At 39.0% G+C, this 125,510-nt stretch overlaps 4 protein-coding genes and 1 non-coding gene across 6 annotated transcripts; 3 read left to right on the plus strand and 2 right to left on the minus strand.

The window, feature by feature from the left end:
- The first annotated feature begins 10,665 nt into the window (after nt 1-10,665).
- Nucleotides 10,666-10,784, plus strand: LOC118814132. Its single transcript, XR_005007694.1, has one exon. It is a non-coding gene; the product is annotated as a 5S ribosomal RNA (ribosomal RNA).
- Nucleotides 10,785-11,135: 351 nt separating this feature from the next.
- ercc6l2 (excision repair cross-complementation group 6-like 2) lies at nt 11,136-31,135 on the plus strand. Its single transcript, XM_036578366.1, is given in 20 exon segments — nt 11,136-11,324; nt 11,716-12,088; nt 12,198-12,314; nt 12,405-12,598; nt 13,749-13,910; nt 13,992-14,199; nt 15,301-15,558; nt 16,532-16,651; nt 18,822-18,893; nt 19,141-19,286; nt 20,079-20,151; nt 20,153-20,175; nt 20,348-20,447; nt 20,729-20,866; nt 20,868-20,882; nt 21,404-21,475; nt 22,834-23,614; nt 25,617-25,771; nt 26,560-26,735; nt 29,198-31,135. Coding segments are annotated over 19 exon segments (4,005 nt in total). The 5' UTR covers nt 11,136-11,324; nt 11,716-11,818; the 3' UTR covers nt 30,123-31,135.
- A 10,114-nt stretch (nt 31,136-41,249) lies between these two features.
- Nucleotides 41,250-56,137, minus strand: hsd17b3 (hydroxysteroid (17-beta) dehydrogenase 3). 2 transcript variants are annotated; one of them, XM_036578368.1, is made up of 11 exons: nt 55,758-56,137; nt 51,129-51,175; nt 49,655-49,730; nt 49,468-49,575; nt 49,113-49,180; nt 47,573-47,617; nt 47,346-47,380; nt 47,172-47,253; nt 44,657-44,722; nt 44,381-44,530; nt 41,250-44,287 (listed from the first exon to the last, which is right to left on the minus strand). In XM_036578368.1, the coding sequence occupies exons 1-11, from the start codon at nt 55,906-55,908 to the stop codon at nt 44,192-44,194; spliced, it is 924 nt and encodes a 307-aa protein (XP_036434261.1). In that variant the 5' UTR covers nt 55,909-56,137; the 3' UTR covers nt 41,250-44,191. The 2 variants fall into 2 exon arrangements, with proteins under 2 accessions (XP_036434261.1, XP_036434260.1); XM_036578367.1 differs by lacking the exon at nt 55,758-56,137 and adding an exon at nt 53,760-54,521.
- An 8,658-nt stretch (nt 56,138-64,795) lies between these two features.
- Nucleotides 64,796-102,775, plus strand: slc20a2 (solute carrier family 20 member 2). The gene is given in 13 exon segments (XM_036578370.1): nt 64,796-65,000; nt 82,003-82,576; nt 83,006-83,146; nt 83,442-83,527; nt 84,096-84,192; nt 85,740-85,859; nt 87,433-87,577; nt 87,579-87,643; nt 87,998-88,607; nt 91,403-91,451; nt 91,453-91,589; nt 94,126-94,210; nt 98,655-102,775. Coding segments are annotated over 12 exon segments (1,989 nt in total). The 5' UTR covers nt 64,796-65,000; nt 82,003-82,287; the 3' UTR covers nt 98,820-102,775.
- A 138-nt stretch (nt 102,776-102,913) lies between these two features.
- mapk4 (mitogen-activated protein kinase 4) lies at nt 102,914-121,663 on the minus strand. The gene is made up of 7 exons (XM_036578369.1): nt 121,267-121,663; nt 119,612-119,688; nt 118,381-118,961; nt 113,609-113,753; nt 110,876-111,037; nt 109,675-109,876; nt 102,914-104,261 (listed from the first exon to the last, which is right to left on the minus strand). The coding sequence occupies exons 3-7, from the start codon at nt 118,921-118,923 to the stop codon at nt 103,310-103,312; spliced, it is 2,004 nt and encodes a 667-aa protein (XP_036434262.1). The 5' UTR covers nt 118,924-118,961; nt 119,612-119,688; nt 121,267-121,663; the 3' UTR covers nt 102,914-103,309.
- Nucleotides 121,664-125,510: the final 3,847 nt, after the last annotated feature.

A 125,510-nucleotide genomic window follows, 5' to 3' on the forward strand; every position in this document is an offset into this window, starting at 1 on the left:
ATCATTAATAAGCTGTTATAACACATACATTAAAAGGGAAAATAATAAGCCCACATTAGTCTATACTGTTAAACCTCAGATCTTGCTGGATCATTTTCCTACTTTGTCTTCTCCATCAGACATCATTATACCTGTCAGCTTCCTCAGATATTCGTATTTAGCAGACATAACAGCTCACTGTCGCCCTTTCTATTAATCATTTATAAGGTTAATAACAATTACTAAACCAGTGTTAAACCATTTGTCAACACTTTATTAGGGTAGCTTTATTGTAAAGTGGTACCAGTCTTTTTTTGCCAGTTTTGGAAACTCCTGTTTTTTTCCTCTTATTTTTCTTTGACATTTCCCTTCGTTACACAAGTGGATTATTTTATATGTAATCTCCTCAGAAATATCTCCTGTAATCATTTTAGACATTTTAGTACATGAGCAGCTGAGGTGTTAATGTCTCTTTGAAGGGGATCATAATGTCAGTGAGAGTTTTGGGAGCAGCATTTGTGCACAAAAGTAACGAGTGAAAAAATAAAATACAGATAGATTTTGATATTATAATTAGGTGTTGAGGCTTTTTCCTGTTTTTTTCTGACACTGAAAAATGTAAAACGACTGTTTTGACTGCACTAAAAAGTAGCACTTTGACTTTACTTGATTGAAGTATATATCTTGGCTCCACTTGAATATAATATGTCACATTAACACAGCTCTTGCCTAAAGTAAGTAAAATGAATTGCTGCAGTTGTGTTGATGTAATATGTTTCATTCACTTGGAACCAATGTACACATCACAATCAAGTAAATAATTTAGAGCAAGCTGGGAATGAAATAGCCAAAAGGGTGGTCTCTGACTTTTGCACAGAACTGTATACTACACAAAAAAATCTCCTTTGCAAAAAAGTGATCTTATAAAAAAGCACAACTGAGCTATAAGCAATACAAAAATAGATAGGACACACCCAGACGCCTAGTTTTGATCACTGTAGTTTCGAAAAAAGACAACAAATGAGAGACCCTCAGAAGAGACCCTTGGGAAATTTCTATGATACAGTTTAATTTTCTATACACTGTTATTAATGTTCATTTTTTTGTTTTTCTGTTATACCAAAATGAAAAAAGTTATTTGACAGAGTAGCATCAACAACAATCTCCACAAAAAGGAAAAGCTGCAAAATGAATGTGATTTCAGAATCAAAAATGAGAACCATCATTCCGAGAGTTTATGATCATGTGGGAAAAGCAACTGCACAGTTTTAGCTGGCTACTCTCTCGGAACGTTGTTTGTTTCTGAGAGAGCAATTGGCCGAGGCTCTTGCGATGGGGTCAGGAACGAGATCATGATTCTGTCAGGACCATCATCTTGCCCGTTGGAAGTGAAACTCTGATTGGTGCTGATGTGTAGCAGACCACACAGTCAGAGGAAATGACTCTGAAAGTAAGGAATCTGTAGAAGAGTACAACTCATGCATGGACGATGGTCATAATTTGAGGGAAATTTTATTACTGAAATATTTTTCGCTGGTGTTTATGATTCCTTGGTTTGATGATACTCATTAGTGAGTCAAATGGTGCCTCGCTCACATTCGCCCACAGATGTTTTCTGTTATGGTGAAGGAGCCTTGGTGTGATGCAATGCGATCTCATGAATGAGGTAATAAAAACTTCATTAAGGGCATTTTTGATTGCCTGTCTTAAATAGCACTAATCAGCTGGTCGTTCAGTTAATCAGCTGGAGACGCAGGCAATGTCCTCACACTGCACTGAGACGGTAGCTTGGCTTAAAGGTCCACCAAGCAGGCACTGTCTCAGGAGATAGAAGGATGAAATGAAAACAAGAAATATCATCCTCATTTTCCATTTCTGCAATCAATGGTTATGAAGCTGAAACTGTCATTTTTGGCATGGTTGTAATTGGTTTTGGCCCTCCGTGCTCGGGTGACTCATGGGAGAAAGTCTGTGGAACACAGATGGAGCGTTTCCTAAGCTCTGGGAGAAGAGGACAAATCTCCCATTCAGTGTCGGCAGTGAGGGGGAACCTCAGCGGTGCATGCCTCAGCCGCTGCTACCCGGGATTGCGCACTGCTCATGAAAAACGCCCTACATATGATCCTGTGCAAAACCCACTATGAGGGCTGCAACTGCACTGCAGCGTATAGCCCAGACCCAGGCCTTGTGTTTAGGATAAAGTTTCAACTGAGAACCAGGTCTCGCTGATACAGCAGGCGGTTGTGTCAATTTGATTTATAAGGTTCTTTATAAACACACAGATTACTACCCATATACACTCAGAAAAAAAGATATGAAACTGTCACTGGGGCAGTACCCCTCTTGTCAATGGGGTGGTACCCTCAAGGGTACATCTCAGTACCTTTAGTCAGGGAACATAATTATACCATAATCCATTAAAATTATATTTTCTAAGTTGTACTGACTCGACACACCCTGTCTCGTCTCCAGGCTTTTTATTTTATTGTTCTGTTTTAAAACATTAGGTTATTAAAAGGTACAAATATGTTCTTTTCCACTAGGAAAAACTTATTTAAGATTCATAATTGGTCCTTAAAACCACTGTTGTACCTTTGAGGATACATTTACATTGTTTCTACCTTGATGAATGAAAATGTACCTTCACAAAACCTTTATTTCTAACAGTGTAATTCTTTCAATAAAATGCTTTTTCTACGTTATTAATTTAGTGCCTTGGCTCTGTGGTATAGATACTGCCCCCCACACGGCAGACCAGGGTTCTATCCTCCACTGAAGAACACCACACTATACCAACAAAAGTCCTTGGACAAGATTCCTAACACTGCATTCACCCACCTCAATAACATGATTCAGCTGTAAATCTCTGTGGATAAGAATGTCTAACAAAATGCAGTGGTGGGCGGTACACTGGTCGTCCTGAGGTATGAGCTTCATCATAACTGTTATACAGATATGCCACAAGTAAGTGCAGATAACGCAACATACACATGCAAACCATGCCAACATTAGCCCCACTAGCTGAGTCATTTTTATGTTGACGCATTTACTACCGGCTGTCTAGTCCGCTGTATCTTTGTTTTCGAAGCAGGCTGAGGAGCCGCCTTACTCGTTCAACTGCATCAGATGGTGTTGCGTTCTCCTGGCCTTGTCCATGCAACAAGATTGATGGTTGGAGGCATAAATCTATTGGAAACGCATCTTATTTGAATTTCCCATTCCACCTTAAATGGTAAAGCATTTACATTCAGTCACCTGTACATGGGATCGGAATGTATTTTCTGTGCCACTCCATTTAAGGTGGAATGAAAAAGTTGAACTAAAAGCTGCCGAATAAGAAACTTCAGCTTTGTGGAAATTTAGACATGAACAACATTCCACACTGTTTCTTCCAGGCCTATGGGGCTAGTGTTAGAAAGCAATATTGATTATAATGTTTGGTTTTGTTTTCACTATTTTGCACAATAAAATATTTCAGGTTTACTTTGATTGCTAAAAATGTTTCTTATTAAAAATGAAGGTCCATTTTCTCAATGTTGCCAAGAGCATCTTCTAATGGATACTGCAAGGAACTTAACTCTGGTGAGCAAATGTATAAGGAATAACAAGAGACCCAGAATTCAGCTCAAAAATATACCATCTATATCTGTATGTGCCATATATATCATCTGGTATTTCAAATTAGACTTCTGAAGATTTGGAACAAAGCAGTTTACCCTGTACAATGGCACAGTCTGTAAGCCAACATCATTCACTCATTAACCTCCAGGACGTGTCCTTTTCAGCAATTCCCAAGAAATCTCTATAAACGTTTGGCTCTACAGTTGCCCACTCTTTCAGAATTTGAAAGGAGGTGGAAGCAATTACCCGAGGCCCTTTTCCTTATACTAGCAGAACGCCTCTCTGGCATAATAGCAACCTCAATACAGGCGACAAGCCATTTTTATATAAAGTTTGGTCTAACCAAGGCATACATACCCTGAATGATATTTTTAATAAGGAGGGTCTAAAATCACTTCAGAATCTCAAAGAAGAACCCTAATGTGAATCCTAATTGGGTCACCATGTGGATCTCATTATATTCCACGAAAGCCATGTTACTGTAATTTATTGTATAATTTAAAGTTGGGCACAACCCTTACTGTCATTTATGTAACTCAACAGTAGCTGGCATGTATATGCATATGTTTTAGGTGTGTCCTATTGTGGATGTATTCTATTCCTATGTTTAAGATACTCTCTAATATTTTAGAAAAAATCAATATACAAACACCTCTGGACTTTACGTTTACTTGATGATTCTGCAGAATAGTTTTCTACTTATTAAAAAGTTTTTTTTTGTCTGGATTTACAGCAGCCAAAAAGAGAATTTTCAAATTATGATTCGCTCCTGCTTCACTCCTGCTCATCTTATTTGCAGTGCTTATTTTCAGGACATTATACTTCTAAGATGTACAATGGCTGGGATAAATGAGCGAAAATAAAAACATCCTGGTCAAATACTGAGAAAAAACTGTCAAAAATAATGACCTCTGTTAACTGATGAGAGTGTGTAAACTTTTTCATAATACAGCCCTTTATTTAATTTCCTTTTTTGTATATGTTTCCTCTTCCTCTGTGAATGTAACACTGACCATCACTACTATCATCATTAATATTACTACTATTGGTTTCCAAATATTAACTATTAACTTTATATTATCAGTATTGTGGATATATATATATATATATATATATGCTTTTTTTGGTTTTGCACTGGAGCTACGAGGCTAATGTAGCTAGCAAGTAACTCAGAAATATCATACCCCACCAGTTAGCATCATGCCGACCTAAATCATCACAAAACCATGATAGCCCCTTTGTAAAGGGCTGGTAGTGGTCATGTCACAAATGTAAATTGACATGGAAATCAACTCTGACATTTTCAATTAAAATAGTCAAATAAAGTGTTTTTCCACAGTAACTCTGTTATCAGATTAACTAGGACTCTGTCGTCTCTGTGTGAGCTGCTAGCGAGCAATGAAGGGTGAAAAGGGGAGGTTGAGACCCCCTGCCTTGAAAACAGTTCGCACCTCTCCACAAAGACGGCCATGCCGAGATTTGTCGGACAGCACAACAGGCAGAAATAACATTTTATAGCTACTGTGTAAAGGGTATAAGTGACTTGCTTACATGATTTCTGACACTATGACTTACTGTCATCAACAAAAATGGGAAAAACAGCTGACACTGCTGTTTCTAGCAATGTCATGCCTTATTTCTGCAGCTGTGAGGTTATTTTTGTTGTGTTTTAAAAGCAGCTTTTTACCTTCTTAGTTGATGCCATTTTGAATGGTACTTTCTCCAACCCTCCCTCCCTCCCTCTCTCTCTCGCTCTTCCTCACAGAGGGATCTGGATGAGGCCTGCGATGGCTGCTCTGCCATGGTACACTGCAATACAAAAATGGAACTTTCTGTTCCTGCTCTCTCAACGCTGGGAATTTATAGGGCAGCTGCTGCAGATGTTCCTATAAAGCAGCCCAAACATTCATGTCAGACGGTTTACACAGTACACTGGGTCGCACACAGCACTTGTTCCTGCACTGAACCACAAGGGTCAGCTCTGGACCCCCCCAAAAAAGAGGTATCAAGATGGGTGGCAATGGTGAGGTCAGTCAGAATGAATGCATACTAAGACTAAAGACCGCTCTGTACGGACCACCCATATGGCTAAAGACAAGTTCCTCTTTCTCTTATTGTGCTATGAGAACATTTCCGTCGGACGGAATCTTACATTTTCAGGAGGAAGTTTCTCAAGAACAGCCTCATAGTCTGTCAATGAAATGTTTTCTGTGGTGAAAAGAAAGAAAAAAGCAAGCAAGAAAGAAAGAAAGATCAAATGTTTGCTATGACTTTTCTCAGTAAAAGTCTCATAACGTGTCAAAGAAATTGTTTCTGCACGTTCTTTGGAATGAAATAACAGAATGAGAGAGGAAAAAAGAAAGAAAGATAGAAAGAACGAAAGAAAGACTAACATTTTTCCTAGGAAGTGTCTTAAAGTTTCTCATTAACTGTCAAAGAAACTGCATCCACACGTCACGTACGCTTTTGAAAAAGATGGTTCTTTAAGTGTTCTTTAGTAAACACAGTGGTTTTATGTAGAATCATGAACACTCAAAGAACCATTTGCCTGCTTAAATGGTTCTTTGCATGGTGAAATGGTTCCGGAACTGATGGAGAATGTGTTGCGTATAGTTCTATACAGAAGCTTTTGAAAAGCGTTCTGTGTAGCATCATACCAATAGCAGAAACCTTATTGGTGCCATATAGATCCATACACAACACGTTCTCCATCAATCTGAAGGAACATTTCACCATGCAAAGAAGTATTTAAAGCAGGCAAATGTTTCTTTGAGTGTTCATGATTCAATATAGAACCACTGTTTTACTAAAGAACCCTTGAAGAACCATCTTTTTCAGAAGCGTAACGTTACTGTCTTACGGTCATCTATAATTGTGTAGCATGTTATTCTACTATAATACTTTTTTATGAGGAATATATAAATGAATGAACTCATTCAAATCGCATTACCTTTCCAAGAACAGTGTGTAGCGCTGATTGGTTAATCTTGATACTCATAGTAGCCAGTATGTGACACAATGATACAGGACACACTGAACACAGGGGCTGCTGGCTAAAATTATTCTTGGCTTCATAGCCTGTGATAGACTTTTTACAGGCATATTTCCATACTAGCAGTCAATTATACAGCCAAACGAGCCCATTACCAACTAAATAGTAAATGATACAACTCACCTTTGAGAAAAGATGTTGTTGATTGTGATGTGTGTTCAGCTGGCTGTGAGTACTACACAGATAAATAACAGCTGACATTTTTTAGATTTTATTTTGAGTTTGGAAATTCAGAACATATTCATGGAAAACACTGCCACGCCGCTAAAGAAATAAAAGCTTGACTGTTGTAACGAGCACAGCAGTGATTGGAGGAAAAATAAGGCTTGAGACTGGAATGTCAAAGGAAGAGATGTTTAGATGATTCTATCTTATCCCAACTTATTCTGTTCTATGTTATCTTATACTAACTTATTCTATCTTATCTTTTACTAACTTATCTTATACTAACATATCTTATCCTATCTTATCTTACACTAACTTATCCTATCTTATACTAACTTATCTTACATTATCTTATATTTATTTATCTAATGTGGAAGAAGGGGTGAAAGGAAAGGAAGGAGAAGCTAATGATAGAGGAGAAGGAAATGAAAGGATGAGGGGATGAAAGGATTTAAATTAGTGCTGGGATGTTAGATGGACTCCAGGATCTCCAGGAGCTGCTGAATGTGATAGTACAGATGCTCCCACACAGTAGCAGCCAGGCTCCAAGAGTCTGCATATACGCACTCCTCCAGAGAAAATATGTCATCGAGGAGGAGAGACATCTCGTTCTGAGAGACAGAGAGAGAGAGAAAAAGTGTTACCAAATGTGGTAAACTATTCTGAAGTGCTAGAAGAGAGTTCTAAAAAAGTTCACTTGTGTATTGTGATGGATACTGATGGTTACCTGAATGTGGGACATGTACTCCTCAGCCCTGGGCATTCTGTGCTCGGTGACTGCAGAGATCGAATACATCATGGCCATCAGATGAGAAAGAAAGCCTCTTGGCCACTGGAATAGAGTGAGAGATGAAAAAGATGTGAGCAATGCCATGTAGTTACTTTATGCTCTTATGGATCAGCACTCTCACAGTACTGATCTACAATCAGTGTTCAATCAGGCTTTTACATCTTATTGAAAATGACATATAAATGCAGATGACTGATCCTACATCAGCACTCTGAGATACTCTATACTGTTCAAACCCTAAGCCTGAGCACATGACATACACTCTACAGCAAAAACAATTTCTTACTGAAAAGATTGGTGGCCTCGCTCCTCTCAGGACTCCAAGCAGCACCAACTCATAGATGATGTCTATAAAGTTGAACTGCTGAATCTGAAAGTAAAAGAAAACATTAGCGTCACAGCACAAATCACTGTGACATCAGCTGTACAAATCACAAAAACTGTTGCTGATCTGACTAAAGCACAGCTAGTCTAACTTACTCCAATCTCAGCCAGCTCAATTTGAATCCACTCAACGTTAGAAGGATTCTGAGCAACAAGCAACAAGTGGTCATACGTGTCCCGGAAGAGAGCTAGATTCTGCAGAAAGAAGATAGATATTCTAAATGTCAGCATTAAACCATTTAAATCATACTGATTTGTTTAGTAAATGTGTGTTCATGATCACTTTGTTACCCTTGAGTTGAACGTGGCCACTCCACCAAGAATCAGTCTGCCAGCACGAGAGATGTAGTGATAATATTGTGAGTTGCTTAGAATGATCTATAGAGTGAAACAGAGAAAGGAGTGTGAGGGAGGTAAGGGCAGGACACACATTACTACTAAAAGACAGCGAGCCTAAAATGTGAGAAATGATGTGGTGCACTTACGCTGAAAGCCTGTCGCAGGGCAGCAAGTCGAAGAGGAAATTTGTGACTCCTCTCATTCATGAAGTAGTTACTGTGGAAATGCAATACATATGACGTCAACATTTACCAAATAACCTTTAGTGAAAATGAATGAAAACACAATGTTACAATACTTACTACAAAGCGGGCACCTGGTGGGCACCACCAGAGATGGACTGGGGCTGGGGGGGTGAGGTGGACTGTCCACGCATAGGAGACCATGCAGAATAAGTGGGTGGATCCCAGGGTGGAGAAGTAGGCTGGGGCTGAGGAGGAGAAGTGGACCCATCCCATGATAGAGAAGTGGGTGGAGTCCAGGGTGATAAAGCTGGCAGTGACTCAGGAGCACAAGTGAACCCATCCCATGATGGAGAAGTGGGAGGAGTCCAGGGTCAAGCCCAGGATGAAGAAGTGGACGAAACCCATTGAGGTGGTGAAGTGGGCGAGCTGGTGGTGAAGCAGTCATGTCTGAGTGAGGAGAACTGGGTGTGGCCTGAGGTGGAGTAATTGATGGGTCCCATAGTGAAGTGATCTCTGCACAGGGTGAAGGGCTGTGTATAACCTCACCATTCTCCTCAATGACTGCCTACAATAGAGAGCACAATATACATTTTAGTGGTCAGTCAGCACATATACAGATATAAATATATTAATAAACAGTTACTTCAAGTAAGTGTGGTTTAATGACTAATTTACCTCAACCTAGGCTCTATTAAGTAGCCTGTATTCAGAGTCAGAGTCAACTACCTACCAACACCTTAGCAACCACCTGTGATACCATAGCAACCACCTAGCAACATTTTAGCAACCACCTGGGATACCATAGCAACCAACTTGAATTCCACAGCAACTACCTATCAACACGCTAGCAACCATGTAAAATATTATAGCAACCACCTGGCAACAACTTAGCAACCTTTCTCAAATAATTTATGCTACAGAATCTCTCTGATTTTCTTCAGGAAATGCACTATTCTAGTTAAATAATATGAAGCCTAAATATTGTTAATTATTATTATCATAAACAGTCAGTTTGGAGGTTTTGTTGATATTCAATAATGTTTAAAAAACCATTCAGTTTCCAATGCCATCCCATAAGACCGAGTCCAAATGATGATGCGTCAGACCAGCCAGTGAGACACGTTCACCAGCTGCTCTGCTGTGCTGAATGTTAGCTGCTCAGTAAACATCTCCAAGAGAAAGTTTAAAGTATTTGTTGATTATGGATGCATTTACTGAGGTAAATTAATGCATTTACTGAGGTAACAGTGGAACGGAAAATTCAAACGAGAAGCTGGCGAATAAGAAGCGAACTTATACATATATGATGTCCCATTCTAAATCGATAGGCTTTAATACTGACTTGCCCCCCACCCCCTTTCTCAGCTATAACAGCTTCTTCTAGAAAGCTTTCTACAATATTTTGGAGTGTGTCTGTGTGAATGTTTGTCCATTCATCCAGAAGAGCATTTGTGAGGTCAGACACTGATGTTGGAAGAGAGGGTCTGGCTCGCAATCTCCGTTCTAGTTTATCCCAAAGGTGTTCAGTGGGGTTAAGGTCAAGGCTCTGTGCAGCCCAGTCAAGTTCTGGTTGGTATAATGGTGGTGGGTATCACCTCTGCCTTTAATGCTGTAGACTGGGGTTCAATCCCCTGCTCAGGCAAGGACCCTAAACTATACCAATAAGAGTCCTTGGGCAAGACTACCTTTGCCTGTGCGAAACTGATCACATTGCAAGCCACTCTGGATAAGAGTGCCTGCCAAATGCAGACCAAACTCACCCAACCTTGTGTTGTGCACCGGGGCTCAGTCATGCTGGAACAGGTTCTTCACCAAACTGTTCCCACAAAGTTGGAAGTGTACAGTTGTCTAATTTAGGGGCATTAAGCTCTTGAAATCGGGTCATGCTTCTTTTTCTATTGCAGGACAACATGAATTCGTCATCATGTCGTCGTATAAACAAGATTTGTGTGTTTGCTAAGAAAACGTACTATACTATACTAGCTTATATAGGCCAAGTGATAAAATAACACGTAGATGAACATGTTTAAATATTTCTGTATGGGCTCTTTCACAGCACACAGTAAATCTCTATATCAGTCTCACCAGATAAGCTGGTCTAATTATCTGGTCTACTATTTTTAAATATGGCTCTTTTAAGCATGTTTCTCGCTTACGGCCACACCACCCTGAGAACGCCCGATCTCGTCTGATCTCGGAAGCTAAGCAGGGTCGGGCCTGGTTAGTACTTGGATGGGAGACCGCCTGGGAATACCAGGTGCTGTAAGCTTTTCACTACTTTTTTATTTTGTAATTTTAACTTACTCATTTATTCATTATCTTCTCTTTAGTGCCAAACTCGTCCAGTATGTGCTTATCATACCGATAAGGGCTTATCGGTAAATTAACATACAGGACATGTGAATACAGCACACAGTTCAAATAATATTGCCATTGAATTTAATATTAAATTATACGTATTATAACATTAAAGTCATCGTAAATCATGTATGATTTCATAATATTGTTAATAAAGTCTTGTGAATTTTTTTATTTCCCGATGAACAAACACCCTTTTTCTAAATGAATCGTGTTGAAACTGCTGAGTGTCGTTGCTCAGATACATAAACAGAAGCTGGTGTTCTCCACACGCAGTGAAAGGAAAGAAAGGAAACTGCTCTGCTGTCTGGCTGCTGTTAAAGCCTGACTAGCTGAACCTAATGGGATTCTGTTTGTGCCTCGGACCAAAGGACTTTCTCTTAAGATTATAAATAATCGGGAACATATAAGTATGAGAAGCTGTGGTTTCTCCATCGATCTGCCGATGCCGGTACGTCCTAGCTAGCTAAAGTTAGCATGCTAACGTTATCTAGCCAGTGAGCGTCCCAAATGCCTTTATCTTGCTAGCAAGCTAAATGTCCACTATAAAATTAAAATAAAGTGTAAATATATCTACGTAGAGTTGCTTGGTTTGTCACTTATTATTTAACGTTAAAGCTGAGATAAAAGCGGCATCATGTTTGAATGCCTAAGTCACATTAAGTTAACTTGAATCGAGTTTATGTCATCGGGCTGACTGGCCGAATTCAGGAATGTGCTAAATGTTCAGAAAGATATAAACTAGCTGGTTTGCCAAGAGCTGACTCTGTAGCCCTGTTTTAACTGTAACAAGCTAACTTTATTAGTCTTCTGGTAAGAGAATTTTTATGTTTTTTTTTAAGTGGTTCATCTGGGATCACCGGAATAGCTTCATGTCGTTTAAGGTTTGCAAAGAAATGTCTACGAGAAGCATTACCTGGCCAATGCTTGTACACTCGTGTGAAAATGGAGGACGATGATACTGGATTAATCCCACCACCCAGAATGATGCATGCCCCATTTGAAGATGAGAAGCCCCTCTTTCATGCTAACCAGAGGCCTCCTGGTCCATCTAAACCATTTGTGTTGTCCGAACATGGTCACCAAGTGCCATACACAATTAACAGATATTTAAGAGATTACCAGCGGGAGGGGATTAAGTTCATTTATGACAGTTATATGAAGTCCAGAGGTTGCATCCTGGGTGATGACATGGGCCTTGGAAAGACCATTCAGGTACACTTATATACTTGCTTATTTATATCTACAGATCTAATCAAGAAGTGAACCAGAGAGCCCTGTTTGATTGCGTGATTTCATCATTTAATCTCCTTGTGTTTGACAGGTAATCAGCTTTCTGGCTGCCGTTCTGCAGAAAACAGGGACTTGGGAGGATGTGGAGAATAACAGGCCAGAGTTTCTGCAGTCACAGAGGTCCTCAAAGCAGTCCAGAATTAAGAAGGTAGCTTAATTTACTGTTACCTTTGTCTATGCCTTTTTTTATGTGAATACATTTGTGACTGGCTTTCATGATGAATGATTTTAAAAATAGGTTTTCCTCATTGTGGCGCCACTGTCAGTGCTGTACAACTGGAAAGATGAGTTGGACACTTGGGGCCATTTCAAAACTGTCATCGTACATGGTGTCAAGAAGGAGGAGGAACTGGCCCGTGTGAACAGAGGAAGATGTGAGATTGCTTTGACCACATATGAGACCCTTAGACTCTGTCTAGACCAATTCAACAGGTACATGGCTAAAGAGTTTTTCCTAGGGCATCTATCTTACCTCGTCATCAGTCACAAAAAATGGTTGATATATCGGCTAATAAATACAACCAAGCTAATTTTTGTCGCCAAGCGTAATAGCAGAAAAAACTGTGATTCTGTCTTTATTCTGCACAATGTGGGTACCAGAGACACTTTTTATCCTTTGAGGTGGAGAAACAAAGCCAAACTGAGGTAAAGCATCTAAAATAGCCAAGTAGCTTTTGGCTTGTTGGTCATTCTCATTGGATGAGGTATAACTGTCATTTGAGTAACCCATTCTTTCCATTATAATGATGATTTGACAGTGGCTGTAATATGATATTTGGCTTCCTAGCAGTCATTTTAGCTCTCCTTCTGCATTCACCAGCTAATGGGAAAAAATCAAACAGTTCACCACCTAAATCCACCCCAAAGCAGTCGTAGTGTTTAAAAAGGTTCTTCTGCTGTCAAGGCACATTATAGCACAGGTACTGCTGTAGGAGGTAAGTAGACATTACAGCAGATATAGTGATGGTTACATTTTTCGTTTGGCTGGAGTGCCCCACCGTAAGGACCCATATATAGGGCTCATACTTATATTCTTCGCCCTCATACCTACATAATCTACGTGTTATTTTTGGGAACTAACATATGATAACTTATTGTAGTTATTGTATTATAGGATTTATGGTTAGTAACTAAATAATAAGACTACAGTATAAGTGATAGTTGACTGTTTGAAATAGTATACTGTGTAGTGTATACTATATACTATACCAGTGCTGTCTACTGTGAACTGCTCTTTGTAGTAGCATGCATTATAGTGTTCAGTATGCGACACTTACTATCATGTATTGTGTATTAAAGGGTCACATGATCACCAGGCAGCTATATCCACCTGAAATGCATTGCATTATAGGATGCAGTACATCACAAAGATACCGCTGGCTGCATGCTGTAATATTTGGCCAAAGTAGTACATTATCTGGGCTTCTTTGACATATTGGAGAAATTAATGTTAACGTATGATTACGTAATGTTAACGTATAATTAATGTCACATACTGCAAACAAACTTTCTGTTCTTCTACACAAGCAGTTTGTAGTAGGCTACTTTGAAGACAGCCATTGATTTACTTTTTTCTCCACAGCATTGACTGGGCCGCCGTCATTGTGGATGAAGCTCACAAGTTGAAGAACTACAAGTCCCAGATCACTCAGGCAATGAAAGAGCTGAAATGTAAAGTACGTGTGGGACTGACGGGAACAATCCTCCAGAACAACCTGGAGGAGCTCTGGTGTGTCATGGACTGGTGAGTCACGGGTAGATCCTGCCATTTCCAGCTTGAATTTTAAAATGCATCATCATACCTCATCTTATTTTGTGGTTTTAGGGCCATCCCTGGATGTCTTGGTTCACTGGGTAGTTTTAAGAACAAGTTCTCTGACCCCATTGAACAGGGCCAGAAACACAGCGTGACGAAGAGGGCCTTAGCAGAGGGCCGCAAGGCTGTTCAGACTCTAGCTAAAAGACTGTCACGCTGGTTCCTCAGGAGAACCAAGGCCCTCATCAGTGATCAGCTGCCTAAGAAAGATGATAGGGTGAGCGATCTGTCAACTAAACTTATTTATGTGCTGTTTGAAGAAAGTAACAAGGCTCACAGCTACAGATTGATCAACTCTAGCATTAGTTTTCTGTTCAGAGTGTCTGTATTTATGTATATATCAGTGAATGCATTTACATGCACTTAATAATCCGATCATAATCAGATTTCTGCAGTTATCTGATTATTCAAAATGTCATATAAACAGCATACTCCAGCTTCTTAAATGTATGTCTAGAATTCCACTGAGGAGAGCTGGATTTTAGCTCTGTAATCACATTTCTCTGCGCATGTGTGCTCTTAATCTGATTTCTTTTGGATTTCTCAGTCTGCACATGTGCAAAAACAGACCACAGTACAGGAAATAAGCAAGCAACGTTTAACACAGCACCCGCGAGATGGCAACAAAACACTTTTCGAGCGACGCTGAAACTACAAGCTTGACGAAATGAAGGATTTTAAATGTCGTTTATCTTTTAGATGATGTGTGTTCATATTTTTTAGGTGCAGTGGCTCGATGTTTTAAAAAAAACGTGATGAAGTTTGAGTTTTACATTACGTTTACATGAAGTCTTATCCTATGAGTTTATTGGCTGGTGCAAAGCAGGAATCCGATTTTTGCCTTACTTATGTAGACACGAAGTTTTCACATTATCTGACTACATTAAGTGCATGTAAATGTGTTGATCTAATTACTGACAAAATCTGATTTTCTGCTGTTACCTGATTATTAAGTGCATGCAAACACAGCCAGTATTTTGTAATTGCTACACTGGTCTCAGAAATCAGCAAATACAGTTTGATACAAAATATAGATGCACTCCTTTGAGTGGTCCTCATGAAAGATCCTAATGGTTGTTTTCATGTGTACGTATTCCGTTGCATTGTGTTGTGCTATGAACACTATTGAGAAGTACTTGCAAAATGCCATATTTGGGATTTAACATTCACTGTAGGGGATGTGACAACTTACTTTCCCTTTGAAAATCAACAAAACATGTAATTTGACTGGTCATATTCAAACTTCTTCATATGACTTTAATATAGTGAATGTCTTAGTATAATGTGCTACTTACTTCTTATCCTTGTCTTTCTTTAGGTTGTATACTGCTCTTTGACAGACTTCCAGCAGACAGTGTATCGTGCTGTGCTGGACACTGATGATGTGACGCTGCTGCTGCGGAGCTCAGAGAAGTGTCACTGTGGCAGTGGACGCTCCAGGAGGAAGTGCTGCCACAAGTACAATTCAGATGGTGTACCAGTCAGACACCTCTACTTCAGCTATCTTGCTATTCTGAGAAAGGTTGCAAATCATGTTGCTCTGCTGCAGACAAAAGAAGGAACCAGCAAAAAACAGGTGGGTAGTTGGAAGCATTAGTATTGCAGGTTTGTAACGTGTTTGTATTTAAGGAAATTAGTGCAGATGCAGAGGCTGTAGATAGTAGGGCTGAGTAATATGGCAAAATAGTGTCATGACACTGCAGCACTTCACAGTACATAATATGCATCATGATATTTAGTTTTTAGGTTTGGTTAGTTGAAACTGATAAAATGTACCAGCAAAACAGTCACTAAAAAAAATGGGTGCAGTCATTTTTATTCAACATTTTACATACAGCACTACACGAAAACTAATTAAACAAGACTAATTATTATTTTAATGAAACGTGCAGTTGGTCAGTGTTCTTAAGGTTCTGACAACATCTACGATATGCTGACTAATGTATCATGATAGTGATAGATATCCTTCTTTTGCCCAGCCGTATGTTTTAGCGTGAATGTGAATGGTTATAGACTAAATTGGAGTCGTCTGACAGCTATGCTTTCAAAATAAACACTTAATCCCCCTTCTGGAACACAACCTGCAGTTAACTTGAGGGTAATAAATGCGATGGACTGGCGACCTGTCCAGGGTGTATCCTGCCTTCCGCCCAATGACAGCTGGGATAGGCTCCAGCACCCCACCGCGACCCAGGAGGACAAGCGATTTAGATGATGTATATATGTATGTATGTGTATGTATGTAATAAATGCCATTAGAACACAGCTGTCAGTCTGTTGAGTCATGGACTAATGTATCAAAGCAGTCAACAGGGTGTTAAACATCAGTCAACATAATGAAATGTGTTGAACCAAAGTAAGGTTTTAACTGAAATCGGATTGGTATTATCATGCACCCCTTGTATTACGAGAGTATCAAACTAAAGTGTTTACTGAAATTGGCCACTTAGAACTTAGAGCCTTTGATGTGCTCATTAGTTTCTGTGGAATAATGACTTTGGGTTTTGTCTATCAGATGATTCATACATGTCATATGCTTTTTATTGTAGGAGAAATATGTGGCTGCTATCTGTGAGCAAGTCTTTAAAAAGTTTCCAGACTTTACAGAAAGATGCAAGCAGGCAGCGTTTGAAGCCATGTCGGACCCTATCTACAGTGGAAAAATGAAGGTAAGATATTTGAAATATGGACTTCAGTGCATGGGTTTTTTTTTTGTTTTACCGTTGTATTTATTTTTTTTCTCTCTATGAAGCATTGTACACGTTTTCTTCCGGTAATTTTAACACAGTTCTTAATACTGAGGCAGATGGGAGAGCACAGTCATAGTGTGCAAGTTAATGCCTAGTCTTTGTTGAATAAAAGAACATATTAATAACATAATGTTAAATTATACAAGAGCTGAGACATCACTATATTTATCCTTAAAGCCTTTTTGTCTAATGTCTGAATCCTGATACTGTGGTCTGATTATTGAAGGATTTCCTAAAATGTGCATCCAAACATAGGCATGATGTCTGTACAGAGGCCTGCCCAAGCACCCCCCCAAGTGCGTTCAACTAGCACAGCTCAACAGCTGGGGTTCTACGAAAGCTCATCTATGTTGTGCAGTAAATGTGCTGGTAATATAGGATATCACATACCCAACATGTTTCAATTATGTTAAAGTGGTAGGAATAAAAGTTGCTGTGGATTGCATGAAATCAGTTAAGGAATGAGATTTTTTTAATGCAGTCCTATTCTTAAAGCCAGTGTAGCACTTTTCAGTTCGCCGGTGTGGAGCCCAATCTGGCACCCCGTATCAGGCAAGCCATTAAAGTTGACTCCAAAACTTCACTGGTTTAATTCAGCTCTGTGCTAGCATTGTTGCATTTGTTTACAGATGTTTTGAAGTTAACAAAAAGTCAAGCATCTTCATATCTAACTATACCTTTTGAGGTTTTGCCCAGTGTTGTTGATTGACAGCTGTGATGTGTAAGATTCATCCAATAACACTGCGAAAACTGCGACTGGAAACCAAGGGAAGTGAAATCAGGTCAGGAATGTGAGATTGGGCACTACACTACTACATCTTTACAGTTGCAGTATGTTTTGCATCTGTCCTTTGTAAAAGGCAATTAAAGTTGAGCCTATGCATATTAACCAGTAACACTCAGTGTAGTATCTAAGACAAACTTCTATCCACAGTCAAAGCGAGACAGGAACAAAAGTGGAAAAAAGGCTTCCAAACCAGTCCTAGCAGTTGACAAAAACTGCATGGTTTTGTGGAGTTCATGGCTTTAATTCTTATATTAAATCATGACAGAGCATCAAAATTGTATCTCTCCTCAATCTACATCTGTTTTTAATGTGGCTGCCTGAGCTACGTTCTGAGTTGTTGTAAAATACTCAATATTGACATTTTGATATTATTGCACTCTGAAATACTTCTGAAGCTCTCTCCATGCACTCCCACAACTGTGCTTCCATTGATACTCAACCAAAATAGATCAACATGTCCCTTTTCAGAATATTGATTGCACAGCTGAATAGTTAGATGTGCTTAATGTGTTGATGACTTGCATGTGTGACCAGACATGTTTGAAAACATCATAGAAAAGACTATTTCATCCACGTTGACTTCTTACCAGGGAAATTTACTGTCAGAGCAGTTCAGGTGGGACGGTGTTCTGTTTTGGATCACTAACAGCACATGGGAAAAGCGTGGTAGTGCCACATCTCACCCAAATCCTAAAAAATGGCAGTAATCCTCATTTCTGAATAAAGAAGTATGATACTGCAATGCTGTTTGCTCCTAAGGTTGTGGTGAATCTGTACATTTATGTGTTACTTAAAACATCCTAACAGAGCTAAAGGGCTTTATCGCACAGTATTGAATACCGCAAAGTTGCACATTTTTACTGCCCTCAGCACTTGGTATGCTAAAACACAGTTCTCATTCTAGATTTTGTCCTGGTGTCAAGGACATGTACAATCCCTCCCTTGGCCAGATCTTGGCCTGGAGTGGTCTTGCCTCACTAGCTGTGGACACACTTCCATGGGAAATAACAAGGGCAGTATTTAGCCGTTCTTAAAGTCCCTCCAAAGACCCTTCTCCCGCCCTTGGTGGAGCATCTTGAGGGTGCTGTTATTGGCAGATGCTCTGTTTCTGGCACACTCAGCAGAGTAAACACTCTGCACATTCTTCTGCATCAGATATGGAAAGAAGGGATACAGTGGGCCAGTGTTAACGTTGAATCCCTCCTTCATTCTTCTTCTTTCAGAAAGGCATTGTTTTGCGATGTAGAAAACTGCCTTTGTTTGACCTCATTTGGTGCAGTGAATCATCTTTTTGTTTTCCAGGTTTTGCAAAGGTTACTGAATCACTTTATCAAGAAGAAAGACAAAATTCTCCTTTTTTCACTTTCCACTAAGGTGAGCTTGTAACCAAGTTATGTGTATAGCCTTAGTATAGTGGGTCTGCCTTAACATTTTTGGATGTTTTGATTTCTTAGGGAGGCTTTACTGAAATCTTTGTTGTAATTGAACCAAAAATGTGAAAGTTACAATGTGAAAGTAATACATATGTAAGTATGTGGTCTTGTATAAATAATTATAAATGCATGTCATATTGTTTCTTGGGTTAATGTGGATCAAACATACCTGAGGTCTCCTCCTACAGCTCCTGGATGTTCTAGAGAGTTACTGCATGGCTGAGGGTCTGGAGTACCGCAGATTGGATGGAACCACCAAGTCTAAAGAGCGCGTCCACATCGTCAAAGAATTCAACAGCTCCAATGATATTAACCTGTGCTTGGTGTCTACTATGTGAGTAAATAATGCATGAGAAGTATTGTAGTCATCTGTATGTTGTAACCCCGCGACCCAGAAGGATAAGCGGGTTAGAAAATGTGTGTGTGTGTGTGTGTGTGTGTGTGTGTGTGTGTGTGTGTGTGTGTGTGTGTGTTGTAATTTATTTTTATACTTTTTATATTTTTACTGAGGCCCAACTGATATATCGGTTTTGCTGGTATTGGTAATAACATTGCAGATCATGTGCAGCTGATAATGTATGCTGAACTGGTAAATCTGCACACAAAAACTGTCATGATTAGAACAGGAAAAAAATATGAAACCCATATCCAAACCTAACAATCAGCAAAAAAAAACACATGACATACTCCCATTTTTATTGAGAGAACTAATGAAAAATAAATATTATAATATTATATATTATAATATAATAATTAACAGAAACCAAATCTGCAAACTATTAATAGCTCTGCTGTGAGTGCTTCAATATTTATATTACTTAAAACTGATTTTCTGCTAATTATTTGAATTTTAGAAGTGTGACAATTGAGAACTGACACTATAGCCACAAAACTTTCACATCACGTGCCCTGTTTTATACATGATATAGCAGTATTTTTTGAAAAAGTGAATAATTACTGTAACTCAGCTGTAACAATTTCACATATTATCTCTTTTGTTTATTTACTTATATTTACTGATATTTTCTTGCTTTTTTATTATTTAATAATTTCATATCATTATTTCTTCTTTACTAAATTATTGAAATACTTTAATTCTGAAACTGCTCTTAATGTTTCCTTCAAGGGCTGGTGGTCTCGGACTCAACTTTGTTGGGGCTAATGTTGTTGTTCTGTTTGATCCCACATGGAATCCAGCGAAATGACCTTCAGGCTATTGACAGGTAAGATGGCACTGCTAGTAGCAGAGTTTACCTGGGAGTCAAAATCAGTTGTGCTATGTGCTGTGGGCACTGTTTATAACAAGTAAATTGAGAAAAATGGATAAAAAAAAATCATAATCACAGTTTCCAGCATCAATGTAAGTGCTTTTCACTGTTTTGTTTTACTATAAAGGGCGTATCGCATTGGGCAGTGTAAGGATGTGACTGTCTTTAGGCTCATCTCTCTGGGCACAGTGGAGGAGATCATTTATCTACGTCAGATTTACAAACAGGTACACATACTAGTCTCAATAGATAACCAGTTCTGTTAACATAATACGTCAAAGATGTGATTAGAAGATAAAAAAGTGACTTGTATATTTTCACTTGTTGTTACATTGTCAAAAGCTTTTAAAGGTTCTGTTTCACAGACAGCAAGAGTTTGATGAGTTTGATAGCTAGATAGATAGATAGATAGATAGATAGATACACACAATCACACCAATGTCTGGTGTGAACAAAAGAAGCTAATGAAGTACACTGAATGAGTTTCTTTATTAATTGGGCGATGTAGCAACTGCAGTCATCTGTGATTGGGAGAGAGAATGCGAGGAGGTACTTTGAGGCAGTGCAGGGTGCAGATGGCCAAGCAGGAGAGCTGTTTGGTATCCGGAACCTCTTCCAACTGCAGACTGACGGAACATGCCTTACGTCACCGTGTTCTGGAGGTTAGAATATTGATCTTATCAGCTTATTGTTATTTTGTGTCCTAACTGAGTTTTATTTTAAAGGTTCTTTTAGTGATGATATAGAAGAACCACTTTTGGCTCCCTAAAGAAACATGTTTGAAAAAGACATTTGATAAAACTATTAAAACCTTACAGAACCTTCATATAATGTAAAGGTTCTATACCAGTTTAACAGTTCTTCATACCTTTACCTTATATGGTAGTTCTTTAAACTTAAAAAAAAAAAGTTTTTCTTCTTTACAAAAATGATTTCTAAACAGATATCCATTGAAAGTTTTTGTATGGAACCAAAAGTGGTTCTATGGCATCATGCAAAGAACCATTTTTGGCACCTTTGTATTTTTAAGAGTGTATGTACAACAGCAATAAAACATTTCAGTTTGAACTTTCAGCTGAAAACTAAAGAAATCAGATGTATGATGCTGTATGATGCTGTTAATGAGCCATTACAAAGAATTCTTTTTCACCGACATAATGGAAAATGCATGTGTGCGTCGCAGAGGGAGGGCCGAGTCGAAGCGGGGATCATGACAGCCAGCACGCAGGCAACGGAGGACGGGATGCGAGAGCCGGTGAGTAGCCGCTCTTTCATAGACCCATGACAGGAACACTCCTCTTTCCCATCCATCTCTCCCTTCCTCATTCCCAGACATCCCACCATCTCTCCATTCCCACGGTAAAGATGGGTACAACAGCCAACACATGGTCGTAATTAACCCCCCTCCCTGGCTTACTGGTGAAGACCACACGGAAGTGTGTGCTATCTTTACTGCGTTTATTTACGCAGCAGAAGAACTTATCTAACTGTCCCTCTTCGAGGAACTTCTCACATGTGGGTCTCCTAGGAGACTGAAAACAGAAAACACTCACAGTTAAAGCCTGGAATATAATTATGACAAACCAAGTGTTGGTGGATAAGTCATATAAACAGCTGTCAAACAGTGTGATACAGTATTGTTTCTTTTTGTAGGAGTGTAAAAATGCGTAGATGCATTGTCACGTATCGCTCTAAAGGTTTATTCGCTTGCATTAATTTTGAACCTTAAAAATTGCTTATAATCTTAGTTATATTCAGTGAAGTATTTGCCTGTTTTTTTTAGCCAAAATACAATTTTATTGCTTTTTCAAATATAAAAATGAGTGTTTTGTTTTTATTGCCCATAGTCCACTGTTGCTCCTCTAGTTAGGTGTTTATTCTAAGTAGTCTGAATAGAATCATACTGGAAATTTGAAAAGCCTGTATAGTTGTTTTTCAGTTTCTGTCAAATAAAGTTTTTGCCAAATTATTATATACATTTCAGTCACCTTCCATTTTAGTTTTGGGTCTCATTATTTGGAATTGAGCTGAGAGAGTGACCATAATTTACTCCCTCTTGCACCCCAGAATTGAGCATTTGCAAATTCTAACATGAACTGTCCAGTAGAGAACTGTGAGAAAGGGAGGTGATTTCACAGTTTATGAATATGCAATATAAGGTTGCCTTTGATTCACTGTAGTTGATTAGTGTTATGTATGATGTCTAAAGTAACACTTTGGAATAAATTCCAAAAAGGGAAAGGGTGGCTAGGGGCCAATAAAGCGATTTTAAAACGTCAGATGTCATTATATTACATTATACATTTCACAGTGCACAACATTTGTAAGTATATGACATGCTACTAGATAGAGATTTTTAAAAGGAGTGAAAATACTGTGCTGACCTCTAAGAGTTCATGCTTTGAAACATTTCTTAAAGATTTGTGATTTGCAAATCGTTGCAAAGTCAGACATTTACATGCATAATAGTTGTGATCATTCATTGATAGTTTAGCAGCTCTGTAGGCAACTTTATGCTCATAGACTGCATAAATTCACACCATAAGTTTTTTTTTTGTCCCCTGGTTTAAAACAATGTAAAAAAAAAAATGTATGTGCTGTGTGTCAATGCAGGTTCCTCTATCAGGAGATGGCACTGCAGAGCAGGTGGATGGACCAGCAGCAACACACAGCACCAGCTCCAAGCTGGCTGATGCTGGAGTCCTGGACTTTAGCAGTGCCAGTGAAGACGAGGATCCTTGCAGCTCCAAATCCAAAGCCACCGACCCGAACGCAGGAGAGGAGTCTGGAACCAACACTGGTTGTGGTAATATAGGCCTTTCTGCTTTGCTGCAGAAACATGCAGTTGACAGGACACAAAGGGACTCAGGCAGCAGTGAGGAGAGCGAGTCTGAGGAGAACGTTGAGGGTTGGGACCCAGAGGAGCCTCAAGCAGCTAAAAGGAATGGTGCTCAGGCAGGCTGGTCCCTGTCCAGTGACTCAGAGGAGGAGAGAGAGAAAGCTCCAGGCAGGAGAGTAAAGAATGCTGAGTCCACTGACCATGCAGACCATTATGTGCATATGGAAGAGTCAGAGGATTTGAACGTTCTCCAGCATCCTTATACTAAGGCCCAACAGAGGGAGAGAGAGGGTGGTGGTGAAGAGCAGAGGCAGAAGAAGGTCAAATTTGCAGCAAGAAGACGTGAGGAGGAGATTAAGAGTTTTACCTCTTCCGAGGATGAAGCTCCAGTGAGAAGAGTGAAGTCTAAGCAAAGTCATGCCTCATCTCCACAGCACAAAAAATCTTTGAGTACACACAGCGCTGCTCAAAAATCCGTCAGGTTTACAGGCGTAAAAAGCGCAACCCCTCAACCACGATCCAGCACCAGCACTGGAACCATAGACACTTTATTAGGTACATTTTAACAAATTATTCAATCTATGTCATTACAGTAAATTGCCCCTTCCTTATTTTCACTGTTGGTGCATAGTTGTCACAGTGAATGCTTTGAGGTCTTTAAACAAGGAGTAACATATAAAGCTGCTCTATGTACATTTTTTTTTGAAGAGTATTCAAAGAGAATTTGTCAAAATTTGGTCAAGAGCGTGTCTTCTGAGGATGTAAGCATATCTACATCAGTGGATTAATTTTGCATTTGAGACCTAAACATTTAAATCCGTCTAAATCCGTCTCTGACTTTTAAATTATTGTTTCAGGCTGTACAGGGTGACTCCCAGCAGCAGCATGTTTTCTCCAAGCTCAGTAAAGTTATATTTTTAACAAAAAAACCTACATAGTTCAACTTTAACAAGAAGAACATCATCAAACACACAGCACATTTACACCAATCAGGCACAACATTAATACCACCTCCTTGTTTCTACGCTCATTGTCCTTTTTATCAGCTCCACTTACTATATAGGTGCACTTTGTAGTTGTACAATTACAGACTGTAGTCAATCTGTTTTTCTGCATACTTTGTTAGCCCCCTTTTACCCTGTTCTTCCGTGGTCAGGACCCCCATGGACCCTCACAGAGCAGGTACTATCTGGGTGGTGGATCATTCTCAGCACTGCAGTAACACTGACGTGGTGGTGGTGTGTTAGTGCATGTTGCGCTGGTCTGAGTGGATCAGACACAGCAGTGCTGCTGGAGTTTTTAAACACCTCAGTGTCACTGCTGGACTGAGAATAGTCCACCAACCAAAAATATCCAGCCAACAGCATCCAGTGGGCAGTGTCCTCTGACCACTGATGAAGGACTAGAGGATGACTAACACAAACTGTGCAGCAGCAGATGAGCTATCATCTCTGGCTTTACATCTTATGTCCATGGGGGTCCTGACCACTGAAGAACAGGGTAAAAGGGGGCTAACAAAGTATGCAGAGAAACAGATGGACTACAGTCTGTAATTGTAGAACTACAAAGAGCACCTATATAGTAAGTGGAGCTGATAAAATGCACAATGAGCGTAGAAACAAGGAGGTGGTCATAATGTTATGCCTGATCGGTGTATAAGTTTTTAAATTTGTTTATTCAAGGATCTAAGTTGTCCAATATGCAGATCACCTGTGTGAAAAAGTAATTGCCCCTTAAAATGAATTAACTGTTCCATGACCTGTAGGAGCTATAACTGCAGCCAGTGTTTCCTATAATTTGGTGTCTGCTTTTCAAATTTTGCTGAAGGAATTTGAACTTGAAATATGAGTGAAGTTTACATTCAATAGGGCTGGCTGCTTTTAAGCCTGGTTGTGTTCAATCAGCTGAATCTCATTATCAGTTCCATTTGAAATGTGCTTTGTGTTTGAAAAGGTTCTCTTTTCTTAATATTACATTTGCTTAAAAATCTAAAAGCCTTCGCTGTGGCAAATATACAATAATAGAGAAAGTCAGGAAGGGGGGCATACTTTTTCCTGCCGCTGTGTGAGAATTTTTCCTAACAGTACGGAACTGCTGCATGATACAGTTGTATACAAAAGTTGGAATAGCAAATTACATGTTTTGTTTGTTGCTTTGTTGACATTCAATAGTGAACACATTTATGTATGACATCCATATATTTCTCCGAATTGTAGAATACAATTTCTAATTTTATGCTAATTTTTAACATATTGGAAACAGTACAACACAAATATTAAATGTGCCATAACTTTTGTGCATGCCACATTTTATGTTTTTTTTTTTTCGAATATTTGGCAAATAAACAGTAATTGTGCATTAAAATGTGCAGAAGTGTGTTCTCTGTAGAGGATATGCTAACTTACTTTTGTTGACAAAATCAATAAAACAAAATCATTTGACCAGGGCGTCCACACTTGTGCATATGACTGTTGGTAATGTTGCGTATTGTGTAGGAATCTGTCAGATTTTATTATGTCTTACTAGACCTTTTTGCATTTTTTCTTTTCACTCCTAGGTAATCTTCAGGAAGTGAGCTACACCCACTCCAATCAAAAAGTAGTGGGTTCAAGCAGGGCAGAGAACCGCCTCAGCCGCGCTGCCTTACGAGATGTGTTTGAACTCAACAAGCACTCACAGCTTCCAGCAAACCGTCTGCATGACATAGCTGAGGTATCTACAATGATAAAAATGAACTGTTGTATAGTGGGTTATTAAGTTAGAGTAGTAAATTTATTCATATTATGTTATGTTCAGAATATGAAATGGGAGGAAATTCATGATGCAGAGGCTATGTTATGGTGCAATGTCCTATGAGAAAATAGTGTTTCTCATCGCAAAGAATTTAGTCCATCCAGTTGCCAGCATCACTTACAAATGCAAATGCATTTACCTGAAAATACTAATGTTAGTCTGTGTTGGGGGGGGTCAATATGGTGATATTGTGTTATTGTAATCAGTTATGTTACAGTATGCTTTTCTAAGCATGTCGTGGATATCGTTAATACTTAAAGTGCTACTGACGCACAACTGTTTTTTTTTTTTTTTTTACAAAGTGAGCAGGATTAGGCCTGTTCAATTGGATTTAGGGCAGTGCAGTTCAATGCTGTAAAGCATTGAATAAAAATAATTTTAGTTGTAGTTACTGTATTTTTATATGTAACACTACAGGTTCTATTTTGTCTATTTCTAACTAATTACATCTCAGAAAATATAAATATCATGATGAGTATATGTATCATGAAAATGTCTTCAAATATTATGATATCATGTTTTTGCTATATCGCCCACCTTTAGTCTGTGCCTATATACTAAGGAATTTTATATCATTCATTATTACATTTTTGCATTAATATTTTGAGCACAGAACAAATTCAGGGGTGTCTGTATTGTCCTCAGATTAATACCCAGCAATGTATAGTTGTGTGATGGGAATTTGTATTTGTATTTCTCTGTGGTAGACCCAGTCTGGAATTACCCCGTCATCTGAGTCCATGCACACACGTGGTGGAGAGAAAGACCAGACACAAGCAGACCACAATCAACTGCAGCATCAGGTCACCCACTCCATCAGAACGTCCCACCATACCCACAGTGCAACCATTAGTGTTGGGGAGACACCTGCTACTGTCCGCAAGTAAGTCTGAAAATTCCTTTTTTTCCTCCCAGTGTTCTTCTGCCTCCTGCTGTCACAGCATGCTGTGGAATATCACCTTATATTTCGTGATTGAATGATTGTACAGTACTGTGCAAACGTCAGAGACCACCCTTCATTTATTTGATTTCCAGTCAAAACAGCCATTAAGTACAATGCTATGCTTTTTTTTTCTTTCTTTCTTTTTTTGTGTGTTTAGTGTGTCCAACGTTTCCCTTTATTACAGCTTCCATTTTTTGGGAGATGGCTTTCAGTTTTTCAAAGAAATCTGCAGGGATATTTTTCCATATTTACAGAGTTCAGTCTTAGAAGTTGGTTGCATTTTCCACTTCCGTTGATCAAGGCATTCTCAAACACATTCAGTGATGTTAGGATCTGGGCTCTAGGATAGTCAGTGCATTGTTCTGAGAACACCAGCAGCAACTTTTTTTCAGCTTCTTGCACACCTGTGGATTTTTTTCAGATCTGAAGCAAGAGTGTAGCTTGATTTTTCTCCTGTCTCTTAAAGCCTAAGCACTGTTTATCTGATGGTGACAGTTTTGGTGATCAACCAGATTTTGCATGGTTGTTAGGAGTCTTAGGAGGACTTTATCTTTGAGTGATTTTTGAAACTCTTGTTTTGCCCTTGACTTACTTCTTACTATTGCAAGTGGATTATCCTATATCTAATCTCCTCAGAAATATTTCCTGACAAATGAATAATTTCCAGGCAAAATGGCCATGAAGTTAAACAACTGAAGGATAGTCTCTGATTTTTGCACATTACGGTATGTTTTACATAAAAGTGATCAGTGCAGTCCTATTGTAATGTAATCTGCTCTTCAAAACATGTATTGTGGTTGTTTCTTACACAAAATCGAAAAAATTGTACATAATTATATTATCAGTGAAGCAGATTAAGCTTCTCCACCAATATGTCTAACATCCCATTTTGCCAATTAAATGGGTTTTAAAGCAGGCGTCTCTGCAGTGCTGTACTTAATCGTATCAATTAAGCTGAAAACACACTCACAGGCATGCACACACACAGAGCAAGAGGAAATTCCTGGTAGCGTGAGGCCATGTGCCAGTTCTCTCCACAGCTATGGTGTGCTGCGCCCCCGCCTGGCCCCTGGGGGAGGGGAGAGACCACCCCGGAGCCCTCTCACCCACCCTTTTCCCAAGCCTGGCCAAAACACATCAAGTCATGAGCAAAAACCCTGCTCTGTGAAAGCCTTTTACCTCACCACTAGCCCAAGGACAGAGCCTTCTATCTCCCAAATCATACAGTGTTAGGCTCTGTAATGAGGGGAAAAAAACTTGTTTATTTATACAAGTTTTCCCCTCGATTAAGTCTGCTGTTAAATGATTTGAATCCACACAGGCACGTTTTACAGCTGTTGCTTTGTACATTGTTTTTCCTTCAAATGACAGCCGCTTCTTATAAGAAATCACGTAGCTTTTGAAGTATTTCAGTCTCAGGGTACATCTTTTTTAAATGTTTGAAAACTAGGAGTGGGGTGATCATTTGCTTGGTAATATTGCATCAAGTCCGTTAAAACACAATGTATACATGCATGCACATACACAGTGCTGGGGAAAAGTCAGCGACCGCCCTTCATTTATTTGTTGTTACATTTTCTTTATTTTCCAGTCAAAGCAGCCATTTAATACAACTCATTCATGTATCAGGAAATATTTCTAAGGAGATTAGATAAGATAATCCACTTGGAAGAAAGGAGAAAGCCAAGGGAAAATAAATGAAAATAAATGAAAAACAGTTTCTAAAACGAGTTTTAAAAAAAATGGTAAGAAATAGAGAAATTGGGACTATAATCATGCTAATCACAGTGCTAATAATTAACTAGTAACCATGTAAGACCTAGTAGACCACCGAAACTGTAATCAACAGATAAACAGTACAGCGTTCATTTTTGAAGAAAGAAATAATACAAATTTCATTCTTGCTTCAGATCTGAAAAAATCCACAGGTGTTTCTGTCCATCCTACTATGAGAAGGCAACTCAATGCTACGAGTCTGAAAGGATGTGTAGTTGTCAAGAAGCTGTTACTGAGAAAGAAAATAGACACAAAAGAAGAGCATGTTGAGTAGAACACCAGAGCTGGACATCTGAGATAACCTGATGATTCACATTTTGTAGTTGGGTTGCATGAATCATGAGAAGCAGAAAATGTAACTTCTAAGAATGAACTTTGGAGATTTGAAAAAATATCCCTGATTTCTTTGAAAAAAATGAAAATTATTAAATTGTTACCTTTTTTCCAGAAAAATTAACTTGTACTTGATAGCCGTTTTTGAATGAAAATTAAATGAAAAGTATGGTATTCTAAAAGTAATAATTTTACCCACAAATGTAAATCTAAAAGTGTATTTTTTTATTTCACCTACTATCACTGTATACTGTTTGGTGGAAAGCTTCAGCAGATGTTTTTTGTACCTGCAGACAGCAACTGGAGGAAATGGCGCAGTTCTTCGGAGCAAAGTCTGTTCAAGAGTTTGCAGAAGAACTTGTAAGAAGCAGCTCAGCTCAGCGACTTACCAAACTACGCAGGTTCTACAGCCACATGAGCCCTGAACTCACTGACCTCATCAAACAAACCTTTCCTAAACCTGAGCCGAAACCACCCGTTTCACCGCTCCCTCCTACATCCAATGTGAACAGGCAAAGAACTACCTCAAAAAGGACCCTCTTACACTCAGCTCGGAGACCTCTAGAAGAGAGACAAGAAGCAGATGATGAAAGAGAAACAGTAAAAAAGAAGAAAACGTCTAAGGCACAAAGTGCTGTAGAACCTCAGTATCATCTTAATGGTTGGACTCAGCTTAACACTAAGAATTTGTTCCCTTCACCTGAGTCAGGTCGAAACCCAAGTGAACTACCTCTTAGATCTTCTACAGATGTTCAGCCTAACCTTTCAGCTCGGGCAGTGTGTAACCCCAGTGTAGTCAGTTCATCACTAGTCAGACAGACTTCTAAGGACCAACCGTCATCCTCTGCAGAATCGTCCTCTTTCCCCAGAGCTGACCATGCAGAACCAGGCTGTGCTCAGCCGAACAAAACTCTCATCACTGACCTGATAGGCGACACCTCCATTCTTGATGACCTCTTCAAACCAAAGAGAGGTGTAGATCGACCCAAGCCAGCATCAGCACCCCTGCCCTCACCCACAGAGAGGACAAAGAACAGAGGAAAAGACTTCTGGGACATTTTGAACGAGGGGAATGAGGAGAGCCTTAATAAACTAACAGACCTGTCACAGGTGGAGAAGCTCTGCAGGAGCGTTAGTGTCTCTGGAAGGTCCAAAAGTGAAAATAAACTTGAAAGCTCTCAGCTTTGGAAAAAGAATGAGAAATTCCTTTGGAAATGATAGACATTGGCTGTTGCTGCCTGTTGCTTTTTATGCTTTTTATTTTTTAGTGTAAAATTATGAATGTGAATCAAATGTGAAACTTGCTTACAAGGTAGGACTACTTTTATAAAATATTGTTATTTAAGTGCATTTTATTTTCTTATTTGATGTTGTAAAGCTCTTAACTGCACTCTTCTCACCTGTTTAGTTTTTTTAGATGGTGTTCAGTTCAGCCTGTTTAAATTACCTGAAAAATCCATTGTCTCTGACATTATTATCCAGTTTGGGGAGCCTGTGAAATGAATACACTGACTTTTACCAACATTTTAATATTATTGTGATTTAACAAAACTGTACATACAATACTGTACATATTCAAATCAAATTAGGGCTGCCAAAAGATTAAAGTAATTAATCATGATTGATCGCATTTGTCATATTTGCTCACATGTGGCACTAAAGAAAGATTCTTTTCATTTGAAAGCATTGCACTTAACTAGAGCTATATTAGTGGACAAAACAAGCAGTATGAATGTATTTATTACTGTCAATAACCTAAAAACATTAATGAGTAACAATAATTTGCATCATATGAATGTAGGTCCATAGAGTGAATATAGTTTCCAATTTTTTATCACTGACGTCTAGTGAGAGCAACAGTGGCTGCATGTTCCAACTCCTCTGAGATTGTAGCCCCTCACTGTCAAACTGCTGCATTACATCTTGTTTTGAGGGGAACTATAGTTTTCCAAATTGGTGTTGCTTTTATTAGTTTGCTCTTTGTTGGCTTAGTGATAGTCCTCCTGTGAGCACTGTCCAGCGTATTCTGCCGAATGCATTCTCAAGTGCTAACGTTACTAATGTTACTGATACAGTGTTTTGCTTGTAAATGATGCTTCAGGATCGTTTACAAGCAAAACAAAGTGAAGAAATTCAACATGGCAGTAACTTTTATCAAGAGAGCCATCAATAAAACTTTCCATTTTAAAGCTGGATTTGAACGAGAGGACCACAATGGCAGTCTTTTGGGTGGGCTTTAGGGTGGGCCTACAGACTGTAATGGTCAAACTATGAGAATTCATCTTTAATTGTGTTCATGCATTATTAACGTGTTAACTTTGACTCCACTAATTAACATTAATCATGATTTATTCCCCACAGTGGGCTTTACTTGATAGGGCAAGGCCAGACATCAGTATAGTTGGTGGTCTACAGGGTTCTGAGAAAAACCTTTTCTTTGGTGTAATAAGTTTGAGGGAGAGGCTCAAATCTCTTGGCGCTCTCATTTTTCTCACTTTTTTGTCAGAAGTGAAGCGCTGCTTAGCTCGTTGGCAGCTCCTGCTCTTCTCGTCAGAGGATCTGCTGTAGGGTTTTAGTGCTCAGCGCTTGTAATCCGAGAGGTTGCGGTTTTGGGCAGCTCGTTTTCTGCCTTTACAACCGAAACCATGGCGCTATTAGAGACATAACAATAATCAATGTAAGCCAAGAGCAACCTGAAAGCCTCCCCTCCGTCACGCACCCTCACACATAAACCACAACTGAGCTGAATGAGTCTCTTAAAAAAGAGTTTTGGCAGCCACTGTACTCTTGTAGCATGGACAATTTGCATCCCTTACATTAGGACAACAGTGTCACAGTTTGACAGCAACATAAATATTTTTAACAAATGTGTTTACAGATCATTTACATTGATGGTCATTGATTTCCCTGATCATTGCTTTGTCACCCAGGCCTTCTTCTGCAATAATTTTCAGCCTAACTAAAACCTGCTACTGCTTTTGAATGCAGTAAATAGTCCTCATATAAGTACGTAACTACGCTCAACATTTTATAATATCCACACAGACTCCATGAAGGAGCTGTATGTCATTGTACATTGTCATTTGTCCATTTTTCATTGCTTTCCAACATAATGAAGATGTTGGAAAGTAAAATAAGCTATCTGTCGTAATTTTGTCCATTTTTCATTGTTTTCCACCATTATGATGATGGTGGAATGTCAAATAAGCTGTCATTTTTCTCTATGCTTGATTAGTTCCCATCATGAAGAAGATGGTAGAAAGTAAAATAAGCCATCTGTCATATTTTTTGTCTATTTGTCATTGTTTCTCTGGTTATGGTGTAGCGTTGTCAAGCGAAACGTGACAACAATAATACTTTCATTTAAAATGAATGAAGTAATGTTTTATTCAGGTTCCACGCATAATAATGAAATGTATTATGTTCATGGTCATATGGGCACCATATGGTCTTTCAACACAAGTAGAATGATGGAGGACCGGTTGCAAGTGTAAATCTTGTTACTGTCAGCCCTCTTACTTGCCTATATGTAACAGGCCTAATGATTTGAACACCTAAAGTTACAATATATGAGTTTTAAATAATTTATAACACAAAAGTGAATCTGTATTGAATAAAAAATGGTTAGTGATTTTATATGTTTCTGCTGTGCCTAAGAAGAATAAAAAGAAAATTCTTGAAAGCGGTTTGGGACGAAACCCTCCACTGCGCTGCTGTCAGAACAAAACCTTGTATCTCCTTTTCTGCCGTTTTTCAGTGTTTGACTTAATTTGAAAATGCCTGTTGCCCTTTACGTCTTGTGTAGTTTTCATGATGAATGGACCAAAATTACTTGGAAAAAAGTCTGGTTCCATTGACTGACATTAAAAGTAAAGTATGTTTTTTCCTTCTCCTGTAAAGTTACCGTTTTGGAGATATGAGGTTTTGTTCCAACAACAGCGATTTATTTATTTTAGCTAACAGCTGACTGCACAGTCTGAACATTTCAGACAAGTAAGCTATGTTAGCACAGGTATGTTCAGTAGCTGAAGTCAAGTTTCCTGTCTCAACATTGTAATCTTCTCCTCAACAAATTTAAGTATATAAGCTAAGTTGCTATGTGGCGCCATATGAATTGTTTTTCCAGTAGTACTGAGAAAGCCTGTGCTTTGAGTGGGAAAATGTGAACTCTGCACTATGTGACATATTTGACACAAATATCAAAATAAGCCATTCAAGAGCAGTTACCATTTTAAAAACACACTTTTGAGTGCAGGGGGTCTTTAAAAATGATGTCCACTTTTTTTCGCAGAATGACCCTGTGATGGCCTTTGTGGGATACAGGCTTACTAAGAGTGTAGATCATCCCACAAAGAGTAACTTGACTGACAAAGTGAGATAAAGAACCCTTTTTGCATTGTACCACTTGTATATTTGCCTGTGCCGTGTAAGGAGAAGTGTGTGTATGTGTGTGTGAGTGACACACAGCTGTGTTTGACGTGGTTCAGCTGTTTCACTGAGGCAAGCAAAGAGTTTGAAGAGCAGAAGGAGGAGGAGAAGAGAACGAGTTCTACTTTTATCCTCCTCCCAAGGCGAAATGAGAAAGTGCTGATAGGTATCGGTAAACAGGGAGAAGGGTGCAAGCTACGACAGGAGAGTTCACCGCAACGTGTGGGTTCTCGCTGGAGCCTGAGGGAGACACTGCGGGGGTCTTTTCTTCAGCACCTGTGCAGCTGGATGGCAAATACTGAATGAAAAGGCCTTTTGCTCTGTCTGTGTTCAGGCTATGTTCAGGCTATCGCTATCTTCTCAGAGACACAATCTCACAAATGTCAGGGTCTGCTCACTGTTCAAAAAGTTAAAAAAAGGAATAAAAAATCAAGTTGACAGTTTTCTGCCAAGATGTATTTGGTGTCGAAAGTTTGAATCTTTAGTTTTGCATTGGGCCTACAAGGATGTTCCATTACGTTTTATTAAGGCTGGGATCACTCATTACTTTGTCAGTAACAGCCATGAAATTGATAAATAGATTTTTTGGTTTTTGGTGTCTTTTGTGTACATAGTACCGGGTGATTGAAAAAGATTCATCCGATTTCAAAGCGCCATATTTTTACAACCGTGAGTCTAGGAACCAATCACATACCAGTTGAAAGAGGGGGTCATAGAGTTTCTGACTGTCACCGGAAGATGGCTTCCTTCAGTCTGTGAGGAGATGGACCCCTGAGTGGAAAGCGGTTTGCGTTCTCCGCTTCAATAAGAGTGAATCCGTCATAGCTGTGCAACCTGATTTTCGTCAACAGTGAACCTCCAACAGCTCAGAGCACTCGTTGTTGGTTCCATAACACTGGATGATCTCCAAAATCGCACTGAAAGAGCCGTGAGTAGTGACTCCCGACATGCTCAATCAAGTATGGGATGAATTTGACTATGGCGTTGGTGTCCGTACAGCTGGAGGAGGTTCATATTGAGCACTTCTAAAATTACAACTTTACGCTCACTTAAACCATTTACAATTTACTGCATTGTTCTGTAATGATTTACAAGTGAAATAAATCATTTTAAATCAGATGAATCTTTTTGCATCACCCTGTATAATGTTTGGTCGTTGTGAGGTCTTTTCCTGCCGCATTGATTTTACAGATGAAAAAATGCCCTGAATCCAGTGTGACTCAAAGCAGACACTGGGTAACAGCCTATTCTGCTAAATAGGTCGTTGCTGGTTTACAGAGAAACTCAGCTTTGCTTGGAGCTTCAAACATTAAACAAATCACAGGAGCAGCCATAACTTCTGACATAAGAGATGCCATTAGTATTAATATTTATGTTTTCAAAACTGGTATTAATAATCTTTTCTAGGTCAGTAAAACGCCAAAACTCAGACTTGGTGTGAAAAGGCCTTGTAGGAAATTGAAACTATCCTCGAGATAATGATTGCTATTGTGAATACCCATTGTTTTATACAACGAAAAGATTAATGTTTATTGGTAATTTGTCCTGATCTATTGATTTTCAAAATCTTCCCAGCCTTATTTTTTGCTAAGCTTTGTAGATCCAGCATAAAACTACAGAAGCAACCTTCAGTTTTAGTGGGACAGCTAAGTTTATCCTTAGGCTTAAGCAGAATTCCTCTTTATGAGTTGATCATGGGAAAGGGCTGGTGATGATGGGCTCTATTTAGAACTGTTTCTGAAGACAGAAGCCTTGAAAATCTCAACATGCTCAGAAGATGCTTGTCCTTGTCAGCTCTCCGTTTGGCAGCGTCTGCCACATTATGCAGAAATGCGCTCAGCCATGAGATTTGCTTTCGTAACTCTCCCAATAGTAGATTTGTTCTGTTTGTCTGGAGAAGGTAAAACAGATCTGTTTGGATTGTCTTGATTCACAACAGCCATGCCAGTTACACCCAAAGAGAGGCCTGCTGACTCTCTGTTTATTTACAGATTTCACCGGTGTCATGGATTGTTAAGCAGACCCGGAGGACTGGACCAGCCTTCATTTAACTCATTTACAATCGAAATGCATATTCATCCTTGAGAGAATTATTCTGGGGTTCTGAAAAGTTCAGTATGCTGGGTTTACAGTATGCTGGGACTGCTAGTAAATCTCTTGAGTCATCCTCTCCAAGCCTGAAAATTGTGAGCTCGTTATGCAAATGCAGACCCACTGTTCGGAAAAAAAAACGGAAAAATGCCGTTTAAAGGAAGCGAAGATGACTCATCTGGTTGGTGTGTCCAATGTGTGTGTGAGGTGGGAAAGGGGATTGCTGATTGCAGGTTCCAATATAACACTTTTGGATGGGCTGGAAAAATCCCCCCTTTATTTTGCTGGGAAATTACAGCCGTGGTTCTTGACTAAACTGGTCCACCATCATTAAGAAGGGCCCCCAGGCCCCAGACATGGTGATTTTGCTCCCTAGTGCTGCGTGCGTAACTTCCCCATTTAGCATCGCACCTCACAAAACCATTAGAAACAGGGCATCGCGATTACTTCTCCCTTCGCCTGCCAATGAAAGCGGCCTCCAGGCTGAGATCGTTGGTGCAACTGCTCATTTTAGTCTTAAATGATTACCATGAGCCCAATAACAAACCCTTCTCCCCCTCGGCAGATGCTCAATTTTTAACTGGAAGGTTACAATTACTAAACGAAGGCAAGTCCCAGGTTTGGGATAAATTCGGGGTTTATTTTTGTAGACTCTCGGACTGTGGCAGCTTGTTTACTCTCCGCTGGGTCCGAGCTCTATTTATACTTCTCCCTTTTAGCAGTGGTCGGTGCGATGGTGGGCCCGCAAGCATTTTCAAAAGCCAAACAAGCAAAATGAAAACAAAAACAAATTGATAGCAAAGGACACCCCTTTGATTGTGCGTACGACATCTTTGGCCAGTAAAAAAAATGGATTTTTTTATTAGGGTAAATATTTACCAACGAGAGATCAGTACAGTCTCTCTGTTAGGCTGCCAGAGTTCAGTGTCATTTGAGCCATTGTTTAGGGAATCGGATGCTCGGTAAACAATCATTCCCTCTACATCTGCCTGCTGTTTATGTGTGTAAGGACTTGAACTCCTTGAAGTTGGGCCACACAAGCAAAGCTTATTGAGATTGTAAGCAGTCTGTAGCAAGATGATGACAAGGCACTTCTTACCACCTTCATCGTTTTCCTGTCATAAATATGGGCTTATGTGCTTATATGTTTAGAAATTAGTGAAAGCAAATTAGGAACAGTGCTTTTGTGGCCGATTCCGAAACCCACAGTACACACACTTGGCTAAATGGGTTCTATATAGTACTGAAAAAGGTTCTTTGGTTTCTTTTTTGGCAGTATTGGAACCTTTTTTGGTGCTATCGACAGCCATTTCAAAATGGTTTTGTAAAGAAAAATATATAGCTGGTTTTCTATCACAGAGAAGAGCCATTAATGCATTCCAATGGTTTTTGGTTTTACATAGAACCGTTGGAAAAACAGTTAAGACTTGAAAGTGAACAACAGGCAAAAGTAAAGTTTGGAAGCAACATTCATTCTGTTAAAAAAAGCTTCAACATTTTATTAATTGTTTCTTAACAAGTCTATTAACCCAGAGCAAAAGGATTTGAACATCTAAACATCTGCAGCAATCATGTATATCTAACAGATTCTTCATTAGTTCAGCTCCTGGAGATTCTTCTGCAAAGTTTTATTGTAGCTCTAATCATATCCACCTGATTCTTACATCAGATGCTCCTGAAGGCCTGATGAAACGGATCAGACTTTAAAAGACGAGTACAGAAATAATAAAAATGTAAAAATGGCCATTGTTATGAACTGCTATCAGCATAGAACATGAAGCATTTTACAATGTAAAAGTAGGCCTACATCAGTGCAAACTAATGGAACGTTTGGGAAAAAAAACTTTGGTTAAATCAGGAGTCACAACCCAAATGTTAAGATAAGCCATTTTGTCCTTTAACAAAAATCAAACCACTTTGGGAGCCACAACATTTATGTCCAGTTTACCACCTTGGCTTGACCTGCTATGGATTATAAAATATAATATACATGAAACGCTGACTTACTTTGCTCTGCTTTAAGCTTTAGCGCAGTTATAGTTGCTTATCTCACATCTCTGGCAGGAAACTTTTGCTTAACAGTAGAATAATTTCTTGTATGTCTCTGTCGAATGTCTCGCAACATTTGACTTTTTATGAGGCTGAAGTCAGCTTTTCATTCACCAGCTTCTTGTTCGAACTTTCCTGTTCCACCTTAAATGGTGCAGCAGTTACATTTTGGCGCCTCAGGCACCATTTAAGGTGGAACGGGAGGATTCGAACAAGAAGTTGGTGAACGAGAAACTCATTTAAGCTCATTTAAGTGTCTTTTTTGTGTTTGACAGATTCTCGCTGCAGATTGAACATATCAGGAAACCAGCTGGAGTGCTTAAAAAAGCAAATAAGTCAGTTTGTCTCCAAATTATCGATGTTCAAAAAAAACTTTCTCTTTGCCTTTTTGTTAGCTACTATCTAGGTGAGATTGCTGTGTGTTGCTGTGTGACCAGCAGTCTACGCGCCATCCTTCAGGGTTAAAGGTCGGTGAATTAGCATGTTATACATTAATTTCAACATTTAAGACCATTTATTGTTAAAACTGTGTTAGAACGATCAAGCAAAGTTTTATTTTACTGCAAAAAAAGTATAATTTTATTTTTACCTAAAAATCGAATTCAACTGCAAAAGGGCAGTAAAATAATCTTGTATTGATAAAAGAGCCAGGCTGACCTCTGGGTTAAATAGATGGCAGTAAATATATTAAGTACTATTTAAAAACATTTTGCTTCAGACCCTTGACTGTAACGCAAGTACATTTGATTAATGTCCTCAAAGCTCAGTAATCCGAAACACTACCTACAGTTCAAGCTCTTGACCCCTGAGAAGAATAGTTTTCAGACCCAAGACTACAGCAGGTTACATCCTTATTAGAGCTAAGAATGACTCTTTACTTGGTAGTGAGCATATAATATGAAAATTCTTTCACTGTAGAAAAGTAGGAATTTTCACAGTCGGAGCTCAGCACCTGAATGAGGCTGCATTTTGTCTACTAGACAGACTCATAACAACGTGTCCCGACATTCATTAATTCACTCGAAGATATGTTTAACAGCTTGTAGTTAAAAATAATCTGGTATTGATAAAGGAGCCAGGCACAGGCTGATACAGACGCTCAAACACCAACACAGTATCGAGTTACATCTATGTTGCTGCAACAGGTGGCGTATTTCTTAAACATGTTTCGTGTACAGATACTTAGAGATGGCTCTGGTGCTTTAGATTAACATTGGAAATTCCCTGTAGTAAAACCAAAACAACATATCAGCTGAAAGTAATAGTCATCCTGTCAAATAAATTTACTGTCTGACTTGGACCACTGGAGGATAAACAGCTTTATTAGGTGAAGTGTCTGCTTTGGAAATCCCCCCTATTCGACTATCATTTGTTTATGCCCTGCATCTTTCCTCTGATTGTTTGAAGTGTGTGTTCTATACTTCAGAGAGATTCAGGCCAGCTGTCGTCTTCAGCAGAACCGCTCATCTATAGAACCTGGCAAACGGCGCCCTCTATTGGTCAGATGATGACAAGTAAAGTGAAAATGTGCAGTAGATCAGGTTAAGCTTCCTCGCTGTAAATCAGTAGTAATACAGTAATTCTGTAAGGATGGACGATATCCCTGATTTTTCGTTCGATCCAATACCAAAGCTAATATCCCAGTCCCAATACTGATACTTCTTGTGCTCATAAAAAGGGGGTGTAGGGCTGGGCAATTGATCAAATTTTATTTTAATTATGATTTTGGCTTTCAACAGTTATAAAAAAAGATAAATGACATAAAACGATTATTGTGCCACATTCCATTTTGTAGTGACACTTGCGTTATAAATCCAGGCACCCCTTTCCCTTGACCTGTACACTGAATATTATTTATTTTTACATTTTTTACATTTATTTTTACAAAAAAAATTTTTTTAAATTGAATCATATCTAAAGTTTAAGGAAATCCACTGTTAGCAAAACCAATTTTTATTTATGAGTAATCATCAGTAATCAGTAAAAGTCAATGAGTAATCATGTTAAATAATCTCAATATTGACCAAAATAATCATGATTATGATAGTTGCCATAATCGAGCAACCATACTATCCACTAAATGTGGACATTTGAAAAGTCTTTGCATTAGTATTAAATAAACGGATAAAAAGATTAATTATGCTAATAATATGCCAGTCCTGTGCGACTCGTGTTTGAAAAGTGGTGATCAAATCTCAAGGCAGAAAACAAAAAGAAAAATGATTGAAAATAGATAATTACAGTATCGTTTAGTAACTTCTCATTGATCCTCAAATTAAAGTACCTTTTGGAGACTAGTTTATAATGTTTGAATGTATTATGTAACAAATCCACTCTCTGGTCACTTTATTAGGTACACTGACCTTGTATCTACATTCATTGTCCATTTTATCAGCTCCACTTACTGTATAGGTGCACTTTGTAGTTCTACAATTACAGACTGTAGTCCATCTGTTTCTCTGCAGAATTTATTAGCCCTCCTTTTTCCTCATTCAGGACCACTGAGGACCAGGTGATGGATTAGGAGTATCTAATACAGTGAGTGGGCGCTGCTTAAAGAAAACACTTGCTATCAATATACTTATGTAAAGATCAATGTTTAAAGGAAACAACAGGATCTGAAGATTCTTTCTTCAGTATAGATCCGCCATCCCTGCTAATCTGATGAATGGCATTTTCGCCTGAAATGTCACATAATGTTAATCAATTATTTTGATACTGGGAGCAACAGGAGGCCAATTTTTTGGTCTTTGCTTTTGCTGATCGAGGACCTGTAGGCTACTGTATATATTTTTGAGGATGTGCACACTTTGCTTTCTTGTTTCAGTTTTTCATCTGTGTGATATTGCTTTAAAAGTAATTAGGCTGTCATTTTATGATTATCACTTTTTAAAAATAACAATAGGGCAAGGTTTTAGAATAAGACATCAGGTTAGAATGATAAGGTTCCATCTGTGTTCTTAGCAGTTTTGAGATATTGAGCTTCAGATATTTTGCATTCCAAATAGCATAACTGACATATGGAACACGTCTCTTTCATACATGAAAATGACAGACACCCTAAATTTCTTCTAAATGTACAACATCAAAATCCTGTCAAATTTGTAAATGAGTTTTTTTGGAACAGGTCAAATGCAGACAGAACCTTCTAATCCTAAGAACTCACTTTCTGCTTGGAGTTCTAAGGTTGTATCTGACAAAACATGCGAACAATTCATTTTATTTGTAAATTGTTTTAAAACAAAATTGGTGTTCTATCAAAGCGTCAACATTATCAATAATGTACATTTAATACTTTCTATGACATTTTATGACATTTACTTGCTTTTTGTTTTTGACATTTATGTCTTGTTTTAGGACAAATCATCTTTGTCTTATTCAACAGATCATTTCAGATTAATTATATAGGTCATTGCTAAATGTTTTGTCCAGTGCAGAGGTCAGTTTTAGGTAGAAACCATTAGTTTAAGTTTCCTTTAGATTAGACAGAAACCAGCTACTGTAATGAACTGTCCCAGCAAGTAAGTGTAGCAGGTCAGTCTACAGGCAGTGTGAGGTTTTGTTTTAGATCAGAAATGTGACTCTAAAGAGCTAAAATGTCTTATTTTGGGAGAAAGAAGAAAACGAAAATATGGATGAACGAATGAAATTAATGTTTATGTTGTAATTAAGACCCCATCAATTCAAATGTAGACTCTTTAATAACTTTTAAGAGATAATGTTTATAAAATTTAAGATAATAAGACTTTTCAAAAAACTGCAAGTAGACAGGCAGAGTTTCAGCAACATGTTTTTATGTTTCATAAAGTTTTATACATTTTTCCCGTAGTCACTGAGCAGAGCGGCGACATGATAAAGAAGCAGAACCTGATTGGTCTTCTTGTGTGTATTGAAAGTGCTGATTGAACCTTATAGAACTATATTAGAGTTTGACTATGGAAATAGAACCTTTTTGTTTTCCTAGATAAAGAGTCCAAAAATGCCCACACCTTAAAAAAAACATCTCACATAATGTTTAGAAGTTGGCAGAAACTATGTGAATAACTCAGTTTTGACAAAAATGTCAGGTAGAACCTTATAATTCCAAGAGGACGAAGACAGCATGTTGTCTCTGCTGGATAATGAATCTAAGGTGGGTGTCAAGGTCAGAGTCACATTTGGTCTGATGCTGATGACAGTGAGCTTCTCAATGTCAGACAGAGGCTTTGAGCTGAGAGCAGATGTGTCCACTAGGTGGAGCCATGTATCTTTATAATTCTGTCCCACTGTAATTTCATCTCATAGACTATCATTCAAGAGTTTGGAATCAGCATTTTCAATAATATAAAGCCACATTAAGTTGTAGACGCAGTTGTATGCAAAACTTTTGACACCCCTGGTCAAATGACATGTGTTGTTGATGTTAACACATCCTCTATGGTGAACACACTGCTGCACATTTTAATGCACAATTACTGTTTATTTGCTGAATTTGACATATTGGGGAAACTTATTAAAACATGAAATGTAGCCTATGCAAAAGTTACGGCACCTTTTCTATTTTATGTTTCATTTTTTTCCCACTGTGTTAAACTCAGCCAATAACTACAAATTGTGTTCTAACTTGTATCCGACTGTAAATATATAAAATGATGTTCATAATCTAATGTAGTGAGAAGACCGGAAACTGTAACTAAAGATATTTTTGATGTGTCCAAATGATGAAGAGCTGAAGAAAAGTCTAATAACTGAGAAAGCTGTACAACATTGAGAATAAAGAGAACATTAACATCCAGAATGCCTCGAATTTGAAAAGTGGTGATGAAATATTGAGACAGAAAAATGATTATAAATAGATTACACAATTAGTTTATTACTATAATTTCTTGTTGTTCTTAAAATTCCTGAAAGACTGAATAAAGCTTCTAAAATACCAGCTAATATCTAGTTTAGAATATTTAAACCTACACTGTATAACAAATACACTCACTGACCCCCTTTCCTTGAATCTACACTCTTTTATCTGCTCCACTTACCACATAAGTGCACTTTGTAGTTCTACAATTACAAACTGTAGTTTATCTGTTTCTCTGTATTATTTATTAGCTGTTCATCAGTGGTCAGGACCCCCACAGGACCACCACAGAGCACGTATTATTTGGGTGGTGGATCATTCTCAGCACTGCGGTGACACTGACGTGGTGGTGGTGTGTTAGTGTGTGTTGTGCTGGTATGACTGGACACAGCAGTCCTGCTGGAATTTTTAAACACTCACTGTCCACTCACTGTCCACTCTATTAGACACATCTATTTTGTGGTTCACCTCATGGATGTAAATTTAGAGATGATAGCTCATCTGTTGCTATACAGTTGACATTGTTAGTCATCCTTTAGTCCTTCATCAGCAGTCAGTTTCTGACCACAGGACACTGTTGGCTTGATATTTTTGACTGGTGGACTATTCTCAGCCCAGCAGTGACACTGAGGTGATTAAAGGAAAGATTTGGTGAAAAATCAGATTTTGACACTTTTCCGTTACCCTAGATGTTGCTGATCAGTGAAGACGTTTTTGCTTCTTTAGTTTAGCGCTCTTGCTATGAGGCTGATGTTGCTAACCGACACTAGAAGTCAATAATCACCTAAATCCTTCCTGTAAATGCATCGGCAAAACTTCTCTCAACCTACTTAAAGCACATCCAGCTCTTCATTAAGGTCAAGCAGACTTTCTGATGTGGGACTTACTGTAAATTGTATGAAAGAACAGCAGGCAGCAGTTTTATATGCACACATCACGCAGACATATGGAAGCCATGGCTTATGTTTGTTATTTCTGCTAAAAACAACAGATATCGCAAACACAATCTAGAGTCCGTGTGTGTGTACGCAACGGGGAGCTGGATTCTGCAGGGGAGTTGAAATTCAGCACAACACTGTAGTATAAAATGTCATTTTTTACAATTTATGTTATATTAAAATATATATTTTTTAAATTCACAGTGTGTCGTACTTGCTCTAAACCAAGCCTGGACAACCTTAATGAAGAGCTAAATGTGCTTTGAGCAGGTTGAGAAATGTTATGGGGATGTATTTACCGTAAAGATTTGGGTGACTATTGACTTCTAGTGGTTGTTGCCTCTAAGCTCCAATAATAAACTGAAGAAGCAAAGTATGCAGAGAAACAGATGGACTACCGTCTGTAATTGTAGAACTACAAAGTGCACCTATGTGAGTAGAGCTGATAAAACGGACAATGAGTGTAGATACAAGGTAAGTGTACTTAATAAAGTGACCGGTGAGTGTGCATATATATATATATTTAACCTTTGAAATGTAGTGTCAAGCTTGAAGTGTGCATTACAGATTTTCATGATAGCTTGGTTAATTGCTATTTTTCTTGAAACAAATATGAAAGGACTGTTTCTCTGTCTTTCTTTGTTTCTCTCAGTGCACTCTGTCTCTTTCATCTTGGGAGCAATTAAGAAGCAGGGTCACCCAGCCCTGCTCCACTGATCATCCTCATGGGAAGTGCAAAGATTCTGAGATAATTCTATGGGTGAAAAGTATCCATTCTAGCATCTTAAGTGGCTGCTAAGGTGAACGAATGCTATGTCAGTCTGACCTTTGGCTTCCCCAGTGGAGCATCTCGGACAGCAATGCCATCATCTAGTGCAAACTAAAGTTACTAGTGCAAAAGAAAAAATAAACTGCTGTATTGAAAGGCTGCAGTACAGAAAAAGCGCTCAGCTGTCCATTTTCTTCTTCACAAACTCCTGAAAGTTGTGGTGAAACGCTTCACTTCTCAGAACCCAGGTGGGGATGGCCTGAATGACCCAACCCTGCAGGATAAAATAACCAACTCAGGACAGGCATGTCTCCACTTGTACATGTGAGATGAGGATATTTAACAATGTTATGTCTTATCACATTACCAGAACTGCATGGACGATGCTGCCATATGTTTGTTCTCCTGCTTTCAGATACATCAGTGAGTTCCTCACAAACTCCTCCGCTGTGAATGTAAAGAAGTCTGTTTTCTGATAGCCCGTCATTGCTGTGGAGACTCCAAAAGGAGACACTGTCTATGGGAAAGATCATTTCTTGATAAGAATTTCTGCATTATACACTTAATAATAGCTTAACAATTAACAACATGGACTTCTTTGTTGGTAAAATGCGCAATAGTGTTCAGAAATGTCTAAATCTACCTGAAAAAGAATTCCATCGGATCTGTATTCAGCTTGGAGACCCTGTGAGAACCTCTCAAGAAAAACCTGAGGGAGATTAAATCAGATGTCAGGTACAGGTTATCCAGGAGATGGCAAATGGACACACTGTAAAAAGTAAGACAATCAACTTCACAGCTATTTATAGTTGATTCTGAAGGGAGATTCCACCAAATCATTTTTTTTAATTTCTGCATAAGTTAATAGTTAAGGTGTAAAAAAAAAGGCATTCAGAGTGCTCCATTCTAGAGAAGCTCACAGAGTTAGAATTGTTAATAGGAACCAGACCTCTAAAGTGTTTAATGTCTCCAATAGCTTCTTCACAGAAAGACGAATATGCTGCCTAATGCCTGAGACATTGTTTTAGGATAGTTTTGATATGAGGCTTTGGCCTAAAAAATCCATTCATGTTAGAGAGGTAGATGCAGGCCAAATACGACACATGTAGATTCACTGGTCATCTGTAGACACTGTGATAGGAACCAGATGTCTGAAGTGTGTAAAGTCTCTAGAAGCTTCCTTACATAATGTTTTTACATGAGAATATGCTGTCTGATTGTTTTATGGTTTTAATGGTTTTAATGGTTTAAATTCTGTGTTGGAGATTATGAGGCAAAATAGTCCAGAGAAAAAACAAAACATTTTTTCCAGATTTATCACTATTTTACCACTGTCAATAAAAACTCAGAAGACATGTGCAGGTGCACAGTCATTTTTCATAGTAAATAAAATGGCTAGATTTGCTTTGTAGACATTGTGATGTCTGGTTCCTGTCATCACCACTGTAAAGTCATCTGAGTTGGCAAGTTTCTCTACAAATGGTAACAAATGGATTGCACTTTGGTTGACATTGATTATAGCTATTGGATTTTTCAGAAATGTTCTGAAAAACAAAGGAAAAGCTCCTGTAACAACTGTGTTATGACTTTATTTAAGCACTGAATGTTCTTTACAGTTAAACTGATAACAGTGACATCTAAACATTACTGAACTAAAATGCTGAGGGCCGGGAAGTCTGGATAGAACATCAAGAAACTCAGATTCAATATTCTAATATAATATCATTATTGACTAATTATTGTTATCAATCATGGTCCTCTGAACAATAAGTGAGATCCCTAATTATAGTGAGAGATTACATGGGTTTAACCAACTCCACTCAGAGCAGGGTTGACTGATTGCAAATATTAGGAGAGATAACTTCTGGTTAAAACAAATCAGATCACATAAATCCCATAAAAGAATCACTTTTGGTTCCCTAAAGAACCTTATAATGGATTGTTCTTCAAAGAACCATTTTCACAAATAAGATGTATGAGTATGAAGAACCTTTTTAAAGTTTAGCCCCTTAAGATCTCAGGTTTACTACATACTAAGGCTTATTATTCAGTAACTACACGGACTTCAGGGCAAACTGCTTGAGCTATTCTTAGGTTATTGAAGTGTGTCATAAAAGAGGGTCCCGGCCTGTTAAGGGGTTAAAGATCCTCCACATGATGTAAAGGTTCTATACCAATGAAAGATTCTTCCTTGGACTGTCTATCAAAAGCAAGAACTATTTAGGAACCTTTATTTTTAAGAGTGTGCAGTGAATAAAGAAGTAAATGTGTTTTTTCTTCATTTCTTTGCAGTGAACTAATTGTATTTACTTTCTAATTCCTAATTCAAGTAGCACTGCTGAGCTCATTCATGAAGGCCATACGAACACATGAAGAAATGAAACCTTACTTTAAAGGAACTTTTCCAAAAAATAAGAATAAAGCTTCAAGCTTGAATTTTGTCTGTACTTTGGTCCAGTGTAATAGATAACCATATATCATGCAGTGTCAGAATTGTTCACAGTGGTGGTGATCGGAACCAGACGTCTGAAGAGTTTAATTCCTTTAAAATGGTTATGAATACACTGCCTGATGTCTGAGACATTATTTTATGATAGTTCTGTGAAGGATTTGGCCTATAAGGTTTTAAATTTATTCATGATGGAGGGGTACATGCAGGGTGCTGTAAGGCAAAATAGTCCCTAAAGAAAAAATATTTTTCACTACTTTTTATTTTATTTTTATTTATTTTTATTTTACCATTATCAACAAAAAATCAGAGGAGGTGTGTAAGTTTACTGGTGGGTTTGGATAGTAAATAAAATGGTTATATTTGCATTGCAGACATTGTGACCCCCTGGTTCCCATCACCACCACTGTCAGTAAGTTTAACCACAATGAATTATTTCACATCTCAACCACTGAATTATGCAGAAATTTTGAAAATCTGGTGGAATTTTAACATCTCAACATGGTTTAAAGCAAATGTATAACGCAGTTGGCACAATGCTAATTAGTTTTCATGAACTTTCATGACTTGTTAGCTACATTAGCCTTATAGTTCCAGTGCCAAACTAAACAAGCAAACATCAGACACCAAACCTGTCTAGACTGACCAACTATATTTTGAAGTAAGGAGGAAAATATGTACATGATTTGAAACTCTTTTGAAACGATACCTTCGTAGCTGCGTATAGAGTGTAAATAGGACAAGGAATTTTTGCTATGCCGGAGGACACGGTCAGAATGATGCCCCGTCCCCTGGGGAAACACAGACATAATGGAGCTGTCACTGCTGGAGTGCAAGCAGAAATCAAGAAATGGAAAACCTGTTACTGCTTGGAGTTTCTAACCTTTCCACCATTCCAGGCAGGATGATGCGACACATCTGCATTAAAAGAATCATGCAAGTGCGTCATGCATACAAAAACTGGCAATGCAAGCTTTCTGAACATGTACTGAAGGTGTAGCACAAATAAAAGTAGCGTGCCTGTCTGAGCTCTGTTTACATACAAGAGACTTTGTTTGCAAAACTTCAAATTCATTGGGAACTTCTGAGTGCAAACGTGTGTGTACTCACCTTGACCGTTGTTTTGACGTTGCAGTTGATTACTTGATACATTTTCTATTAGAGAATAACACTATTCAGAAATATTAAAGCAATTATTTAAATTTTATGTCAACATCATTTTAATTTTATGCTGCTGCTGGGCTAAAGCATTCGGTCCATAAGAAAAATAGCATCTTTATAAGTTAAATTTAAAATACAACATAGTGTAGCAGGTACGGTACTGTGTATCTGTATACATAATTACTAATGTTTCAGCCTCATGAAAAAAAGCAGATATTTAACAGAAAATGCCCCAACAACTATCATTTTTCTCAGTGTTTACTGAGAACCTTTATTACAGCTTCTATTTTTCGATGTCTGCAGGGATATTTTGCCATGCTTCTTGGAATCACCTCCAAAGTTCAGTCTTAGAAGTTGGTTGAATTTTCTGCCCAATTACAAATTTATACTCATCAGTCATTTTTTTTTTAATCTTTTTCTTTTTCACAGTAAGGGCTTCTTGAAAGCTACACATCCTTTCAGACTCATAGTGTTGAGTTGTCTTCTCACAGAAAATGTTCAGATCTGAAGCAAGAATGGAGCTTGATTTTCTCCTCTTTGTTAAAGATGAATGCTTTAAGTACTGTTTATCTTATGGGGACAGTTTTGCTGGTCAATCAGGTCTTTATCTTTTAATATATTTTTGTGCTGCAGTTTTGTTTTTTCATTTATTTTCCTTCAACTTTCCTTTTTCTTATGCAAGTGGATTCTCTCATGTCTAATCTCATCACAAATATCTGCTTTAGTCATTTCAGATGTACAGCTAATGTATGTTTGGGTAGCTGATTATGTGAACATTCATGTCTTTGAAGGGGTTCATAATGTCAGTGAGAGTTTTGGGAACAGCTTTTGTTGGGAGGAGCTGTAACTGGTTGATGTTAAGATAAGCTTTTGATGATATTATGCACCATAGAGGGTGAAATACATAAAATCCTTGCAGTTGCTTGTTGAGAACCATTGTTCTTAATCTGTTGGATTATTTGCTGACACATTTTTGGCAAAGTAGTGAGCCTCGACCCATCCCTGCTCAAAGGACTAGGCCTTTTACTAGATGCTCCCATAATATCTAAGCATGATTGCATCACCTGTTTATTTCACTATGTTCCTAGTCTTAATCTGTCCCTGTCCCAACTTTTTTGAAATCTGTTGCAGGCATCAATTTCAGAATCAGTGTAAAGGTGAAACATCTTGTCTTTGTACTGTTTTTGTTTAAATCCAGGTCAAAGTGGATTTACAAATTACTGCTTTCTGTGCTCATTTGCATTTCGCATACCACCCCAACTTTTTTGGAATTGAAGTTTGAAGAAAAAAAAAAGCAATAAACATCTAATGGACCATAAATGGGTTCTCTTCTCTCACAACATACATATCAGTTCTGTAGTAATTACTGAATAATACATAAAACTTAGTGAATAATAAGTCTTACCAATACGACTACAGATTTTAAGGAATTAACATGTCAGTGTATAGATAGTAAAAGTAATTTCTATAATTCATAAAAACCTCTCACCTCTTCCAGGTGATCTATTTCAAGTAGTCTGCAGGGTATAAAGGTTGGCAGCTTGCCCACGTTGTTAACTGCAAGGTGTAAAATCGATTATTAGATTGACTGAGATAGACAAGAGATCACTGAATTCCCTATATAGTCCCTGAAGACCCCCTTGGTCCTGGTGTGCTGGGAGCTGGCACAGAACAAAAATGTGGATTGCCTGGATGTTCCAAAGGACTGGCCTAAGAAACACTGGATTGGATCATATAAGATCAATTATGAAACCTTTGCTTGGTCTACTTTTTAATTCTTTGTATGATCTGGTAGATGATAAGTGCATACATGCCCAACTGCGTGAGATTTTGAGCCAACCAACCTAAAATAGCCACATCCAAACCCTGAATGTTCTCTTTGATGACTCCATAAATATCCTCTTTGGTGAAGTCGGTGACAATAGTTATGACTTTTACCCCCGTTTTAACCTCTGTTGGGAAAAAGAAGAGAAGTGTGAGCCTAAAGATCACAGGAGTAGAGATATTGATGTAGAGGATGAAGCACTGCACCTATGTCCCTCGCCAGTCTGTCCAACTTCTCTTTGGTCCTGCTGATGATCACCACGTTCAGCCCATGCCTCGCCAACTGTAAAGACCAGTCAAGACATTTACAACTGACCTCAAAAGGAAACGTATAAGTAAAATGAATTGTAAAGCATTTAACCCTTTAAACTGCAGACTCATTATTCAGTTATTTAATGAACATGAGTGCTTGCCTTTAATCCCATGCTTATCAGTGAGATCTACCACACTGCAGAGTTTAGCTCCACCCCTAATCAACACCTGATCCAGGTAATAAAGGCTTTCAGAGATATCTGAACTCTAAAACCTGATGAGTTAAGTAAGCTCAAATGGGTTGAATGAACAAAGCACATTTTTACTGTTGTATACACTTAAAGAGGATCTTCTTCTTTAAAAACTCTGCATAATTAAATGGTTGAGTTGTAAACAAAGTCATTTAGAGTGGTTTGATTTACTCCATTCTAGAGAAACTTACCGAGTCAGAATTGTTCACAGTGGTGGTGATAGGAACCAGATGTCTAAAATGTTTAATGCCTTTAAAAACTACCTCACAGAAAGTTACTACATTACATAGCTGCTGCCTGATGTCTGAGACATGTTTTACAAAAGTTTTGAGGTAAGTATTTGGCCTAAAATATATGTTTTTAAAAGCCATTCGTAGTGGAGGGGAATAGGTCTTTAAAGAAAACTTATTTTTCCATATTTACTATCTATGTTACCATTATCAACAACACATATAAAACTAACTGTAGAGATATGAAGATTACAAGTTGGCAACTTTATCTACAATGAATCATTTCACATCAAACTACTCTGAATGACTTTGTTTAGATCTCAGTGACTGAATTACACAGAAATTTTGATTCCCCTTTAGGTAAATTAAGTTGATCCTAAGTTGATCGTAAAATGAGTGAGTATTTTGGACATATATGTAATAGTCATACTAACTTTGATTTAGTCTTACATGCACATTAATAATCATTTCTGTAAATATGCCAGTTCAGCCTATTTAGCTCATTTAGCCATAGTCCCTGTTATTTTAGTCAACACCCATAATTTCTTGAAACACCTGTGATTTGGTGAGGAGCAAAATTTTTACAGTAATGGGGTTGAGGAATAGACACAAGTTTAGACTGAACTTGTTAGATTCATGCAGTCTGCATTCACCAATTTATACAGTAGAAATCAAACAGATTCCCCAGTGTTATGTGCACAGAATGACTTTCAAATGTCTCAGTACTGGTATTGAGATATTAGCCTTAGTATCACTTCGTATGATGCTAAAAAAGAAAATCAATGGTATCGGCCAGTATCTACTGTGAATTATTTAGGAACACCTGTGAAGCTAACATGTAGCTGATGTAGACGTGAGATTGAGAAATTGAAGTGTGGGCCTACAGGTCTTTGCAGTTTAAAGGCTTTAAACTTACTGAATGACAGAATTCTCAGCATGTCACGTTACCTCTTGTGCATAAGCCTTTCCTATTCCATCTGATGCACCAGTGATCACTGCAAAGGAGAAAATATGCAAAATTATCTACTACACCAAATCTATCAGTAGATAAATCTCTTATTCATGAAAGACTGTGTTGTGCTGTGATGACATCAGTCATGTTAACAGTAACACTGCACAAAAATGCCTTTGTGCCAAATCAGAGAATTTGCTCTGACAGTGCTTGTTTATGGATGCGTGATGGTTTAAGAACTTGTGACGACCGTATCAAACCAAAGCTGCTTCAAGTTGAGTGTTTCAATAGATAAGCAGGTTTCCCACCATTCTTGCTGACTCTCTTACACACACACACACACACACACACACACGTACACACAAACAGAGCAGAGGATGGGCGCTCGTGTGTGTGTGTGCATTTGTTTTAACAGTGTGTACTTGAAGAGACAGCTTGTGCCCAGATTTGATAAAGGATCAGGGAGCACTAGTGTACACAGCGCTGCATTCCTTCGAAATATCTCCCATCTTGTCCTACCGGAAATTCTCTGAGCCACCAAGAACATCAGAAAGATACACTTAGTCGGGTATGTTGGTGATTTGGCACTGAACTGCTACTAGACATGCAAATGTAAATGTCAGCAAGGTGTATTTGCAAGGATGCAACTCTGCTCAATACATACATGTAAATGTAAAAAGACATCTGAAAATGTAAAATATGACTCTAATCCAAAAAAAATAAAAAATGTCTGCAATGCATCTGAAAATGTAAACAAAATGACTGTAATGCATCTGAAAATGTAAACAAAATGACTGTAATACATCGTGAAGAAGTAAAAAATGACTCTGATGCATCTGAAAATGTAAAAAAATGGCTTCAATGCATCTGAAAGTGTAAAAAAAATAAATTAACATGTCAGACATCTTTACAGTAAATGCACAGTTTTTTTTTATAGTTTTAGCACTCTATTTGACAGTAAATATTAGAACACTGGGCCACACTGCAATGTGAAATCAGTATGTACTTTCATTTGTTTTTGCCTGAGACTGGTCACTGTGGCCTGTTTTTTTGATCCTCATCTTCAAGTGTAATGCCTCAGAGAGAGGCGAAGGAGATAAAAACAGGTGTGTGGCATCTAAACAGGCAGGCAAAAGAAAACAACACAAGATGACAGGGCATCCAGACTGGTGCATGAATAGCCATTCACACATGCCAAATAGGGCTTTTCACAGTGAAAGAACAAGCTGCTTGCAGAATGAGAGACAAGGTTATGTTAATTTCACGTTATATGAGCTTAAGAAAAAAAAAACAAACCTTTTCAAACTGAAGGAGAAGGAAATCAGTAATAATACACCCTGGAACACCGCGTTCTAATTGCCTCTCGCATTTCTGGAATGGAGTGGACTCAAAGCTTGGGAACGAGGAGACCAATTGAAAGTAGCCTCCAATACTGAAACCCAACTTCCCAATTTAAACGTGGAATGCCACATCAGAGGAGGGTCTTTGCCTTTGGAAATAGTGCAAAGTGCAATTCAGGAATGAGATCATATCCTCTCTGTGAATGACAGCTCAACAATATACTATATTATTATATATTGTCAGTGGTGGACAGTAACTAACTAAATGTAATTCGTTACTGTACTTAAGTAGTTTTTTCGTGTATCTGTACTTTACTTTTTGGGTGACTTTTTACTTTTACTCCATTACATTTCAAAGTCAAATGTCTTAATTTTTACTCCACTACATTATGCGAAATCTGTCGTTCCTTTTGGCTTATGTGTGAATAAAACGTAACGTCAAAACAAAAGCAGCGTGAAGCAAAAACACCATTGAGGGCACAGCGCGCACTTTGTTTTGAGCTTGACCTGTTGGACATACCGACACACTGCAAGCATACGGTTTAACATCAGTGCAGCAGTGTAAAATTTTGGAAGTGTCTATTCAACATAAATGATGGAACTAAGCTAACTTTGCATAAATGGACCACAATATAGAAATATGTACACATATGCAGTTGTGACTGCATATGTTTCTTTTTTCTGAATTTATACAAACACTATTTCATTTTGTAGTAAATTTGTTTTTGCTAGTTTATGAACAGAGACTAAAATGAGTTAATGAAGCAAGAGTCTTGTTACAAAAATGGTAATAGGACATCAGAGCCATAATTAATCTTTTAGTATTTTTACTTTCGATACTTAAGTACATTTGAAGGCAAATACCTTTGTACTTTTACTCAAGTGGAGGTCTCCACCGCTGATAATGTTATCATATATTGAGTAATTTAGTTGAATTTCTTCTATCTGTATAGTTTATAGTTGCTATCAATGTAAAGATGCCAAAGCCAAAGTCTTTAAGTGTCTCTGCTGGTGATACATTCATGTTTATTCTTTGCCACCTTCTTTCAACCCATGCTGGACTTTTCCCTGTGATGTCTTCATTGGATTCACTGTCAAAAACAATCAAGTTTCTTCAGCATACTCAACTGAAAGAGACCCATACATGTAGAACAGACTCCTACTTGAGAAAACATGGCACCAGAATGCCAAAAAAAACAAAAAAACATTAAAAACACCACAGAGCCCCAAATGTTTAGTCTTGTCTGTTGATTTTTAATGAGGAAACAAAATGCATCCTTGTCTCACCTGCCCATTTTCCCATTGAGGTAAAAAAGTTCTCAGGCAGGGGGTACCAGACCCTCGGATAAAGCTTCATCAGCACATGTGCCAGCCTTGCACAGCAGAACAGGACAACGCAGGCCCCTACCAGGGTGAAGATGAGCTCTATCAGAGCCATGCCAGAGCCAAGAGCCTCGTTCAGGACAGGAGTAGAGTGTGTCCTCCTGACAGCTAGCCTGGTTCCTCTCTCACTGTTCCCGCTGCCTCCTTAGGCTCTGGCCACAAAGCCTCCACCACACACACTCTTCCTGACTGACAGCAGCCTCACCCAATCAGGTCGCACACCAGCCGGTCTGAAGCTGGCAAGTTTCATGTTACTAATCGTTTCGAATTATGCTGTTAAGACAGTTTTCTTCCTGACATTCAGAGTCTGGTCTGAACATGACCAAAGCGACAAAGTTTGTGGCTATGTGTTTGTTCACATATGAAATCAAATATTCAAATTCACTGGTGTGTGGTTTGTCCTCTACACGACAACAATATAACAAGGGTAGAGGCTAATGTAAAAATGTGTCTCATTCTTTGCATGTGATACTCAAAATCAAGGTACATTCTGTGCGCTGACTACTGCAAGCAGTGTGTCAAAACTGTTATTCTTCATTTTATTTGTGTATGCGTCCTTGCTTTTCTGTCCTTGCAAGGATGCAATGTCCCCACATAACATGCGGATAGGCATCTCAAAACACTGATCCTTTGGCCTCGTGGGGACGGTTTGCAGGTCACCACAAAGTAATAGCTTTCTTTACAACTAAACAATTCACTTTTATTTCGAAAGGCAAAGCAGCCAAAATCTCATCTTTAGGTTACTGAGGTTAGGCTGGGGGACAGGCTTATAGTTCAGGCCTAACATGTTAAACTCTAACAGCCAGACTAATATTCCCCACTCTCACATTTACAAAGCAGTAACAAAATAACTAACAGGAGAAACTATTTATAGCTCACCTGAAAAACAAGCCTAGGGGAAGGGCTAGTCTTAGGATTAATGATCAAACATGTGTGTGTGTTTGGAGAGATTTTGGTGCTCATAAACGGAAATGGAAATGTTTTCCTCGGTTGCTCACAGATATCTCACAGTGAAGGTCTGTCACTCATTTGATTACTTTATTATCATCATTCATATTTTATCGTGGACTTCTTCCTGATGGTAGGTCACTACCGCCTGTTTGTTTTCTTTCTCTTTCCACTGGGCGGAGTACATATCTGGGACAAAAACAATCGGACAAGCACAATCATTTATGGTTCAAGGGCCTTTTTTTTTGAGAAGAGACAGAACAAGTGAAAATAAAAATGGCCAGTTTAAAGTCGTAAATCATCTTGGTTTTCTTGTGTTGTGTGAATATAAAGGCTTTCACAGTGTTCATAAGAAATAACTTTCTGAATTTATACAAACACTATTTCATTTTGTAGTAAATTTGTTTTTGCTAGTTTATGAACAGAGACTAAAATGAGTTAATGAAGCAAGAGTCTTGTTACAAAAATGGTAATAGGACATCAGAGCCATAATTAATCTTTTAGTATTTTTACTTTCGATACTTAAGTACATTTGAAGGCAAATACCTTTGTACTTTTACTCAAGTGGAGGTCTCTACCGCTGATAATGTTATCATATATTGAGTAATTTAGTTGAATTTCTTCTATCTGTATAGTTTATAGTTGCTATCAATGTAAAGATGCCAAAGCCAAAGTCTTTAAGTGTCTCTGCTGGTGATACATTCATGTTTATTCTTTGCCACCTTCTTTCAACCCATGCTGGACTTTTCCCTGTGATGTCTTCATTGGATTCACTGTCAAAAACAATCAAGTTTCTTCAGCATACTCAACTGAAAGAGACCCATACATGTAGAACAGACTCCTACTTGAGAAAACATGGCACCAGAATGCCACATTAAAAACACCACAGAGCCCCAAATGTTTAGTCTTGTCTGTTGATTTTTAATGAGGAAACAAAATGCATCCTTGTCTCACCTGCCCATTTTCCCATTGAGGTAAAAAAGTTCTCAGGAAGGGGGTACCAGACCCTCGGATAAAGCTTCATCAGCACATGTGCCAGCCTTGCGCAGCAGAACAGGACAACGCAGGCCCCTACCAGGGTGAAGATGAGCTCTATCAGAGCCATGCCAGAGCCAAGAGCCTCGTTCAGGACAGGAGTAGAGTGTGTCCTCCTGACAGCTAGCCTGGTTCCTCTCTCACTGTTCCCGCTGCCTCCTTAGGCTCTGGCCACAAAGCCTCCACCACACACACTCTTCCTGACTGACAGCAGCCTCACCCAATCAGGTCGCACACCAGCCGGTCTGAAGCTGGCAAGTTTCATGTTACTAATCGTTTCGAATTATGCTGTTAAGACAGTTTTCTTCCTGACATTCAGAGTCTGGTCTGAACATGACCAAAGCGACAAAGTTTGTGGCTATGTGTTTGTTCACATATGAAATCAAATATACACACTTACTGGTGTGTGGTTTGTCCTCTACACGACAACAATATAACAAGGGTAGAGGCTAATGTGAAAATGTGTCTCATTCTTTGCATGTGATACTCAAAATCAAGGTACATTCTGTGCGCTGACTACTGCAAGCAGTGTGTCAAAACTGTTATTCTTCATTTTATTTGTGTATGCGTCCTTGCTTTTCTGTCCTTGCAAGGATGCAATGTCCCCACATAACATGCGGATAGGCATCTCAAAACACTGATCCTTTGGCCTCGTGGGGACGGTTTGCAGGTCACCACAAAGTAATAGCTTTCTTTACAACTAAACAATTCACTTTTATTTCGAAAGGCAAAGCAGCCAAAATCTCATCTTTAGGTTACTGAGGTTAGGCTGGGGGACAGGCTTATAGTTCAGGCCTAACATGTTAAACTCTAACAGCCAGACTAATATTCCCCACTCTCACATTTACAAAGCAGTAATAAATAACTAACAGGAGAAACTATTTATAGCTCACCTGAAAAACAAGCCTAGGGGAAGGGCTAGTCTTAGGATTAATGATCAAACGTGAATTTCTACAGTGACAGAAAAACAAGCAATGTGTGTGTGTGTTTGGAGAGATTTTGGTGCTCATGAACGGAAATGGAAATGTTTTCCTCGGTTGCTCACAGATATCTCACAGTGAAGGTCTGTCACTCATTTGTTTACTTTGTTATCATCATTCATATTTTATCGTGGACTTCTTCCTGATGGTAGGTCACTACCGCCTGTTTGTTTTCTTTCTCTTTCCACTGGGCGGAGTACATATCTGGGACAAAAACAATCGGACAAGCACAATCATTTATGGTTCAAGGGCCTTTTTTTTTTAGAAGAGACAGAACAAGTGAAAATAAAAATGGCGAGTTTAAAGTCGTAAATCATCTTGGTTTTCTTGTGTTGTGTGAATATAAAGGCTTTCACAGTGTTCATAAGAAATAACTTAAAGCTGTTAAAGATTATTAAAATGTCTGAAGCTGCACTCTTCTGCAGATCCAATCTTCGAGGACTGTAAGGCAACCTGAAGGGTGTTATAGTCAGGGCTTGATTTGAGGACAGATGCAACATTTCCAATCAATAAATCAGAGTCAGCAAACAGCACTATGCAAAAGTCAGAGACCCCCTTTTGTTTAATTCCAGCCAAAAGTGCCATGTACAGGTACATGCTATTCGTTGTTCAGTGCCAGAAACAAAGCAGGAAACATATTTAACAAATTTGTCCATTCTTTACTTTTTTGCATCCTACTGCCACTTTAACTCTTCTATTCTTCCAATCTTAACACCAAAAGCTATTCCGAAAGGTGTCACTGACCCTTCAAAGAAACACAATGGCTTCATTTACACTGCAGGGCAAATCAGATTTGATTCTTAAATTTAATTTTTAGACTCACATGAATATGCTAGCTAGGGAGGAGCAGGCAAAACTTAGCTAATCAGTTGCTTAGATGTTAATGGATTCTGTTATTTAACATATAACTAACAAACGATCAAGCTATATAGATTCGGATTTAAAATCACATACAAATGTAGCTTGAATTTGATTCAAAAAGGTCATACTTACTGTGGCTTTTTGCTGGTCAGACTGCAGAAAATCTGTCCTGCTCAAACTGCATATGACAAAAAAAATGGGTTTGAGCGGCCTGTCAACCACCTCAATTCAAACACCTTAGCCTTGCTAATTTCTTTCTCATGTCCATCTAAAATGGCCAAAGGACAAATTTCTGAGGAGATTAGTTATAAAATAATCCACTTGCATAAGGGAAAGTTAGTAAAAAATGAAAAAATAGGAGTTTCCAAAATTGGAATTCAAAAAATTATGAACAAATACAGAGAAAATGGTACGTTTAACAAACATGCAAAACCTGGTAGACGACCAAAACTGTCACCATCTGATAACCAGTACTTAAAGCTTTCATCTTTGTGAGAGAGGAGAAAATCAAGCTCCACTTCAGATCTGAAAAAATCCAAAGGCGTTTCTATCTATCCTTCCACTGTGAGAAGACAACTGCTATCAAGAAGCTAATACTAATAGCTGCTTTTACTATTATTACAATCAAGTAGCTGTCAAGAAGCTGTTAATAAGAAAAGAAAACAGACAAAAAAGCAGATGATTTGCAGTAGAACACCAAATCAAATAAAATCAAGTAATCAAGTAAAATTCTATGGACAGAGTTTAAATCTGTAATTGGAATGATTTGGATCATGAGAAGCATAAAATGCAACTAATTTTTAAGACATGTGTTTACAAGAATCATGAATTATTGCAATTTTCTTTGAGAATTTGAAAGCATGTCTCTTGAAGAGAAAGCAAAAGAGTGAACACATCAAATACTGGAAAATCTGGTATCATATCTATTTTTTTTTAGAATTTTTTACTAAAACTGAAAAATGAATTGGGTTGTTCTGAAGTGCTTGCGAAATTTGTGCCCTGCTAGATATGCCCCGGTCAACTGTAAGTGCTATTATTGTTACTCCAGTGGCCTGCACAGCCCTGACCTCAATCTCACTGAATACCTTTGGGATGAGTTGGAACGTCAATTGCGAGCCAGGCCTTCTCCAACGTCAGTGCCTGACCTCACAAATGCTCTTTTGACTCAATGGACAAAAAATCCACACACTCCAAAATCTTGTGGAAAGCCTTCCCAGAAAAGCGGAGCCACAAAGAGTGAGAAAAATAAGAAAAGTTATTGTTTTTTGAAAAATATATACCCACTTTGAATTTGATGCCAATAACACCTTCCAAAAAAGTTGACGGGGGCATGTTTACAACTGTCTTTCATCACCTCTGCAACGCTGTAAGCATTTAGGAACTGAGGAGACCAACTGATGTAGTTTTGAAAGTGAAACAGTTCGGGGTCTCATTTGACGTATTTTTCATTTCATAATGCGCCAAATGTTATCAGTGGGTGACAGGTCTTGACGGCAGTACATGCAGAATGTGGTTCGCACATTGTCTTGCTGAAATAAGCAAGGCCTTCTCTGACATCATCTGGATGGCAGCATATGTTGCCAAAACCTGTATATATCATTCAGCATTAATGGTGCCTTCACAGATGTGCACATTACCCATGCCATGTGCACTAATGCACCTCTATACCATCATGAATACTGGATTTTGAACTGTGCACTGATAACAATCTGAGTGGTCTGTAGCCTGGAGGACACTGTGTCCATGATTTCCATTTTCAAATGTTGATTTGTCAGACAACAGGACACTTTTCCACTTCACCTCAGTGCATTTTAAATGAGCTCATGCCCAGAGAAGGTGGCAGCATTTCTGGTTCCTCTTTATACATGGTTTCTTTTATGCATTTTAGAGTTTTAACTTGCATTTGTGGATGCACAATGAACTGTTTTCACGACAGTGGTTTTCAGAAGTGTTTCTGAGCCCATGCGGTGATTTCCACTACAGAATCATGTCTGTTTTTAATGCAGTGCCGTCTGAGGGCCCAAGATCATGGCCAGCAAATACTGGTTTTATACCTTGTCCCTTGCATACAGAGATTTCTCCAGAATCTCTGAATCTTTTAATGTTATTATGTTCCGTAGATGATGAAAAGCAAATGTTCTTTGCTATTTTATGTTGAGAAAAGTTATTCTTGAATTGTTGCACTATTTGCTCGTGCAGTCTTTCAAAGAGTAGTGAACCCCTCCTGATCTTTACTTCTGAAAGACTCTCTGAGTTGCCTTTTTATACCCAATCATGTTACTGACCTGTTGGCAATCAACCACCAGGTGTTTTTTTTAGCATTACACAACTTTACCAGTCCTTTGTTGCCCCCTGTCCCAACTTTTTTGGAACGTGTTGTTGGTGACAAACTCAAAATGGGCATGTATTTTTCAAACAATAATAAAATTTCTCAGTTTCAACATTTGATATGTTGTCTTTGAACTATTTTAATGAAATATAGGGTTTAAATGATTTGCATATCATTGCATTTTGTTTTTATGTACATTTTGCACAGCTTCCCAACTTTTTTGGAAATGGGGTTGTAATTTTGACTTCAGGATGACTTCAGGTACTTAAGAGCCTGAGAGACAATAATTTCCCCACTATCATTTGAATTTAGTTTTTTTAAATTGGACCACTGGATATAGTCCAGTCTGGGGTGAATTACATACCTAATAAAGGTACAGTTTTAAAAAGTGATTAACTGGGCAAACTCCCCATTGCCCATGAACTGGCACTTTCCTCAAACTCTTGCTTTGAATGCCACTGCTCCAACAAATCTTGGTGTGTATCCCAGCCAACACTCCCTCATGGATGCCATTTACAAACAATGCTAAGTTACCCATTCGCCTGGCCTTTTGCAGTGGGACCACAGCAGTAGGTCACCCCTGGGTCACTAACCCATCTACTTTCCTGCAGAATTTAGTTCCAACCCACATCTAACATGACCCGCCTTCACCTAACACTAGCGCACCTGATCCAGCCAATCAATGACTTCTGAAGATGGTAATAATGGTGTGGCAGAATATGGTCAGAAGTTCGCAGGAAGTTAGATCTCCAGGACCAGGGTTGGTGACCACTGCTGTAGGATGTGCTGGTGGGAGGCATTCGGATAGACAAAGAAGGTAAAGATTATCTATTATTTAGAAGGCTACTAGGCTGATCAAAAAATATTGAGCCCTAAGCTTTGTTTTCAGTTTCACCGCATGCAATAATACATGACTTCTACATTTCTCTATGATGATGTAGGTCTTTCTAATACAGTGGTTCTCAATCCTGGTCCTGAAGTGGCATATTTGGGTGTTTTTTCCTGCTCTAGCACAAAAAGGATCAAACTAATCAGCTCATTAACAAGCCCTTCCTACGGTGGGTGTGTTGGAGCAGGAAAGGCAGGGCAGGGCTGCTTTGAGGCCAAAGTTGGGAATCAATGTTCTAAGATGATAGAAGTGTAGTATCCTATTATGTACACCAGGGGTCCCAAAGCCTGCTCCTGGAACTCCACTGTCCAACAATGTATAATCCCAACCCTATCTAACATATCTGGTTCAAATACTTAGATCACAAACATATTTGGATAAATCAGTTGTGTTATCCCATAATCTTCAATGTATACACCTCTAAGAGCATGTATGGGTAGCCCTGACATCCACAACCCACAAGCCACCTTTATTGCATTTTGTCGCCCTCTTGTGAGGACAATGCGTCATTGTTCAACTACAAAGTGATTCCCGAAGAACAGTGCTCAGAGGCACAAACTTTAATGTGCAACAATCATAAAAAGCATTCTTAGCACTTACGGCATGTGCTCGTCCCTGAAGCTCTTATTCCCTTTACAAGAAAACAGAGACAAGAAGTAATACAAATAAATCCACACTGATTTATTGTTAAATAAGCTATTTGGTGTCTTTCCCTAGAGGTTAGCCGGAGGGGAAAAGGCCATTTTATTTTCATCTTACGGATTTAGCCTAGACAGGCCACAATACAAGCAGAGTTTGAGACATTTCATATATTTTTGTACTGAGATCTGGATGGTAAATCAAAAAACATATTACTGTTGCATAAAACATTTTCAAAATAACAAAATCTGTTTTGTTCTTTTCTGTTGTGTAAGTATTGAAAAAAATATTTACAGTGTTTATGCTTCTAAATGGGTTCATTTCAGGTCAAAAAGACAGCATAATTTTCAGACATCTATATTTTTTATCCCTGAAGAATGTAATGGTATACAGTACAAGGTGCAAACATGAGTGTTACTAAATTTGCCACCATGCTTTGGCTTTAGACCAAATGTCAGGTATGTTGCAGCATGCAGTGCCTTGCACAGTGTTAATCCCCTGTTTTAAAGGGACGATAAATTTATTTTGGGAAAAACATACATAAAAGCTTAGTAGGTCTTTACAAGGATTTGTAAGCGGCTACTTCACACAGATGATATCTAATCGCTTTGTAAGGTCTAGAGACAATGCAACATCAGACGAACAGCCTTTAGGAAGAAAGGGTAATGCCTACATGTCAACAGTGTCTGGCAGATCTTAAATAAATGTGTTTATCACACATTTACCTAAATCAGGAGTTTTTCAATATTAATGGCAGTGTCAAGGTTATGACACATATATGTATTATTTGATCATTCGATATGTGGCTGTAAAACAGTGCCCTCAATCCTTATGATGCCTCTTATACCTCCACGGTAAAATCACCATTAAATCATATGAATGTATTGCTTTTTCTAAAAAACAGGAGTAAAACTGATCAACAGTATAATGACAATGATAAAAGAACTGTACAATAATTTCTTTTGCTCTCTAAAACTAGCAGACACTAAGAAGGAGTCATCTTCAAGTGACAGGTCAGGACTTGCACTTGGATTAAAAAGGGCTGTTCAGAAACATGAAGAGGGACATGCTGACCGGTGAAGAACAGATCAGGCTGAATGGTGTTTAAAGTGCAGGTGAGGATCAGCCTATTTGAATTAGGGGTGGGCGATACAGCAAAAAATATCACATTCACTTTTTCAAAACAATATGTATCACGATATTTAGGTTTTCTCGAGGTTTGATAACACAATGTGCCAGAAGTGCCATATTTCAAAAAATCTTTTAAATAAAATCTGAGTAAAAGTACTTTTATTCAACATTTCAATTACTACACTGCACTATATCCAAGTAAACAGGACTATGCTCTTTGAAATCTTCAAACAGCCAAACATGCCTACAAACTGTCTGTCAAAGAGATTTATTTATTGTTATCCCTTGTGTTTCCATACAACACTGTACACAGAATACAACTGCTTACTCTAACAGTATGTAACATACCGTATATATTGTGTATGTAACAAACCGTATATATATTATGTATATATCATATTCATATATATTTGTAATTGTGTATATATCGTTCATATAGTTATATATTTCAGAGATGTTATATTTATGCCTGTTATTAAACATTTGCACTGTCTGTTTTGCACTATTGCTACTATTTGCACTTCTGGTTGATGCTAATGGCATTTCGTTGCCTTGTACATGTACTGAACAATGACGATAAAGTTGAATCTATCTATCTATCTATCTATCTAGCTATCTATCTATGACATGTTATTGTTCTTCAAGTACAGATAACCATGATATGTTCTAGGACATAACACGGGATACATTTCTATCCAAGTCATTATTGTATTTCAAATACTTATACACTGTAAAACTAAAATAGTTGACTTTACTTAAAAAAATGCAAACTTACTACTTCGAAAAAATTTTACTTAACAGATTCAAGCTTGAATAACTTTATATATAAGTTATAGTTACTTTCCACTGTTCAGTGATCCACACTTCTGCAGCAAGTAAGCTTATCTCAGATAGCCCAGTAATTATATAGATGGTTTCCACTGAGCTGGCAGTACTCCACTTATTAAAGTTCTGCTTGTTCTTGAATTAGCTAGGATAAGGTGAATCAAATATTTGTGTGATGTATTGCCATTAATTAAAAAAAAACTTCCATTAAATGGACTGTTCTGTACAGTAACGAATTGGAGGCTTAGATAAGACTAGAATCACCCATTTCTGAGAACTCCAATAGCTTGCGGCATAGCTGCCCTTCAGTCAGCCCTCACGGCTCCAGGCTGAAATGCTAAACCTGAACACAAAACACCATCATGGTGAGAATAACGAAAACATGTCAAATGCAAAGTCCACATTTAACATGAGAGTATACTGTGACACAAAACTAACATTTAGGAAACAGAATTATTTTTATTATACAATAAGGCTTAATTATGAGAAACCAACAAAACCGCCAAAAATGCTGGGAAGCTTTGTGGGACTTGTCTAAATTAACCTCAGTAACTATAAGTTACTCCAACAAGTTATTGCAGATATTATGTTTTACAGTGTATAGCGCCTTCAATTTCTGCGACACGGTCAAAGCCATTATTTTCCTCGGCCTGTGTAGTCCAAGTGTGGTTTATTGCGATCTCGCAGCTGGTACCTTCGCCCCAGTGTCCTTGCCTGATATTTCTTCCTGAACGTGCTCCACGCTGCGTGCATGTGGCCACTCTGCCTGCATATCATCTCTTATGTAACAGTGGGCTCTAGGCTTATAATGTAATAGCACACGTGTAGGCCCAGTACATATAACCACAATTATGAACGCACCAACGCCGCGGTGATTTCCACGATTCCTTAGCGGGAAATGAATGGCGACAAACAGTCACGGAAAGGGAAAAAACACAGTTCTACAGTCTTCGATTCACCCACCACGACACACGCAGTAGTCTGTATGTTTCCCCATAACAACACGAAGTGCGGGCGTTTTGAGAGGCTGTGCTAGCGGAAGCCTATAGTCAGTGCTAGCTAACCACAAATAATCCATGAGCGTTAACTAAGTTATAAAGCTCCGCGCGAGACAGACCTACACGTCCACGAGAGCTCGCGGTTTCATAGAGTTTCGCGGTTCATGTTTGATAATAAAATGGAGTGAGTCGTTCATTCCGCACCGAGTTCCCACCATGTCTTTTCTCTCTGTGGAGGGGGGTAGTCGCCCCCCCTCCTCCTCCTCTCCTCCCCCCTCCTCCTCCTCTTCTCCCCCCTCCTCCACCAGGAAAGCGCCCGGATGCGGAGAGCAGCAGCAGTCAGGACAACATGGTCGCCTGACTGAAGGCAGCGTTTACAGGCGCGTGCTGGAATCTCGGCGCTCTCTCCAACGGCTCCAACGCTACCTGAGCGCACGAGCGGCTCCGTTTTCTGTTCAAGTTTCCGGGCCGGACAGCCTCGCTCTTTTCGGACTAGTTTCTCTCACGCTGGTGAGTAAGACGTTGCTTTCTTTCTAGACGCTCATCAGTATTTTAACAGCCTGTAGGCAGATTTTCAGTTTTCGTAGACGACTCGACTCGTTTGAGGGACTCACTGCGCTTCTGTAAGGAGTCTCCACTGTGTCCACTGTTTTCACTGCGTTCTGGCGGGCAGATGTCTTGGTGTCGTTCTGCTCGAGCAGGCTGTAGTTTCTGAGGGTAAACGGGATTATATTAGACAGTCTGTGACTTGGCTGTGACTAAGACTTTCCGCAGTCGAAATAAACTGGGTTATACGGGCCAGGCGACATATTTCAGACTAACCGCTTCATTTCATCAACGTTAGCTTACATGTAAAACTGTGCGTTTGGTCCACGCTGTGCCTCAGTGGGCACACTGAGGGGGGCGAGCCGAGCGCGCTCACTGTCCGTCGATGCATTTCTATAGAGAAATGGCTCTCGGGACCGGACTAGTTCGTCACAAATTATCATTAGTCCATCTCTTTTTGGTCAAAACGGGTTTAACTGACCTAGACGCCTCACATTCCTGCTCAGTTTCCAGTCTGTGGTGGTGAACGCGTGCGTGAAATTAGCGTGCCGTGTCACGCGACTCCCGATCTAGTGGCTCGCATCTCTCCAGCCCTCAGAGAGCCGTGCGCTCCAACCGACACGAAGAGAGCGAGTTTTTTGGCTTCAGGTTGGTTCAATAGAGGTTAAGGGAAAGCCAGCGGCTGTTGCTGAGGTAAAACAGAGGGGCAGCTTTCGTGACAAGTGGGTTTCATTTGTGTTTAAGCACCATAGCTACGTGGCTTCCGTTGTTGTGAACCTGTAGACGTCTTTCCCTGTTGACTCCCGCACTGTCTGTCACGCAGGATAGACTCGGCATACAAGACAATGAACATAAACACCTACGACAACACGAGGGACCCCAGTGACTCAGACAGCGCTGCTCATAAGAGTCTTCTCCTTCATGCTGGACACACAGACTGTCATGGAAACGTGTACTAGCATGTGCTGGACTACCCTTTTCCTGCTGGTGCGCATATCTAAATGAGAAGTGGACCAGGGTAGTCGGCTATTGTTTATATAGCAGGGCTTAGATAACAACTCGGGTAGGTCTTGGCACCTACATAAAGAAATGGCCAACAGGCAGGTCAAATGAAAACGCCCTTATTGAGACCCAGTCTGTCTGAAGAGCAGGGCTTCAGTTGAGCAGAATTTATGTGAGCCCCCCACAAGCTGGTAATGTTAATTAAAGGCTTTGCTCTGTTGCTGCTTTTCTTATGTGCGGGGGCTGCAAAGTCAACCAAAGCTTCAGACAGTGCAGTCCAGGGGTGAGTTATACATCTAATAAAGGATGAGACAGAGTTTTCCACAATGTGAAATGTGATTCATCGGCCACGCTCCCTGTTGCTCCTGCCCCAGCACTTTCCATAGATTCCCTCTGTGATTTGAATGCCACTGCTCCCACCAAAGCTTTGTGTGTATCCCGGACAACGCTCATCTCCCAGGCTGGCTTTTCAAAGAGGGCACGCTGCCCATTTTTCTGGTCTCACGACAAGAACATTAAGTCTTTGATATGTCTGAGGCGTTCTGGTAAATACAGTTAGTTTAACTATGTCAAGGAGTATCATGTTGTAAAAAATGTAATGAAAAATGTTTCTCAGAGTTTGTGTTTAATTATAGCAACCAAATTCCCTTTTTTTCAGATGGCCACAATAACTTATTTACTTAACTAACCACATGTTCTGGATAATGACTCATAGAAATAACCCTACAAAAGGAAAATAACTATGAAAGGAAGAGAGGATGTGACTTCAGTACATTCCAGTGAAGGACCAGCAAACTTCTTGAGGTACAAAAACATCCAAAAAGAATAGTGGTTTATGACATATTTTCATTTTTCTAAGTCTGTCCATTACAGTAATCCATTATAGGCAGGGTTTTTAGATGATGTGTTTGAGTAAGTTATGAGAAGGTAAAAGGCCCTGAGTAATTATACTGTTCTTACAGCCTCATCTGTCAGACATTCATTATTTATACTCTGCAGCTAATTATAACGTTTGACATGCTATTGTTCTCACAATAGACAGAAAATTGTTTCTCACAGAAACAGTGTGGCTGAGCGATGATCCTGTGCAATACTGCTATAAGGGTGTTACTGAAAGGGTAAAACAGATGTTTGTATAGCAACGTATTTCTCTTAACTTCACTTTATAACAACAGGGAGGGGAAAGAGACTAGCCTCAGCTTGTTAGATGTCAGACTTTTTCAGTCAACTTGCTAACTTAATTGTTCTGCTCGTACAAGCTTGTTTTGTTCAAGAGTGAGACGACGAGGCACGTGTTCGAGTGGCATGGGAAATTTTGCAATTCTGTTCTCTTTTGAGTGACAGGGCGTGGTGGATGTCTCCAGTTTGTGTGTAGGCTAAAAGAATCAGTGTGCGTATGCTTGTACTCCCTAGTGGTTGGGTTGAATAGGCCACTTTATGTTAGAGAAAACTGTTCTCGGACAGTCTGCAGGCCAACAACTGCTTTATTTCATTGTATAGCTCTGGTTATACCATTATCAGGAGTAGACAGATACAAAAATATGCCCTGGCCAGTGGCCACTCAGGCCACCAGGCAAATGAATTTTGTGGCCAAAATTAAGAATTTGTGGTCAGAATGATAGAAATATGTTCATAGGGTTTGTGTTTGATTATAGTAACCACATTCCCTTTTTTCAGATGGCCACAATAATTTATTTACTTAACTAACCACATGTTCTGGATAATGACTCATAAAAATAACCCTACAAAAGGAAAATAACTTTGAAAAAAAGAGAGACGAATTGTCTATACAATTAAAAAGCATGCTTCAATATGAAGCACCAGTCAGGTGTTGCTTTTTGCTATTAGTCCAGCCTTGTCTACTCAATTTTTTTCATTATACTAGTCAAACCAGAGAGTAACGTAAATGGATTATAGATGCACAGTAATATCGGAATCATCAGTGGTTCCCAACCAGTCCTCAGGGCCCCTCAGATGGTCCACGTTTTTACTCTTACCTAAATCACAAATTATAGGGGTAAAAGAAAAATGTGGACTGTCTTGGGTGGCCCTGAGGACTGGGCTGGGAACCACTGAATTAGATATATGTTTATGTATGTATGTTTATGTATTGGCATCGGCAGATTTGTACATGAAAAAATGTCAGACCTGGGCACCAGCTCACAATTCCTATATTGAAGTATCCATAGAAGCGATCTTCATTTTTTGTGATATAATCAGCCAGACTGAAGATTTTTATCATTTGCTCTTGCTGACTCACCCCATCTTCAGTAGATTTTCATCAGTCAGGATCTCTGAAGATCATTTTACTATGGGTTAAAAGCTTCAACCATGCTTTTGAATATTGTGTTTTCTGAACAAGTTACTCCCAGTGAAGAGTGAATTTGTGGCATCTATATGTCGTGGAACCAGGTGACATGCTTGACCGAACGCCCCATCTTTCTTCTTCTCTTCCATCCTTCACTTTCTAATTTATTTCATCATTGTTGCCATATTCTTTTTTTTATTGTCTGCACTGCCACTGGCCATGTTTAAGTAACCCAGCCATCACTACAGGCTGTGAAGAAACGCGTTATTATTAGCGTTATTGTTGGCAAATTAGACAAAATCTGATTTGGTGCAGTTCTGTTTTTGAGCAGGTAAGCCCTGGATGTGGCGCTGGATGGTGAAAAGTAGTTATTTGTTATTAATGGTGGATGTTTGTGTTATGTGAAAATTTAGTTGATCTTGTGGCTTGTCAAAAGGCCATTGGACACTACATTGGACAAAATATAAAATGTTAAATGAATAGGCAATGTCGACCCGTACACTGTGGCAGTTTTCTGTATGAAGATGGCCTTAGCCTAATACAGAATAAAACAAGCTGTTGCTGAGTTTGGGAAACTTCATCTTGGTGAGGGTAGAACGTTACTGGAGTAGCAAGCAAAGAAGACTGCTGGCAGATGCCTGCAGAGAAAAGATTTTCGCGGCAGACGTTCTGTATATAATAGAGGATAGAAGCAAAAGATCATCCTTGAACACAAGATATCCTGTTCTTTGTGCACAGTTTATTAAGATGTCTATCTACTGAAAAACCTGTTTCAAAACCTGTTAGGCAGCAGCAGCAGTACAGTGAAAAGTGAAGGATATGGGAGAAAACAAATGCGTAGTGTGATGTATAGAGATATAATATACCATGAGATAAATTGTCAAACAGTAAGGCAGTTTTAATGACACTGGCCACTTTGTAAAGAATTTCATAATAGTGTAACATTATTTATTTTAGACTGCCTTGTTTAAGCTTTAATGCTGCTCTGACTATAATTGATCGTCCTTCTGCAGTCCAGCTCTGCTGCTGTGAATCATGAATGGAAGCACCTGAAGTGATATTTTCTGTAAACCTCTCACTCCATAATGCTTAAAAGCCCCAGATGCTCATTATGTCCCCCCTGAATGTCACAATAATGCCAGTCGACGTAGTGAAGTGCACTTCTAAAAATATCAGATTGCTACTTGGAACCGTAGCTTGCTTGGAGCGGGGTGATAGGTGCGCACAAGAATGACAGTATGTAGTGTGTGAGGTTTTTGTGTGTGTGTGTGTGTTCCTGGTAGAGTGTGTGTTGCAGTCGAGGGTAGAGTATGTACATGGACAGCTGGCTGGTCTTTCCTCTGGACAGCCTGTGACAGAACTATTTCCAGCCCCTTTGGGTCATGCTGCTGCTTTGGAAGATAACACCCCACTGGCAGGGTAACAGTAGCCACTGGCAGACATACAGCCTAGTGGGAATGTATGATAGCTGAAGTTTCTAATATGTTGTTTAAAGAAAAAAAGTCATTTGCTTTATGTGATTTGTCGTTAGTTAACTTATAGTTTTAGGGAATTCCACTGATTCAGAAAAAATTCTGCATAATTAAATCATTAAGATGTAAACAAAGTTGTTTGGAGTGGTTTAATGTGAATTACGCTATTCTAGTGAAACTTACCGAGGCAGAATTGTTCACAGAAGTGGCGATACCAACCAGACGTCCAAGCCTCTAAAAGCTACCTTAGAGAATGCTATTACATGAAATGGTTACAATGCCTGAGACTCTGTTTTACAGTAGTTTTTGAGAAATGCATTCTAAAAACACATTTATGGTGAAGAGGTACCTGTAGGGTTTTTTTTAGGCAAAACAGTCCATAAAGCACACTTAGTTTCTTTTAACATAATCTCTGCTTTACCATGATCAACTTTCCATATAAAAACTCTCAAGATACAATTAGATTCACTGGCCATTTTGCATTGTAAATAAAATGCCTGTATTTTAGGCATTGCGACCCTGGTGCTCGTAACGAATATTGTAAAGCATTTCAGAGTCAGTAATTTTCTCTAGCATACACCATTTTACATCAGACCACTCTGACTTTGTTTATCTCTCAATGATTGAATTATGCAAAAAATGACCAAAGAAAGATAAAATTGTCGCTTTAATTTAGCATTCTGGAGCATATGGTATATGAGAGTGCTGATTAAGGATCAGTTGCATTTCATATTCTAGTTAGTCCCTCAAACCTTAGGCCTGTTATTCAGACTTGTTTGTCAGTAACGACTAACTAAATTATTTGGTCATTACTATGGAACTAATATGTAAATTGTGTAGGTATCTGAGTTAGGAACTGAAGATATTAACCAAATGTAGATGCTTAGGGTTTAAGGGGTTGACACAGTTGTATGGTGATAAATATGGGAAACATTAACATTTTGTGAATCGATACACCCTTATGTGATAGTCGTAAGTTTAAACACTCACCAACATTAACAATGATATTGATCAATGCTATCAAAACCTGTTTTATTTTTGATCTTTTGTTTGAATAGTGGAACTGAGCTGTCTGTCATGTCAGTTTATGTTGATATTAACTGCTAAAAGCTGAATGTGTCATGCAAAGTAATGTTGCTAAAAGGTTAGTGGGCGGTACATTTTAGCTAAAGTAATAAACCTATTAAAGCTCGTGACAGAAGAGTTCAGCGTAGGATGCAGTGGGCTCTGTGTAGCTCATTGTCATTTTCCATTCTGGTCTCTGTTGGTCTTGGGGGCTTTGATGGCTCTCGTTTTGGCTTCAGTTAAATCTGAGGGTCTGACTGCTTTATCCTGACAAGCCTTGCCAATATTCTCTCAGTGTCACTACAGCTGCAAGCATGTGTGTCACTTGTGCAATACTCGTGCACCCATAACTGTCGTCCCATTATTTCCATAGTGTAGTCAAGTGTTAGAGCCAGGTTTAGACTTGGAGAGATGCCAGATCTTTCTTGAGATGATATTCAACCAGGGGTGTGCACAGGTAATCATATACTCAGTTAACCATTGCAGGTGCCAGTACTTGAATACTGAAATCACTTTTGGAGTGTTCGCTATGTTGTATTATGGGAAGTCAGGGAGAACAGTAGGGGCCAACAATTCAGACACAGTAAAACTGAGTTATAATCAACTGGTCAGTGTTTTTGAATATTTGAATAGTTATAAAAACCCACAAAAAATAGTGAATTATAATGCAAATTAGCTTCTCTCTAATGTTACATGTTCCCTGTTTAGAACTGAGAGTAGTCTGAGCTCTGTATTCCACCAGAGTGGTGTAGAGCCAGTGTCTTAGATTTTGGTCAGAGATTAGTCTGTTTAGTCCAAAGAAGGAAGCACAGAAGCATCTACTGCAGCTGGGTAAAGGTTACTGCACACCTGATGAGAAGCTTCACACTGCAGCGCCAGAATTTTTTTTCCCAGGCGCCAAGTAGCAGATAGTACAAAGCACAGTTATAGCACATAGGAAGCGTCAAGAACAGCACAGATAAACACGTAGCTCAAGTTTATTTAACATCAGTGGAATAAAACTTTTCCCTGTGTTACAGCTAAAGGGTAAGAGGTGAAATATGACCAGGCTAGAAACATAATCTGAGTTGAAAATAAAACGGGTGTCTTTCTCTGTGTACATTTCAAGCCTTATGTCATCTAATTTTACATTTTTTAATTTGTGGTTTCAGAATTCAGGGCTTAATATAGTTTAGTAATAGAGATACATTGCACGCTGTGTGTGCACGTGCAGGAGCCTGTATCCTGCAAAACCCCTTTTTTTAAATATCAAATTTGACTGAAATACCCATCTTTAAACCCCTATCAAACATTTAGTCTCACTGACGCTACATGTAGATACTTTGTCTTTTTCCCTTTTAAGTTGTAAAAATCTGTTTTCAAAGCAGCTAGGGCATATTTGCGTGTTAGTGTTGATCATAGTAAGATGGATCAGCATGTGAAATTGGAGTGTTCTGTTTGCTACTGTGTTTTTTTTTCTTGACTACAGAAAAGAAGTGTAGTGCTGCCTTTATTTTTGGAGGCACTGTGCTATTTTCATAGCAAGCTTCCGCAAACATTCAGGACACAGTTTGGCTCGGTACACATTTATTACAGATTTGTTTATTATGAGAAACAATAAAATACCACAGGAGGGTAAAGTATATAATCATGTGTTTCTTGCTAAAATGGTAGTTTGTGACACAAACAAAGTAAAAATACTATTCATTATTGTCTCTGGTAGATCATGTTCTCTGTAAATCTAACGTTTGCAAAAACAGCATTGCGAATCATGTTATCAACAGTGAAGAGTAGATTAACTGACAGAAATAGCTTTTATAATTGTACTCTGTTGAACTTCAAAGCGTAATAGCCTAGTTTTCCACCAATTTACAGTTTTTTTTGTATTATGAGTAAGACCTACAAATGACAAATGTTCACATTCAATGAAGCATTTGCTGTAAATCAAATATTTCAGCTAATTATCTTGTCAAACACAAACGATTGCACCACCACCTAGAGGAAAATGTATGCGATTACTAAATGTACACTGATATCGGCCAGAGTTCTTTTTTTTTCCCTGAGGTTAACTGAATATCCATTCTGTAATTCTTACATAACAGTGTAATCAAATATCAATATTAGCCTATCCGCAACAAGTGCATCACATTTAGAATCATATAGAATCACTGTTATGTATATCTTATAAATATTCAGTATATAATGTTTCCTTTAATCTCTGTAGACTGGAGTCAGCGAAGAAATTTTATCTCAGTACAGCCCTAACATGTTGACTGACATGACAAATTCTCTGGTCTCTGTTTAGAGTAACATGCTTAACAGGAATTGGTGACTCTTAAATGACAAGGACACCTGTTAAGATACAACTATGGCTAGGTGGGCTGAGAATGTGTGACATTTCACATTGCCATGTGAAGCGATTTTTCTCCCTGTCGCTGCGGGAGGTTTCAGGAGTCGTGTTAATTACAGTACACCTCTTTGTTGCTCCTCTTACTGTAATGTTCATGCTGTGAAAGCAAAGCTTGTTTCGAGGAAGCCTTTGTCAGGAGAGGAGTTAAAGCCAAAAGATCTGATAGTCACAAGACCTGCTTTTTGTAAACCCTCACAAAACCATGTGAGGAGAATAGCTGAGCCAAACAACCTACCCACACCTTATTTGGATCCACTGCTGTACATCAGTATGAATGCTGTCTCAGAATAAAACTGGAGGCTTTGACATTCATAATATGTTTGGGTTAAGGAGACTTAGATGTTTCATTTGATTTTCAAAAAAAAACATAGAAACACTGTAATTGTATTTTTAAAACAGAAATTGCAGTGAGCTCTAGCGATAATAAAAGTATGCAACAATTCATTGGTTTTTAAATATTTTTTTCCTCTGAGCTTATTGAAACAAGTGGAGAAATTCTGTAGCATGAGTGTGTTTTTAACTACCAATCAAAAGCATGTTTTTGTTTGTAAATAAGAGATATTTTGTAATGATTTAAATTAAATAAAAAATGGCAGTTGTATGTACAGTTTGCTTTTGGTTAAAGAAAAAACATTCTTTACACAGTTGACAACAATGGTATCTGGGAGTCAGACCTGAACCTGCCTGAATATAAATTGTGTTATTAAACAACCATTAGATACAATTTATGCATTTTTCAGGAAATATTTCTCGGATGATTAGATCTAACATAGCATAAGGGGAATATCAAAGAAAAATAAGTAAAAATCCAAAACTTGAGTCCTAACAACCATGCAAGACTGGGAGACCATCTAAACTGTCACCATCAGATAAACAGTAATAAAATACTTTCATCTTTAAGAGAGGGGGGAAAGCTCCACTTTTGCTTCAGATATGAAAAGATCCACAGGTGTTTCTGCCCATCCTTCGACTGTGAGAAGATATGTGTCTGAAAGGATGTGTAGCTGTCAAGAAGCTTGTACAGAGGAAAAAGGAAAAACAAGAAAATATATCAATCAAATAATGTAGCTGCTGGTTTTCTCACAACAGTGGGATTATTTGGACTGTGAGAAGCAGAAAATACAACGCACGTCTAAGACTGAACTTTGAAGTGTGGAAAATTTGAAAAGCAGGTCTCCTGAATACAATGTAAGCTGTAATAAAGACCAACAGTGAAAGATTTAATATTATGTTTAGTTGTTGGGGCGTCTGTGTCATTTTCTGCTTTTTCCTGACACTAAAAATAAACAGCTTGTACTGAATGGCTGTTTTGACCAGAAATAAATGAAAAGGTAGTGTCTGACTTTTGCACAATACTGTATGTAAGTCTGTGGTTAAATTTGAATGGTACAGCAAAACAAAAGTAATTACAGCTCAAACCATTCTTTATTGTACCTTGTTTAAATATTTGCATGAATTTAACAGATAATGCATGGATGCTCTCCTGCTGGATGAACAATTTTAACATTTTTCAGTCATTGTAATTATAACGTTAACACAGCACCATAATATTAGTATGATTTTGCCTTACACAAAACAAAATGTGCCCCCCACTGAAGCTACCCAGCTACTTTTTTTCTGACTGTTGAATGCTGTGATCTGATAATAGTGCTTTAGTGAGTTTCTGGAAAGCACTTTCCTCAAAACTTCCTTTCTTGTGGTTCTATGCCCTGTGAGTCACAGCCAGTGAATCAGCATGAACGATGTGTCCCAGAATCGCTTCTGACAACGTCTGATGGCCTGTCACTACCATGCCTGCTTTGACAGCCAGTGTCAGAAGGTCTATTCCGAACACAGCGACCATCACCGATGGCAGCAGCTGCAGCAGCGAGTGGATGGTTGTTTCTGGAGGTTTTGTTATTTTAGGAAGAACGTAAGATGTATGACCTGAGGATAACTTGAGGAGTTCAGCCATCCCAGAAGCAGCATAGTTCATGACTGTGTGATCTGCTGAAGACTCCCAGTTCAGGTCCTGGCAGTTGTTTTGGTTCGGAGGGTTCAGAGGAGAGGTGGGCTGTGAGGGAGGGCGCACATGATAATGATATCATCACAGTGAAAGAAACAATTGTTCCAAGTACTGAAAGAGAGTGAGTGATAGAGGCAAGCGCTAGCATAACAATAGTGAAATTTAAATCTGACGAAATTGGCCTCTTTAGAGAAGATTAATGATGAGAAGATCTGGTGTGGATGTGCTCTAAATCTGTTTCCAATATCTGTTTGGTAAGTGTTCTAAGGCACAGCTATGCTTTGGCTTTGCTGTTTCCCATGTTTGGTTTCCCGCAAATAATGCCACCATGTTGCTAATCTGCTTAATCAGTCATGCCAAGAGAGTTCAGAGTTATGCTCAGGTATTGTGTGCCCAAGTAATTTACCCCTCATTGTGCTGTGCATGGAAAAATCTAATACTCTGGTGTCCTCAAGGGATCAGGCATGTCGTAATGGGTATAAATGCTTTTTTTTCTGTTATTGTTTTGCAGTGGTGCATTCTAGGAGAGACGTAATGTGGTTATAGCGGTGTCGGCACTGTAAACACCATTGAATGTCCTTGGTGTGCCTACATGCCTTTCCTGCTTTGGAAATTTGCATGTGCCCACCCCCTCTAGCCAACATCTCTTTGTCAGTGGCTTACACATCCCCATCACCCTTTCTTCCCATGCGGAAATATCCAATCGGAGACGCTGCCTCTCTCAAGCTCCGCAGGATTGGCTGGCCTGCGCATGATGCTGATGCCTTCATTTAAGAGGCAGTCTAGACTGCAGTGACAGGCTGTTCACGAGGAGGGAGCTGCAGTATCCTGCAACGCATCTAACTCGCAACCTGACGATTTTGTATTCTCGAAGTGCCTCATTTTCTCCCCTGCTGAACAGTTTCACATGGATTAGCTGTTCACCCTGTTTCAGTGTCTCTTTGTCTTTGTCGTTAGTACATCACATCATGCCATTGTAGTTTTCCTTCACTGCTCACATTTCATCTGTCTGTTCACTCAGTGTCTCATTTTCCAACCCATTTTCCAAGCCCCCCTCTGGTTCTCTGAGTACTGCATAGTGAGAAGGTGAGTAGTGCGGATTACAGTTTGCAGTTAGTACAACAGCTTTCTCTCTTTCTCTTCCCACTCACCTCTTTTTCATTGCTTTATTTCTCTATATATAATGCAACAGGTTCTGTTTGCTGTCTGCATGTGAGTGGACATATGTGAAACAAGATGAGTAGGTGTATGTGTATGTGTCATTATTATGCATAGTCTTAATGCCACAAAGACAAGGTCTGAAAATGAAGTCTGTTCATTGCTATATTTCTACAGCATGTAGTGTTATTTCTTTTAATATGACGTGGTTTGGTGTTAAATTCCAAAGTGTTAATTAAATTTGATAATGTTTACCTAATCTGTCTAAAGCTGTACACTGCATAATACATTGTAGTGCTTTGTGGGTGAAAGCGGGACGGTGCAGTGCATGTGCTTATGTGAGTACATGAATGTGCTTGTTTAGGCCTTGTAATTAAGAAATTTGTAAAACACGTGTGACTCTCAGCAGTTGTGTAGCATCTAACTGAGCCTTCTCACTTTGCTGCAGTCCACTCTGAGCTCTTTATATTCCCTTAAATGGTTACTCTATTTCCTCTGTCGTCAGCTCTGCCTAAACTTCAAAAAAACCTTTTATAAGGGTTCTGAGATACACTTTGTAAGGTTATTGATGTTGCATATTTTCTAACAGCGTCTGACATCTCATGGGTTTGCTTGACCAACCTCTTCTGACATACTGAGGTGCAGTAGCCTGCATACTATGTTTATGGAGGCACTGAGGCAGAAGTCCTTTGGGTGAGGTGGATGGAGAAATGTAGCATTCTTGCAGCTCTTGCGAAGCTTTTCAAGAAATGAGCAGTGGTGTCTGCATGAGGAGTCTTGCAAGGAGGGTGCTGGTGTTAAGAAGCTGCAGTTATCCAATGAATAGTTGAAGCCAATTCATGGCAAAAGACCTGAGACAGACAAAGCAATTGACCTGCAATTTCAGAGAGGAGCAGAAACACCCAGTGTCATCAAAATGTTGCTGATTGTGCTTGTATGAGAATGTAATAGCTTTTCTCGTCTGTTCCCAATGGGACAACAATGTAAAGTGGCACAATTTAGAAAACGCTGGCTACTGTTTAATGTTTAGTAGTCTCGCTTTCACTCATAATCTATGAACTTGTGTGGCCAGGGCTGGAAGTTAAGATTCTAAGAATTATCTAAGAATTATAAGAAGGCCTGTGCCAGTGTACCAGTAACAGAGTCCTCTTATTTAACTGACCGAGTGGAAAATAACTGCAGTAAACATTTAACGGTTTTTAATTTTATGTTCTTTTATGTTATTTTCCATGCATAGGAGTAATTATAAGCAACAACAAGTAATAACAATAGTAATAATGACAATAATAATAATACCATCGCTTTTGCTTCCAAAAATTTTTAACATATTAGCGAAGTTCATTCAAAGTTGTAGGACATTGTCATCTTTAATTCATCCATGAAAGTGTAATTAATCCAGAAAGAAAGAATGAAAGTATGACAGTCACGTAAACGTTAACCTCTGAGAGTTTGTAGTTGATGCCTTGTTCTCATGAGCCATTTGGCTTGAGGCTGGTTGGAATAACCCATTTCACCTGATGTACGAGAGCTGAGACATGTTTTTACTCATTTGTTTTTCCCGAGACCGAAGTAATTTTTTCAGATATCTGAAACCTGACATTGTGGTCTAGGGATCTCCAATATAGCCAGCTATTTTAGGCATGATATCTGCCTGCCTCACCAAGCATGTTCAACCAGCGCAGCTGAACAGCTGCGTTTCTTGAACAATCTCATTTATGTTAGGTGTAGTATATGTGAATTAATGCAGGATATCACATCACCCAACAGGTATAAAAGTTCAGTTATGTTAATGTATGGGTGTACTTGCTGTGGTTTGCTTAAAATAAATCACTAAATGATTTTTAGTTGTCACTGTGGGCTGTTACCACAGTAACTTGATTAACTGTCACTAGGCAAAGATGTAAGTACAAGAAATTCAATACAATTTTTATGTTATTATTCATTGAAATACATTGTATCATGGCTGGAAAATTAGTACTGGCCCCAAATTTATAAGACGTACATGAGTACAGTTATAAAAGTACAGTTAAGTTGCACAAATGAAACTCAAATAAAATGGTTTTGATTGGCAGTTGACTGATACATTGGATATGTTATTTTCCATGTTTTGTTTTTGGATGCAAATTGTATTGTATGCTCCTATAACGTTTATAATGATTCTAATATTTTATTATATTCTAATAATTCTAATGTTTTATTTCAAAAAAGTACTAAAGGCATTCAGATAGATTTGTGTTAAAGGGGCAGGCCTACAAGGGGTTTGAATCAGTACGAGTCTATATGTGGGTAAACAGTTTATCACAGTAAGAACAATGGTTCACTTTTGGCATTTAGCATTTAACTTGATGGCAGGATTAAGTGAACAGAAGTATTGCACATTTAATACAAAAGATCAAAACAAAAAGGTCATATTGACTGTCATATTGAGAACTACTTTCCATAACAAGTGCACTTATATTCATTTACATTAACACAGTTTTTGTAAATGCTGTCTGCTGTGACACTGCAGTCTTATCACGTTAAAGACTGCAGAGCTACTGTGACTCTTTCCTGAAATTCAAAACCAATTTGGATTAATTTTCCAATTGTTTATCATACTGTGTACTGCATTGAGGCCTTGAATGTGGTCATATAGTGTAGACCTGGTAATACCCAGCCCTGCTGCCATTGTGAAAGACCCCTTTGTTACATTTGTGAAGACATTGCAGACTGAACTGCATAGGCTGCTAGTGACTCACAGTTATTTTGCGCGCTGCATTGTTTCTTTATGGATGAGCTGTTTTGATGACTCTGCTGTATGTATGTTTGAGAATGTCACAAGGCTTTCTGATCCTTTCAAAGCATGCTTGGAACTGAGACACATGATGTTTATATAGTTTTTGTAACTCACCTGACTCAAACACACAATTAGTTAATGCCTGGAGAATGCATTAGTCTGGCTCTCATACTGTTTACATTTAATTCCCTTTAGACAAAAGGCTTAGTGAGTTGGAAGACTGTGCGGTAGTAATTCCACAAGTTAATTCGTAAGCAATAACAATAAGCAGTAAGTCCTGCGTGCAGCATGAATACCTCTATGTTAAGATATCACGATGGGATTAAAATAATACTGAAACAAAAACTGAATATAGCCTTGATTCACAGATCACTCAGGTTCACCAAGAACTAGGCCATGTGGTGTTGAGTGACCTTCCATTCTTTGGGCACTGTGGCCTCTGTGTTGATGCCTTATGGTTGTTGCAGGAGCTATATTAGAAATAAAAGATTACTGACATTATCTGCTGGAATGTAATCTTATCCCTTAATACATACAGAACTGCTGCAGATCATATGTTATTTTAATGAACAGCAGCACTACACTGTATGTATCAGAAATGGAAATTGTGGTATTGTTTTACTGAACATGGCCTTTAATTACAGACCTTTTGTAAATATTAGCATACGCGAAAATTATTTCTTGGCTGTGGTTTGTTGTTTGGTAAGAACAGTTTAGACATGATCTATAGGTCTTAGGGGGATGCTGCGTTTATCATTTGCAGAGATTTTGACTAGGTGATTTATATCAGATAAATTCAAATAAAAAATTATTGGTGCCTTCAGTAGCATCTATACCACATTTTTCCTTACAATACCATCAAATATCTGCCTATACTGAGTTCAGATACCAGTCATCTATCTAATCTAACTATTCGACAGGTGCTTATAAATCCTGATATTTACACCATTCCCCTTTTTAAATATTTCTTTCCGGTAAAAGCAGCATTCAGTGTCACAAATCAAACATACTAAGCTTGAATGAATAGCATTTACTGGTTGGATAACTTCACATGCTTTCAGAGCCACGAAAAGTCACTGAGCTCAAGTGCTTCATTAAATTTGATGTATTGAAATCCTTGCTGATCATGTCGCCCCTCAATATACTTTTGTTACAGATTTTTCAATGAGCATTATTACTATGTGTTTTGTCGAGCATGATATAATCCCACACCGCTGACATCTACTGATGCGCATGCAAGCATCTCTCATTAATTGATTTCTATTTGTAATACATGTATTGTATTTAAGTGTCAGTGTCTGTGTTGGTACAGCGCTATTCTTAAGTCATTAAACACAATATAAAAAACATTAGTTGAATCACTTATCTGATTAGACTAGACATATAATTAATTTAGGCACTGAAACAGACAGTCTGCGTTAGGCTGATAAAGTTTATTATTCAAACTGTCGGGCTAAGCCAAACTGTGTATTTATCTTGAGAGAGCCTGAGAATGCAAGGAACTTTTGAGATTACTGGGAAGTGTTAGGACCTTTCTCAGGTTAAGGGTGACCAGATATGAAAATGAAAAACAACAAAAGGTTATGGCCCAGTGAGTAATGAATTCATCCAGTGCAAACTGGTTTTGTGGGCATATGGTAGCACCATAGTGCTACTTTGCATTTGATTTTCTAAACAAAATATTTGTTCCTGTGACCTGTAGACGAATACTTTTGGCACAAAGCATTCTGAATCAACAGCGAGTATCCTCCTTTCCGTTTGTTCATGTCGGCACTATAATTTAATTATATTATTAATAATTTAGCTTGATATTAACTTTTAAATTTGACTCAGTTTAACTTCTTATTAGTCAGTTATCTTAATGGCAAAACGTCTGTTTCTACTTATTCCAATTCTTCATTTAATTCCAGTTCTCATAATTATGATATGATTTTCAAAACTATGGAATAAGTGATCCCCAGCTCTGTTATACACTGTAAAAACCAAGAGGTTTTCTACTACAAGGACTGCACTAATTGCATGATACACTAATACAGTAATTCCTAAGTTGGAGAGACCAGTATTATGATACTGATCAATGTATCACAGCCCTAGCTTCTGTTGCCTTATTAAGCCTTGTTAAGGAATCATGGCGGTCTGATGCAGTAAATACCACGGTCTCCCTGTTATGCACTATTGGACCTTTCCATAAACATGATCAGATTGCAGCCAGCACATAGTGGCCCATTTACAGACCTCCTATGTTCCAGTGACTCTGACCCACTAAGAATCTTAGCCTGTAGAATGCAGGAAAACAGGAAGCAGTACAAGTGCAAGCAGGTATTAGGGGCTGCAACTGTGCAGCGCTGCTTAGGCTGCATCACAACTGAATGTACTGCTGGGGCTGAGTTTGAATGCCGAACCTGAAACCCTGCCAAGAAGACAAGTTGAGGTGTTATATTGATATTGATAAGATATGGCTTATAGGTCATTCATGTGTACATTTTTCATACACATGAATGACAAATCTTTGTAAGTAATCTTCAGCCTGTTAGAAATGTGCTGACCGTACTTTTGATCTTCAAAGTTGTTTTTGTGAAAAGGTGCAAAATCTTTTATAATTGTAGGGTTCTTGCTGTTTTAGCTGTCAGTTTAAATTTCTGTGTCCCTCTTTCTGATTTTAAGCTCTTCCCCCACCTGTTGCTCCAGCTTTCTTGCCTTTTACTCCCCTGCAGTCTTTTGGCTGGATAATGCTGTCTTATACACAAATGAATATGCCCTGCAATTATTTCTTTCTTTTTTGTTTTGACAGCTGAAGACTTCTCAGTGGACAGGACACGCAGAGGGCCAAAGAATGGAATGCTCTCTCCTGCCTACATTGCTCACGGCTCCAAAGACTGAGGTTAAACGGCTTAGTTAGCAGTGTGCCTCTCCCCCTAGAACTTGCACAGCCAGGGGAGGAAGAGTGTCAAACAAAAGAGAAGGGGAATTTTTGTTCCTTAAAAAAAGCACAGCACCTTACTTGCGTTTAGTTTAGACTTCTGGAATTATTTATTTTTGGATTGAGTTCTGAACCTGTTTAAGAGCGGCCGCAAAGATGGATTTAGAGTCGTACCTATGGATGGTCATAATTGGCTTCATCATCGCCTTCATCTTGGCGTTTTCAGTGGGAGCCAATGACGTGGCAAACTCTTTTGGCACAGCAGTGGGCTCAGGGGTAGTCACATTGCGCCAAGCCTGCATCCTGGCTTCCATTTTTGAAACCCTGGGCTCCATGCTCCTTGGGGCCAAAGTGGGTGAGACCATTCGGAAGGGGATTATAGACGTCAGCTTGTACAACAACACGGTGCCCACGTTGATGGCAGGAGAGGTCAGCGCCATGGTCGGTAAGTGATTGCTTGCGTTAGATTAAATTTAGGATTACCTAAAATCATAAATTGGGATTAATTCTGAAGATTCGGAGGTTAATTTGTTTTTTTTTCCTTTTCATTGTGCACTGCCAGATACTCAGTGGTAGAGAAAACATATGGTCACATGTTTGTGGGCTGACGGGTACTCGTTTTAGAAGCCAGAGTTACCAGCTGAGGAGTGTTTTTCCAGAGAATGTAGTCTAACAGAATCCTGGAAGTAATATGCTGAGACTGTGATAAGAGAAACATACCACATTTTTGTGTTTATTTTTCTTGTGAATGATTCTTTTTTCACTGTTTAAATCTTTTTAGTAGTTGCAGCATGTGTCTAAGAAACAAGAGGTGAACGCTGTGGCTGGGGGACTCCCTGCATGTTTGAGTTTCTCATATTTTCTCCTTTCTCAGGGTCTGCGGTTTGGCAGCTCATTGCCTCGTTTCTGAAATTGCCCATTTCTGGAACTCATTGTATCGTGGGATCTACTATTGGCTTCTCCATGGTGGCTATTGGCACTCAGGGAGTACAGTGGATGCAGCTGGTCAAAATTGGTATGAACTGTGCTGAGCAGTGTTTGCCCTCATGTTTATTTGTCTTTTTGGACATGCCCTAACTACTGTATAACGTATGTAGTGAGATCATTTTTATTGTACTTAAACTCATTTTAATCGGTGCTTTAAGAGAGAATATAATAGACTATAACAGATAATATAATACATATTTTATTGTGGCATTGGTATTTACCATAACATTGAACTGTGTATTGTAGTCATTGTTGTCTACCTCCTTATGTTTATCTGTAATATTTTGCCATGTGGTTAATGGCAAACCTTCTTTTTGCTTTAGTTGCCTCCTGGTTCATATCCCCTCTGCTGTCAGGCCTCATGTCTGGTCTACTCTTCTTTGTCATCCGATATTTCATTCTTAACAAGGTGAGGTCAGAGTCACAGACTTGCCATTGCACACAACTCACATCATAATTATTTAAGTTCTGAACTTCTCTTTTATGTGATCAGATCCTGAGTGTTACCTTGTATACATGCAGATGGTATCTTGATGAAAAGATTCTTTATCAGTGTAGAATCCCTCTAGGACCATTATCGCTGTGCCATATCTGCATGCTTTTCTGCATAAAACCCAAGTGTGACAGCTGATCTGCACCTTTTTAAAATTTCATTAGACCTTTATAATGTACTTGCCGGTAGAGACTTTTGTCTGTCATAGGTCTGTCCCAGATTGGGAAGGAATTGAGATACCGTTCGAGTGCCCTCATGAAAAAGACTCAAAACGAAGCAGTTTGTATAACTGTGTTTTTCATGTTTGGGATTCTTTAGTCATATCACTTGCCCTATGGCTTATCTGCCTTTCCAGTAATGCTGAGTCACATTAGAAAAAGATTTAAGATAAATTAGACTTGTAGATGAATCCGCCTCCGGTTTCTTTCCAGTATACTTTGTAAGTCACTGTTGAGTAGTGTTTTGAGTTTGTCTCTTCTTGTAGGATGATCCTGTTCCAAATGGCCTCCGTGCTTTGCCCCTCTTTTATGCTTCTACTATTGGCATCAACACTTTCTCCATCATGTACACGGGAGCTCCTTGTGAGTCATCACTCTCCTAAATGAACAGCTAGCTAGAAAATAAGCTTAATCAGATTTAGTGTCTAACACTGTTGTGCAGATGACATTGCTTGTCCATATAAATGATTTGAAGCTTTTTACAAACCAAATTCCAAAAAAGTTGGGACAGTAGGTAAAATACAAATAAAAACAGAAAGCAGTGATTTTATAAATCTCCTACCTGTTTTTTGAACAAAACAGTACAAAGACAAGATACTTTATGTGTTATCAACTTTGTTGTTTTTTTGTAAATATTTGTTAATTCAGAAATTAACGACTGCAACACATTCCGGAAAAGTTGGGACAGGAGCAATTTAAGACTAGGAAAGACTAGGACTGTGAAATGTTCAAAAAACATCTTAAACAGGTGATGCAGTCATGCTTGGGTGTAAAAAGAGTGTCCAGGAAAGGCCTAGTCCTTTATGAGCGAGGATGGGTCAAGCTCACCACTTTGCCAGATATCCAGCCATTTAAAAATAATGTTCCTTAACCAGGGATTGCATGGATTTTGGTATTTCACCCTGTACAGTGCATAATAACATCAGAAGATTCAGGGAATCGTGAGAAATTTCTGTGCGTGAAGGAAAAGGTTAAATCACCTACCCAATGCCTGATCTTTGGAAAAAGGCATTCTTCTGTCATGGATATCACTCATGGGCTCAAATTGTTGTCAGTAAACACCGTCTGTTATAGCTTCCACAAATAAAAGTTAAGACTGTAGGTTTGCTGCGTCACAGCGTCTGTGAAAGCACCATTAACGCAGAACAGATTTCAGAGGAACATATGTCTTTTTCAGGAACCCCCATGGTTATTTCAACATAACAACACAAAGCTACAATTTGTATGTATCTGTATGCCAGTGTTAGTGCAGGTGCAAGTCTGGCCTGTCTACAGACCAGAACTGTCTCCCATTAAACCATGTTGCATTATTAAGCTCAAAATATGACAGCGAAGGCCCTGTATGGTTGTGCAGCTGAAGGCTTGTATAACAGAAGAATGGTAAAAAATTCTACTTTCAAAACAAGATTAGTTGGGCTCTTTAGTTCCCAAACAATTATGAAGTGCTGTTAAAAGGAAACATGATGTAACACAGAGGTAAACATGCTTCTGTCCCAACTTTTTTGGAATATGCTGGCATCAAATTCGGGATGAGCATATATTTACAAAACAATAAAGTTCATAAAGTAAACCTTCACATTTGGTGTTTTTTTTTTGTTTTTTTTGTCCTGCTTCCAAATTAATACAGGTCAAATAGAATTTACTAATCACTGATTTCTGTTTTATTACAATTTTACACACTGTCCCACATTTTTGGATTTTTAGATAATATAAATATGTTGTATTAGTTGCTTGAAAAAGCATTTCAGATAGCTTCATAGAAACTTTTAAAAGGTAAAAACTGACCCATTTGATGAAAGGACTACCCATTTTACTGAATGCAGTGTGTTATGTATATACAGATTAAGAGTTCATGTCAGGTTTGCCTGCTATTCCCTTTCATTTTAAACCCTGTCTTTATGCACCTGCAGTGCTGGGCCTGGAGCTGCTTCCAGTGTGGGCCATCGCTCTCATCACCCTGGCCGGATCTCTGGTTTGTGCTGCCCTGGTCTGGATCTTCGTGTGCCCCTGGATGAGAAGAAAAATAGCGAGTAAGTTCCGTTCTTTTAATCACCCATTTTAAAGCAAGCTAATTCCAGCAGCTAATGTTAGGCTATTCATGTACTGGTCCTTTCCAAACACTATTTGCTTGCCTCTGCTGAATGATAATTTGATTGTCTGCAGATTTATCATTGACCACATTGTCAAAGTCACAAGTCAAGTATGTTTACACGTTACTGCAGTCTGTGCTCGCAGCGCCATTATGTTTTGGCCATTGTGAATGGGTTATTATTCCTGATCTAGCTTTGGAAAACCACAGAGCTTTGACTCAGCATGACGCGTCTTCGCCAGTTCAGGAGGAAGAGAGATTTGCTTAACATCTGCTGCTCCGCCGGGGTGCCGTGCAGTGGAGCATCCATCTTTCGCTGGCTGTGACTTATGGCCTCATGTTGATGCTTAACCGGTGCCGAGAAGATCACAAAGCAAATAAACTCTCAAGCTGTTTATTTGGATGTCTCACTGTTTTCTGAGTTTCAGTGAGTCGCATGTATCTTGCTGTATGGTCGCAGATATTTTTTTTTGTCTTTGCTAAGTTGATAGCACAAGGAATGTTGTGCTTTGGCTGCAGCTGTGAGATGGCTGGGATCAATAAAGCATTGAGTTCACTAGTATTTTTTTTTCCTCAAAGCACTGCTGTCACTGACATGGCTTTCGTAACAGTGTCTGATTTTGTTGGAGGACATTGCATTGTCCGTTACTTGAAAGGTTTGGAATAACCCTTTTATGTACATAAACTTATCAAGTTCTGTACATAAAACAACACTCAACATGTTGAAATTTCTTTTATGCCCTGCACCGTATTGAAATGAAATAGTTTGAGCATCGATCCTGAATGAATTTAGCTACATATTTCATGACTGTTACACTGTATGTCCAAAAGTTTGTAGACATCTGCTGTGTCTTCCAAAATCAAGGATCCCATCTGCTGCAGTAAAAGCTCTACTCTTCTTGGAAGGCTTTACTTTGCTGTGAGCATTTGATTGTGTCTGATTGCATCACAAAAGCGTTTAATTGTGCTTCGTCATTCCACAGAATGCAATTCCACTGCTCCACAGCCCAATCATGGGGGCTTTATACCCCTCTAGCCAATGCTTGACATTGGGCATGGTGACCTTAGGTTCAGCAATAAGCTGTGTCAAAAATATCTTAATGTAGCTAAATTCACTAATTAGAAGGGGTGACTTCATAACTTTGGACATACAGTGTATATGAAATACTGTTAACAAATGAACAAAGTGCTCCAATTACATTTTTGTTCAACTGCTTGAGAACGTGGGCACTTTATTTGAGATGTAGGCGTGTAAATGAATAGACGTCATGGCTTCTTTTCTAAGGATTATCCTTGTTTAATGGGATTATGCTTGTTTGATGTATATAGTGCAGTGTACATGAATCCTTGCGTTTTCACCATCCTGACACACCAAAAAAAAAGTCCTGAACACTCTATCCACTCCTCCCCGAAGCCTGCTTACAGCCTTGTCTTTGCTCAGCAAATCACACCCCTGGTTAGAACTGAGGAATGCTGTGGTCTTTGTTCATCATTTTCTTTTCATCCATGTCCAGGTCGGCTGAAGAAAGAGCATGTTCTCTCGCGCATCTCTGACGAGAGTCTAGATAAGATCCCAGAGGAGGAAGAGGAGGCTCCAGTGTTTAAAGAGCTTCCAGGAGCAAAGGGCAATGATGACGCTGAACTGCCCCTTAACTGGGGAATCCACTGGGGAGTTGAACAGTCTGGCCAACGGAGGCACCGTCCTTCCTAATGGCAGGGTGTATGGTGAGTTTAGTGACGGTTGGGGTCCATTTCCTATAAATTCCCATAACATCTGTCTTTCTTCACTGTTACTGTAACCCCCTATTGTTGGGTATCTTTCATTTTATTTTATGCAATAGTTATTTATATTTGAAACTTAATTCTCACACTAGGGGCATGTTCACATTACTGCAAAGAAAATACAGCAGAAAGAAAAATAAATGTGAAAGCCATACTAATATTCTTATAGCCTCTCACTGTTAAATAAATAAATAAATAAAATAATAAAAAAATAATAATACTCCAAACATTTACATGTTTGGAAAAAAATACAGCTCTATACTTTTATGGTATTTACACCTCATTGTATCCCATCAGGCCGCACTCACTCTATGACCAACGGCTGCCTGAAGTCGCCTGTGTCCAATGGAAGCTTCAGCTTTGATGGACATGTTCGCAGCGACGGTCAGGTCTACCACACTGTGCATAAGGACTCAGGCCTCTACAAAGATCTGCTGCACAAGATCCACGTAGGCCGCCTGGAAGACGAGCGCGCCAACTCACGGCCTGACAACAACTACCGGGTCCTGCGACGCAACAACAGTTATACGTGCTACACAGCAGCCATTTGTGGTATGCCTGTGCAGCCTCTCATGCGCTCTGAGTCCAGTGCCCCACCACCGGAGGACAGCGAGAAACTGGTGGGCGACAGCGTCTTCTACTCTAAGAAGCGCCTGCGCTACGACAGCTACTCAAGCTACTGCAATGCAGTGGCCGAGGCTGAGATTGAGGCTGAGGAGGGTGGAGTGGACGTGAAGTTGGGTGCTGAGAAACATGAGCCAACGCCCCCTGCTGGAGGGGCACTGGAGGACTGCGCTGATGAGGATAAGGAGGAGACGGACAAGCCCCAGGTCTTCCTGCTCTTCCATTTCCTTCAGATCCTCACTGCCTGCTTCGGTTCTTTTGCGCATGGTGGCAACGATGTCAGGTAGACCAGTCTGCATGTTTTTTGCTGCCTTGAGCTTCACTTTACTCTGCCAGTAGTTTCCATTTCTCATCATATGTCCTAGTACCTCAATAATGATTCAGTAACGATAATGATTGACGATTATTGTGTACATTTCCGAATACTCAATTTTAAGTCTGAACAATACTGAAGAAAACTAAAAGTGTCTGATTTAAGATAAAATTGCATCTAATTTGAGAGAACTGAACCATGAACATTGCAATCCAATTCCACACTGCAGATAGGACTGAACGATTTGGTTGTGATTTTTCTGACCAGTATTGCAATTCAAATGCGATGATTTTTGATAAATTAACCTTTTTAAGGTTTGAACACTGAATGTAATTTGCCAGACAGTTCATGGGTTATTACATTATATTTCCTTAATTTAAACTTAAGGAAATGTTGAATATTTTGGACATAATTGTTTAGTCTGGATTGCAGAGGACATGTGATCTCTTCATATTTAGATATACTTTTCTTCAAACTCTTCCCTTTAATTACTCTCAACAACACTGAAAATCGCTAGCTAGCCAGCTGTCTCTACTGTCACACTGTTTTTGTTTTTACAAGAAAATGGCTGGGCTTCTTCTCCATCCTGGTCTAGTGAATAAATACACTGTATCAGTCTGAACTTAAATGGAGACCTTTAAAAAGCATGAACCATTTTGAATGCTTTGCCCTGGTGTCTTCAAAAGTTAATCAATGAACAGCACATTCCATACCATTTTTGTGTGCTCAGAACAATCCCTCCATGCGATTTTGCGCCACAAGATCTGGCTCATGACTCTATAATTGATCTGGCATTTATTCAGAATGTTAAGAACCAAGTCAGACATAGCCACGGGTGTAAGTTAATCTGCTGCTTGTGTGTTTTGCCTACAAAACTGCTTTTCACAGTTGAACAAAGTTCTAAATCTTAAATCCTCTGAATTCTTGGTATAGGTCACGTTAATTGATTCCAGTCATATTTCTGTGTAGAGGAGAGTGGTGCACAACCTAATGCATTTTGGTTTTTGCTAAATATTTTTAAAATGAACAACATAAATGTTTTTGAGCAAAATTTATAATATTTTTAAACAAACAACCTACACATCTTTGCTACAAACTAAATGGAAATTTTGTTCCTACAGTTCAAACCAGTGCAAACCAGTAGGCAGGGTTATCTGTAACAGATGAAGGGGCCAGTTGTAACAGTAGCTAAAGAGTCTGGTAAATAGTCTGCTAAGTACTAAGAATAAATTCAGTACAGTTCTATGATGTTTTAACCAAATGAGCTTTCTGACCTAAATACATAAAAATAAATCAAAATATGTATCAGCGAAAAGAGGCTGTGTCCAAAGTGGCAAAACTAATTTGGACCATAAAGTGGAACAGCAAATATCAACACAAAATAGTAGAATTATATTTTAAATACATGACATCTGTAGTAAATCTTTAATTAATTTGTGCAGAAAAAAACATTTGGTGACTGTTCTGAATTTATTTGGGCGGATATGGACTCATTGTTTAGGAAGCTTAGTTGTAACACTATGTTAAAACTAACCCCACCATGTGGAGGCTGTACTTCAGCCTGGCTAGCTCAAAATGGTGGTATATTACTGACATCAAGAAGACAGTTGAAACAAAATAGGTGTAAATTCTGTGACAACTCAGCAATTGACAAACACTTATGATGGGAAAAATTATGGTATACAAACAGTCTTCAGGGTGAATGCCAAGAAATTGCTGTCACAATTCACAGATGAGTTTGGGAATATGAGGACATGGGCATGTTCTACTTGAACCTGTTTAACCACATAAAAAATGTGACATTTTACCCTGTGTTAGTTTGTGCCCCGCACTACCCTATGTGATCAAATGTACTCTAATATTCTTTTATTATTTGCTGAAATTAAGTGTTTTATTTCATCTTTATGTGGAATTAATCAAACAACATTTTAATCTATTAAATAAAAATATGTGTTTAATCAATTTTTAAATTGTATTTAAAAATAATGTATTTTTATTAAACAATTTATTTGGCACTTTTAATAGCAGCGGTAATTGCAGTGATTTCAAGTAATTCAGTAGGTTATGCAGAGTTGATTTAATAAAGGGCCTGTATCATGTAAAATCAGGTTTTTCCTTACTTTTTTGGAATAAAAGAGTTTGATGTAGTATGTAAACATTGTTAAAGTTTCAAAATGTACCTTCCACTCCCCAGATCATACAGCTCACGTATAGAAACTAAGCTTTTAACTATTTCAGTTTAGCCTTGCCAATTTATGCTGAAGTTATAAAGAGTACAGAGCAGCCAATTCACATATAGCGCTCTTAAAGTTCCCAGTAACAAAAACAGCCTGTTTAACTCTAAGGGATAAAGAGAGATTTAACAATGTTCATGTAAACATAAATTATGACTGTTTTTGGTTCATAAACCCACACAAGTGTTATGAGTGGACTTCAGGGAGAAGAACGTAAGATATGGGCCCCTTAGTTTTATATTTTGTATTTTAGTGGTGCTTATCTGACCATTTTGATCTTCTATAAAGCAAGCAGTAATTGGCAGATAAATATTCATTGATGGGACAAAAATCTATTTGGCTCATAGATAATAAAACATGATTAAATATAATTAAGCATGCAGAATGATTACTCTGTAATCGGTTTGATATGCACTTAATGTTTAGTGTACACAACTCTGTTGGCAGTATGTAAATGTAAACAAATGTGGCAAATGTAAATAGTTTAGTGGTATTGAGCTGTTCTAAATCTTAGCTTTTCTCTCTGTGCAGTAATGCCATCGGTCCCTTGGTGGCTCTCTGGATGATCTATGAGCAGGGTGGGAGTGATGCAGGACTCGACCACTCCCGTGTGGCTGCTGTTCTATGGTGGCGTGGGCATCTGTGCTGGTCTGTGGGTGTGGGGCCGCCGCGTCATCCAAACCATGGGCAAAGACCTCACCCCCATCACCCCCTCCAGGTGAGATCAGGCTCCTGAAAGGGCCGCATGCCTACTGTGCATGAGGAATCTACCAGGGCCTCTTGATGCATGCATATGATATATTTACTAGATTTTTAGTGCTCTATATTTCTCAACATGCCAGTATTTGATTTATGAACCTGCATGTATCTTATTTATTTATTTATTTATTTATTTATTTATTCATTCATTCATTTATTCACTCACTCCCTCTTTTTTTTAAATATGGCATTATACTTTCGTTTTCTCGGTGAAGATTGAAATTATAGCTTTCTTTTATATATACTGCACTTTTATTCCCTTAAAAAAAAACACCATTCCTGGATGAACCTCCAGTCATAATGCTAAGTTACAATTATGCCTCTGTCCCGCTCCAAATCCCAGCGTCTTTCTGGAGTTGTATGTTACAGAAATGGAGCACTCGCCTCGCCAACTGGGTCAGTGCTGTTTATCTCCCATTAAAATCTCAGCAGATTAGAACTGTAAAGCTTACATTTGGGTTCTTGCTCACAGTCCCTCTTTGTGTTGGCCACAAAATGAGTTACATGGCAGCAAGCAACTGTGGCATGAACTCAACTTAATAGGATGTTGGAGCAAGGACAGCTCTTATGCAAAGAGACTTATCACTATTTGTTCCCCCCTCACCAAACCAACCACGTCTGCTAAATTTAGCATGACACTTGCACATAGAACCTTTATGACCTTGTGCTCTTATAGTGACAAGACAAACAGTTCAAAACAGAACATACTATGCAAACGCAAGCACTGGTTATGATAACAGGAACGTGGCCTACCATTTATGCTGTTACCAAAAACCCAGTTAATATATACTAAAAAAACCTTCTTTTCGCGTAGTGAACAAATAAAGCAGCCTGTTGAGCCATATGAGAAAGTATCTGAGCTGTTCTGTCACAGCAGGGTTTTCTAAGACTTTCCACAGTTTCTTGGGAGTCTTCACTGATCTCAGTATCAAGACAAGGAGATCAACACTCCAACTGTGCTGGATATTATTACAACACCACTGCTCAACACACTCACACCTTAAGAATGGAAGTTTTTTGTTGTTAGGGAGGTATGACGGGGTCTCTCTCTCTCAACATACCAGCTAATTGGGTATCTCGTGATTGTAGCAGGGAGTTTATCAATGCTGTGTAGATCTAGTCTGCATATAACATGAGGCAGCAGAGAATCTGTTCATTTCAGTGGGTTGCTAAATCCCAGCACATTAAGTACAACTTAGACTTAGAAGCTGACATTTTTGTGCCAAAGGCCAATAAAACCCAGCACTGATTTTCGGGCCACGTCCTAAGCCCTGTTTGACATTTTGAATATTTGTCCAGGGCAAATATGATCATGGTTTATTCAGACACGCAAAGTTCCAAGATTCATCATAGTCAATGCTGCTGTAATTATTTAGCCATAAATATTTGTTTTTGTTTCCAACAGTGGCAACTTGGCTAATATTATTATTTGAACCTTCCAGTGATCTGAGCAATGGATTTGACGTGGGTGAACACCTGTATTTTCTGTTATTGGTATTTGAGCCCAAATTTCTCTTACAAACAGTGGGGTCCAAATGTCTGAGACCACATTGTCTTTTTCTTCATACACACACAGAACGTTTTAGAATTTTCAAAAATGTGAAACAAAAGTTGTGGCAAGTGAAACAAAGAAGAAATATTCTGCATTATTCCTAGGTCACTAATTATGCAAATTTGTCCCAGTTGTCCATGCCAGCTGGAGTGCCCACTGAAATTTAAGCAAAAGAGGGACTTACAGGATATTAAGAAATTCTGAAATTCATAAAATTAATTTCATAATATAATATGTAATGAAACTTCATATTTAATTAGAAAGGAATGCAATATAGAAAGAGTTTTACTAGTGGTCTCAGACTTTTGGACCCTACTGTAAGTTATAATACCTTAAATACTGTTAGTTTTCCTAGAAAATATCAAGAAATGTAAAAGAATGCAATAAAAAAAATAAATGTAATAAATAAAATTGTTTCTAAACCAAAACATTCTTTAAGACATAAACCAACAAATATCAAGCACTGATATGCATTCTTGGATTTTTTTATTAATGTTCCCTTAAACCCTTCATGAGTGAGATAGAGAAAGAGAGAGAGAGAAAGAGAGAGACCAAGAGAGAGAGAGAGAAAGAGAGATCAAGGTGAAGAGTAAAAAAAAGCAGTGTGAGAGTTTACTCAAATAAGGCAGTAAAAGATACTTATTCATATAAATAATTTATGCCGTTATTCTGACAGTTGTTTTCAAATACCCAGACTTTGACACTCTCCTCACAGACACATCTAATATGTCCATCAAATGTAGAAAAACACAACTCTGCACTTGCTGCCCATCTCGTCATAAGCACAATGTCTTTGACGCTCAGTTTTGCATGCCCTAAATGCTCTGCTCCAGGTTTGCATGCTGGGTGCATGAACCTCTCCCTCTGGATTGCATGCGTTGCCAGTGCTGGTCTTAATAAAGGTATGACTTTATAAAATGATCTCTTGTTGCCCTCCCCGCAGTGGATTCACTATTGAGCTGGCTTCGGCGCTCACTGTTGTGCTGGCGTCCAATATCGGACTCCCAATCAGTACCACACACTGCAAGGTAAAAACTGACTCAGGTGACGGCTGGCCGCTTCCACAGGTTACTGTGTACCTAGAGAGAAGAGAGTGTGAGCTTCCTGCTTTCCGAGGAATTCTGAGGTGCTGCTTATTCCCGGCTATCAATTACACTACTAATAATGTAATCTTAGGGTTGTTTAGATTAAAAATAATCAAGAAATCATAGCTTTTAAAAAGGCCCCAAATAATAAAATCAACTTAACAGAACCATAACAAATCGTACATATCCTTTCAAAAATTGTAAAATACTTTATTGGAAAAAGATAAAGAGGAAACCCTTAGAAATGCCATCAGTATGTGGCATAAATCCATCAGGCTCTGTTTCTTACAGTAAGACACACCAGTATAAGAATATAAAATATGCATCGTCATTCAGCCGAATAACCACTGTGAAGGAACATTAGTGAAAAAGTTCAATTTAAATTAGTATTTTTTTTAATTGAGTTTTGTTCAAGAAATTCTAGTAACATTCTCATCAGACATGGCACTGCTTTTTATGAGCCTTAGGCGCTCGGCAAAAATCAGGTTGTCCGATCTTAATGCAATCCCTGCCGTCCTACTTCTGACACCACCCGTCTGGAAATTGTTTCCGATAACTATCACCCAGCTGAACTGCACACAAATGTCAATGGGACAAAGTCACGTTCCACATAATTGAAAGCAGCCTCTCAGCTTGGGTAAAGCAGCCCTCTCACACCCTCTGGAAAGGAGGACAAGAGCTCCCTCCTCCCCTCTAAAACAAAGAGTCGGTGCATACGGAGTCAAAGAGCTTGCGGCAGTCTCTTTGAAAGTGTCGTCCTGTGCGGTGCCCCCACCACTCTTCCTCTCTCTCTCTGTTCCCATGGCATGGTGCTTTGTATTTGTGGTGTCTGTATGCTTGGGTCACCCGGTGTCTGCTCCATACTGTCTCTTACATATCTCTCTGTTGTCTGTGTTTCCGTGTCCTTCTTTATCTTTGTCTCTTCACAGTGGATTTTGCATTGAAGTAATGAGTGCTCTAACAGTGCTTGTTGCCTCAAATGTGGGCGTTCCCATAAGCTCCACCCACTGCAAGGTACCGAAGCTGTTGTAAGGAAACTTTGGTAGAGTTAAGCCCCACCCAATAGCTTTATTAGCATAATCACAGAAAAGCTGATCACCTCTCACTCCTGCAACCATGTGAAATCAAGATTGTAGCTTTTGATTTCATGTGCAATACATCCCTGAGTTTCAGCTGCTTATAGTCTAAAAGCCCATAGAATTCCAGTTACCACTGGATCTGTTTAGAAGAAAACTGCAATCTCATAATTACTACATAAGTAATTACACATTAACCCCATTTTAATTGACATTGACATTTCAGAGCTGTACTTTACTGTACTACTGGGAAACGCTTTGTTATAATCATTCATTGCAAGTGTTTACTACTCACATGTCAGATTAAGTATTAGGTCAAGGAAAACACAGAGGTAAGGAGACTTCAGGTAATAACATCATGCCCACTCACCCTCACCAAATTCATATCTCCACACAGAAAGTATGTTTTCATTTGCTTTCTGTTCTATTAATGAAAAATACTAACATCTAAATTCTTCTCTTCCTCTTTGAGTACCATATAATGGCTTTTTGGGGGCTTCATCATATTTGAGTCCTCACTTAGGAATAGGCTATTAGAGGAAGTAGAGAGCTTTAGGGGAACGAAGAGGGACAATTAGACTTGTACGTCTAGTTCCAAATGGACCCTTTCCCCCCAGGACTCTCTTTGTACATCTGCAGAAGGCTGGATGGGTTTTAATCGTACCATTTCCTCTACTGAGAGGGCCCATTTAGCATTCTCAGGTGTAAACAGAGAACGTATGGCTGTGTGTTGAAATTAGAAGTGTTATAGCATGACTTTGCTTATTTGGCTTACATGAATAGTGTCATGTATATTTGAAGCCTGCAAAATGTGAAGTGTGGTGATGAATAGGTCCATGTTTTTTTCCAGTCGTCATCAACAGCTGACCAAAAGTAAACGTACACACTTGTGAGGAGCCTGAAGGTTACATTTTCATCTCATTTTGACAGTGGCAGATGCTTTCAGTATACAAAGGCTGCTTACTGGCTTGTAAGTCGTGGCATTCGTAAGGGCTTCATCTCCACCAGGTAGTGGTGCCAACCATAATGGACATCTCCTGAGCTCCACATACCGCTTCAGTTTGGCTTAATTTAACTATTCATGCCTGCTTGGCGTGAAGCCAGCATTGGATGCTGAATTGGCCAAAGTATAAAAGTTTTTCTAAGCCTCAAACTCCATTTATCCTGTAGTCCTTTTATAGATGAAGTCTCCTGGCTGTTGTTGACTCACTGTTGTTTGACTCTTACTCCAGATTTAGCCCCCCCGGCTGGAGGCTTGAGTTACACTGACCGTATAAGAACAGCCAAATCATTCCCTTAGCTAGCGGCCCAGCTGTCTACCGGGCACCTGACACCAACAGCATGTATGGAGATGTTACTCCTCACGCTGCCTCTGTTACGCTTCCCTCTTTGAGGGCGGCAGTGATATATTCCTGTAGAACTGCAGGGAGAAACAGGTTAAGAAACAATGGCCTACACAGATAATGTAATATGACTAAGAAAATTAACCCTTGCTGTGGAAATAGGAAAAGAATAGGTGTGTAAAAAGGTCTGTAATTAACACAATAATGGCACAAAGGGGTCTCTTTTATTATATGTATTATTACACATTGTAGTACAATACACATTATACATATTAAGAAATATAATAATACATATTATTATTATTATTATTGTTATTATTATGTCACATACTATAAAGATATTTTACTGTTTTCATTAAATAAAGTTAAACCTTGCTGACGTAGTCACTGTCCACGCTTTGCCCACATATAAGGTCTTTCAAGGACAAATAAGGTCTTTCAACTGTTGTGAGGTTGGACAAGCTTTACAGTGGCAAAAATCCCAGTCAGCCTAATGAATTTCAGCTGGAGTTTTGATTTTCTACATCATGTTGAGTTTCCATTTAAAAATGCTTTGCTACCAAACTGGACTGTGGTGTTGTAGCTAATTAAAACTAAGGTGGTCGGAAAAGCCAATGAATTTGCCATCAGCTTTATTATGTGACAAAAAAATGATCTGACATGGGGTGCCATCTTTTTAAATTATTTTTCAACATTAACTCTAGGAAATTATGCAGTTAACCATTCAGAAATATGTGTTACGCCACCTCAGGAACTTTAAAGATTTTTACAAGGTTTCTTTGCTGAGAGTGCTCTAAAGTACTTACAGGATTGAGTTTTTTTGCATAGAATTAGCAAATACACAAGATGTGGTTAACTAATATAAGGTCATTCTAATTATTTACTTTATTTTCCAATTTAATAACTTACTTTTAACTTAGAATTTAGGTAATGTTCAAAGTGATCTGGTGAGTCAATATCACAGTTTCACTAAAAATAAAAAAGAGAAACAAGGAAATGTACTTTACTTCTTCCCGTATTCTGAAAGGAAATTAGGAAGATGCAAATTCGTTGAACATGTCAAATACTGAATATGTCACGTGCAATATTTCAGATGTTTTATGTGGTTGAATGTGTTACAGTGGTAACAGTGGTAACAGTGTTGAGTGAATGTTAAGTTACACTAACTGAAATGTACATTTTTCATAACCTGTAATGGATGACTCATGTTCTAATGATTGTATTTCAAGGTAAGGTGTAGTATAGTGTGCTGGAACAGGCTAAAAATTACTGTTTTCTAAGTGCTGTTGATAGGTTTTATTAATATTTTCAGTTATTTATCTGAAACAATGATAATTAATCTGTGTTTAAAATGTCTTTACATGCATGTTCCAACCAGCCATTTCATTAAGTACGCCTTCTTGTACCTACACTCAATTTTATAACAATACCTGTTCTGTGGTGTTCCTGTGGGGGTCCTGACCATTGAATAACAGAGTAAAAGGGGGTTATCGAAGAATGCACAGAAATAGATGGACCACATTCTGTAACTGTAGAACTGCAAAGTGCACCTGTATGCTAAGATCTGAGAAAATGGACAAAGAGTGTAGATACTAGGAGGTGTGTATGTAAATGTAATATCACTGGGGCACAAATGGTACCCAAATAATGGAGTTACCCCTGTCATAAAGGTGTGACCTTCAACACACATGCAAAATAAATATTATTTGAAATGAATAACACTCTAAATTGAATATCCCTAAATATACGCTACAGGTTCTCATTAGGTTGAATGAGATTATAGCCAGCGTTCTGTAAAGCTTATTTAACTTTGCAACAGCTACTATGACAAAATGCAATTAGACCCTTTTGTATGCTTTTACTAATCTAGTTTTCTCTGTCCTGCAGCTTAATATGTTGATATTGTGAGGTGTGTTCAGTGCTTCTGCTGATTGTTCTATGTGTGTGTGTGTCTGTGTGCGCGTCCAGGTGGGCTCGGTGGTGGCCGTGGGCTGGCTCCGCTCCCGGAAGGCCGTGGACTGGCGTCTGTTTCGCAACATCTTCCTGGCCTGGTTTGTCACGGTCCCTGTAGCAGGCCTGTTCAGTGCTGCTGTCATGGCCCTGTTCGTCTACGGCATCCTGCCTTTCGTATGAGAGGGAGCACAAGGGATAGAGAGAATGTATAATGAGGCGATGGGGGCAAAGGCAAGAAAAAAAAATCAGTAGACCGAAAGATGGTAAGATGAGTAGAGAGATTGAAATAGAGTTGATGGAGATGAGGAGATGGCCGGGGGGGGGGGAGTGTTTAAAAGCTGCCTGGGGAGCATCCAGAATTTTCTGACGTAATGTTCTTTGTTTTATCTACAAGTATTTATTTTCTTTTTCTTTTTTTTCAGTTTTAGCTGTTGTAATGTTAGCAGAAACAGTATGTCTCATGAAGCAGTGCATTTCATTATCAAAAAAAAAATGTCTCTAAACCTGTGGGCATGCAGGCAGAGTTTGCTCACGGTCAAGGCTGTGTCTACATGGTCAAACGGTCAGATGCGCACATATGAACAGGCACGCACACAAGAAGTGCATGTATTCTTAAATGACCACTCACAATATCATTACACAAGAAAAGAGGGCTCATAAAGCAACATATGGCAGAGCGTAATCAATCTGCTACATTAAATGACCTATGGGCCTGTTTCAGGCTTTATTTGGTCTGCACCATACTGGATGTATATCATATACCGTATACACTGAAATGCAAAAACTGTTCAATTTTTAAGTAAACTGTAAAAAAACTGTCCAGGCCATGCAAATAATACACTGCAATAACTGCTGTATCTGATTGAGCTATGATTTAAGGTCCCTAAAATCAGCTAAGTGTAAATACTGTGTCATACAAGTTTGCATACCTCAACCTCAACCAGCTCTCTGCCATCCAAAAGCAAAGCTAGTGAGTGAGTCAAAATAAAAGTGGAGAGTGGAGTAAAACACTAAGAATCAGATTTTAATCATCATTATGGGGTAAATAAAACCCCTTTTATATTTATTCAGACATTTCCGTAAGCTTTTTTAAAATAGAAGTAATAAGAAGGATATCACACTTAATTATGTATGCTAACATTTCTACTGTACATATTTTCCATGATGGACTTTGGATACATTTTTATTTGCTCTTCCTGTCTCGATGTCTCTTAATATTATAGAAGCTTCAGTGCTGGGCCGGAGTATTGACAGATACGAAGCTTTGACAGAGTCATAAACTACTGGAGATCAATACAAAGAAATGATAATGAAAATATCACAAGACTATAATGTTTCAAACAAATCAAAAATAATTTTTTTTATGATAATTCTCTGGCTAAAGCTCATATTTAAACCAAATGTACCCCCCCCCAACTCCCTCTTAGCAAGGCATTTCCTACTCACTGGAACTGGGGGGAAATCTTAATACTGCACATATCTGTGATCAGCTGAACATGAATGCTAAATATCGTACTTTACAAGAAGTCTAAAATGATTTTGGACGTAAGACACTGTAAATTGTCCAAAACAAGACCTGCCAATGTGTTTTTTCTAATATAAGAGCTATTAAAATTGACTTTCTTCTGGGGTGTCAAGAACCATGACTTATACAGTAGAGGTGTCTCAATAATTCACTTAGCTCTTCGTAGAAATGTTTTACCAAAGACTTCAATTGCAATTGGAAGCTTTTTTTAGTCTCCCATTCATCCCTTTTTAAGGTTATTTGAGAAATCTGTTTATCTGTGCTGATTTACAAGAATGCTTTTAACGGTTCTGGTAAATATTAAATACAACATTGTAAACAAAACAATATCCAGAAGTATATTAAAATGCCAGTAGACCCCATTAATAAAAATAATGCCAAGATAATGCCTATACGTGCAGCTACAGCCAAAACCTACTTAACAGCACACAGTGCTGTCCCATTGCACAAACACACGCACACACTCACATACACAACCACCATCACTACACCAGCATTCGCACGTACTCTTTTAATAAGGCAGTGTTAGACACTCTGTGGATAAATATGGCCTCCAGTGCACAAATGTGGTGAATTACATTAACACTACAGTGTCACTTGATGTAATCCCACTGTTTCTCCATGCAAAGTCCTGAATACATGCAGCTGATAACACACTGAGACACCTCAGCAATATCATTCGTCAGACAGGACCGTGTGCAGACATTGTGTTGAATCTGCTGTTGCAGCGCTACAAATGGATCGAGAAAGGAAGAGTTTGGTTGATTTTTGACTGTGAGAGCATGTTTTAGAACCTTTGGTCAGAACGCGGCCATGCGGACACAGCATGTGTGGTCAGATGAGGTCAACATATCAATAGGTCATTGTCGATGGTTACTGGTCGTTCAGTTCTGTTTCAGTTGTTTGCTTAGCCAGGTGTGGCTGATGTTGACATTAGGACGGTGGTTTGAAAGACACCTTAATACTCTGCCTCTGGATAGTCACCAGATTTGTACAACGTGTGGCTTTGAACCAATGCAAAGTGTTAACTTTTTTTTTTTCCTTGTGTGTGTATTATACTTTTTGTTTTTATCTTTCATCATGAACAAATCTATGCTTCAATGGCCATTTGCCTTGTAATATTGTGCTTTACTGTTTGTCAGATACAGTAACTTCAGTACTGTGGTGTTTACATTGTCATATTGTAGAAATAACTCATTACAGTTGCCTAAAAATGTCAATGAAAGACAAACTATTAACTACAAATGAAGTAAGAAATAACCAGGAATAGTGCAAGGTGTCTCATGTCCTTTCATGTTTTAGTTTGTAGCGGTGTGAAATATGATCATGTGTTACTCGTACACCGCTGCACTTAGAAAAAAAAGGAATAATAAAACTGTACATGATGGGTGTGATTTAAAAAAATTAAATCAATAGATATATAAATTTCATTCAAACTATATTTTTCTACATATCTGAGTTTTACCTTGAGTGCTGACTTTTGTCATGGAGAGTGAACTGGGCTCGAACAAGTCCTGTTAGACATTTATGTGATGTTGAGAAATGGATCTAAAATATGTCCTGATCTAATGGTTTCTTGATTAATGCAATATATAACAGAATAATTCAGGTAAGGGTTTTAACAGACTAAAAACACTGAGGGATACTTTGAGAGATTCCATATATCCATTGATTCTTTTGCCCAGGGAATTCTCTCCTTTGTTTGAGAGAGCGAGAGAGTGGTTGCTAATTGTTCAAATTCAGCGATGTTCATGATTATTTTTGGAAAGTAAAGGATAAAAAAATACTTTGTAATTTTGTTTCCCTGCATTGCAATAGTAAGTTGCCAGATAGAACCTCCACAGCAGTGGCGTTACCATTGTTTAGACAGATGGGAACACAGCGAGGTTTTTCACCAGACCTGTCACTCTTACAAACCAGCCGGTGACATTACCTGCTTTTCGGCAGTTGCTCTTTCTATTGCTGGCATATTTATGTGTATATAGTGAAACTTCATACGGCCAATGTCTCTCAGAGTATGCAGTAGCATGCGCGGCCACAGGAGGGTAGCATTTAACTAAAAACAGATCCCTCACTTAGGACAAAAGTGCCAATGGCTATGCTTCGTGGAGCTTCATAGAAAACTTGCAAAACCCTTCTGAAAATCAGTAAATCATTGTGGTTATGAACAAACCTGATATGAATTCAACCTATCAGTATACAGTATCACATCAGTGGATTTTTTGTGCAAGGAAACCATCTAGTTAATGGTGTAGGGAAAAAGGTGAAGGTTCCAGTTTTCTTCTTGGCAGCATATCAACATTCTCCCTTAGTGGATGTACTGATTGCGTTTATTTTCTATGTTCTCATCTGCATTTAAAACTAGACAGAATGTAGCCTACTCCTTTGCTGGCCTGCTGACGCCTGCTATGTGTTGTCTCTGTACTGCCATGCTGTTAGTGCCATGCTGTAAACTGTCTGGTACCCTCTTAAGACAAGGCTGTAGACCTAACAATACTACCCTTAACTGCATATGTACTGTATTATTGTTTTATTTCTTTTGCATTTTTTGTGAGAGTTGTCTGCATTTTAACTAATTAAATTATGGGAATTAAAATTACAAAGAATAACAGAACTGTGTATGATCTGTTTCATTCATGGGTGCCACACTTTCATGAGTATTTGATTTACTGTAATTAGATGATTGTCAGCCTAATGGGAAAAGTGCTGGCTAAAATGAGAGGGCAATAGAAAAAGCACAAGTCATGTATTATAAAGAATAAGTTTATTGAGTGAAAACATTGGAAATAGCCATCCAACAGACAAACCTCCTCTGGGTACTATTGCAAAGGTGAAGAATAGAGCTGTATAAAAAGTAACTCCTCTGCAGAGCGTATGAAGTTTGAGTTAAAAACAGTCAGAATTTCTGAATTTCAGAGATTGTTTACCAGGGTGCCTTTAAAAAGGATCTTAAAAGAACCATGAAAATACATTCAGATATGTTTCCATTATAGGTTCATAATCAGCATTCGCAAAACAATGGTTTGTGTATTATCTTGAGCAAGTCACACATTCATAAATCTATGCATACTTGCAAGAGCAGCACTAAGAAATCTCACAAACTGAAGAAACCTACTGTAGGTCCTTCGCCATGCTCCACACTCCTCTACCAGTGCTCTTTGTGGCAGCCTTGAGCCTTGACCATCTCCGACGTTGAGGTTTGAGTTCTGGACGGTTTGTGGTCCGAGAGGCCAGAAGTGCAGCTAACATTGCCTTGCTTGGAAGAATCGGCTTCATCACCTTGACTACACAGTCTTAGTGCTTGTGAGATGAACACATCCAAGTCAAAGGGTGAATGTTCTTCTCCGGTATAGGGGAGTGAAGGTGAAGGTTGAGGGTTGCTTTGAAATGTGTTGGATGGACCTGGAGTGGGAGAAGAAGGCGAGGAAGGTAGCAGAGAGGGAGGAGAAGTAAAGAAAGGAATAGGACTTCTCCGACTATGCTGGTGGAGAAGATTAGACGTGTGCAGCATTGAAGGAGGCCGTGTTTGGGCGAGGGAATGAGGGAGTAAAGTTGGGGAAAGGGGCAAAGGAGGAGAACAAGGGGAGTTGGGAGGTTCCTGAGGTGAACCTGGAGAGTGGAGGCCTGACTGTGTGCTCTCCACCCAGCGTGAGATTTCTTTGAACAAATTCGCAGGTTCCTCTGGAGGAACCTGCTCGACGCTGCCCCCTCTGGGCCCTGGGAGGGCATTGCGCTTCCAGTGAGACAAGTCCAGTATCAGCTTGGGCTCCGAATAGTGCTGCGGCTTCCCTTCTCGCCACGCTATCTTATCCAAGTAGGACGGAGAGCCCACTTTGTAGTCGCAGGAACGTCCGCAGTCCAGCTCCATGTAGTGACCGCACACTCTATCCAAAGAAGAGTGGGACTGCTCCAGGAAACGTTCGGCTGAGCTGCTGTGCGAGTATTTGCGTGGGTCCACTTGGGCTTCCTCGATGACGGAGGCTGAAGTGGCCCGGGGGTCTCGCTGTACCTCGTCTTCCTCAGCCTCTCCCAGCTCAGACACGCTCTGCATACACCCACACGGTTCCTGCTGCTGCCAGCACAGGTCTGATGAAAGACTGAGAGGGATCGAGAGAAGAAGAGGAATTTACTGACAGTCAAGGATGCAAGTCCATGACCTCACAGTGATTTGATCCCAATATCATTTCTTAATATACAATTCAATGCGTCATAAAATCGCAAGGCAATTTAACAGGATTCTATTATTTTGGTATGATTAAGAAAAAAAACACTAAATACACAAATGCAGCTGTAGTGGAGTGTAGACAACAAAAATAGGTATGATTATCTTTATGCTTAGGCCAAAATGTTAGCACCAACTTAATATTCTTAAAATCAATTGTATTTATTTCTAACATTGGATCACTACTTTCAGATGAAGGTAAAGTACACACTACTATATAAAAGACCTTAAAATGCTTAAGCACTGAGTGTTTTTGCTTGTAAAGCCTTAAAATAACACTGGAATAAATACAAATAAACATTAATGCAGTAAAAAGAATGTCTTGTTTTCCATAAAGTCATTGATATCCTGTGATACGGTTAGAAGAGCACAGATTTAGTTCTTCTTCTCATCTCTGCACCTCAGCCACTGCCTGGATTTGTTAAATTCCTCTGGCTGAAACAGGTATTGAATGGCAACTACCAATTCTGGGCTGCCTCAAGGAGAGATCTGGAAACGTTGGAAAAGTTAAGCCAACCCACATACATAAAATGCAGACAATGTATTGCATTTAGGCTAATTAGTCTATTCTATTCTACACTTAAAACTGATTCTATTTAGTTGATTAGTTTTTATTCTAACGTTGTCGTTTTTCCGAGCAAATTAATACTGATAGAGGAAATTTTTCTTTGGCTTCTTCTACTACATATACAGAATAGCCTACATAAATGAACAATAAACATATTCAGTAGTGCAATTCAACAACTAAGCAGCAAAGTCAGGGTACATAATAACAAGAACTGTAAGTCCTTATTTATATAGCACTTTTAATTTTAGTTACAAAATCTCAAAGTGTTCACTCAGAAGATAAGTTAAATATTGGGAGGACAAAATATAATGAAACAGTAAATGCTATTCCAGAGCTCTATAAAAAAAAACTTCCATTATCTGAGCTGTAAGTGATGCGAGAAGTTTGCAGTAAGCCTGCCTCAGCTAAGCGAAGTGATCTGGACAGGCTATAATGCTTCAAAGGTTTGGCAAGATATGCCAGAGCTAGGCCATTAAAAGCTTTAAGTGTCATAAACAAAATGTGGAACTTTGCAGGAGGTGAGTGTGGACTGAATAAGACCAGAGCAATATGCTCAGAAATTGCCTGGTGAGCAAACAGGCTGCATATTTAGAGAGACAACAGGGCAACCAGTAAGTAACAAGTTACAGTTCATTTAGAAGTTATGAAAGCATGAACTGATCTCTGCAGAGTTACTATGTGGCATATTGGATATGCTTTTGAAGTGAGAAAATGCCTTTGAGATGTTACTGGATTAAGACTCCAACGTCCTTGACTGTAGCTTTTGGTTGCACAGAAAAACCTTTAAGGTCAAGGATAAAATCTGTGACCTTTGTTTCTGTGGAGCACAACCGCGATACTTCTGTTATATCAGAATTTAGTAGAAGGAAGTTCCTGGTCACCCAGACTTTTATCTTTAACATTTTGCATGAGTGTGTAAATAAATCTGGCTGAACTGATATATATAACTGCATCATCATCATGAAAGTAGTGGCCAACTTCGAGTTGGAAAATGTTTGTCTGAAGGGCTGCAAAGTAAATAAAGCCTTGTGAGACACCATATTGCACTTTTCGATGTTTGGAAAATTTCCCATTATCACTAACAAATTAGTAGCACTCTGGCAGGTAAGATCTAAATCAGGCTAGAACCTGTCTTGTCATTTGGGTGAGGGGAAAAAAAAAGAAATTAAAACAAATAACCCTTAAAACCCCCTATAACTACTTAACGCTGGAGTACCTTGTGGCACAATAGACTTTTTATATATGACTTGGCAACAGCCTGACACTTGGTTTGCTTTCAAAGCCACTGAAGTCCCCATTTGGTCTTCAGCCATATTTCTTTCATCATTAAAGTCTCCATTTGGCCTTTTTTCTTTCAGAGCCACTAAAGCCTGCTCCCCCAGGGGCTACCAGCCTGATTAACCTCCACCTGCTTATACTGTGAGCTGTAAATAATGGCCCACACCTCAGATTAGACCATCTGGCTGAGGAAAGGACAACAATGACAGGTTTTTAGTTGTCATTAGATGTTCAACTGTGAGACATAATTAAGGAGATACATGCCTTTTTTATATGTGACCAGCTCTCACTATCAGTAAGCCCTGAGTTTTGTCCCTGATAACCTCCCTCTGCTGTGATACCGGCTTTCATTCTACTCCATAATAAATCATGTAGCCAGATATCGTCTTTTAATGATCGTATTTATGGCTGCAGCTGACAGAGCATGTTTAAACATCACAGATCAATAAACTGTAAATCAGTATGTTCTTATTTGAGTTAATTCTTTGCTCTATTTTCTGTTCTACAAAGTAGAAATAATGTATTATATTGGGCTCTGTCAAACATACCACATAACAAACACTGTAACTCGTTTTCAGTGGGATGCAACTGCAAGGTAGAGTGGGATTGAGTAGCAACTTTGAATATGTTGACATTCGGTGCAGATACTAAAATTAATGAGTGCATTCTAATAGTATAATATAATAGAAATATTACTAAATTGTACTGAAATCAAACACTACATGGCCCCATGTATGTGGACACCCAAATGTCAGATCCATATGTGCTTGCTGAACATCATAATTCAAAACTACAGGCATTAATATGGAGCTGGTCCCCCCTTTGCTGCAGTAACAGCTTCTATTCTTCTGGGAAGACTTTCCGCTAAATTTTAGAACATGGCTGTGGGGATTTGCTTCAGTTTAGCCACAAAATCATTAATGAGGTCAGGTACTGATGTTGGGCGATAAGGCCTAACTGGCAGTTGGTGTTCCAATTATTCCCAAAGGTGTTGATGTGGGTGAGGTCAGAGCTCTGAACAGTCCAGTCAACCTTTTTCTTACCAAACTCGTCAAATCATTTTATTATGGACCCGCATGGAATCTGTCATTCTGAATCAGCAACCTTTCTCAAACTGCTGCCACAAAGCTGGAGGCATACAATTCATTAGAATGTCGTTCACTCTTAAAAAAGAGGGTTCTTCAAGAGTCCTTTAGAAAAACAACTGTTCTATATAGAACCATGAACAGTCAAAGAACCCTCTGCATGATTAAAGGGTTCTTTGCATTCTAAAATTCTTCAGCAATTCTTCAGATTTAAGGAGAATGTACTATAGATGGTTCTATATAGAACCTTTCTGAAAAGGGTTATATATAGCACCACAAAGGGTTCTGCTATTATTACAAGCTTGACATGGTAACACTAGGAGAACCATTTTTGGTCCTATATAGAACCCTTTTCAAAAAGGTTCTATATGGAACCATATACAACACTCTCCACCAATCTGAAGAATCATTTCACAATACAAAGAACCATTTTAATCATGCAATGGATTCTTTGAGTATTAATGTCCACGTCTTTACTAAAGAACCATATTTTTAAGAGAGTAGCATTAAGATGTCCTTTCACAGGAACTAAGGAGCCCAAGCCATGAAAAACAGCTCCAGACTATTATTCCACCTCCACCAAACTTTACACTTGGCACTCGGTATTTGGGAAGGTAGCGTTGTTCTGCATCCACCACTGCCAGATAGAGAAGTGTGATTAATCACTACAGAGAACGTGTTTCTAAAGCTCTGTTCAGGCCAGTCAACTTTTTTCCAGAAAACTTGTGCCGATGCCTCCAGAGGCCGTTTGGACCAGTTTGTGTGCTGCAACCAAGGACAGGTGAGTCTGTGTGGCTTACCACTTCACAGCTGGTTCTTTAGTTAGTGTTCCTACACATTTCCACAAACAGTAACAATAACAACAATCTCAGTTGACCAGAACAGCTCTAGCAGGGCAGAAATTTGAAGAACTTGTTGGACAAACGTTTGACAGGTGGCATCCTACGGCAGACACTGAACTCTTCAGCACAACGAAATCTACTGCCAGTGTTTGTCTACGCAGATTGCATGGCTTGATTTCAAGCACCTGTTAGCAGTGAGTGTGGCTGAAACATTCAGAACCACTAATCTGAAGGGGTGTCCATTTTGGTCCATGTAGTGCAGCGTAACCCAAAATGAACCACTCAGTATTCACATAGCAACTTCAGAGAAGCAACCATGTTTAACTTAAAATCCTTTAAAGAATTGTGAAGTTTGCTTTTCAGAATTTCTGTTGGCCCTTTCCTCATGAAGGAAGCTAGTGTTTGGTATCACATAGAGTTAGGAGATTTTCTTAAGACTGTACTAATGGCCCTTATTCATCAAAGTTGTTTGAAAAGAGAGCACAGATTTTACTGTTATTTAAAGACAAAGTGGTACAAATGACTGTGATTAAATAAACTTTTTATGCTGTGGAAACAAGCTGAGATTTTGGCGCAAATGATGGATCAGCTTGAAAGTGCGTGAAATCAAGCGCCAGCCTACCAGTACCTCATTCACATCTCATCTTCATAAAGCACGCCCTAATTCATGCAGATGTTTTGGTAGGGAGCCAATGAAGCAACAGCATTCAGTGGCTTGTGAGCCAACTGAGAAAGTACAGAGGTCAATCAGTGAGTGCATGGCTCCCCGCTACTGACCAAACTTTACAGTGTTAAAATTACGATGACCAGAATGAATAAAATATGAAATAAACAAAATATTTTTTTTTAACACGGTAGAATGGCATGATTGTGTAGTGTGATTATTTTTCTAAAATAACATATGTAAATGCTGTATTATTGCGAAGTATGAGATGCTTCTGCAGTAGCTGTGTTTTGTGTTTTTCTTTATTGGGCAGTGTCAGTTGTATAAAACAAAAACACAGTGTAATGTGTCTTTAAATGACACAAGGAACAGTTGCAGCATTTGTTCCAATGTGCATGTAAAAATAAGAATATCCACTTTTGTGTTATTCTATTGTAATTGTCACATTATTATATTATTATATTATATTTTAGTTAGTTAATCACAAATCAAGCACTGCTTTCAGGTGGTTAAACTGTAAATTTACACACTCCTACCAGACGTGTGTTGATTATACAGATATGCTAAAGATGAAAGTGGTGAATAACAAAACCCTTGGTGAAATTTGTTTTTGCTCATTTTACAATGAGATTTGACTGTATGCAGCTTTGATGAATAAGGGCCAATATGTCCAAATGATACAAAGCCTGTTGTCAGTAAAGTCCTACTGTATGTTGCTAGACTGCAATATAACAAGCCTTCGCTTACTACACCACAGGTGCTGAAAACTTTAAGGAGGAGAGAGCAAAGAACACAGTCTATATCTGCCCTGCTGAGGGCATCAAAGCAGGATAAGGAAGTGGATACGTTACCTGTCCCAGCGGCCGCTGAGCGGGTAGCTGTTTTCGCTGACCAGGCTGTCCTCCAGCTCGTCCTCTATGCGGAAGGGCTGCAGGGACACAGGCTCGTCTTGGGGACAGGAATAGTGCCTGAGGAATGGGTGAGACAGAGCGGCCTCTGCTGTCAACCGGTCCATCGGGTTAAAGGTCAGGATCCGCTCCAAGAAGTCTACAGCTGAGAAAAGCCATAAAAAGTTGTGTTGATGTTGGATAAATGACAAGGAGATATACATGATCGCAGGTGTTATCAAATCAATTGCGCTGCTTAATAAATGCTGAGAAAGTCTAATGCTTTAATACTTCTGTCCAGCTCACTTATTCAGCAAAAGTAGTTGCCTCTGACCCCACCCAGCTTACAAACCCTTATTACAAACACTACAGTACATTCATAAATCAGCATTACCTTGATGTCACAAACATACACAACATAGAATCCAGTGTGAGGATCTTCTATACAGCTCATACTAAATAACTTCATAACTTCATTAGCACTTATATAGATAATTATTTATATGCTTAGTGAATCCAGGCCTTGAGAGCTCCTCAGTTAACAGTGTGTTAATGCTCTCAGGCTAATGTACTCGTCACACTGACTGCTGCATTGGACTGTGATACTCCAGAAGTGCATTCAACTGCCAATGAAAGGCTGCTTTTGCCTTGCAGCACTGCATTGCAGAGGCAATAACAATGCATTATGGGTAATGTATAGGTTAGAAGCTTTGACAGCATGTGCCTGCAATATGCAAAGTCGCATTAAACATCACACAAAACCTAATCACTCCTCATTTCATCTGAACTAGACAATAAAATGTAGCAATATGTCAAAGACTTTGGGGATTATCGTATTGTTCATTAATGCTTAATGGGCCCATATTCTACATATTTCTTATTTCATTTCCCACTTATTGTGATTGTGTGTTTTTTATACATATGTGTGCGTTTTATATGTAAAAATGCTCATATGTATATAAATGTGCTCATCGTTGCCACATGAGTGAAGTTAATGGTATGTTTTGGAACTTTTACATACTACATCAAACTTTAATTAAAAAAAAGAGAGAGGAAAAGTCATTTCTCCATGATATGGACTGGCCCACAGGGCTCAATCAAATAGAGGAACTAAAAAGATCCCCCTTTCAGCACCTCCCACCATCTTTCTCCATTTATCTCTCACCCTCGTCCTCCACCTCGGGCAGCAGCTCCCGCAGCGATCTCCTGACCCGCCAGCCACGGCTGACGTAAAAGGGCATGACCTTCAGCAGCTCCTGCCTGTCCTCTTCCCTCAGTACGGGCACCGTGTCCAGAATCAGCTGCATCTGCTCCAGCTCGTGAGCACCTGCACAGCAAAGGCATGAGGGTGAGGCTGTCACATAGATTACAGCAGCGTCTTACGCTGATATGAGGTCAAGTTTGTGTTGTGTTGGAAAACTGGAAAAAACAGAGACTCGTTTTCCAGAAAGGGCAGATATACCTGTATTTTATTTTTTATCCCCTAAAGTCCACTTAGAATGTCATAATTCATTATTACATAACCATTTTCCACCTTCTCTTTAATCCTTAGAACTGACCGACCTCTGTTCTTTGTTACCTCATTCAAAAAGCAGTCTGAGCTGACATGTCTAACAAACTTTAGACATTTAGGTTTCCCTCCACGTCTTCCACTCCAGTGACTCTGTTACACATTTTCTGCAGTAACAACACTCTTTATTACTTCAACATATAGTGGCTAAACGGCTGTAGGCTAAACTATAATGAATTTGAAACAAGTTATCACACATATATGGATTGTATGGACTGTAGAGTGAATTGTACATTTAGGAATTATTTAAATACATCTCACTTTTCAAAAGTAAAAGGAAACGCAAGTTTTCCATGATATGGTCCCTACTAAATTCCTTGTTATTTCCTTCTAAGCAATCCTCTATGCTGTAGTTGTGGAAAATACAATGGGGTCTTCACACCTGGCTCCAATGGTGGGTGCTTGCTTTCTTAGCCTTAATTCAGTTTAGAATTAGACTTTCGCCTCCGTTTCTTATCTAGAGATATAAAGCCATCACAGGAGCCTTCTTACTTATGTGATGTTTGTACTGTAGTGCAGTCCCATATGCTATCAACAACCAAAAATTGGACTATAGATTCTACATAAACTGAGTAATTACTGAGGCCTTAAAAACATTCTGGGACAAATTACACACATGGCTGAAAATCAATCATCACTGCTCCAGCTGTCAGTTTTTTTCTGTAGTGAGATTCTGACACAAGGGTATAAATTCTAAAATAATTTCAGCTTCAGTCATCTCTGGTGTGTATCAATCTAAAAAAAACATTGGAAAAACACACACACACCCCCACGTTATCAGATTACTCCTAAACGGAAATGCTATTTGACTGAATTGAGTACTTAGATCTATGCACCCCTATTAAACCTCCTGGATCCCCCAATATATAAAAATTTCTTATATTTTGTTGAATTATTTTTCATTCATAGCTCACTCACTGAAACAAGCACAGAAATTCTGCCCAAAGTGCAGATTCTAAGTGTTCAGTCAATACCATATTTGTGATCGTGAGTAGAAAAAGAGATATTTTATTATGATTTGGGTTTGATGTTTATAATTTCGTCAAAGAAAAATCATCCTTTACATTTCTGACCAGTTCTTGTCATTGTTTATATTGAAACCAATGGAAATGTTGGACTCATTAAATTCAATATAAATGTAATTCATTACTGGGTCAGTATAACCTTAAGCATATATAGGCAGGGCTGAATTTGAGGAGGATGCAAGGGGATGCTATATTCAAAGAAATAATGAAGTGAATGATAAAGTTTCAGCTTCTGGTGTACGGCTTTTAAGCAAACATTGGGCTGGAGATGTTTGCTGGATTGATTTAAGATCTGAGGCTGAAACATTTTGTGTGTATCCTCAAATACACACAGGACAACGGCAATAAAATGAATGATTATTATGAGAGTGAAAGAGGTGTTAGCTTGTCTATCTAGAAAAGTTTCCACCAGAGTGGACGACAAAGTTGTACAGCCTTTTCACACCAAGTCCAAGTTTAACATGCACAAAAAAATAACAAGTATAACAAAGAGAGGTCATTTTAAAAACATGAACATTTTTACAACAGAGCTAATGGTTGCTCCTGTAGTTTGTTCGCTCATTTTAATGCTTAAAGCCAAAAACACATCTTCTAGTAGCTTCAAGCCCCACCTCACATACACACACAAAGAGCTGGTGTAGAGCTTCAGCTCCTGTACCTGTTTTAACAGAATGGGCTCTTAACTTTGACTGGCTAAAAGAAAAACAACTGTGTTGTGGTTCCTTCTCAATAAATCCACTTCTACCCACATTCTCAGTTTTTAGTAAAAAAAAAGTGGACTTGGCTTGAATGTAGGTGTTAAATCCACTAAAAATTAGTAAATGGTCCAGCCCTATTCATTAAACAACTATGTAAAAGTTACCACTTTGAAGATGGTTTTGTTGTTTGTTTGTATGCATATATTACATTATTAATTACATAGTTGTAATTAATAATGTAATATATACAAACAACCATATACATAAAAATATATATCACAACAAAACCATCTTCAAAATGGTAAATTTTCAGGAAAAGGAAAAAATCCCATTACTTTGAATGGAAATCAGTACAACAAGACTTTTTGTTGCATTTCTATTGCTACCTTTGCCGTAAATTTTAAAAGGGATAATTCTGAGAACTGAAAAATGGAGGTACAAGGTTTTGTTCCCACAGCGACAATATGTTTTGTGAATCAAGTTTATAGCAAAGCAATGATAATACCATCAGTTCTCTATGGGTTTACAAAATTATGTAAAAAAAACTCTGTTATATGCTTTTTCTTGATTGAAATGAACTATTTTTGACTAGTATCCAGTCTGACCTGCAAAGAGTGTGCGTCCTGTCAGCATCTCAGCCAGGATGCATCCGGCAGCCCACATGTCGATGGCCTTAGTGTAGTTGTTTGGGGACAGCAGCAGACGAGGGGAGCGATACCACTTAGTCACCATGCCCTCAGAGAGATAGCCCTGCACGATCACACACACCAAACAGACCATTACTTGATGGAAAGATTTCTGCTTCTGGCATAGTCATTTAACTTGTGACCACAAGTGAAGGTCTTCATTCAAAGGCATGTGAAATATCTGCAGTGGGAGAGCACCACAACGAGGTTAAATCGATGCTTTGTTTACAGCTGCTCTCATGGCCTTAAGGCACAATACACTTGCCAGCCAGGGCTAAAGCAACTGGGCTACAGCCCTCTCCTTCCAGCCTGTCCTTTCCAGCAGAATAAACGACCCAGCGTGTTTTCAATCTTTAATGAGAAACAGCCGATGTAGCCGCATGGCCTCCAACACCCCCCACCAAACTCATTTTCTCCTTCTTTCCTGTTTCCTCCTTCTCTCCTTCTCATTCTCTCCTCCCAGCTTTCTCCCGAGGCCCAGGTGATGAATTATTTGTTGGCTGAGACCAGGTGGCCTCACTCAGAGGGACGGCTTTGTGGGCAACAGGGACACAAACAGAAATGCCATTCACACATCCTGGACATGGTGAGTGCCTCTGCACACCGTCTAAGCAGAGTCATTAAAGCCTTTAGGCTGATTCACAAACCTGTGGAATCTGCAAATACTGCAAGATGAAAACCATCGCACAATGGTTCATAATGAATGTAGGAACCCTAACACTAGAGCCTGATCAAGGAGGTTTATTTGATACCCAGTTCGTGTGGAGCGACATCAGGTCTAACCACAGGTTTAATCAGCATCTTCAGAAGTCACATAAAGCGACAGTTTGGGAATAAATCTATAGGTTTCAGTATTACTGCTACATTTTGGGGAATTCGGTGTGAATTTGAAACATCACTTTAAATAACTGGTCACCCATATTTAACTACCTGTTTACTGGCTATTTCAAGGGTGTCCAAAGTCCGGCAGCAGGGCCAAACATGGCCCACAGAAAAATTTTACTTGGCCCGTGACTTCTGTTTTACAGTGTTTTATAAGTGGCCTACTAACCAATACATTGTAGTTTTTCTTTTGACCTGATGGTGGCAGTAATATCATAAAATTACAGTGTAATGCATCGCACTGTGGTAACGAAGTTAGCTAAAGTTTCAAAGCCTTTCTCCTCTGACTAGACCTGCAGATTAATTTACTGAATCACAATTAGTCAAGACAGCTATAAAGCACAAACTTAACACTGAAAACTGATGATTTTGGCGAGATGGAAATTTAAATACTTTTTTATTGAGAGCCACAGCAAATGTATGTGCCTCATATGGCAAAAGACTGTAATGAATTTAATATCAACAGACATGAAACAAAGCATGGACGTTACAATAAACATTCAGGGGAGGGCAGAGAATCTTAAGAAATTCTAAAATCATATTAAATTCTAAAATTAAATCAATCATTTTTTTCATTTTTTAAGTTTTACCAATCCTGATTGCTGTGAATAAGCAATTCAACAATAAAGGAAGCCTCATGCATCTTTTATACAGTGACTGGAAACACAATAGTGCACAGAAAGATTTTACGTGCTGATACGTTTCACTATGACCAGCGTGAACATGCACTGGTCGGAACTGGTAATGGTGGCCTATTCATACGTGCTAAATCGCCAAATTCTCAGAATGGATCGCCACCAAGACGCTTAGATCGATCCGTTGCTCTACATGGTCGTATTTGTCATGTTTTGAAAATGTAATGTTTTGAATCACTCAGGAATAACATTTCAGCCCACAGGTATTTTGACATGGTCCAATCTGGCCTTCTTTAAGTTATGTTTCTGTTGTTATATGAACTTTACTTCATATATATATACATATATTTATAACAACTCAACAGTATTTAGTGTGTCCACCCTTCACCTGACTCACTGCTTCCACTCTTTTCGGGAGACTTGCTCGTCAGTTTTTCACAGAAATCTCAGGGATATTTTTCCACACCTCCAAAGTTCAGTCTTAGAAGCTAGTTGTATTTTCAAATTCTCACGATCTAAGCAATCTAAATCACTTTAAATGAAGTTGAGGTCCATTGTTGTGAGAACATTTGCAGCTTCTTTGTCTGGTTTGTAAATGTTCTCAATATTTTGTCTATTTTCTTTTCTCAGTAAAAGCTTCTTGACAGCTATACATCCTTTTAGCCACATAGGGTCCAATCAATCCTGTAACAAATCTAGCCTGAAATTCTACTCACTCACATTGTGTTAGCTCTGTATTTTTTTCTGTGGGAGGGTAGAGTGTTTCAGCAGTTTGAGTATGATAGCCTACTTTTAGATGCTCGTCTGAAGTGAGGTGCTTCGATTAAAAATAGCTCTTTGTAAAGCTTAGCAAGTTTTCAAAGAAAAAATATATGATCAGTATCAGACGATACTCAAGTTTCCAATATCGGCATCAGTATCAGAAAAGAAAAAGTGCCATCTCTCATACTTACTGACTCAGTTTCTATATTAATTCATATATTACTTATTCCCCCAGCTAGAGACAGCATTGTTGTGTTTCCTCTCAGTAAGCCTCCTGCCCGCATAGCTAGCGTGTGCGTATCCAGGTGCTGCTATGAGCCTACAGTAAAGCTATCTGTCTCCCCCTCCTACAGTCAGGGACTAAATGTTCCCAACCATGCCATGAGCAGAGCTCCCTTTTACGGTAATGGGGAGCCAGGGTGTGGGACATTGACTAAGTCAGAAAAGACACACTGAACTGAACTGAACTGAAATTGGACCCTTTCCAGCTTGCTGATTCAGACTCATTCACGAAAGGACACGACAGCTCGAGGGCACGGAAGATGAGCCCCGAGCAGCCAACAGGCAGGCTGAAGCTGGAGAGCAGCATGGGAGAACAGCAGGGGTGCAGAAACGTCACCCTACTGCAAAGTCATCTAGTTTATAACTCACCAAACGCCTTTATTGTTTGCTTAAGCCGTCTAGAACACAGCACTGCCCTTTGTTGTCCTGGTTTCACATCTGACTGTCTTGTCCGTCCCAAGCAGAGTCTACCCCCTTCGCCCGTTCCCTGATAACTCACTCCATCTTGGCCCGTCTCACACAAAGCCCCCCATTCATTTTGGCCTTACAGGCTCCGCTAATGTTACACAGTGTGTTCCCTGCAATAATAAAGCAGGACAATAGAGGAGCAAAAAGCCACATTAATCTTTCACAAGCCCTGATCCCAAAACAGTCAAGGTTATAATTCACTCTGATTATGGCGAAACCCTGTAGGACTGACTGCGTGCGAGAGGGCATGTGAGGAGGCTTCTGAAAGTTAATGACTACATGCAAAGCACACAGGCCAGTGTTTCCCAACCCTGCACATTTCAGTGTTTTCCCTGCTTGTGTTTTCTCAGCTCAGGAAGGGTTGTAAAAGAGGAACTTGACACATTTTTTACATTTTCTGCATAGATACATTGTTAAGATGTAAACAAAGTCATTCAGAGTGGTCTGATGTGGAATACGCAGTTCTAGAGAGACGATTCAGAATCAGCGATTACAGGAACCAGACATCGAAATCATGTAGCCTCTTTCTGCAGGCCCCCTAGTGGCCAATCCACTAACAGAATGAAAATCAACCTTTTTAATTTAACTTTTTTAATTTTTTAATGAATATAATCAAATGAAATGCTTACCTCATAACTCTGCTTTCAGCTTAACTGTGGACTTAAATGCTTTAATTCTGTGTTGAGCTGTTAGCGAGCAATGAGGGGTGAACTGGGAGAGGCTAGAATTCCCTGCTATGAAAACAGTTTACGCTTCTCCATAAACAGACCTTTATAAAAGTTGACTTGCTTGGTTTGTTGACAAAAATCCTTCTTCCACTTTTTCCTTAGGAATTTTTTTAAGAAAACATGAAGAGTTTAACCAAGGAACTTGACGTTAATGCCCTAAAAACTACCTCAAAGAAAATTCTAACATGAAATATCTACAATTGCGTTGACTGCTGCCAGAGGCTTTGTTTTTTACGATAGGTACAAAAACCATTCAGTCAAAATTTAATTTTTAAACCATTTATGATGGAGAGGTACACCATGGTACTGTAAGGTAAAACAGTACCCAAAGAAAACTTATTTTTGTGATTTATCACTATTTTACCTTTATCAATAAAAACTTAGAAGACATGCAGGTTCACTGGTCATTTTGGATGGCTTTAGAAGGTTATATTTGTGTGGTAGACATCACAAACCCCTGTTCCTGTCACCAACACTGTAAAGAAATCTGAGTGGTATTCTTGACAATGCAACATATCTGAAAGACTATTTACATTTCAACCATTGAACTATCAGTGGAATTCCCCTTTGGAGCCCACCAAAATACGCACTGCAGTAGGGTTGCATAATATATACAGAACACTATACTGCAATTATAAGTTAATATCCATAAACATAAAGGATCCTAAATTACGTTTTGGCTCAGATGTAAGGTTCTAGAAAAACCTGAATTAATACAGAAACCTTCACATTATGTGGGAATTCTTTAAACTTTAAAAAAGTTCTTCACATTTGCTTCTTTAAAGAATAATTCATTGAAACTACTTTAGGCAACCAAAAGTGGTTCTTCAACAGTATTGCTCCAAAGAACCCTTTTGGGCACCTCCGTTTTTAAGAGTGAAGGCATGTATGTTTGCAGTATGGTTTAAACCTTGAAGTACTTCTTGGACTTTACCTTGTGAGAGTAATGAGGGTCTACAATGCGTGCCAGCCCAAAGTCTCCAATCTTCAGAAACAGCTGTTCGGTGTTGATGAAGATGTTGGCTGGCTTCAGGTCGCGGTGCAGCACGTTTGCCGAGTGGATGAACTTGAGGCCTCGCAAGAGCTGGTAGAAGAGCAGGGTGGCGTGCTCCACCGGCAACGGCCCCCGCTCCAGTATGCGACCCAGGTCTGTTTCCATCAGCTCCTGCACTATGTATATAGCCGTGAGTTGGGTGAGGTCACGGGGCAGCGGCCGGCCATACGGCCCCAGCACCTCGTACACCCTCACCACATTCTCATGCTGGAGCCTCCGTGTGATCTTCACCTCACGCAGAGCGTGCTTTAGGCTGACAGCATCCCGCAGCACCAACTTCTTCACAGCCACCCTCTGCCCGCTGCGTCGGTCCAGTGCCGACAGGACCAGGCCGGAAACGCCCGTGCCCAGGGGGCGCAGGTCCTGGAATTGGCCGCCCAGGTCGAAGCCGTACCTGAATGGGGAAGAGTTCTGCCGGGCCATCGTTCATAGAGGAGCCACCAGGCACTGCCTGAGAGAGGCTGTGGAGTGTGGAAAACACAGTTCATATTATAATGTAATTATTGAAATCACATGACTATGTGCCAAAATGCTGCCTTTTGATATGGTGAAATATTTTAAAAAACAACCAAACCATTACCCATGAAATTACTCTAAAACACCATGTGCAGAGATGCTTGAAGTAGTTATAAGGAGATTACAGCGGGAAGCTGAAATGCATGGTGATGACAGTCATCTTAAACGTGCCTGGTGGATTGAATTTCCTCTCAGAGAGAAGCCTCCTAAATTACAGAGTGCTCTGTGCACGCGGCCCATCAAAGTGAAGAGGGCACAGCGCTGGGTGGAATACAACAGTGCCCTGGTGTAGGGCAAGTGTTTCCATAGCAACATCCCGCAGCCAGTCAGAGCCCGCTACACATGTACAGTAGACGGAGGCTCACGGGCTCCTGAACTGCAATCTCTATTCCGAAAGCCTCTCCACCTCTCCCTCAAATTGAATTACGCTCTTTGAGGAGCTCTAGGATGCTGTCGGAGATGCTCTGTCACTCTGTTTGCCCCGTATGAGCCTCACTCTAGATGGGATGTTTACTTAATGCCAGGCTGCTGGCGCTGAACTGATCAGGAAGAAATCCTGATGTAATTAGTGTGTAATCCAAGAGCCTGTACTTGCCGTGTTCGGGTCTGCGCTGGCCTTTCACCTCCATGCTCCGCATGCAGCTATCTGTTAGTCTTTCCATGCATTCCTTCCTGAGATAGACAGAGAAAGAGAGGTGATTAGGGACTAAATTGGACTCCAGTACACAAAGCAAATATATTAAAGACAAAATAATGAAATAATTTCATCTAACAATCTTATAATACTCTGCATGTGAAATCATTATTGTTGTTACCCATCTCTTAGAGCAACTGAAAAAGTGCATGCATTACACTCTCAGTTAAAAAGGTTCTGTGTAATACCAAAAAGGTTCTCTAATCTGTTTCCTTTTGGTTTTGCAAAGAACCAGATACAACAGGTTTTTCCTCATACACTCTTAAAAAGGATGTAAAGTAAAGGAAATGATTTTTTAGTAAAGGGAATGGTTGTATTTCAAACTATGAGTTCTAAACAGGACTGTTACAGGCTTCAATGGATCTTTGTCTTGATGGAGAACGCATACAGAACCTTTCTGAAAATGGTTCTAAATAGCACCAAAAAATGGCTCTTCTATTGTTACAAGCTTGAAATAGTAACAATAACAGAACGCTTTTTGGTGCTATATAGGACCATATACAACACAATCTGAAGAACCATTTCACCATGCAAACACCCATTTGAGCATGATAAAGAAATCATGGTTCTATATAGAACCATTCCCTTTACTAAAGAACTCTTTAAGAACCCTCTTTTTTAAGAGTTTAGTTTAACCAAGCAAACCATCCATTCAGCTGGTTCTCTGTGTGTTCACAGTTCTATACATAACCCCTGCCTTTACTAAAGAACCCTTGAAAAACCATTTTTAATAGTTCTGAGTGAACACTGAGCAAACGAGCCAACACATGATCACTTTGCATCACTTTTAAGAAAGACTGCCTGTTAATGGTCTGGTGCTCTCTGGCCAAAGCAGCTCACCTTCAGTGACAAGACAGCAATGTAATTGAATGTTAAGCCTTCAGCCAAAATGCTGTTATATAAGCAGATGTTCTCTATTGAAAGGCATTAGCCTGCGTGCACTTCAGATTTCCACATTTGCTAGATTTTATTTAATTATGAAGCACTGAGTGAGAACTGGCTCTGCAAAGCCCCAACACAGCCCTGCATTCCCCTCAGCCCAACTTTATAAATAATGCATACAGCTATGGCGTTGACTAGCCAAGCTGGTGCAGTTCAGCGGTGAACCTCCACTGCAGCACAACAGATCTTCTGATAACAGCTGATCTTTATAATGAGGAATCGAAAAGACAGGATTATTTTTACCCACACGACCAATTTTAACCGTTCCTGTGATAAAAGACGGACGAAAGAATGTTAAAAATCAACTTGTCCTGCGTTGGAGATAATGAGGGGAAATCAATGTAACTCGTGCAACACTAGCAGCCCTTCTCCTCCTCCTTCTCCTTTGTGTGCGGCAGCCTCGCACAGCCTGTATCCCAGCTGAGCGAAGCCGTCGCAGAGCCGTGAGCGGAATGAAGATTAAGATCAGTTTCACGCTCTGAAGTGACAACGAAGTGAAGAGAGAAGCTTAGAGAGATTAGACTGTGCCGCCCTGCTGCTCCGCACAGCCTCCACAGCGGTATCTTTCCGTCGTTCACTGAGGAAAGTACAAAGGGAGCGATGCTCCGTCTTACCCCAGTTCGAGCTGCTCCTCCTCGGCTCTCTCAGGCTTTCGTGGGAAACGAAGTGTCCGTTTAAGCTTCACACTCCCGTCCTCTCTCATCTGTTACCTCAGTCCCGGTGGAGCTCCGTATCAGCGCCGCTTCATCAATATCATCAGCGAGGCAGATCTGCTAGGTTGTGATTAGACCGCCAGCGAGCAGCAGGCTCGGGAAAAAAACGGCGCTCTGATGTTGGCGCCCTCTTTTCCAAAACATTCCTTTCTGTGGACTCTTCTTTCAGAGTTTTTCTCTCTTTTTCTCCACCTTTTCTTTCTTTTTTAGAACTCGTCGCTGAGCCCCTGGCGTGACGTCACGCCGTCGCCCTCAGTCTACCCCGTTATCTCCACACCTGCCTGTTTTTTTTTGCCCCAGTAAGAAACAAAAGCCCTCGGCTCTCCTGAGAGCAGCGCAGCTCCACACCGGACCGAGCAGTAGCCAATCACAGCCGCGGAATGGCGGAACGGCACCGAAGCGCGCCGCTGATTGGCTGCTGGTTTTCCCTCTAATTTGCATACGAAGCCTCTGCTTCTGACAGTGAAGAGCACTTCAGGCTTCAAATGCAGACTTGATTGAGAATGAACGGTTGTGCCTGCTTGAACTGAGACAATGAGCCACATTAACCTGTGCTGACTTCTGATAACCAGTGAAAGTGTAGATTATGCAATTTACTGGCCACACTGAAGGCCGCTAAGGAGTGAAAAATTTAGAAGTTTTCTTGTTTGTAAAGTTTTTTCTAAAACAGGTCACCCTGACACTCAGCTGAAAATGTCAATCAGTAATCATGCGTATTTTCTAGACAAAGGATTTGTCATTAATTTGTCTTCCTGAGAGGATTCATGAACTCCATTTTGGGATTACTCACCAAAATAGTTCAATAGATGTGTGGATTAAGCTTGCATTAATATTTGGCCACTCTGATGATGTGATGTGAGCACTGGACTTCTTAGAAAGCTTATTGAAAAAAGCCGTAGCTCAGATTTTGCTAGTGCTAAACATGTTCTACTTACTTTTTCTCTAAATAGTATGTCAAAACAGTACAGATTAGCATCTCTGAAACCATATTCAACAAATTGTAGATCTTTCTACTATTTTACTACTTGTGTGGTGTGTGGTAGTCCAATAAGGATATTTTGCCAAATGAATCTTTGGCAGCAGAAAACTGGAACTGTGCCTTTTCCATCGGTCCGTTACTGAAGGTTCCTGTTTTATCGTCTTTGGTACCAGCAGGACCTAATTGTACCTAGCAGTACTGTTCATACTGACAGAAGCATAATGCCATTTTTAAAACACTTTAATAGAATACCAGTGTTTATAACACTACTAGAAAAGCCAGCATAGACCAGCAGGGCTGGTCACCAGCAAAACCACTATATGTTGTGTTTTGGATGCTGGTATGCTAGTCAGCAGCAATGGAAGTTGATATGCTGATTCCCACCAAAAACAGCATATGTTGTGTTTTGATGCTGGTATGCTGGTCAACTAGCATGACCATGCTGGGGTGCCCAGCTAAACTAGAACCAGACCAGCACTAGACCTGCATGAATGCATTTCATCAAACAGAAGATGTCATAACTTGCCATAATTCAGCAAGATGACCATATTCATATAACTGACACACTGTTGTTGTTATTTCAGCAAAGAACTCATACAAAACATGTCTGTGGAACAAGACACAAGGAGGGCTATCACAGTTATTTCCTTGTATGTTTATGTCACATCAAATGACAAATGTGGATTGTTTTTTCATCTCCTGGATTAAGGCAAATACATATAGCATTAAATAATATAAACAGAGCAGAACACCTTCTATAAGACATGTAAAGGAGTTGACAAAGAAATCAGTGAAATAGCATGTAAAATAACAGGTTTAGAGTGGATTGTTTATTTGAGCTGTGTCTGTGATCAGCTGGAGATTTTCCTCTGTGTTGGACTCTTGCAGCTGGAGCCATGGACACCAAGAACTATCACATGACCAATAAGTGGAAAGCTAATAAGTACAATGTTATTAGCATTTAGCAGTCCATTTTACTGTCCCTAATGTTGTCACTATGACAATTCCAGCCAGAACTAGCACTAAGTATAATTAGAACTAATGTGTAAGAAACTGTGCCTTCTCCATTGTTCATCGGTCTAGCACTAAAGTTTTATGGTTTTTGATACCTCAAGATTGGTGCCAACAGGATCTAATGGTACTCAAGGGTGCTGTCTCTTGTCTTTGCCTGTCTCAGAAGCCAATGACAGGTTGGCTATTCTAGGTGAAGACAAACAAGAACTATTACAACAAGAACTTTTACATCACCAATGAGTGCACCAGAGTGTAAACTAGAGTGATATGTTGATGTGTCAATATGCCTGTTAGAAGTTTCATATAAATAAAATACAATCTTTTACATGTCTCAAATGTCTGCGTTTATTCTAGAATGGCCAAATATATTCATGTGACTAAGGATTCAAATGAGGCTGGGGGTGTTCTGAAGTGAAGGGACCCCTCATAAGAGTGACAGAATTGAACTGGGGAATGTTATTTTATTGAATAAAATTTGATTTTTAAAATAAAATGTATGTACTCACACAAGGTGACAGTCTAGTTTTGTAGGCTTTCATTGTGTTCAACATTAAATTCCATTGTTCACTAGTTCGACATTAAATTAGATTTTACTTTTTGCAGGACCCCTCAAACATGCCTTCTCAATTGTTCTACTACAGTGATCTTAAACTGAATCAATTCATTGAAATGAATCAATTAACTAAGTAAGGTTAGGCTATTAGAACTGCTTGCCATGTGTTTTGTCAGCTTCTAAGTGTCAAAATGATTAGTACTGATACAAAATAGGGTTCTCAATGTCAAAAAAGCGAAATATTGCAATGCATATTGTGTATTATGAAAATGTCGAAGTATAGTGATATAATATTTTTGCTGTATTGACTTCTCCTAGTACAGACATGAAGTTTAAAAAAACTACAGGGGTTAACCTCACAAAAAAGTATTTTAAAAATAGTACTCATCTGAGGTCATCTCATTGTCAGACATTCCACCAGGAGACCCCAAAAGCCCCTGCCTCAGTTTGAATCTAAATGTGAACCACCGTTAGCTTAGTGCTAATATACTACTAGAATCCCATAGAGACAAATTTGCATTATCACAGAGATGTTTTTGACAGCGTTTTAATATTTATGACCTGAACTGAAGGTCTAGCTCTACTAGTCACCAGTGGTATTATGTAGTACTTAACCCAGCCGTAATATGTGGTATATAAAAGTGTGTAGTACTCAAATAAGTCTGCAGCATGTAGCACCCCAGTATGTGTAAATGTAGAACTAGAACTAGTTTGCTGTACTAGAATAAGTATGTAGTGTGTAGTACCTGATTTTGGACGCAATGTCTTTTGATGTTCAATCTTTTAAAAGTAACACGCAGATGAAAGAAGAGCAATCAGGTTGGACATTGATCTCTGGAATTAAAGCGCTAAGTCTGGCCTCTGTGCTCCGATGCAGGGATGCAGAGTCCTTGGATGGTCAGGCCACAGAGGCAGAGTGTTTGGCTGCCCTCCCAGTGCCTCATCATCACGGGGGTCAGGTTACTGCGCAGCAGAGTCAGTGGGCCGCCGAGGAGAAATAAATAAATGAGGAGCCGGTCTGAATTTCCTCTCTCCAAACACCTGAGTCAGCTCTCTGTGGGAGTGACCTGTGAGGAGAGACTTTTCGAGCTTTAAAGGAACTACACTAGGACATGACAGAGAATCTATACACAGTTTGCTTAGTGTGGGATGTAACACGATAGGGCCTGTCTTGTTTCAGTGAAGAATCAATTGCATGTATTTTTTCCTGCCTAGTGCCTTCAAGAAGGGATCCTAAATCAGGATGTTGTTTTGTAAGGACTGTGTATGTCAATCAAACCTGTTATGATGAAGATCAGATGTCAATAAAAATAGATAATTCGCATGCTGACATGGAACAAAACTCTCCAAAGCAACTTTTCAGGAGAAAAGTGATTAGGGCTTCGGATTCTTTGGTGTAATTGACCATATGAAAATTTCTGACAAGTCCTGCCTCTCTTAGCTATTGTGTCTATGTTTGTCAAACATTCAGCTCAGGCCACCTGGTAGCATCTGTAACACTTGTACTAACAGACTAAAAAGTTCGGTAGTAAGGGAAGCACACAAAGGACTACACTTTAATTTTTTTTTAATTTAAAACAGCACTATGTAATCTTTCTT

This window comes from Colossoma macropomum, unplaced genomic scaffold, assembly GCF_904425465.1.
Source record: "Colossoma macropomum unplaced genomic scaffold, Colossoma_macropomum, whole genome shotgun sequence".
Taxonomy (NCBI): domain Eukaryota; kingdom Metazoa; phylum Chordata; class Actinopteri; order Characiformes; family Serrasalmidae; genus Colossoma; species Colossoma macropomum.

What these genes read in the sequence shown, in the direction of transcription:
- mapk4 (XM_036578369.1), bottom strand. Translation starts at nt 118,923, where the DNA reads ATGGCCCGGCAGAACTCTTCCCCATTCAGGTACGGCTTCGACCTGGGC. An exon ending in ACCCTCATTACTCTCACAAG is followed by an intron (nt 113,754 to 118,380) that starts GTAAAGTCCAAG and finishes GTGATCGTGCAG; the next exon opens with GGCTATCTCTCTGAGGGCAT. An exon ending in GCCCGAGGTGGAGGACGAGG is followed by an intron (nt 109,877 to 110,875) that starts GTGAGAGATAAA and finishes GGCTTTTCTCAG; the next exon opens with CTGTAGACTTCTTGGAGCGG.
- hsd17b3 (XM_036578368.1), bottom strand. Translation starts at nt 55,908, where the DNA reads ATGGCTCTGATAGAGCTCATCTTCACCCTGGTAGGGGCCTGCGTTGTC. An exon ending in GAAAGGCTTATGCACAAGAG is followed by an intron (nt 49,731 to 51,128) that starts GTAACGTGACAT and finishes TGGTCTTTACAG; the next exon opens with TTGGCGAGGCATGGGCTGAA. An exon ending in GCATCGTCCATGCAGTTCTG is followed by an intron (nt 44,288 to 44,380) that starts GTAATGTGATAA and finishes TTTATCCTGCAG; the next exon opens with GGTTGGGTCATTCAGGCCAT.